The 144,179-nt window shown below is 39.0% G+C and overlaps 1 protein-coding gene, 1 long non-coding RNA gene and 1 other non-coding gene across 3 annotated transcripts; all 3 read left to right on the forward strand.

Annotated features, from left to right (window-relative positions):
* Nucleotides 1-3,709: 3,709 nt before the first annotated feature.
* LOC116282260 (uncharacterized) lies at nt 3,710-97,128 on the forward strand. Its single transcript, XR_012072914.1, has 4 exons — nt 3,710-4,102; nt 4,221-4,289; nt 81,509-81,794; nt 97,001-97,128. It is a non-coding gene; the product is annotated as an uncharacterized lncRNA (long non-coding RNA).
* Nucleotides 41,158-41,231, forward strand: TRNAS-ACU (transfer RNA serine (anticodon ACU)). The gene has a single exon. It is a non-coding gene; the product is annotated as a tRNA-Ser (tRNA).
* SOX2 (SRY-box transcription factor 2) lies at nt 93,758-96,265 on the forward strand. The gene has a single exon (XM_006201067.3). The coding sequence runs from the start codon at nt 94,198-94,200 to the stop codon at nt 95,161-95,163; it is 966 nt and encodes a 321-aa protein (XP_006201129.2). The 5' UTR covers nt 93,758-94,197; the 3' UTR covers nt 95,164-96,265.
* Nucleotides 97,129-144,179: the final 47,051 nt, after the last annotated feature.

The raw sequence follows: 144,179 nt of genomic DNA on the forward strand, positions 1-144,179 counted from the left end.
AGGAAGGTATCAAGGTCAGTAGGGTATGTGTGAAGAAAGAAGTCAGAATACACAAAGAATAGTTTTCAACAGTAATATTTCAGATAGGTTATGTAATGAAGAAATAGAAAACTTTCTTCCTTTCTTTTCCTCTCCCATATTTATCATATACAGACTCCCAAAATCACAAACTAACGAATAATACCATCCACACCATGAAAGTCAGTTTTAAACAATGTAAAGCACAGAGCCAGACAGAACTGGTTCCAAGTATCCTTGAGAGATTCAGTTAACCTAAGTCCAAACTTCCTTTCTGTAAAATAGCAGTGGAAATAGTTACTGCATAAGGTAACCCTGAGAACTAAATTTATGTGATGTACTTATTACAGTGCTTCAAACTAGCAAATGTTTAATAAATGGCTATAGCTTGGTAGGTTATGGACCAAGAAGGCAATCTGTGGACTGATCTAAAATGCAACTATGTTTTGATAGGAAATATCCATGTTCCATTATATTGCCTTTGATACAGATTTCATTACCCAAACATTTAAATATTTACTTTAAAAATTCAGTTTACTTTTGAAAGGAACAGCTGATCTTTCCAACTGCCAATCCTTTTTACTTAAGTATTCAGCTGCCATCTTAATCTCACAACTAATATAAACTCCGCCCTGAATTGAGAGTTCCTTAGGAGCGAGGACTGTGTCTTTATTGAATAGTCATTTACTGAGCATCTATATGCCAATGACTGGATTTAAAAATATACATACAATACAGTTTCTTTCCTAAGTTCCACTTGGGGAAAATGATAGGCAAATACAATCCAAGATAATGTGTATTATAATAAAGGTGAGTGCCAAGAACAATGGGGCACAGTAGAAGAAGATATTAAATTTTATTTGAATTGATAAGGAAATCTTAGTAAAGAGGGTGACATTCAAACGGGGCCAGATGTGCATCCAAGTCAATAATAAATGAAACTGACATTAGAGAACAGAAGTACGTAAGCTACCACTGCGGGGAATGATTCATAAGTGGACTATGGTTTATTTGGACCTTGAATACAGAAGATGAGGATAAAAGATGGAACAGTTTGGTATGCACCTAGGCCTGTATGTAATAGTAAGATATACGATTATTAAATAGTAAGTTGATTGATGGGAAATAAGGTTGGAGAGGTGCTACCTTAGAACTAGATTTTGCAAAGCCCTGGTAACTAAGCAAGGCAGTTCCTTTAACTTGGAAGTTCCAAGGATTTTGTGCAATACACATGAACAAAAGGGCCATTATAGGTTCTGAAACCAAGGTGTGTGTAACACAGTAAAAGCAGAGGTGGAGGACATCCAACAATGATGTTGTAGGTAAAGAAGGCAGATCAGATCACCTGGAAAGCAGTTTTTTAAATGCAGATATGACCTGCTATAGTTCTAGAATAGTACATAGGTCTTTGGGGAGCAAGTGTACAGATACAAAAGTGACATGTCATGAATGTCATCTGGGATATCTGAATAATAAAATCACTGACAAATACAGAAAAGGTAATATGGAAAATGGGGAGCTGTTTAAACAAAATTTATGTAGCATCATTGATATATGACAATATATCATGCTGTCATATGTGTATCTATATAACATGCACATTATGTTTCATTCAGCAGCTATTTCCTACTGTCTATCCTATTTCCCCATGTACATAACCCATTTCTGCTAGGCAGGATCTTCTCTCTCATTTCTCATACACTACAGAGCTTACCCACTCTGGGACATAAAGTTTGTATTTAACAAAATCTTATTGTCTGATTAAACAACTGAGGCCAGAATTATCAGAAAACTAGCCCAAGTCCTAGGTAGAGTTGGCAGTGAATAAATATATATGGCACTTTCTTTCACTGCTATATAACTTGCTAACATTGCTAGAGTAGAAAAATTTCCGAACTAGTAGCACGTCGTTCTAGACAACACAACTATGGTTCAGTTTACCTTGTGATAGTCAGTAGAATGAACTTTTTGGATCTAAGACCTCAAGGGAAATAGAAATCTTGTTTCTTGTCTATTTGGATGTGTTTTTCACTTTTAAAACATGAACTTAAAGGGGGGTGGGAGTGGAATAAGAGAGATCAGTCCAATCTTTCATAACAGCATATTTACTTCACCAGGAAAAAAAATGACTTTAATTACATAGGGATAGAAAAAAAAAAGCCTTGAATACCCTTCCTTGACTAGATTCAGGGCTTTCATGTGAGAATAAAATACGCATTTACAGTAAGTTTAGATTTGGGGGTGGAATTTAAAGCTCTTGTTCATCAACATATCATAATGGATGAGTGTGACACCCGCATAATAGCACTTGTTTGAGCACTTTTAGAAAGAGCAGGGGAGCCTCTGCAGTGCAGTGAGGGAGTTTAAAAATTTAAGGATGTTTCCTTTACAATGAGAAACACCATCTACTCAAAATCAGTCGGCAAATCCGTGTTCAGAATCTGTGTTCTCACTCTGATGTTCGGGAATGGTTAGGGAAGGAGAGAGAATCTCAAGGTCACTGGGAATAGTCTTTAGAGCGTTCTTATAGGGCTTATCTGTGCTCACACGCCTAATTTTTTTCCAAGTGCAAAGAATGGCCACTTGCTTGAGACAGGCCCAGTGCCATCCTTTATTCAAGTTCCTTTATACTCCTCTTTTTAAAGAAGCTGTCAAGTTCTTTTTTTACAGCTGACAGAAAAGGCCAAATCTGTGGTACAGGAAAGGAGGTGCGAAAAGAAACTTTTTTGTGTTGATGTTTTACTAAGTGAGCTAAGGAGAATTTTAGAATCATGTAATTTACTCTGGAGGCATTTACTGTACATAGCTATAGTGATGGTAATTTCTTTCATTGTTGAAATGAAAAGATAACCATCAATCAGTTGTCAATTGGTCAATTGCAGAAGTGATGAAAAGAAACTGGTAGGAACAATCACTTCTGTGGCTACCTAGACATTTGGAGGCTTAAGAAAAGTATGGGAACTGGATTGCATTTTAAAAAAGGATTGGACTAGACTTTCAAAAAGGTTAATAGGCATAACTTCCTTGCAAAGAATGGCTTTGCAGTTACACATAATCAGGAAATGTATTTTTAAAAATGAAAAATTAAAAAGTCATGGAGTTAAAAAGTAAAAAAATAAATTATTGAACTAGATATCAGGTAAGTTAGCCCCCAAAATCTTGAATTTCAGTGTGTTCTTAGTGGAGAAAACAAATATAGCATACTAATAACCCAACACATGTATTTTAGAATAAATTAATGAAAATTACTTTGTACTCATGCCTTAGTTTCAATATTGGGCATTTTGAAATAAAGAACTTTCCAGGTATTTATCACAAGAAATTGGAAGTCCAAGTTTATTTTGAACAGTTATTAAGCAAACATCTACAGATAATTTGATTTTTTTAAACCTATGGAAGCTCACATAAAGGTGAAGAGAAGTTTTAAAATCATTCACTTGCATAAAAGGCAAACAGCACTTTGAGATTTAGTATTATAAGCAAGATTTCATTTTACTTTATCCTATTTACCTAAGAATAGCAATGATACTGATTTATTCTGAAAGTTTCCCCCCACACACAGTGATTTTTCTTTTTTTTTTTTTTTTTACTGTGGTAGGTAATAAAAAGGATTACAGGCCCCCAGAAGGATGAGATATCATCAGTTTGTAATCCAGCCCGTGGTTTCCTAGATACCGTATTGTCTATTCTGTTCCGCTATGTGAAAAATGTTGAATATCAACAATGGGTTTCAGTGCTGTATTGTTGAGTTTTGTATGAACTAATCTAGCTTCACTAAGGAAAAAAAAAAGAAAGAAAAGAAAAGAAAGAAAGAAGAAAAAAAAAGGAAAAAAAAGAACCATAGCTTTGGACAAAAGTCTATAGCCAGTGCATTTGAAACTCCCCTTGCACCAGGGCTGACTGTAGCTGGGGAAGACAGTTTACTCATTTGCTCTCTCCTTTCATACAGTCAGCTGGCCCTCTCCTCAGGTGTAGATCATCTATTATCATTTCACCTGTTTTGATTCTCTGACGAGGAAGGTCCCAGGACTTATCAGCTGGGATAGGCCTCATTTACAAGACAGCTCTGTTCAGTATGTGGAAGGTAAGCTATTTGCACAACTTCTCTGCTGTAGCGTGCTGGCCTAGCTCTAGAACTTTGTAGCGTATCACTTATTTTTAACTTTTACTTTTTATTCTCTCTTCTTCTTTTTTGGAGAAAGAAAGCCTGACAGGTTTCTCCGGAAAAGTGACCATCCATGGAATGAATGAAATGTTCCCTTTCTATTCCAGTAAGTAATTGACTTGTAACTAAAAATTGAACTGGCTGCTATGTCAACTGCAATGTGAGCCGCTGCTGGCACAGGTGTTGCTTACTCCTTAGCCTGGAAAGAAAGGGGGCTTAACCTGTGATTAAATTTCAAGTCAATTGACCTCAACATGATAGCACATAATTCTCACTTGCCTACCGAATGGCCTGAGTCTCACTTTGACCCTGATTCTGGCACCTGCGTTTTTGATGTTTGGCGTAGCTAAAGCTGGAGTTGCTCTTTGGGGTAGAAATAAAGTGGGTGGAGAACAGTTCTAACCAAATAACAAATGATGGTCAGCCAACTAAGTCTTTTTAATCCAGTGCTCAATGTGTTCTGTTTTTTTAATGCATTAACTATAAGTTCATGTAAATTACTATTCAGACTTTCATTTTTAAAAGTATGAATTCATGGACAGCTATTTTATTGTTAAGGATACACAGTAAATGTGAATCAGTGAATTACAAACAAGCAAAGGATGTGAGAATTACGATGCTTTCAAATGCTTAACTTTGATTATGTAACCTACCACAGGCTTTCTAAATATGGCTTGCACTTTAATAATTTTTGAGTACTAGGAATGAAACAACAGCATTGTTTTTTCTGATTTCTGTAAATAAACAAAAGACTGTTTAACTTTAGCACGATGACCCTATTTGAGTTTTGGAGACAAACCTGTATCTACTTTCCAAAAGCAAAATAAAAATCAGTGACATCTAGGATTACCATTTACACTTGAAGTTATTCTCCATTCATTTTATGTAAAATGGTTGCATGCCAAGAACTGGTCTGTAAGATGAGAACAGCCTGGACTGTTGTTTTTTTCTTCCTTGTTTCCTTTTTAACTTGAGAATTAGAAGAAATTGCTGATGATGCTTGCTTAACCTTGCTTTTAGTGCCAGGCTGTGACCAGCTCTCTGTGAAACCATTTCTGACCCTCTGCTTGCAGTGGTGAGCCTGAATTTTTCCCCTTCCTTGCCCATCACTGTCAGTCAATTATAGGATTGAACTGAACCAGAAAATCTGGTACAGTCTGGTAATTAGTACAAAGGGTTTCCAGTCTAGTGTAAAGACGGAGATGCAAGAGCCCCAGCAGTCACAGAAATCGTTTTGATTGGCCATGGACATTGCCTTTTAGTGCTGCTCGTTGACTTCCTAAAGATATTGCCTCCTACCCTACAGGTCTTCTCCTTCAAGTACATTATGGACCTTTTTTAAAGTCGTGTGTGCGTGTATGTGTGTGTGTGTGTGTGTGTGTGTTTCTTTTTTTAGATCCAACTTCTCCCATTTTTAGTCTGTCATTTTTGCCTATCAAACAGACACATTTTGACTTGCCCAACAAAGAACCAAGTTATCAACACTCACAGAAACTGACATTTTTAATTCAGGCTTCATTATGTCTTTGAATTATGACAGTAAAGTACAAAGACATTTTAAGAGTTTTTTCATTATTTTTTTTCAATCCAGCACTGGGATGTTTATCTTCCTTTAGTAGTCATATTTCCTTTTCTACCTTTATTCTCAGTAATATATAATTAGCATTATCAAAACCATCAGCTATTATCCTTTATGACTTTTGACCTTTATTTTTTAATATGCCTCAAGCTAGCGTTCTCTAAAATAAGGAAACATTCTATGAGAGATTTTAATGAAATATCTTAGGGTTATAAAAACAATGAAATTTAAAACATGAATCTTTTAATCATCAATATTGCATGATTAGGCAAATAATATATTATGTGATAAACCTATAGTAACATACATTTCAGGAAAAAAATTTATCTAAATCAATCAAACTTGCATTTGATGGTAAGTGCAATTTTATAGTGTATTTCATCACACATTTTTAACCACTACTTTGTAGTTCTTGGCTTAATATCAATGCTATTTTTGGATAAATTATATTTTTTGCAGAAGCAAACATCCTCTTTGATTATAGATTACAAAAACTCATTAGTCACACATTAGATACAACTAAAGTGTTTGGTAATTTGTCAATGTAACAAATGCCTGCCGTCAAAAGATATATATATATATATATATATTTAATGGCAAATTTAATGTCTGACACTCTGTACAAAATTACAAAAGCAACAGTATCCAGAATAACAGAAGCAAAATAAAGCACAAGGTTTTTCATTTCTAAGAATTCTATCTTTAGCACAATCTGCATCATGATTAAAATCATGATGTGTTATGAATCTTCTAAAGGACCCTTTATTTACCTACATCTTAATGTAGCATTAAATGTTGTCTTATCCTATGTACAATCTAAACAAAAGTATCTCTGTCACCACCTGTAGTACTGATCTTTAATGTCTGACTTTGCTATTAAATTTCAAGGTTAATATTGCTTTTGTAACCCTGTCATGAGTAATGCATTCTCCCAATAAACATGTCATAATTTTAAAGGCTGTTCAAGAAACAGTATTTCTGTTGAAATATTTCTGCATTCACTTCTCTATTGTTTTTTAACCATAATATAGTGTAATGCTTTGAAAAGAATACGCATATTTATGTAATTAACACTTCTTGTTTTTAGCAAAACCTTGCCCATTAAAAACTAAAAGAGTCTTAGAAAACTGTGTAAATGGACAACTTCTCAGTGACAATATTTGCATTCAATTTTAATTCACCATCAAGTCTATATTTTGAAGTGTATCCATAAAGTGACTGAGAGAAGAGTACCTTCTGGTAATGGTTTTCTTATTTTATTTTTTAATCTAAAATACATGTTGAAATTCAAAGGGTGCTTGCCACATGTGGTGTGGCAGTATTCTATATTCTGTATTAGCTGAATGCTGTGTGCTGTGTAGGTCTGTATAAAATTACATACAGGGGTTCACAGGCTGTAAAATGGATACAAACCTTTTCTACCTCAGTCTTACTCCTAGTGGCAGAAGTAAGACTTGGAAAGAACCCTAAAGGTTATCTAGCCTCGTGATTTCAAACTGTTCCCTTGAGCTTTTAGCTCTTTGGGGATACTCAGGGCTGTGGGGGAAGGGAGACCAAGTAACTTCTTACCTCTTGCCTTTATCTGCTGTGTCTTTTAGAGTTCCATGTAAGTTGGGAATGCCATGCTGGAGGGGAAAAGTAGAAAATCACTGACTGAGGCTACCTTATAGATAAGGAAAGCAGGATTTACTTAAACTGGCTCTCTGAGTCAGTGACAACGTCAATTTTTCAAACCCATTCTCTTATCCCTTAGTTTTATGCTCACTCTGCTAAACTACCATAAACTTTCCCTACACAGCATGGGTGTTTTTGTAGTCATTCTAAGCAATATTATTAAAAACACACACTAAGAGATCCATAGCCCAATGTTTAAAATCAAGACACTTACAAAGGATTCAATATCAAGGTAGGTAATGCAATTGAGTAATATGCTGTAGACCAAAATCAAGCCCTTTATTTGGCAATACTATTAAATTTTGGTGCATTATTGCAGCCCTTGGGTAAAATACTGACTCATCTATTACTTAGTAAAGTAATATTTGGAGAGTATTATTTTTAAATTTTTAATTGTGGTTAAAGAACACAGAACACAAAAACAGTTAAGATGGTAAATTTTAAGTGTGAAGTTCAGTAGTGTTAACTGTTTTCACATTTTTGTGCTTACGCGTATCTTGCACAGTGGAAAAAATTAATTATGACTTAAATTGAAAAGAAAGAGAATTAAAGAAAGTGAAGCTGAATTAAGATGCTACTCTTCCCAAAGCATGTTTTGTGGAATACTTTCCTGTGACATGTGCCAAGTAAAGGAAAAACACGGTCAAACAATCTTTGGAAATTTAGCATGCTATGTCCCTCTCTAGGACATTTACAATAAAAATTTGGATTTGAAAAACTGACAAATCATTTTATAAAGATCTATTTTAACTTTGTATAATTTAGAGTATCCTAAACAATTTTTCATAGACTTTCCCCATCTATTTTGCATTAAAAAAATCTATTTTTATTCCTTAGGGCTAATGTTTTGTTGAACACATTCTGGGAAATTCTCCTCTAATAGACCTTTCACACACTCACACAAACACAGCCCTATAAGGTAACGTTAATGTTATTTATGTTTGGTTCTGTATTTACCAATTCTTTACCCTCATTTTGTGGATGGGATGTTAATGGACATGCTATTAATTTAATCACTCAACAAATATTTAGGCACAGTGCTAAATGCTAGCAAATCAATCAGGCCCCTGACCTTACCGAGCTTACAGTCCAGGAAAGAAACTGCTGCAAGAGCTCTAGTGTCTTAAAAAGAAAAGGAAAAAAAAAAACAAAACCAGGAAGCACAAGTAATTTTAGCTGTCTCTGGCACTCATAGTTCATCTGGCTATGTTTGTTTTGTTTTCCCTAATTCTAAAATGAGAGAAGAAGGAAAGAAAAAAAATAGAACATCAGTCCGGAAGTTTACAGTCTGTTCTTTGAATAGAGATATGCCATATTTTCCTGAGGTCTACTTACGCTTCAACAGTTACATCCATGGTAATCCTCTAGTAATCCAAAGATGGGCTGCTACTGTTTAGAAAGAGGGAGATAGGAAGGAAAGGAAGGGAAGAAAGGAAAAGGAAGGAAGGGAGGAAGGAAGACAGCTCAGTAATTCCTGCTCTCACTTCCTATTGTAACTCTTCAGCTATTGATGTTACCTTCTATTTAAGATGATTCCTTTTAAGTGTCAGCTGAAGACCTTGTTTGTTCAACAGTCTGCATGCCATCACTGTCTTTTTAATAATTCAAAGCGTATCTCAGATTTAACTCTTGGTGGTAACCACAGGCCCTACCTCTGTCAGGAAATACTTTCCCTAATTAGCTAACCAGCCTTCTTATTCAGGCTCTGACCCTTATGCTGGGGAATCTGTGTCTTCATCTGAACAGAAGGTGTCTCCTAAGCAAAGGAAAAGACAGGCCCACGGGCATAGCCAGCATATGGTTCTCCAGAACTGTCCCATCCCTGTAATGCCTACACAAAAATATTAGATGTGGTCCTACCAAAAGGCGCTCTTGAAAGGTTCAAGAAGAGCCTCTCCTTCTTATTAGTTCCTTCATGCCCTATTTTCTTGTATGGAAGTAAGTGACTTGAGGGGTAGCTCCTGTATATACTACTTGAAAATAAATATTGTAGGTTGCTGGCCTTTGGTCACAGAGGTTTAGGAAGAAGGAAAGTTTGCAGAATTTAATAGGAAAAAAAAAAAGACTTACAACTAAAAGAGAAAAAAAGGAAGACCTTATGCAAACTATGGTTTCTTAGCTGTATTTGCTGTCATTGGTACGTCACAAATAGTTCTGTAAATCGGTTCTGAGCTGAATCCTCTGGGATATTATAACTTCATTTTGTTATTTCCCTCCTACTCTTCCCAGCATTTCCTTCGATGGGAATAATGTGAGATAAGATCATTGTCAGAATACTATAAGGAAAGAACTTAGAAAAGAATTTGGGATTTTCAAGTTAAAATTAACAGCTGTGTTGGTCTATTTTCTTCCTCTAGTTAGCTGCGAATCAGTTTTCTAATTCATTCTTCCCTCTGTCACTTGCCTATTGATAATATGCTAGGCCATGCAGTACTTGTCCCTTTTTATTCCTTTTAATTAACTTTTTAAAAATCAATTATGATTACTTGTATGGATTTCTATTCTCTCTTCTCATCAAATTTGTTTGGCTTATTTTTTATTTACACACCACTACCCACTGCTGTGAATTAACAATAACAAAAAATCTGCACTCTTTCCTTCCACCTCTTGAACTGGAGAAACAGTTAGCTAATAAGAGGCTAAATGAGCCTTAGAGTATAGAGAAGCTGGAATCCTTAAATTATTTAAATTGAAAAATGGCTGGTTTTACAATCAGAAAAACTCAAGTGGACTGTAAGCCCTACTTGATTGTCCCCCCTTATCTGGATGATCTTGTAATGACAGCTGGAGTTATCTGCCATCAGCATCACTGTCCACAAAAGCTTCTGCTCTCTCTGCTCAACTCTTCAGCAGCCCTGGGGAGCTGGAGCTGTTTCAGGGGAGAGGGTCCTAGAGGATTGGAAACTTTATTAAAATGCAAAGCTGTCTCTAATGACCATAAAAGCTCAGTAAACAGTGATAGATCTAAAACCACAGAGCCAGAAATGATCTGCAGAATGAAAAAACCGAGATTTCATACACTGCCACTCATAGGCTGGGGTCACTGTAAAATAAAAAGCAATGTGAAATAAATAGCAGTGTAAAACAAAGAGCAAGAGCCGGAAGGAAAGGAAAATATCACGTTTCAACACAAGCAGTGAAGTAAATGCCATGTGTCAGACCAGTCCTTGCAGACTTCTGTCTCAAGCAGCAGCCTAGTGGAATGTGTTGTGGGAAGTCAGGGTAGTGTCTGCTTTGAAAGATTAGGGAAGTTCACTCCCACCAAAAAAAATTCCTCTCAGTAAGCAACTCATTCTTGAGCTATGTTCATGAATTTTCTGAAACTTTTTGTTACCAGTAAGTAGCATTGGTAGTAATAAGATAGTAATAGGAATCCATCACACTTGGACTTTAAGTCTGAAAGCCCCTTACTTCACTTGCCGTAGACCACGAGGAATCTAACCCTCAACATATATTTTAAGTTATTTGCCCAATTTGACCAATTATACTGTAAAATAAAGTAAGATCTTAAATTTGACACTTTGTCCATTTAACTCAAAGGACTCCATGCATATTACTCACTAATAAGTTAAAGCACCAAACTATAGAACAATTAAGTTACATGTTATAAACAAGGAAAATTAAAACAAGATCCAGGTAATTTAACTTCAAGTATACTAAGCTCATCATAAATCCCTCTCCCTTTACCTTGCATTCAAAATTCCTTACTAGAAAAAAAAATAACTCTAAGCACAAAAAGTCATAAATAATACTTCAAATAGCTCAGTAGTCTTAAAAACCCAAGTAGTATGTTCCCTCTGCACTTCAGGGCTTTGAAAACATTTCTCAGGAGGGAATTTAACATTATCATCATCACAACCACCCACAATTACTTACTGAGTGCTTACCATATTTCTCGCCTTCTCCAAGCCTCATCTTCAAGCCTCATTTTCCCTTCTGCTCAGGAACCTCGAAAAGGGGGGAAAAAAAATCAAAGTGTTGATCTAAATTACCTAACTGGTAGTTTCCCTTTTTATGTAACTAGCAAGTTGAGCTAGCAAATGAAAAAGCTAAATGAAGTACCCCATTCCTTCATCTTCAGCAGAAAACATTAAAGTACTGGTCAGATAATAATTACTCCAAATATCACGAGAATCCCCTAAGTACATAATACTTTTGTCTTTATTTCTTCTAAAAATATTGTGTTTACATTTGACATGTTTATATACTGATTTTTGTAATGAGAAAAGACTGGCAGAATTACCTAAGACATTTTTTTCCATTTTCAGTTCAGAGATGCTTAAGGTGTGACCTTATACACAAGCTTCCTTCTCCAATGTAAGAAAACAAGGTTCCCTCTGTCCCCAAAAAAGAGACTGGGCACCATAACACAGAGAGGCCCCTTTGTCCAGCTCTCCCAGCTACCCCCATTAATATGCACTACTGCAAACTTGAGGCCCAGGGAGGAACTCCTTTGACTTGGGAGACTGGATTTTGCAAAACCCAACCTTTGTTCCACAGGGACACTCATGTCAAATGACAGTCCCCCACAGTAATTGTAACTCCACCATGTTCTCCCATTCAGGACAGCGTACTGGAGTGCAAGTGAGTGAAAACAATGCTGTTACAAGGATAACCTTGAGTTTGCTGGAATCCTTAATTCTTAAACCCCAGAATTTTATTATTATTTCACATTTCTTGTAACATATCTCAGTCACAGCTGATCAAGACACACCAGAGTCTCCTAACACTGGGGCTGAAAAAATACCCATTTAGTGAAACTAGCATCCAAACTGGCAGAGCTAATAAGTGAGAAGAGATCCTTGGATCCCTGGAGCTAACCCGAGATGCAAGAGGGCACTCTCAGCTAGCACTGGATCTTAGGAATCTTTCAGCGAATGACAAGACCACATCGTACCACTCTGCTTCTTCCAGCCTGGTGTCCCTCACACCAAGTTGGCTCAACAGCCTCAAGTTTATGGGTCAGGATGAGACAGAGGGTGTTTACATTAAAGTAGGTTTTAAATAAGCTTAAGATATCAAAATATTGTTAACAGTATGAAATTAATTTTATGCACCATGACTCAATTTCTGTCCTGTTATTAACTGTATTATTGGTGTGTGTTAAGCTGGACTTTACATTGAAAAAATTATTTTTGAAATTTCCAGTGTGCAAAATGCAATGATTTTCTGGAGAGCTTTTAAAAAGGCCAATACTGACACTATACCCCAGACAAGTTAAATCAGAATCTCTGAGAATGAGACCCAGGCATCAGTAATTTTTAAAGCTCCCCAAGGATTCCAGTGTGTAACCAAGATTGAGACCCACTGGTCTAAAGAAGGGAAAAGGGCAGACAATGTAGTTCAGTATGGGGAGATACCAAGAAATTATGATCCTGCATTTATAATTGGTGTTATTTAGATTTGTCAGCCTGATGACCTGAGAGCTGCCAATGATCCTGGAGATGGGCCTAAGACATTCCCAGGCAGCAGTCATTCCCTGTCTCTATCCTTGGGGCCTTATATCCCTGGGAGACAAGGCAAAAGGAAGTAGTGACTTTGCATGGCTGTAGAATTCTCTCCAAACTGTTTCAGTAAAATCTTTCTCTACCTCCCTCTCTTTAGAGGCAGGTAGAAGTAGAGAGTCCTGGACCTACTACAGACTTCCTCAGAATAGACAGATTCAGACCAGAGTTTAAAAAAAAATAATATGGCATGTCTGTTGTGGGCAAGGTGCTCACTTGATTCTTACTACGGCCCCATATTAGGGCAGGTATTAGATGTACTTCCATTTTACAGGTGAAGATACTGAGAAACAGCAACAAAAGAAGGCTGCCCAAGGTCATACAACTAATGTGTGTCTGAGTCTGGACTTTTTACTCCAAGACAGATGGAAAACTGACCAAGGGTCACCACAGCTATTCATGGACAGCTGTCTGTGTCAAAGGAATCTTTCATTCTTTAGGTAGAGAATCAAATTAGTATGCTAATTGTGTTCTTTGCTAGTAATGTGTAAGCAAGCATTATACTCACATAGAAAAGAATCTTAGTATTCAGACACCAGGATGGTATTTGTCCTCTTTTGAAACAGCATCACTAGTTCTCATGGCCAATTTAAATCTATTGGAGTTTATTTGATTTAAAAAAAAAATGTTTGGAATAACTTAGAGAACCCAGCATATGCATCTAAGCTCAAGCTTACATGGAACCTTTGAAAACAGGGTATGAATCCGTCTAAAAACAGTTCTGAAAATGGAAATCCTCTTGAATTCATGGTGGTAGAAAAAAAAAAAGAAAAAAATACATTTTGTATGTTCTCCCTGTGAAGTCCTAGAGTGTGGGTGTAATTGAGATTTGGCATCCATGCCAAACAGCTAGAGCCATCTGTTTCCTATTTGGTAAACTTCTTCTCAACCAGAAACTGCTAGCTACCTAAAGAAACAGCCTCAGGTAGAACCTGCCCTCAACCAATGTGAAGAAAGCAGTTGATTTACTCATCAAGCATTGCCTCATGTCTTATTATGTACTAGCTGCTGTTGCTCCAGCTATTTCATTTTTACCCCTTTCCCAGCTACTGGCACTCCTGTCCCTCTTCCTCTCACACTCCCAAAGACCTTTTCTCTGTCCCTCTACCCTCTGGGCCAAAACCTGCTCTTTGACCCTTCATTCATATGAAGATAAAAGTGGTTAATAACAGCTAAAAAGAGTTATGATTTCCAGGGCAATATGCATTTTAACAGAGAGCAAATCCTTTCAAGCTAAAAGGGCAATGGTCTTATAATATAATTACAGGCAGTGGTTCCCTGGAGACAGATGAGGCCTGCTCCAATCTTGCCACTGCATGGCAGCCTCCTGCTCTCCTGAGGTCAGGTCCATGCCTGCTCATGCTTTTATCCCAAGTGCTTGGCAGAGCATATCTGGCACTCAGTAGTGAAGGAAGCTCTGGCCTAAGGAAAACAAGTAGTAATAACAAGTCACTGACACAGATGAATGGGAAGGTGCTGGATTAGTTTTGAGCCAAAATACCATGGGGAGAGGCCAGGTGGAGCAGTAAAAGGAGGTAACCCCAGGCCATCATTTGAACTCTCCAAGAAGCTAGTGTCAGTTCTGAGATACTTCTGGGAGTTCCAGTTAGTTCTAGGAACTACAGATCTGGCTGTACTTAGCAGCTCTGCTACACTTTAACTTGTTGCATTCAACTTGCACTGGAATTGGGATAACGAGTAAATGAATCATTCAAAAAATATGTATTGAGTGCCTGCTATGAACCAGGAATGCTGCTAGGTGTTATAGGTAAAGCAGCATAAAACCCAGTTCCTGCCCTCATGAAGCTAGCATTCTACTTAGAGTCTGCTGTGAAAGCATTAGTTGTATAATTCAGTATTGAATTGGGGTGATGCTAAGTATGACAAAGGAAAACTGCAGGATACTGAAAAAGCATACATCACAGGGACATGACCTAATACACAAAGTTAGGCAAAGCTTCTCCAGAAAAAAAGTCAATTAAGCTGATTCCTGAAAGGTAGAGAATTTGGTTTAAAAAATTTTTTTAATAAGTGGACATTTCTAATAAACACCTTTAACATGTGATACTCAAGAGCTAATCCTGAGAATTATCTTGACTCCCTTTCTTGATATGCTTCACGCAGAAAACATTCTGAGGTCCTTGCAACAAGCTAGCCTATTCAAGGTTCTGAATTCAGACAAAAGAAATCATTTCCACAGACGTAAACAACTTCCAGAGGCAACACAAGTATGCTGTGATCCCATCCACTACTGTTACTCTGTGCTCTCACCTAGATCGCTGGCATGAATGCCTATTTGACATACCCCATCAGTACGCTCTAGACAGGCAGCTTTCAAATTCTGAAATGTCCACAGACAAGACTTTCTATATGGCTCTGTCCAAAAACCTTGGGCAAAAGAAAAGGAGTTAAGAAAAAGGAAATGTGTCAAGGCCCTTGAAAACCTCAGAGAAAGCTTGATCTGTACAAAGGACACTTTAACCATCCCGCCCGCTCTTCTCTTAATGTGGAGCCAATTCTTTGTAAGTTTTCCGAAAGACATTCCCAAGCTCATCATATTTTATACATCACCTTTCCTTGTCTCCCTTCTTCAGCTAATTAAATTCTTGTTCCTAAAAACTCAGTTCTAGCATCTTATCCTCTTACCCCACTGTCCCAATCTAATTTAGATATCCTTTCTTGTGCTCTCATAGAATGCTGCACTCTTATACCTTATCAGTTATATTATAATAATTGATTTATTTATCTGACTCATCTACTACTTATGGGAGTAAGTTCCTTAAGGACAAGACTCATGTTTTATCATTTTTGTATCCCTACTTCCTAGCAGAGTACTACTTTAAAAATCCACTGAATGAATTAATGTTCATGCATGATAGTTACTCTTCTTAGTCTCTGGAAAGACATGGAGACTTAGTTTTTATATATCTAGTGAACAAGTCTGGTTTTGTATGTAGGAAACTTCTGACCTATGCCAGGAAATTCTTCTCCATTTATAGATAAGCCTGTTGTAGTTACTTTAACTAGGCTGTTGCTCTATATGCTCTATAGTCTTCCTTTGAAAACATCTTAAGAACTAAATAGGGAACCCTCTGACACTGTTGGTGGGAATGTGAATTGGTACAGCCACTATGAAGAACAGTATGCAGGTTCCTTAAAAAACTAAAAATAGACTTACCATATGATCCAGCAATCCCACTTCTGGGGCATATATCTGGAAAAGAAGAAAACTCTAATTCAAAAAGATACATGTTCCCCAATGCTCATAGCAGCACTGTTCACAATCCCCAAGACACAGAAGCAACCTAAATGTCTATCGACAGCTGAATGAATAAAAAGGATGTTATACCTACACACATACACGTGCGTGCGTGCCATGGAATGTTACTCAGCCATAAAGAAGAATGAAACAATGCCATTTGCAGCAATGTGGATAGACCTAGAGATTATCATACTAAGTGAAGTCAAAGGCAAGTATTGTATATTATCTATATGTAGAATCTAAAAACATTATTCAAATGAACTTATTTACAAAACAGAAATAGACTCACAGACATAGAAAACAAACCTATGGTTACCAAAGAGGAGAGGGGGGGTATAAATTGGAATTTGGGATTAACAGATACACACTACTATATATATAAAGTAGATAAACAAGGACCTACTGTATAGCACAGGGAACTATATTCATTGTCTTGTAATAACCTATAACAGAAAAGAATCTGAAAAAGAATATCTATATATATTACACACACACATATAACTCAATTACTTTTCTGTACACCTGAAACATTGCAAATCAACTATACTTCACCAAAAAGAACTAAACAGACCAGTTATACATGGTTCTACTGATCAACATATCAGCCAAGAACACAATTAGTTTTGATGTCCTGTGCTGAAAAGGTAGAATCATATGCATAAGTCTGATCTTTTAATCAGTGCATTTTAAATAACTTCCATGTTTCATATTAGAAATGGCATAATTTCCAAGCTAGAAGCAAGGAAAGAATGAACCATGCCTAGCAGGATGTTTATCATGTAGTAAGTACTTAAATATTTATTTAACAAGAAAAGGAAAGGATACATTAAAAAAAGGAATAATTGGATGCATGTATAAATATAGCATAATCCACAGGAATCATCAAGCCATAAACTAGAATAAGAGACTTACTTTTGGAAAAAATAACTAAGCCATCAAACATTAAAAATAAAGGCTATAGGAGTGAGGAGGGTTTCATTCAGTGGTAGAGTGCCTGCTTAGCGTGCATGAGGTCCTGGGTTCAATCCCCAATACCTCAATTAAAAATAAATTAATAAACCTAACTACCTCCCCTGCTAAAAATAAACTAAAAATATTTTAAAAATTAAACATAAAATGACATAAAAGCTATAGGAAAGTCAAATTTTCCAAACAAACAGGATCCAAATGTCATTCAAATACTGAAAAAGAGTGTGTTTAAAAAAAATACTAACCTGAAAGAGGCAAAAGTTTAATACATGAGGAAAACATATTATAAACTCTAAAGATACCCCATACCACCCGTTCTGTCTTCTCACACCCTTTGCTTCCCCCACACATACACAATCACCATCCTTACATATACACATCACAGTTGTCTACTTGCTTTTCCTGAAAGAGCCTTGATTTGGAAAAGAGTAAGTTAAGAGATGACGGTAGGGTAAGATAAAGTCCTGCCAGCTGAAATTCCCCTTCCTTGTCTGCCTATTTATCTTCAGGATAGGCATAATCGCCACGTCTTCTATGGAAACTCCTTTTGATCTATGCTAGCTCCCAGCCAATTGCCCCCTTCCTCTGTACCATCACTACAACTTACCTCTTCTTCTCTTCTGCACTTATTTCACTCTCTTTACTTATAGGTGCCTACGTGTGTCCTTTCTCTAGAATAGGAACTTTGAAAGAGTGGTTGTGTCTCATTTATCTTTATATTCCATTCTCCCTCTCTTCCTTCTTAATTTCTAACCCAGCACCTAGCAAAGAGTAGGAACTCAGAAAATGTTAGCATGGAAGGGAAGAAGCAAAGAAGAAAAAGAAAGAAATTTATTTCTGATGAAAAAACTACTTGTCTTCTTCCTTTAAAATATTTTCTCTTTTCAAGTTCAGGGGACAGCCTTTTTTCCCCTAGGTGTTAAGGTGTCTGCCCTTGAACACCTTACTTTGGCAAAGTGCCCAAATTCCATCTCCAACCAGCTGAGTCATTTTCAGTTCCTTCGCGATTCATTCATGCTCTTCCCCTTCATTGACACGTTAACATTTCATGGTGAGTGGGTCCTGTTCAGCTGGCAGCCCCCCTCACCCCACACCTCTAAGCTGTACTCACTTCACTAGTTCCCAATTGCCTGCCTCTTGGGGAGCTCTCAGTCATCACCACCATCTAGCGAACAGAGGAGTTGTTTGTTTGCTGTTGTCATGCCTAAATTTTAATAATTAACGTGAAGCAAACTCAGAGAATGAGAGATCTCTGCTAGAGGCTATCTTCTCTTACATGTTTTCAAAAGCACCTAGTTTTGTGAAGAAAGTGAGAGAAATACAGATAATGAAAGAACTGGGCAGACCTAATATCTACTTAATTTGGTATCTTGTTAAAAATCTCTCGTTTTTATTTTTCTCAAATATCCATACTTCTTCCTCCATGTCCTCTGCAATAGTGACTCTCAATGCATTTCTAGTTTGATCTTGCTTTGTAAGTGTTGAATTTATACAGCAATAATCCATGAGCAAATTTAGTAATTAAAAATCTAGCATTTCTAAGGCATGGCATACAAGGGTTTCTATTAACTGACTTCCAAAAGGAAATCACACACACAAATGTTTGTTACAAGGTTCGCATTTCAGGATTTACTTTTGTGCCTTAGGCCCTTAGTAGGTGCTCAATAACTCCCCCCTGACACACTGATTTGTTTTAGTAGCTCCCTGTTATTTCCAAAAGACAGCATTTTCCAGACTTTTCTGATCATCAAATGAAACGTATGTTTTCTTAAAGCTGTGGAAATAGAATAATTCATATTGCGAGGTTATTTATTACCAGCCAGGCCCTCATCTTGCTCTACGGGGCTCTGATAATCACCTATTTCAGAAGCCATTAGCCTTCTGTGTGTTGTAAAGCACTCTCCACTGTAACGTGTCTGTGCCTTTGTATTCTAGGGGGAGGAATGGTGTGTAGTGAAGTAACAGACCTCTGTTGACCAAGTAGGAAAGTCTTTGATACACAAATAGTACGTTAAAATGCTTTTATTTGATAGTGTTGAAATTAAACAGTGTGTGGAATCCCTGCCCAGGTATGGGAACGTATAAAACCTCTGAGAACATGTACATTAATTCAAATGCTTAACATTACTGAAACACAGACTTAAAAGAAAAATGCACACTGAAAGAATGTAATAAAGCTTAGGCACTTACAGGAGGACAGCAGGAGCTGGATTTAACTTATTGATTTTAGAGCCACTGTTTAAAAAAAAAAAGAGCGAAATATTGCTTTTACTGTTGTCAGATAATAATGACTATTGTTGCAAATTATAAAATTTAATTAGCTATATAAATGCCAGAGGAACAAATAGTGTGCTATTGTCTTGATATCTTCCCAGAAATTAGTCTTTTAAAATAACTTTGCCATATTAATCATCTAAAAATATTTTTGATCACTGAATTAATAGTTTGCAGCCTGTTTTCAGGTACTCATTGCCATAGGTGATTGCTTCTTAATTACTACATGGGTTCTTTCTATTCACTCATATTAATTCATGTTTTCTGGCACAGTCCCAAAAGGCAGCCTTGCCCTATATCTTCTAATTACTTCTATAATTGAATTTGCCCACTTTTTCTAACCTATTTTTTAAACTGACTGTGTTTGTTCATGGTTTATTGTGTCTTTTTTGTGTCAGTTCTCTGCAAGCAGAATGTACATTGATTCTTTCCTCGTTTCTCATTAATTTTCAAGAGCTTTGCTGCATGTCTGTTTTTTCAGTCTGTCAGACCTATTGCTGGACCAAAAAAAAAAAAGACTTATTATTAAAGGTTAGGTAAAATAGACTGAAGTTAATTAATTCATTAGTAACTCTGAGCCAATTACTGAAGCCTTCTCTTATTTATATACTTGTTAACAAGACAGAAATGAGAAAGGCCAATTATAGGCACATGTCCTTCAGAAGTTCAGCAAACCCAGAGCTTATGCATTTGTTGATACTCCCCCTGAAAATTCAGTTTATCTATCAGACATGTGAAACTACATTTAAAAAATTGTTGAGTAACACTTTATTCCATTCTATCAATTGATAAATTTTAAAGGGTTTTTCTCCCTCTTCAGATTTTTTAGTATGTCTAATAGTACTAAGTTCTTCTAAAATTATCTCAAAAGAGTATTACTTAGCCTTAGAGCAATTATAAAAATAGGAAAAAAATTATTTTTGGTTTTCATTTTCTTCTTTCTAAGGTATTGAGCTTTTAATTCTTGAAGTGGCATAACTGATTAGCAGATTTCATATACTACAACCCTTTAAATATGTTCCACTTAATTTTTAGTGAATATGCCAAAACTTTACAACATGTGGTAAGGCAGTTTTTCCCAGATTTCTCCTGGTGATCTATATTAAAAATTTTAACTGCTTCTTCTATATAAACTACCTGCATTGTACATACTATAAGCATCACTTCACCTTCCCTGACTCAGAAATATTTAACAGGGGTTAGGAGAGAATGGGGTTGGTGATTGATTAGTGATTAGTTTTTTGCACATTTATAGTCTCTTTAAATGTTTATGTCAGCATAGGACCAATAAATTAACAGAATGAACTGACACTAATATCTCAATAAGTTGACTGGCTGTTTGGCTGAGGTAAAACTATTTGAGGTATGTTTTTTCTTTTCCTTTTTTTTTTTTAAACTTTTTTTAATATCATGTAGACATGGGTTTCCATAGTCAAGTGATGCCAAAATAATAAAAAATGTGCCTAACTTAGTTGTTCCTCAGTTCCAAATGTATTAAAATTTAATCAGTTATTTTATAGCATGATAATAACAATCACAGCATTAGAAAATGAGAAAGAATCTCAGCAGATGATTACTCTGGGTCCTTGATTCTTGAAAGACTAAAGAATAAAGGTTTAAAAATATGCAGTGTGCCTTATTCAGGAAGCCTTTCTTAACACTTTCTACATCTGAAGTTAATAATTTCTTGCCTCCAAATTTTCATACCCTCTTATTTATAACCATTTTATGAACCTTTTCACTTTTTACCCTGCATTGTAATAACTTGTCTTTTTCTCTGCTGAATTATTACTTAATTGAGGAAGTAACTGTATTTTACGTACTTTGTAGCCCAAGCACTTAGCACAATGCCTGACAAATAGCAGACCTTCAAAAATATATGTCAAAAGAATTAGGAGTGAGGAGTCCATAATCTCTTTTTCACATATTTGTTGTCTAACCTCCCTCACTGTCTAGGCTAACTAAAGAATCTCTTGCTTGAAATCAGTTAATGTATCTTAATTTTATGTGGTAACTGCAGTAAATTGGCAACAAATGTTCCGTTATTAATTCATCATGCAGGCTTCTCTGCTCAAGATTAAAAGTCTATACTAATTTTTCCTCAGATGAACTGTTTTTCATTCCTCTAATTACTACATGACTATTTTTTGTGGCTTTACCAGCCTCAAGTTTGTTACTTTGGGCCAAGACCACACAGGCCCTTCTTACTCTTTCCAATTTCATGTGCAGTGCAGACACACCTATATGAAACAGAAGTTAGATTTCTCCGTAGGGATTTTCCCCATCAGTTCTCCATGCCCCTGTTTCAGTGAAGCTGGTTTTCCTTCAGTTAACTTTTGTGTATTATCCCTGACTCTTTTTTTAGCCTTCCTTTCTTCCTTCTTTCCTTTTCTCCCTCTCCCCTTCCTTTTTTTTTTTTTTTGAAATAAGGCATTTCAGAGTTATGTCTCCTAAAAACAGCACTTCATATATTTATAATGATTTCCAGTGTATGAGCTCTTTCCATAGATACCATCTCATTTGATTCTTACAGGCTAAGTATTATGCAGGTGAGAAAACTAAAATTCAAAGAGGTTAAGTGACTTGCCCAAGGCCACACAGCTAGTTACAATTTCAGTTTTTAAATTCCTGACTTGTTTGCCAGTGAGAACAAAATTCAGGTCCCCTTTTCTTAGTATTTCTTATCTTTTATGTGAGGGAACTACCTAATATACTCCCTAAACAACTGGATTTGCAGCCAACTAAATGATATTTCCAGTAATTATACAGGTCATCATAAAGGGAAAAAATGTGGCCTCGTACCTTAATGTGTATATATTATGCAAAAACACAGATTCTGATTCAGCAGGTCTGCGTTTCTAATGAGCTCTCAGGTGGCCTATGGGGCCGATGCTGCGGGTCTACAGACCTCACTTGGAGTAGTTAGGCCTGGTGGACCGAGTAAGGCTCTGGAGCTGGAGGGACTTGATTCAAGTCCTGGCTCTTCTGTTTACTATGCGCTGGGGTGAGCTACTTAGCACCTATGAGCCTCGGTTCTTCATCCTTAAAATAAAGACAGTAATATGTATCTCACTGAAAGCCAAGGGAATTGCCTTTCAATGAATTGACATCCTTCCTCTCCACACTACTGCCTAATCAATCTTCCTAAGGTCTCCCTCCACTCAGAAACTTTCTAGTGAGCCTCACTGCTTGGTGAACTAGGGACAAACTCCTCCCCTTGAGCTCCAAACCCTCAATGTTATAGCCAAATTCCCCTTTCTAACTTGATCTCTCCCCACTTCCTACTCACACCTTCTGGCAGCCAACACATTAGATTTCTTACTGCCTCTTCTTGATTCCCCTTTGTTCTAGTCAACCTTCATCATACCCACTTTATCCTTTCTTTAAGTCTCTTCTCCCATCCAGGCTTTTAATGGAAGTGTTTTCCTGCTCTTATCTCCTCGTACTCCTAACTCCCGCACATATCTAGCTATGTGTCTCTGAATCTGAATTCTCATAACGCTCTCTTTGTATCTTTGGATGGTTTCTTTTATATTGTTCCTTATGTTCTAGTTATTTCTGTAATTATCTCATATCCTATTAGACTCTCAGTAACTTGAGGATGGGGAACAGGTAGGTATTGTTCAGATATCACAGATATACAACTTTGGGGCGCAGACCTGGATACATACCTCAGCTCCATCATGTGCCAGAACAAGCCTCCACACCTATTTGACCTCCAGTTTTCCCATCTTTAAGTAGGCGCCAAAAATGCCTAACTTGCAGAGTTACTGGGAAGAAATGCTGTATATAAAATACCTCACACGGTATCCAGTACAAGAGCGCATGTCAATGAAATTGAGCAGATTAGAACTGACCATGTAATCCCAACACAACTCAGACATTTATTCTAGTGTATGAATAACTGGACCCAAGCCCAGGCTTCCAGTTTGTGTGAACATTTTAACATTTTCTTTTCTGTCTATGTTTATGTCCATGTTAAGTCTCACCAGAATATTCCATATTCAGTCCTCTTCAAATCAAAGTACATTTGTTGATCTAGCGCCCAATGAGTATAGTTTGCAGTGATAATGGAAAGGTAACAAGAGAATGGTTTAAAAAAAAAAAGCATGTGGTTTATAGTTAAGCCTAGGTTTGAATCCAAACTGTCACTCTCTGGCAATTTCCCTAATCTCTCCGAACTGTAACAATCTCAGAAGTTGGATTTGAGCTGTTTTTACTTTCTTTTTTGTATTTCTCTGTATTTTTTAGACTTTTTAAAAAATAAAGAGCATCTTATTTCTGTAGCCCAGGAACAATAATATTACCATGAGTAATAGTAATAACGTTTAATGCCCCAAATCTCCACTTCTGTAAGTTGAATTTATATGCATTTTTTTTTCTTGACTGTTCAGGGCCCTCGTCAATTTAAATGTTTTGCTTATTTCAGTAATTGCTAAGAACAGTACATTTCTTTTTATATTCTTATCAACTAGTTTTAAAAAACAACTAAATATATCAATAAATTGTATCGCCATTCAGTTTAACACTTTGGGGGACAAATAATTTTTTTTATAACTAGAAGTTAAATGCTGTCACTGTAACCGAATTTGACTCACGCCTGGACACAGTATGAGAGAGAGATCCAAGTTGTAGCTAAACTTAAAGCAGTCAAAGCCAAAGTCACAGCCATAGTCAGTATGTTGTTTTGTTAATGTGGGTAAGGAGAGTTTTTTTAAAGAAAAATAGAAAATGGGGCAAACCTTGTTTTAATTTGGGACTATACGGAAAGAAAACTAAATGCCTATATAAAAACCCATTCTTTCAGACTACCAGTAACATCTTCCCTCAGCCTCAAGAGACAATCATAAAACAATAACTCAGAGTGCTTTTAGCACAAGAACTGAAGTTGTACACTGTGCCTGTAAAGTCCTATGTAGAAGGAAGGCAATGTTTAAAGCTGCTGTCTCCTCCTGAAAGAAAGAAAGAAACTGGGATTCTGAATCAAGGATGTATACATTTTCTGTCTTTCTGTCTTGTGGGTCTTTCCTGCTAAAAATATTTTTATGAAATTGCTCTGTGCTTTAAGCTTCGTGTGGTCTTGTTTGCTTGTTCTCAAATCTCAAACCATGACATAGTTATGAAACATCTTGAGTTATTAAAAGTAGAGAAATTGTATTTTGTTTGTGAAATAAACAGCAGGCCAAGCAATGTCTTCAGAAAGAAAGATCTTATTTTGTATGAAAAAATGTCCTTTTTCATTATAAGCTAAAATGAAGGATGATTCCAGGACAAAGAGACAGAAATTATCACTTGCAAGCTGTTATGCTGAAGCTGTCTGCATAGCTGCAAATGAAGCAGAGATTGGTTTCTTTTTCTTGGCCTATTTGGCCAGTATAAAGCATCTTACTGGGTGATCAAATCTTGAAAAGTCACCTTGAGATTTAAGTTACCAGTCTGCAGCATATTGAGGATCAACTTAACAACAAAGAGAGATTTAATTTCACTTCCTGAGGCATAAACACAAACTGAGACACAGCCTACCAAATGGTTATAAGCATGGGCTTCAAGTTAGACCCACCTGAATGTAAGCCCCGGGTCTACCCCTGGCTAACCACGTGATCTTTGGCAATTTACTCTCATGAAGCCTGTTTCCTCATCCGTGGGGATTATACCATATTTCATCAGAGTTAAGACATAAATTTCTTTCACACTCTAACATCTCTGATGTCAAAAGGCATCTTACAACTGATGATTTGTCATGGTTTAATTAGCAAAGCCTTTTCTTTTCTTACTAGTACATAAATTAATTGTGGAGTTAACCATCTATGGCATTTGAGATTCAGTTAAATTATATATATGTCATAGAGTTGTTTTGAGATAAAAATAAAATAGATATGTAAAACCTAGTACCTGGCCCACAGAAGACTCTTGGTAAATAATACCCATTAATGTAGTACAGTACGATTTTTTGTAACTTTGGCATTTTTCTGTCATTTTAGTTATAGTTTTTGTTTGCCAAAACTAGAAGTTAATTTTTTTTGCAAAATCCTTGTGTTGTGATAGCCTGCCTACTGAATTAGTTGTTCATCAAATTTCATCTAATTTCTCTGGCAGCAAGATATTGACCCTAAGGGTATAAATCTGAAACATGATCAAAATAAAGGCTTATGAACGTCCACACTGATTTATCAGATTGAGATGTCTGCAGACAAGAAGTCAGTAGTGCGCATGCTTCACCAGTGCCTGGCCTGTGGTTATTAGCTACTGCAGTGGTGTTAAGGGCAGAAACATGCAAGGAGTGGGTGAAGAGCACAGATTCTGAGCCAAACTGGCTGAGTTCAAATCTTGGCTCTTCCCCTTACAAGCTCTGTAACCATGGACAAGTTACTTAACTTCTCTGTGGCCTCCATTTCGTCATAGGGTTGTTGTGAAAATTAAATGAACAATGTCCATGGGGTACTTTGTAAGTTTGCTATTATTGAAACACATCCTTCTTGTGTTTAAGTTCCTTAAAAAAGGGCTGAGTTTTCTGATACTAAAAGGGAATATTGTAATCAATTTACTTTTCAAGCAAGTAACTGTTATAATTCTATTAAAGGTTTATATATAAATATATGTTTATGTGTTATACAAAACATATAACATGCAAAGAGTCCCTTTGAGATATTTGTAATCATGTGGCCCAGCTGATAAAACTAGCCTACTTAGCAATAAACATGACTGGAAAAAAAAAATCAAATTAAGTCTGAGGTTGCTTTCAACAGCCTCTGGGTGTCTGTATATATCTTGTTATGGTTTAAAATTCAGTGTAATATAGGTCAGCTTGTACCCACAAGAAAGGGTCACTATGACCAAGAATTTTAGAATGGCCTCCTTCTAACATTTGTTCACTTGTAATTCATATTATTCTAATTTCTTATAGCTGTGAATATGACTATTATGCCTAAAACAACTATGACCATCAAGCATGTATCTCTAAGCACTTAGATTGGGTGTGGCTTTTAACTTATTGATCACACCTTTTAAAAATACAGAATCAACTCTGAAATGAAATAAAACTTACCAATAGTTCATCATTATTTTGTGAGTGGTAATTATGTGGTAATTCACTTGAATAACTGTAATCAGTATTATTTTTCATAAACCAAAGCACATTTTTAGCTTTTCTCTTCTCTCTTTGTTTGAATTTTGTTCAGTCTCTAATATCTGTCATCAGTGTCAATGCCGAAAGACTACAGCACAGTGTGTTAGAATGTTGGTGTCCCAACAACTTGGCTCCAAAACCCAGTCTACCACTCAACTAACCCCCAAAATCTTCAATAAGATTTGCTCTTGCTCATGTCATAAGTCTGGTAAGGGGTAGGTGGCCTTCCTTTATCCTGCAGCTCAGCCATCTAATGCATGCTTCCCACAGTCATCCTGGTAGGAAAGGCAGAACCTGGAAGGGCTCTTTTAGGAGCCAGAACTGGAAATGACTTAAGTCACTTACATCCAATTCCGTTATCTAAAACACAGTCACATGTCCATAACCAAATTACAAGGGAGGCTGGGAAATAGCATCTTACTACTTGCTCAGTTAGAAAAAATGGTGTGGTGAATATGTAGCATTTTCCCTGCCACAGCCACTTACTAGCTGTATAACTTTAAGCAAGTTACTTAACTTCTCAGAGCCTCAGTTTTCTCATTTGCAAAATACCAATAGTAATACCTATCTTGCAGAGCTGCTGTGAGGATAAATGAGAGAAAGAATGTAAAGCACATGGCATATGATAAGTCCTTCATAAAACTGTTATGTTTTATTACTAATAATCAATACTTTCTCCTTAAAACACATACATACATAGGACCCAAGTTATTAGCACCCACCAGTTGAACTCTCTACTGAGCCTCTAGATACTGCCTAGCCTGTTGGGAGTACAGGAATCAAGGCAGCCTAGACCACTGGCCATGGGACTGATGTCCATAAAAGCATCATACTACATGGGCTGGGGTAAGGAGAAACCAAAGCCAGGGCAGGATCCTGAAAAAAGGCTCTATGTTCTCCTGGAATCTTAGAGGGGAGGATTTTAAGGGATAAATTAAAGTGGTGGAGGACAGAGGGGAGAACTCACCAGTTGTGTCAACTTGTGCTCAAAGTGGACCCCAAGTCCCAAGATGGCAGCTGCAAGAAAGGCGGGAAAATGAACACACACTGAGTACTTACAATGTAGCAGGCATCATGCTGGGGCTTTCACACAAATGACCTCATTTAATTTTCACCAAAATCCTTAGTTAAGAATCATTAACCCTTGTTTCCAGTACTGTCAAAGTAACTCACCCAAATTTACATAGCTAGTAAGTGATGCCACTGAGATTGGGTCTTCAAAGTCCTAATGTAGTGCTCTTCATGCTACACCACCACTTTATATCTCCCAGTGTTGCTGAATTGTGCTGAGGACCAGTAGATCTTAGAGAATAATCAGGGAGTTTATTCTCCTTGGGAGAGCAGGAAGTAGATCAATTTACCTCCTCAAGCAATCCCCCAACCTCATTTCTCATGTGACCAAAACAGCTTAACTTAGAGTACAGTGTATTTTCAGTAGATGCCTTCCAAACACACACCGGTATATCCCTATCTGCTTGCTAATGTTTGAAATTATTTTCACTAAGAGAGGCAATGAGGATGAGGATGGGTTTCCATTAACATGTATGTGATATCATTTCTTTGGGGGAGCATGTGGAGGATGGAATGTCTTTACTGTGTACAGTACGTATTTGGATGGAGAAAGCTGATTAAACCAAGGCCATCACTCCATCAAACCCCAAAAAAAGTGCAGAAGTTCTGAGTCCTCTGTAGCCATGTATGCCTATTATATGGTGGGAACTAGTCCCATAAAACAGTCTCATGAAATGAACCCTGGGTACCATGCCATAAAGTACCCTCTACCCTCAGGGTATCCAAATGTATCCAGAAAAACCAAGGGCTCTGGGGCTTGGCATTTTACAGCAACAATATGAAGACAGAACTACATCTGCAGCAGCAGAACTGAAATGAATATAAGACCAGGTTTTTCCAATCTGTCAAAGTAAATTTACTTGGAATTGTGAGCAGCATAAACTCTGTAAGTTCCAGTCTCTTCTTCTATTTTTAACATGTTAGGATTCTACCTAATGATTTGGGTAAGTGTAAGAAATAGTTCATTGCCCAAGATGCCTCTTTTATTTGCCACATATTTTGGAACTCCTTTCTCATCTCTGTGGAATGGTGTCTTCCTTACTATTACTTTTCATGGGTACTACTTAGAACAGAGTTTTCATAATCCGTATCATACTGAGATGTAATGAGTGTAATGGTTAGTGGTATAGAGTGTAGTGGTTAGTGGTTAAGAGTGTGAGCTTTGGAGCCAGAGAACCTTTGTTTGAACCCAGGCTTCATCGTGTACAAGCTGTCTAACGGTGGGCAAGTTACTCTTGTGTGCCTCAGTTTCCCTCATCTGTCCAATTTTGAGGTTAATGGTGCTACATCATAAGTCTGTTTGAAAGATTAAATAAGTTAATACATGTAAAGCAATTAGAAAAGTGACTGACACATGGTATAAGCCCAAGTCTTTAGCAAGGATCTCAAGGATGGGGGAAAGAGGTCAGGGGAAAGATGATCCAGGCTCTAACCAATTTTATATCATGCAGTGGATGGAGAAGAGGTAACATAAAGTGGCTAAAATTTGTCTCGCTGGTCCATGTCTCAACAGTTGAAACAAAGGCCAGTGCCTTTCGAATTTTAATGTGCTTATGAATCACCTGGAGATCTTGTTAAAGTAAAGACCTATCCATTAGGTCCAAGATGCAGCTCGAGAGTGTGCATTTCTACCAGGTGATGCTGACGCTGCTGGTCTACAGACCTCACATTGAGGATCCAGAGTCCAGAGAATGCCTATTCTCAATGCCACACAACCTCTTTCTCTAGGATAGAAAAACTCTCCAGGGATCTTCCTTTTACCCAGCCTCTTTTTTTTTTTTTTTTGTCGTTTTGATCATGGGTCATAGGTCAACACAATGTTTGAAAATAAGTATTGATTTGGAGGAAAATGGCACAGATATTCTATCCTAAATTATATAAAAGTTTTAATCCTTAAACATTTGATGATTTTTCCTCTTAGAATCCAAAATTGGCTTCTCCTTTCTGCTCATTAATTACAAACTAAAGGATTGAGATGGTTTTTGAGGTAGACAAAATATCTCCATCTGCTTTGCAAATAGGGGTGGAATCAGCAAAACCAAGCATCCTCTTGCCAAATGGTGACCTTTGCCAAGCAACCAGTTCTTTAATTCTAACCTCATGCACATTTCAAGGGAAATGCAAACCACATGTTTGTGTTCCACTGACACATAAATCATTGGCATTTCTCATAAAAAGATTTTTGATTGTTTAGGAGCTTTAAACTACCAGGCAGTGTTTTGCTAAGACCAAAGTTGGGCCTTAGCAAACAGCTAAGTTGAAAAACATTCATATTTGAAAAGTCTAAATCCAGTCAAATGACCATTTTTGACCTGGTGATTCCACAGATTTAGGCTAAATTAATTTTTAACCATTTAGTCAATTTCTTCACTATCTTCTATAGATACTCATGAAAGTTAAGAAATGCAGAGAATTGAACATGTGTGTGTGTGTGTGTGTGTGTTTTAAAACATGCCTACAGGCAAAATCAACAAGCATCATTTCTAATCTTTTCTGAAGCCAGCAAAAAGACATCAGGAAGACTGATTCATACCCTACTATCAAGTCACTTATGACTAATCTTACCTCTGATTCTACCAAGATTCAATCAGAGCCGTACAGCAGGAGTTGACAAACCTTTTCTGTAAATAGCCATTAATAAATATTATAGGTTTATATATTAGTTTGCTAGGGCAGCTGTAACAAAGTACCACAAACTGGGTACAGAACCAACAGAAACATATTGTCCCACAATTCTGGAGGCTAGAAGTTAAGATCAAGGTGTCAGCAGGGTTGGTTCCTTCTGAGGGCTGTAAGAATCTGTTCCATGTCTTTCTCCTGGCTTCTGGTGGCTTGCTGGCAATCTCTGGTCTTCCTTGGCTGCATCACCCTGATCTCTGCTGTCACCTTCATGTGATGAACATGTCTGTGTCCACATTTCCCCTTTTTATGAGGATACCAGTAATACTGGATTAGGGGCTCACCTTGTCCAGCATGACTTCATCCTAACTTAATTATATCCACAATGACCCTATTTTAAGGTCACATTCTGAAATACTAGGGGTTAGGACTCCAACATATGGACTTGGGGGGAGGAGAGGACACAATTCAACCTGTTGCACATAGTATCTGTCTCAAATACTCAACTCAGCCCTTGTAGTACAAAAGTAGTCATAGAAAATCCATTTTAAAATGTTCATGGCTGTGTTACAGTGAAGTTTTACTTAGGAAAACAGGCAGTAGGCCTGCAGGCAGCAGTTTGAAGATGCCAGTCTTACAGTATCTCTGATCCTTTCTGAACATGAAAGAACACAGGAAGAGATTTGGCATTTGGCAAAAAAGAAAAAAAAAACTTTGCAAGTTTTAGGAATACCTACTTTGTATTTTTTATTCTAGTCACAATGGTTTACATTTAGCTTTAATATGTTATGTTTACATTCTGATATAATCTGAGTTAGCATACACAGTGTCAGTTAAGGAAACTGATACTAATTGTATAATTATGACTCTAGTTATCATATACTGTGTCTTTGGGCTGTCACTAAGTTCAAGAATAACAGGGAAATAGACCTTTCCATTTAACACTATGCTGCATGCCTTGCTTTTTAGTATGAATGTGTCCAAAACATTATAATTATTTTTGATTTTTAATGCCCTTAGAAATGTATGTCTATTTACCCTCAATACATTTCTATATTCCTTTCCATATAATTAATATTTCTAGAATGCCTACAAGCACTATATTTAGTTGTATACAGTGAGTCCTGGACAAGGCACACACATTGTCTCCAGGGATTTACTCTGCCTTAGAAGATATATATAAAGGAAATAGATAATACGGTAACATATATTCAAACATCGTTCAAAGATTTACATATATCTCTGCCCCGTAGGGGGAACTGCTTTGCCCTGCTTGGGTCCATATACATACACAGATAAGCGAATCTTGCATCTTCACTTATGGAACCTTAAATGGAACCAAATTAGAGAGTTCCGTATAGGGTCATAGATGTAAGAGCACTTTAAAAAGCTTTCACAGAAAGCTTGAAAGTTGACTGCGCAGTAAAGACAAGGTATCACTCAGCCATGTACTATATATTTTGCAATAGTAGCAGAGGTCATGCTCCCACTTATGTTAAAACATAGATTGGGCTTATTAATGTCCTTTTATATTAAAACGCTAGGCCTCTGGAAAACCCTGGAACTCTTCCTCCATATGGTTATAAAGGTGGCTAGAGTCAGAGGTCAGTATGTGCTTTAAATGTTAAGGGAAAGATGTGCAAGTAGTGAGTGGTCTTATTGGGGATGAAATGAACTCAGTCGCAGCTATCAGGATTAGATGTTAGGGGCTCATTTATCTTCAGCAGAGGTGCCCCACGGAATCACTTACTTGGAGTGCCCCAAGACTGGCCCTGTATTAGGATCTGAAAGAAAATACCCACTGGATTGTACCAATTATAAAATAGGTCAAATTTGGGGTCCAAAAAAGTGGACCATATGCCTTTAATCAGGTTTGTTACCTAAAAGGTTTTCAGTTCAGACAGAAATTTTCAGAGAAAGTGTCAGCTATGATGATATATAAAGTTATATGACCTGAAATGTCAGATGTATGTGGCTTGAATAATTTTAACCATTTTAGGCCCAAAGAAAACTTCTAAAATCATAATTAAAATGCTGTTGTTCTCTTTATAATTATAGAAACACCACATTTCCTGACTACCACACCCATGACTTTCAATAATAGAAGCTAAGATCTGCCTTTACACATTCAGTAGATTTTATAATTACATATAGTTGACTTTTATTGCCTGAAATAAGACTTGAGCTCAAGGAATAAAACAAGAATTTATTCTACAATAAGACAGTAGAGCATCCCTAAAAATTTTTTTTTCAATCCAGAAATTCTTTTAATCTCTTGGTTTCCCTGCTCTATAGTTTAAAAGCAATGGTCGACTGTCCTAAGAATCTCGTACACACTTGTTTGGATCTGGGGCAGTTTCTCTCTTTTCCTTCTACTTCTGTTAGAATAAAGGTAAGGGACTCCATCTTCCCACAGAACTAGAAAAAGAGGATGGAACAAAATGGCTTTTTTCTTCTCAATACTTTGCAAACTTTAAGAAAATGAAGCTCTACAGCAAGTCAATGCAAAATAATGATAATATTAATAATGATGGTGGTGATGATAATGATGAATTAGACAATATAATTCTCTTCTTATTCTAAGTGTGAAAACTGAAGCAAAATGATGAAGTGCCTTTCCCAAGACCAGTGGCTCCACAATTAGAACTTGGGTTTTCCCTCCCTTCACACCTCTTCTTCAGAGGAGAACAAATATCACTAATGTTCATCCTCACCAGGAGAAAACCATACTGGCCCATTCAATGGCCAATTAGAATAAATTGTAAATTAGGGCAAATATGATAGGTAATACAAAAATCAAAAGCTCTCTAAAGAAAAGGAACAAAAAACCTGAATAAATAAGCTTAACGGTCCATTGTTTGTAGAGGAAAAGGATGAAATTATCATCATAATATTCTATGAATTGAAAATGAAGATAAATTTTTATGTGGAAAGAGTTTACCAAAAAATTCTACCCAGAAAGTGAGACTCTGCTAGGAGACGTACTAGTTTTCATAAAAGGGATATTAGCCCATGTCTGATAAGAGATAAAAATATGCTTTGTGTGAATCTAAGTAAACAGGTCAATTAAGATTCTTCATACAAACCCATATTTAAGGGAATGTTTGTGACTGCACTAAGCATTTGGACATTAAAACTGCCTCCACAGGAGAGTGTTCTAATCATCCCAGAATCAGCCCCACAGAGTCTGAATCATCTGGGTGAAAACACCTCCTCTCTTTAAGAGAAATTTTAGAGGCACGAGTTTACAGTAGATACTATAATGCTGCTTTTGACATGAGATAAAAACCTAGTCTAAATATCAATCCGCAGATGCCAAACCTGTGTTTAAACAAAGTACCAATCTGTTCCCCCATCAAAACTCTGGGTAAGATATTGTTTCCACATTCAGAGACATTAGCCCAGCAATGCAAGGGGAAAAAAAATCTTCATTTGGACAGTGCATCTTTCAGACATCCCCTTCTTTTATTGATTTGTTTTCTCCTGTCCCTTTTCTCCTTCTTTTGTTTCCTTATCATAGCTTCAGGTTATTACGTGCAAGTATTGATGGGAATGGATGGTTTTGGTCGATGGAGAGCTAATGCATCCCTAATCCCACTATTGTTACAGAGTTATGCTTTACTCTGGTCTCTGATGGGGGAAAAGGTGCAAAGCTGTTGATCCTAGTTTTATTTGTCACAAACCCATCCATCAATCAAGCGCAAGCATGTCTGAATGCTGAATGACATGTGGGTCTCAGCTGAAAAAATTCGATAACACTGTATTGTCAGGTCTCTCACTCTTTTTTTTGATAAGAAATACATTTGACTGAAATAGATAAGCATGCAACTACTAAAGACTTGAAGAGAGAAAGTGACATATTGGCATCAAAGGTTATATATCTTTGGTATTAATGATACTTATGAGTAAATAAAATGGGAGGGGGCAGCTACAGCTAGAGACATACAACATCCCTAAGGCTGGGTTATGTTTAAGTATCGTTGCTCTTTTATTATTTGGTTTTCAACATTAATCTGACCGTATTTCACAGTCGGCTACCCTGGTTAAAATGTAAGCAAATGTGCATTTGGTGAAGGTGGTGAGGTGCAGGGAATCAAATATCACTTGTTTACAATGCTCTGAACAATTCAGATAGATCCTTTTTTGTTATGTATGGTAGGTAAACCCATGGAATATTTTTTTGTGTATATATGAACTCATAAGTTCACAACTGTCTGCTCTTGTGAGTGAAAGCATTTAGGGGGGGAAAGCTTTAATTATTTTAAACTGGAAATATATATGCATGTCATTTTAATAGTGACTTAACTTATAATTACAATCTCAAAAATGGTTTCTGTGTGTCCTTTTTATTCTTAGTTACTAAATTAGGTACTTTAATACATTATGAAAGCCTGTCTTTTCAGTTATATACAATTTTCTATTCATAGTTATTTCAAGATAATTGCATTTGGAAATAGTTAAAGCATTAAAAACAACACTAGTATAATATAATTTTAGGGGCAAAATTAATCAACAAATCAGAACATTTTCAAAATCATTTTATTTCCTTGTCATAACATTTTAGAGAAGACAAGGTATTTTTTTAAATGACCTAAAAAAAAAAAAAGCCCATCAAGAAAGGTAACAAAAAGACAGTCCTGAATTAGAGAGCACTAAGATGAACGTTTTGTAGCCGTTAAATATCACCGCGCTATGAAAGTAAGCCATTTTTCCTCTGTTCAGTGACTGGGGGCTAGAAAACTGCAAAAAATCAATGTGGAAGTGCTTTATATTTGTGGGGTAAATTACATGTGCTTGGCCGCTCCATTGTATCTGCCCTATATTCTATACAAGATACTTTAGATGGAACTGTCACATAATACATATACTTCATATTGACTTTTATAGATTTAAAAGAACTTGAATTGAACTCCTGTAATAAAGCAAGAGAAACTGTATCTCTGTCAAATCCCTAATACCCGAGTTATTCTTGAAATTAACTAAATGGTAACTCCTAATTTTAAATTCATGGTGAGAGACCAAAAAAAAAAAATCAAGTCTGATTCCTAATTCTCCTTACCTTCTGTTTTGTTTCTCTTACTGACATTTTATCTTAATTACCCCACCTCTTTAAACCCATGTTAATTCTTAAAGATTTCCCAGAGGGGCCCATGAACCAGCAAGTGAGAGCCAACCAAACCTTTAAAAGTTGTCAGAAGTTCCAAACAACGACCTTTCTGTTGACTATTCTTCTGGGTTTCCAACTCGATTTATTTAGTTTGGCCTCAGTTTACAGTGACTTTTAGGCTATTGTGAATTCTGATCCTACTTAAATAAAGTATCCAAGGCCACCATAAGGTTCAGGGAGTCCATGATTATCCCAAGGGCAGCCTCTCCTAGCCAGACACTACCTATGAGGCTCCAAATAACCCCAGTTGGTAGAGAAGCAATTCAGTCCCAAATTTTAAAAATACTATGAGGTTGTCCAGTCAACTCTGGATATCCAGGTTCTAGGCTCTGGATAGGACTATAACCCAGCTTCTACATCTCTTTAGAATAAGGATTTATTGAATCTGGGGTGACTTTTGTTCCACAGCGGGTCTCCAGGAAGAATACGGACTATTGCAATTTTACTCACAGTGATGAGAAAGAAACAACAGTAACATGAAAACTACAAGGAACCATCTTGAGATTTGGTGCTATTAGGGAGTCATTTCATCAAAACGCCTTGGGGAGAAGGATGAAATGTGGGATAAAAGGGATTTCTGTTCTGGTGACATTTGAAACATTTAAAAAATGATTTAGAAAATATTTAACATTATAAAGAAGAAAATGATATCATTCATAATGCCATAACCCACAAGAGGCATTTGTTCCTTTTCTATATGATATGTGATATAATGAAATATTGAGAGACAGATTAATCAATTGATCTCATAGGAATATTTTTAATGTGGCTAATGACACATTAATAATCCTATTCTATACCTCCTTTCATTAAAGAAAATCATTATGAGAATGTCTATCATTTATAAGTGACTTAAAACCAGTTTTTTTCACATAAATGAATGTTAGAGATAGCCAAGATATTAAATATGTTCCCATGGGACAGAGAATTTGGAACTCTACTCCAATGGTGAAAGGATCTAGAAACAGTTTTTTTTCAGATGACTATAAGATAAAGTTCTAATGACTTCTGCTAGCCATACTCAGCACAACCACCAAATGTGTGTGTGTGTCTGTGTGTGTGTGTGTGTGAGAGAGAGAGAAACCATTTGAGTTTGGGAATATTTATTATAGTTAATATTTTCAACAAACTTTTTTTTTAATGGGAACAGAATAAAATTAGGAAAAAAGACATGTATAAACACAACTCTAAATCTCTACTAAAGAACACAAAAGAAGATTTAAAAAATGGAAATATATGTCATTCTTCTGAATAAGAGATGCTCTATGATAAATTCTTTCCAAGTAAATGTGTGTATGTAATATAAATAAAGTTAAAATGCTAATACCATTTTTAACCTAATAGACTAATTCGAAAGTTTATTTGGAAGAATAAATGTGTGATCAAAGTCTAAAAAAAAATTAAGAAAGAAATTTGAGAAAGGACTTGTTCTACCAGGTGTCAAAGTATGTTGTAAAGCTTCACTAATTAAACAGTGCATATTCTAGGGATGTGTATCCCCTGGTCCCCAGTTCTGGTGCTGTTCACTCTGAAACTGCAGTGTCCTATAGTCTAAATTACTCTCCAAACCTCCGAGGGGAGAAAATAAGTAAAGCAGCAGCAGCAGTGATGAGAGAGCTTTTCTTCCTACCGGTATTCCTCGGATTTGGCCCCTGGCAGAGGATAAAGGGGGAAGTGACGGTTATCACAGGAGCACATAAAGAACTAAGAAACCTTGATACCCTACGTATTTTCCTACCTTACAGTGAGGTAGAATTCACTTTAAAGAGACACACAGAGAAATACTTTACTCTCTCCCCAATTCCTCTCTCCTTTCTTTAGTCAAAGTTATAGCAGCTATGCCTTTAAATAGTTTAAAGTGTTCCCCCAAATAGTTCTTTTAAAAATCTAACACCTTTGCAGGAAAGAAGGGAAGAAAATCCTCCACCAAAGCTCATCTAAGCATTTTTGGAACTGATTATAGGGTAGGAAAATTGTCTTATGTGATTTGAAAAAGCAGAAACTATCACTTGGCCTTTAGGCCTGCCCTGGCTCATTGATCTCCCAAATTCCACCCAAACAGACACAGCAGTAGAACAAATAGAATCCTGAAACAGAGCCTATGAATTTGGTATTGGTAAAAGTGAGATTTTAAATAGATAGGGTTGCTCTCATACACTACTGGTATGAATGTAAAATTGGTAAGCCAATTTAGAAGCCAATTTTTCCAGTGTCTGTTAAAATGAAATACATGCATTGCCCATGATCCAGCAATTCCACTTTTCTCCACTTCTCCCTGACAAACTTCAGCACATGTGCACAGGACAGGTACAAGGATGCAGCACTAGTTGAATAGTGAAAAAACTTGGAAATAATAAATGGCCATCAGCAGGGGACTGGTCAAATAAACTATTCAGGAATCATACTATGAGTATGATGTGTAAGTAGGGAAGCATGAGATAGATCTCTCTGTACTGGTACAAAAAAGATCTCTGAAACATATCACTGAGTGAAGAAAAAGCAAGCTTCAGAATATTACCACACAAGGTATTGTATGCTGAGGTGTATATACCTCATACATACATGTGTCCCACACCAATCACTATGAAAAAAGATCCCATAAATTTTCATTAATTTTTGTCTACCTCAAACCATACATAAAAATATATTTATGTATTAACTTAGCTGTGACTTTTTTCAAACTATAAAATCACTAAAAGGAATTATATGAGAATATTTATTTAACCTGGCTAAGGTTAAATAAAGGCCAGAAACTATAAAGGAAATTTCTGAAAGCTTTAACTTTATGACAAAATAATAGCAATAAACTTGCACACAGCAAAAAACAGTAAGAAAAACTGAAAGAAAAATTGTTGGAGGGAGTTCAGATGGTTACAGCATTTCTTAGGGAGAAATCCATCAACATGTACACTTAAAATGCAGATACCCTGTATCCCAGCAATTCCACTTACAAGAGTTTATGCCAAGGAAATAATTGTACACACTGTCAATTTTGTGTGTAAAAGAATGTCCAGAGTGGTATTTTGTGTTTATAATTGCACATAAAGGGAGGGGGTATGAAATGTCCATCAGTAAGTAAATGGTTCAATAGATCACAATGCTTCCATGTAATGGAATATTATATAGCCATTAAGATAGATAATACAGATATTAACCTTTATTGAGTTCCACTGGCAAAACTGACTTACATGCAGTATCTCATCCAATCCTTTCAACAATGCTTTGACGTAGATATAGAGAGGTTAAGTGGCCCCAAACATAAGATGTCTCACTCCAAATCTGGAACTTTTGGAGGATCTGTATGTACTGACATAGAAAGATATTAGTGAAACACTAATATGAAAAAAAGGAAGTTGAAGGATAGTAGAACAGTGCAGTCACATTTATATAATAAATGTAAAAGTCATATATATATATAATAAATGTAGAAGTCTGATAGGGAGAGAGAAACATGTTAAAGTGGTTGTCTCTACCTGGATGGGTGTTATATACTTTTTACTTAACTATAATTTCTGATTTTTTTTTCCAGCTAGGAACACATATGGCACTTTTAAAAGTAATTAAACTAAATAATTCTAGGATAAAACCAATAGTGTTTTAGGGCAGTGAAGATTATTGTTCTGGCAAAGGTTATTATTTAAAATGCAGTGTTTTAAGACTCCCTGTGGTTTTGCCTAGAGAACACATTCCCATTGGTAGATGCCATGTAAGTTAGAAAATGAAAAGTCAGCTGGCCTTTTCCAGTGATCAAAAACTAATATACCAGTGAAGAGATTAAAATGATCTCTACTGTTTAATTACCTAGAAATTCAGATATTGTTTTAAAGTACACTGGAATAACAACTTTTGAGCAGGCTGATATGAATGAGGGGTGACAAAAAGGATGAACAAAGTGAGTTACTTTAAACCAATTGTCTTCATTTCTCACAAATCACCCTCTGAGATTACTCATGCTTTTTTCCAAACAATGTGCTGATCTAGAGGATCCCCAGTCCAGTGGGAGGAGCCTGCTGGATCACATCAATGGAATCTGCACTTGTCACTTCCAGGGAATGTAGTTCCTGAGACAAAATCACCATCACACATAAATCCACAAACCATGATTTTACCAAACACCCCTACTATTTTTCTTTTCTCTCTCTTACTCTTTTCTCCCTTTTTGTTTCAGTGAAATCAGGTTAAAAATGAGTATCAGGAGGAAAATTTGAAGGCACTGTAGCAAGATAATGCAGTCCTACTTTCTCTACTGGGAGATTTGTTAAATGGGACCCAAAGTAGGGAAAGACCCCCTTAATCCTAAAGCTAGAATCAAAGCTAGAGCTGCAACCCACGTCTCCTCATTTTTCCTGGCACAGAGTTCTTTGACTGGACAACCCTAAGTAATAGTCAATCTGAGGGGGCTGAAGTATAATGATAAACAGCTTTTGCCTTAGGGGCCACGTTAGGTAGAGGTGAAGATGGGGTGAAGATTCTGGGATGTACACTGATTGTAGACATGTACGCTTTAACACCAGCAATCAGAGCCACTCTCATTTCCCTTAACCATAATTTCCTGAGAATAATGAGCCACCAGTTCCAATGTTGCAGATTCCAAAATACCACACCCTATGGAAGGTTTGTATCCATTTGTGAGAAGGCAAGGACTGGAAGGAAGAGTTATTTTCTCTCTTCCTCTCCTCTGCAGTTTGGTTGAAAGATATCCAAGATTGAATCAAGGCACAGATAATCTACTCCCAGTGGGATTTGAGAAAAACAGTCCCCCCACCTCTAAAGTATGTCCTCTAATGGACTTGCTGAAGCGCTTGATATACCACATTAAAAACTCACTCATTTGGGACAAAGAATTATTTGCATACTCAGTACTAAAGAAATGTTTATTAAGAACTTATGCGCGAAACACTTTTCTTTATGCTTCCCTCCCAAAAAAGTGACAAATGAATTATAAACTGTTTCTATCCTAAAGCCACTTAAAATGTAGATGGGAATTAGACAAGAAACAACACAACTTAAATTAAAAGCGAAGTGTTCGCACAGGGTAGGGATGTTTGTCAAGCACTTAGGAGACCTGAAGGACCAGAGACAGGCAAAGCAGGAAAGGGGGAAGGGGAGGGGAGACACCAGGCAGCGGGCATAGGTCTGGGGACCCCAGAGCTGGAAGGAAGTGTAAGATAGGATGACAGACTGAACAGGAGCTGTGCACGGGCCCGGGCCCGCTTTACCTGAGGAGGAGAGCCTCCAGAGGGGGTTAAGCCAGCAGGGCTGATGGGGAGAAGGGGCTGTAATATGTGTTACACTGATGTTTATGTATCATAATAGAGAGAAGGCGGCATCAGGTCATTAACAGTCATTAACATATATGAAGAATTTGTTCCAGAAAATAAAAGTGGTGAGAGCATTCAGAAATTAACCTCAGAATTACACTGTTGCTCTGAAACTGTGGGAAACAGAGTTTTAAAATCTAGCCAGAATTTGTAATCTGGTTGGGAGGTCAAAATCTGCACAAAAAATATCAGAGTACATATGTTAACCTGTAGGGTGGGGATTTCAATGCAGTAGTGGTTCAGGGAAAGGTGCACTCTAGAGAAGGCTGAAGCAGCCTCAAAAGACCTTATGAAGGGAGGGAAAAAGACCTGCCGAGAAGACAGTGAGAGCAAGTGTCTGCTGGGGTAGGGGGTGGGGGGTAGTGACAAAAGCTAATGACAGTCATTCAAGAAACATTACCCAGTAGAGGGAGAGTATAGCTCAGTGGTAGAGCATGTGCTTACTATGCACAAGGTCCTGGGTTCAATCCCCAGTACTCCTATTAAAGATAAATAAATAAATAAATCTAATTACCTCCCCGACCCAAAAAAACAAAGTGTTCAAAAAAGAAATATGAAAATGAATATTTGTATATGTATGAAACATTATGCTGTACACCAGAAATTGACACATTGTAAACTGACTATACTTCAATTTTAAAAAAAAAGAAAGAAAGAAACATTAACCAAGCCCTGTACCAGGTGTTTTTCTTTTTTTTTTTTAACATTTTTTATTGATTTATAATCATTTTACAGTGTTGTGTCAAATTCCAGTGTTCAGCACAAGTTTTCAGTCATTCATGGACATATACACACTCATTGTCACATTTTTTTCTCTGTGATTTATCATAACATTTTGTGTATATTTCCCTGTGCTATACAGTGTAATCTTGTTTATCTTTCTACAATTTTGAAATCCCAGTCTATCCCTTCCCACCTTCTACCCCCCTGGTAACCACAAGTCTGTATTCTCTGTCCATGAGTCTATTTCTGTGTGTACCAGGTGTTTTTGATGGATGCAGGATAAGTAGTAGAAATGGCCTGTCAGGGGCCTTCAGTTTAGTGTTCTCTGGTGGGAAAAGGAAAGATACTGCTCTGATTAGAGCAGAAGCTTTGCTGAAAGAAAGGGTGATTCAGAGCAGGAGAGTGTGTGTGTGTGTGTGTACTAGGGACAGGGACTGGGAGGAAAGGGACCTGCATGGCCAGGGCACAACTAATGAGTTCCTGGGGAGACAGGTTAGAGACCAATGAGAACTCTGAAGACAAAGTTGATCATTTCACAGTATATCCTTATGATCCAATCAAACACACACACACACACACATATGCAGACACACATACCTATACACATGCACATTTAATGCCTACTGACTGCAGTGTACTTTAGAATTATATACAAATTGCCCTTCAATGAAAGATTTACTATAGAATACTTAATTACAGTGTGTCTTTATTTTAGAGCTGCCTTTCAAAGACTTTATCGCTAAAAAAAAAACAAAAAAAATCAAAATAAGAGCCCTTCTTTGGTATGAATAGAGACACTTGAAAAAAGATGACTTTGGTTCATATGTTATTTAGTTGAAGGATATTTTTATGGAAAAAGTAGATGTGAAGGTCATAACAGGTATCCTGGACCTTGACTTACAACACAAAAAGAGAGACAAATATCACATGATATCACTTATATGTGGAATCTTTAAAAAAAAAAAGATACAAGTTAACTTATTTATAAAACAGAAACAGACTGACAGACATAGAAAAACTTACGGTTACCAAAGAAGAAAATGTAGGGGGACAAAGTAGGAGTTTAGGATTAACAGATACACACTACTATATATAAAACACATAAACAACAAGGACCTACTGTATAGCACAGGTAACTATATTCACTATCTTGTAATAACCTATAATAGAAAAGAATCTGAAAAAGAATATATGTATAACTGAATCACTTTGCTGTACACCTGAAACCAACACAACATTGTAAATCAACTATACTTCAATTTAAAAAATACATAAAATACAAAAAAGTTTGTTTTATACTTAGAAAACCATTATCTATTCATTATATTAAATTTATAATGTATAAAAAAATGAAGAAAAAAATCATCCATAGGTGACCACAGCTGACATTGTGTATGTAGCTCCTTCTAATTGTGTATATTTTAACCAATTACCTCATTAAAGCTAAGCTTGCTATTTACTAGCAGATACCTTCAGGTGTCCCTACTGACCACAAAGCATAGGTGACCGACTATGTTAATTGACCCAGGTCTCTAGCCAGCTAACCTAGTTTCATGTTTATGTTCAGGGTAACATAGATCTCAGGTTTTGAGCTGAAAGGAATCTCAGAGATTAAGTTCATTGCCCTCGAACAGTGGTTCTCAAAGTGCAGACCTCAGACCAGCAACTTTGGCTTCACCTGTCAGCTGGTTATAGATGCAAAATCATGGGCCCTACTCCCACCTGCTGCACAGAACTCTCTTACAAAGGGGCCCAGGAAAGGATGATATAACACTCAAGGTGATTCCAGTGCACACACAAGTTTGAGAACACACAGCTAGCTAGCAGTAGTCTCCAATCCACAGCAAGACCTAGGAATAACATGCATGATGGTGCCTCGTGTGACTCACACAGTGACTTGTACAGAGTAGACATTTAATAAATGCTTGTTGACTGAAAGAACTGTCTCCTAAATTCTCCCAAATTTCTATCCCTTTTCCCATGCCTTTTTGAACAGATCCCACCTAAATTTGCCTTTGAAGCAAATGCTCCTCCTATTTCCCAAGAATTCCCTTTGGTCCCTGCTTAGAAAACTGAGCCCCCCAGAGTTTTCTTCTTAACTTTCTCATTCTAAGGCCCCTGCTTAGAAAACTGAGTCCCTCAGAGTTTTCTTAACTTTCTCATTCTAAGGCCTTACTACTCAAAATGTGGGCAGCAGGCCAGCAACACGGGCATCACCTGTCAGCTTGTTAGAAATGTAGAATCTCAAGCCCCACTCCAGACCCACTGAATCAGAACCTGTGTTTTTACACCATCCCCAAGTAATGAATTTACACATTAACGTCTGAGAAGCAATCTTCCAGGGAGACAACTGCTACTCTTAATCTTGCTCAGGTGAGTTTTGTAATAAGTACATTTTAGTATTAACAGTATGTGACACTCATTCACTCAACAAGTATTTCTTGAATAGCTACTGTGTGCAAGGATGGGTGTCATGGAAAAACAAAGATGCAGAAGACATGGCCTCAGACTCTTGGAGGAACACAGTAAAGCCAGTAAGGGGAATAGACAGTGGACACCAATAGCTGTAACACCAAGCAGGATATTGTTAAGAGTCTTCTGAGTGGTCTAAGATACTAGCATTCAGGGAGGGCAAGAGAGTACTCCCTCCTAGGGTAGAAGAGGAAAATAAGTCATTCAGTTTGCAAATTTAATTATAGTATAAAAACAGGTTTATAGTTCTAGCAATGACTTTAGAAGGTCCCCTTAGAAAGAGCATCTTTGAAACCAGAGAGACCTGAGTTCAAATCCAGCCAGGTGATCTTGGGAATGTGACTTACACTCTCTGAAGCTAACTTCCTTGTCCACAGAAGAGCACAATACTTATGTTTCAGGGTTGCTCCGAGGTGTAGTGAGAGGGCATGCACAGCTCCTAGAATGGTGTCTGGCACATAGAAGGCACTCAGCAGTGGTGTTACTGCTGCTGCTCCTGCTCCTGAGGTCCTTGTGACCAGAGCCCTGTCTCCCTTGATCTCTGAAATGTGCGAGTTGCATGAAAGTAGCCACCCTGGGGAGTACCTGGACCTGACCTAATGAGGTTCTAGCCACAAGTTCTTAGTCATCATTCTGCAGCACTTCATCACATTTCAGTCTTGAGTGGTAGATAAAACCTGAAAATTATGTGCAATCACTTATTTAGCTGCATAAAACAAAGAAAATAACATCAAGCTCATTTATGTTTACACAACAGTATAGATAGATCTGGATATTCTGAAATAGTTTGAGTCTGAATTAAACAAGTGTGTTGTCATCAGGATAACTGGTATCGTGTACACATAGTCTCCATTCTTCTCATTCTATCCAGGCTAATCTGAACCTGAGCTTGTCTATCTGGTAATGCCAGGAGCCATCAGGCTACAGAACCTGAATCTCTCCTTCCATCTCTTCTTCCTCTGCCTCCTCCTCCTTTTTCCTCTTCTCCTGCCACTTCCTCTTCCTCCCCCACTTCCCTCTCTCCCCAAGCTACTAAGCCCTGCTCTAGCTCTGTTGTTGTTTTAAATGCCTAAATCAGGTTGCCATCTTATGTAAATATAAATTGGAAGGCAGTCAAAAGAAGCTCAAAATAATGGTTGCCTAGTGCCTATCTCACAGTCCTTAAGAAATCTTCATAATCTGTAAGGGAAATCTGACAGTATTTTTTAAATGTTGAAAACCCATAAAATAGTAGATGCTGTACCTTCTTATGTCTCTAAAGAAAAAAACTGTCTCACAGCCCAACCAATTCTAAAACACAAGAGGGCAAGAAAAATGTCTTGACAATTACTCTTGAGTACCAAGGTCTTAACGCTCAAAGTGTTTGGCTTTCCAATGAACAGACCCACACAATCAGCATTGCCATGAAGGTAGGGTGATCATAAACTTTATCACTTCTAATTCTTGTAACAATTAAAGGGGTTCTATTAACAATTATATAAACTATAAAAAGTATTAATCCAGGATAGTCCTGTGAAGGAGAGCTGTATAGCCATCCCACCTAAAGGCAGGCAAGGATAAGAATAAGATCTGGAGCAGAGGTAGTGATAGGTAAAGAGATATGGACAAATATTTTCTGAATTTAACAATGTTTGATGGTGTATGTATAAAATCTGTCCACTGAGCTACAGCTTGATAGGACTTACAATATACCTCATCTCATTTATTCAGCAATATATGGAACATTGCCTAGAACTGAGTTTCTGAGTCGCAAAGCTCACCCATTAACATTCATATACTTAAGACACAAAAGAGAAGCCCCCAAAACTTCCCTCAGAGCTCACTGAATCCTCCATGAAATGCAAGCCATTAATACATTAATTTAACTAATGCCATATAGAAATAAAAAGTTGCATATCAGAACATATAATGGGCCTGTCACACCTGTAAGCAGCAGAGGACCCAATAGCCTCATTATAACACGATAGACAGAAGAATCCCAAACAGAGTCTGTGACCTATAAACCTCTGAAGATGCCACTGTTCTGCAGCACAGCACAATCACTGACGTTCATCATTATGATCCTGACTCATCAAGAAGAAGGCTATGATTTAAGTAGAGAAGCAGTATAGTGACGTTGAAAGAACAATGACAATGAGGTCAGAAAGACCTAGGTTATAGTCCTAGCTCTGCCATTCACTGCCCTTGTGACCTTGGGTTAATTATTCAATCCCTCTAGGCATTATTGGCACCAGCATCATCTGCAAAATAGGAAGAATACATATCTAAAGGTGATAATAATGAAGTGGGTCATGATTTTTAAAGTTCCAGCACTGTGCCTGCCATATGGGAACTGCTCAATCAATGGAAATTATTACTCGTAATAATAAAAAGTTCTGTATGTTCTACTTGAAAGGAATGTTATCCTGAATGACAAGAAACAGTACAAGATTATCAATATTGGGGTCTCCTCCTGTGGGATGCTCACTGAGCCAGTTTAGGGCAGTTGTCATAGCTTCTTTACACGTAAAAATCAAATAGCCAGGCATGGTAATGTAAGCAACACTAAGAACACCAGCAGAGATCCTCATAGACTAGCAGACCAGAAAGCGGGTGGGGGCAGAATAAAGGGTGATGTCTCAGAGGAAGGGTTCAGGCAATAATAGAATACCCCAGAAAACAAGGTCCTCTTTCCAGAGCTGGGATCTAGAATCCTGCGGCAGACCATTCCACCAGCATGCATATAATGTATAAAATATAAAAAGAAAAGGTTCTTTTCATAAAAGATTAGGCTTTGGAAGCTCTCAGAGTAAAAAATGTTTATTAATGGATTGCACTGCCTTGAGAAATAGTGAATTTTCCATCAACAAAAGAGTATTCAAATATAACTCAAAAGTCTCCTGGTATGGGTATTACTGAATGGATTTAAGCACTGGCTGGAAAACTGAATTAAACCACTTTACGAAGGTCCTTTCCAAAACTAAAACATATTTCACCTATATGGAATAATTTAGATATTCATAAAAATACTAAGTAAATGAGATGCTATTGTAAATAGTTTATTATTTCTGAATATAAAGTGAAAGTAAATTAACTTAAGAAATTATTAAGGTATCACAAATACATACAAGAGAAAACAAATAATAATTCTACTCTTCCAGGGACAACCATCATAAACATTTTCTTTCAGTATTTTTTCCATAGATTTTTTTTCCCAAATTGATCATTTACTGCACATATAATTTTTATCCTACATTTTTTGCTTTGTTATATAAGAATCATTTTTGTGTCATCAAAAATGTTTTAGGCAGCATTTTAAGGTTGCAAAATATTACGTTATCTCAATACCTCAAATTTGGGCACAAACTCACATGCCTAAGTAGGAACCCTGATCTGCCATTTACCAGTAGTGTGAATTTGGGCAATTTACTAACACCTCTGGGCCTCATCCATAAAATGTGAATAACAGTCCTACCTACTTCATAGTTTTATTGTTAGAACTAAAAGAGTTAATATGTATAAAATACTTAAAAGTGTCTGATACATAGTAAGTGTTAGTAAGTGCTCAATAAATTTATATTACTGTTCCTACTCATTTTCCTAATATGAGCCATTTAGATTGCTTTCAGTTTTTCATTATTATAAATAATTCTGTGATAAACATCTTTGTAATATATAAATTTTTAAAGATACTCTTCACAATTCAAACTCTTAAGCCATTTATTTTATTCATTTCAGTTCTATGCTTTAGCCACAAAGCAATGGATAACAGATGCTATTTACCAGGAACTACTGGCACTGCCATTTTTTTAAGGAAGAACATTGTTTATTTCTATTTTTTTCTTTCCTCGTTTTTTTATTCTGATACAATACACATAAAATTTAGCATTACTGACATTTAGAACATCATTGTGCAATTTGCCAATATGTTGTTAGACCACTTATCCCAAAGATCATCAAATATAATGCACAGAAAATCAAAACTACAAAGAGGTATCACCTCACACCAGTCAGAATGGCCATCATTAAAAAGTCTACAAATAAATGCTGTAGAGGGTGTGGAGAAAAAGGGACCCTTCTACACTGCTGGTGGAAATCTAAGTTGGTGCGACCTGACTATGGACAGCAGTATGGAGGTTCCTTAAAAAACTAAAAATCGAGTTACCATATGATCCAGCAATCCCACTCCTGGGCATATATCCAAAGAAATCTATAATTCAAAGAGACACAGGCATCCCAATGTCCACAGAAGCACTATTTACAATAGCCAAGACATGAAAACAACCCAAATGTCCAATGACAAATGAACATGTGATACACACACACACACACACACACACACACACAAATGGAATACTACTCAGCTATAAAAAAGAATAAAATAATGCCATTTGCAGCAACATAGATGGAACTGGAGATGGTTACTCTAAATGAAGTAAGCCAGAAAGAGAAAGAAAAATACCATATGATGCTGCTTATATGTGGAATCTAAAAAAAAAGACAAATGAACTTATTTACAAAACAGAAACAGACTCACAGACACAGAGAATAAACTTACGATTACCAGAGGGTATAGGAGGTGGGATGGGATAAATTGGGAGTTTGAGATTTGCAGATACTAACTACTATGTATAAAATAGATGAAGAAAAAGTTTATACTGTGTAGCACAGGGAACTATATTCAATATCTTGTACCAACCTATAATGAAAATGAATATATATATGTATATGTATGACAAACATTATGCTGTACACCAGAAACTGACACAACATTGGAAACGGACTATACTTCAATTAAAAAAGAAAGAAAGAAAGAAAAGAAAAAATATATATATAATGCACAGAATGGAAAAAAGAAAAAGTAAATGCTATTAGCCTTAAAATATCTCTCATGAAAAAAAGGAAAAATAACTTCCTCATTCTCAAATTTTACTAGGAAACCATTGGGTCCAATCACCAAATTAAAACCACCTTAAATCCTCTCTGGAACATACATGCATATACATTTATTACAACTTCAGTTGCCTGTGTCTGTGGAGGAAGAGGACAGCTGAGAGAGAACTATCACTTAACGAGTCCTATTACAGTTCAGGCATTGTAGAAGAAGAGTAATGTAAATTACCCTATTTAGTCCTTACAAAGACTACAAGTTACAACTGTTGTCCTCAAATGAGGAACCAGAGGTTTGGCAAAGTGAAGTAATTTGTCTAAATTTACAGTTAACCGAAAATGAGTTTCATGAAGGTAGAGCCAGCACTAACTAGGCCAGAGCAGGAGTTCAGTAAGTGCTCATTAAACGAATGAACTCCAAGCTCCAAAAATAAATAAATAAATAAATTACACAGCTAAAAAGGGGCAGAGATAGGACTCAAACTCAGATCTACCTGGTTCCTAAGTTCCACCCTTTCCATTATACCGTGCTGCCTTGTTGATACAAGCATGTATTATCCCAAGAGAAGGTGACTGAACGTTGTAACAGAAACTCCAATAGCCATCTAGATAGAAAATTGCAAGTCTACAAACTAGTGGATCCAGCTTTTGCAACTTTTTCTTAAGGTTGATAAAGTTCTAGTATTTCATCCTCCTCTACTGTTGTCAGTTTATCGCCTGGATATCTCAACATCCCTGAAAGGGTTATTCTAAGTGCATTAGGCATTAGCACTCTCAGTTCTATGCCAAAACACACACAGGCTTGTTGACCCAACAAGAAACTGCTTGTAGAGCAGCTTTACCTAAACCAAAATCACAGATCTCAAAAGCTGTCTCTCTTCTTCTATCACAGCTTTTTTTTTTTTCATATTTGACAACAAACATACACAGACTATCAAGAAGAAAGGGGGAAAATGTTTTTCATAGAGTCACTGGAATTTTGTGATAGAAATCAGCAGTGGAAAGTGGAATTTTCTGTTCACAATCTTATTCTGTCCAAAGCCTTGTTTCTTATTTGCTCATGTTCTTGAGTTCTCCATGATGCTTAATTTCTAATTTGCAACATAGAAATAATTTAAAAACTGGTGAGTCTGGAGCACATAAAATCATGTTCGTAGTGTGCTTTGATTTGAGAAGGGCTTAGAAGGTCGTGCATGCAGGTATGGAGCTTCCAGCACTGCAATAAGCACAATTAAAGCGGAACACTAATACTGCATAGCAACCGGCTGCCTCACCAACGCAGTTTCCTTATCCAACCGGCCCTGAATGGATTAGTGTGTTGTGGCTGTTGAGTTCAACTTCCCTGTCACTAATACAGCGGGGCTGCAGGAATGTCCTGTAATTCACTGATACTGAAAGCCACTAAACTTTTGGATATTTTATGTATTAAGTAGGTTGCATATTCCTACTATCCTACTTCTTGGTTCCTAACATTTTTATATAGAGATCCCTTTCTGCTTCACCAGCTCTTACATTACTTTCTCTACACGCCTCACTCCCATTCCCTCCGATGTGGTGTATGGTTTTCCTGAGATATTGCTAAACTTCTTCAAGGAAAAAGAAAAAGATCTAGCAAATACTGTAAAACTTAGGAGGAAAAAAACACATTCCTTCCTAGAAGACCCCAATTGACAACCTTACTAGACTAAAAGTCTGAACAGAAATTATCAATTTTAAGTTACCCTTCAACTGTTAAGGGGGGCCAGAGCTCCCTACTCCTGTTTAATGTTCAGCATTTTGGGGTGAGAGGGATCAGCATGTGTCCATAGAGCACAATACTCTTTTTTTTTCAGAACTACATTCACCTGCCAAAACAAAATTAACTCCATCAGCAGGAACAAGTTCACAAAACCATGACTGTGCAGATTCACAATGAAATCTCCATTAAAATCTAGAACTTTCCAGGGCATTTTAACAACAACAACAAAAACCTGTTAAGAATTAAGTTTCTCTTTCCCTCCTTCCCTCACTTGCTCCTCCTCCAACCCCCTAGAGTGATATCAATATTCTGTGTAACTTGAATGTTCCACAGGTTATTATAGTAAAAAGGTCATGGGCTGTCACTTCAGTCTTTCAGTAGATAAGGTGGAAATATACACAAGAAAAACGGAAGTTTTGGAGAGGCATTTTATAGTTTATCAAGCTATGACTACTAGTAACCAAAAAATAAATAAAGCATTGGGTATGATTATTATACAGAAAGCCTCTAAGGATTGCCTCAAATGACATTATGACAGGCTGGCGACTTACAGATTTTTGGACTGTAGGACACTCAGTGCTTCTTTAAATCGCATCGCTGACATGGTTGCTTATTCCACCTAAGGACTGTAGGCTTTGATTTTCTATGGTGTGACTACACAGCTTGTATAAGAGTCAAGCAAACTGTTAAGAAAAAAATCATTAAAACCTACCCTTTAGGCAATTTGGAAGATACTTACCAAAATTATAAATGCAAACATTGTAAAGTGATTATAAATCAATAAAAAAATTATAAATGCATATACCTTTCATATAATAATTCTACATCTAGAAAAATACATAATTACACCTATTTTAAAAGGTAATTTTACGTCTAGGAATTTATTCTAATGAAATACCTGCATACAGAATAACATATTTACAAAGTTATTCATGGCATCACAATTTATAATAGTAAAATACTGGAAATAACTTAAATGTTCATTAACAAGAAATTGTTTAAATAAATTATAGTAGATCCATGCAGAACATGAATCCACAGAAAAGAATGAAGAAACTCTGTATGAACTGATAAAGAAAGCCCTTACATAAGAGCTAGATTTAAATTAGTGTTGAATTTTAAAAACATAAATTATTTCTGGAAAACTATGCAAGAAACAAATAACACCAACTGTGAGGAGGGGAATTAGGTGGCTAGGGGTCAAGGATGGGAGAGAAAACTTTCTGTTTTGAATTTTGAACTACAGTTGACCCTGAACAACATGGGTTTGAACTGTGTGGGTCCAAATACGTGCAGATTTTTCCCAGAGTAAATACTATAGTACTACACAATCTGAAGTTGGTTGAATCCTCAAATCTGTAACTATGGATACCAAGGAACCACAGACACGGAGGACCCATGTATAGGAAGGGCCTACTATAAGTTATACTTGGATTGTCGACTGAGTAGAGGGTCAGGGTTGCTGTACAGTTGATAGATCAAAACAATTGATAAGGACAAGGCCTCAAAAAACAAAGCATTACAATTAATGTATCTTTCAAACTGCCATGCAACAGAAACCCTGCTGCAAATATTCCTCTTATAAATGTTCTCAGATTCCACAATTTTAAATTTAGTTTAAAAACAGCAAATCAACAATAAAAAGGCTTTAATTATATAGTTTCTAATACATGTATCTACACAAACACAATGAAAGGCAATTTAATCTTTTGCCTTTCACAAGGTTACAAACATACAATGTAGGCATCATTATTTATTTTATCAACTAGGAGAGCACTGACCATTCTTTATTCTATTTTTAAGTGTATACTGAATACCTACAAGGTAGCAAGTACCAGGTTGGATTCTGGAAATTCAGTGTAGAAAACAATACACATGGTCCCTGACCTCCTGGACAGTTCTGGTACTTTAGCTATTAAGGACAAAAAAGTTCCTTTTTTAGAATAATACATGCAACACTCAATAGCTGCTTTCTCAATTCAATAAAACAGTAAACATTGAAATGTGAAATGAAAACAGCTGGAGCAGCTGGATACAATTTTAACTTTATATGAAAAAAATCCTCAGACATAGATGACTCATGAGTAACTCCTGTGCAGGAGGCTAAGCGCGTGTAAGGACAGAGTAGGAAAAGACTGTCACCTTCCTCATGTCTCCATCTTCTTCCTGTGCCTTCCTTGGCCCAGAAAGGAAAACAGAGGAGGAGTGCTTTTAACAAGTTTCTATAATTTATGGTCAGATTAAATGATAAAATGAGTTTGCTGGATATAAGCTGTTTTGTGATATGTACTCTATTTTTAGAAAGTCTAGAAGCACTTGCTTAAAACTTGTGAGAAAATGGTTGGACAGTCCCTATTAGGATTCATTTGCATATTTGCTCCTTTCAGTTGAGTTTAGACATACAATAATAAATCTTCCCAAATTAGCAAAGAATACTTTGGTGAAAGGTGACGTAGGGGATGGTTTTCAAAAGGCAACAGCATGAAAGGACAGTAGAGAGAATGAAGTGAGAGTAACTTCATACTTAGGTGGCCTCCTTCACACATGAGAGACATTATACTTCAGAAACAAGATGCTCCCAACCTGAGACAACCAGAGTCAGAGGAGGAGAGTAATCCCCAAATGAGAGAATAACAGAGAACATGAATGGCTAATTGGTGTGTATGCCACTCAAGCCTGTGTAAATCACAGGAAGGAGACACTGTGAGGCCCACTTCCTGGGGAATACCTGGAATGCAAAAATGACAAACAGTATAACCACAAACAGAACATCAAGAACATCCTGAATAGCTACACTGGTCTCATCACTGATAATCTGATAAAATGAACATCTGTCTTCGCTTCCATGACTCTTTTTAACAATTAATGAACATATGTTCTTATGCAGGTATGCACATGTTTCACAAGCAATAAGCGTTCAGGAAAACAATACATACTTTGCAAATCCAAGTTCCTCTCCTGAATGAGACAGATATTTTCTAAGTGTTTTGGGAGAACCTTTAATTATACATAGATAAAAAAACAACCTTTATTATATCATTGCATTCATTTTGGCTACCATAATAGTGGATATGATTTAAAGCAACCATGTGTCACTAACTTTATGCTATAAAGAATTCTGGTCTGCTTCACAGTTTGCTAGACCACACACTTTTAAATGTCTAGAACATACAATAGAAATAATCAGTGAGTCTTGTACCTCATGCATTGAGACAGGGTGAGGGGGTTGGGAGGAGAAACATAAATGCTAATGTGGGATGAACTAGTGAGAGCAAACTTACTATTGAAAATTCTAATATCTCACTGAAGGAGTCCTGTATTGTCAACTTATCGCATATATATTGGACATCAAAATTTTACATTTATTAGAACCATGTGGGCTTTTGTATATCTGAGGACTAAATCATTAAGCTGCAATCCTTTATGACTCTAGCCCATAAAGTGGTGTCTCTTTTGGTTTCTGGGGAAATTAATCCTGTAAAGTGAAATGAAACTTAGATCTTATATTTAATCATACTTCAAAACACTAATCTGATAAAAAATAAATTTTCATGAATCTCATTCATACTTTTTCCTTACCAAATTTTGACTGTTTGACCAAATAACTTATAAGAAACAATTATAAGCAGTTTGTTTTTAATAAGTATAAGAAATCTAAAAGTAAACCTGATGCCCAATATCCTTGATGAACACAGAGAGCAAAAACCCTCAACAAAATATTAACAAACAGAATCCAACAATATATTAAAAGGATCATACACCACAGTCAAGTGGGATTTATTCCAGGGATGCAAGGATGGTTCAACATCCACAAATCAATAAGTGTGATACATCACATTAACAAAATGAAGGATAAAAATCACATGATCATCTCAGTAATGCAGAAAAAGTTTTTGACAAAAGTCAACATCCATTTATGATAAAAAAAACTTTCAACAAAGTGGGTACAGAGAGAATATAACTCAATATAATAAAGGTCATATATGACAAACACACAACTAACACCATATTCAATGGTAGAAAGCTGAAAGCCTTTTTTCTGAGATCAGGAACAAAACAAATATGCCCATTCCCACCATTTTTACTCAACATAGTACTGGAAGTCTTAGCCATAGCAATTAGGCAAGAAAAAGAAATAAAAGGCATCCAAATAGGAAAAGAAGGAGTAAAACTGTCATTATGTGCAGATGACATGACACAGTATATAGAGAACCCTAAAGACTACCAAAAAACTACTAGAATTAATAAGTGAATTCAGTAAGGTTTCAGGATACAAAACTAATATACAGAAAGCTGTTGCATTTCTATACACTAATAACAAAATATCAGAAAGATAAATTGAGAAAAAATCTCATTTACAACTGCATCAAAAAGAATAAAACACATAGGAATAAATTTAACAAAGGAGATGAAAGACCTGTACATTGTAAACGAAGGAGGGGAGGGTATAATGCAGTGGTAGAGTGTGTACTTAGCATGCATGAGGTCCTGTTCAATCCCTAGTACCTCCATTAAGTAAGTAAGTAAACAAACAAACAAACAAACAAACAAACAAATAAAAACTAAGATACTGACAAAAGAAATTGAAGAAAACACAAAGAAATGGAAAGATAGTCCATGTTTGTGGACTGGAATAATTAATATTATTAAAATGTCCATACTACCCTCAAAAATCTACAGATTCAGTAAAATCACTATCAAAATTCCAATGGCATATTTCACAGAAATAAAACAAATAATTCTAAAATTTCTGTGGAACCACAAAAGTTCCCAAATAGCAAAAACAATCTTGAGAAAAAAAAAATCACACTCCCTGATTTCAAACTGTACTACAAAGCTACAGTAATCAAAATGGTTATAATACTGTCACAAAAACAAATACACAGATCAATGGAACAAAACTGAGAGCCCAGGAATAAACCCACACATATATGGACCATTAACTTATGACAAAGGAGCAAAAACTGTACAATGGAGAAAGAACAATCTCTTCAGTAAATGGGGCTGGGAAACTGGACAATTACATGCAAAAGAATGAAGCTAAACTGCTATCTTACATCATACACAAAATCTAACTTAAAATGGATTAAAGACTTGAATGTAAGACCTGAAACCATAAAATTTCTAGGAAAAAAAAAAACATAAGTAGTTACCTCATTGACATGGACCTTAGTGATGTTTTTGTGGATCTGACTCCAAAAACAAGGGCAACAAAAGCAAAAATAAATAAATGAGACTACATCAAGCTAAAAAGCTTCTGTACGGCAAAGGAAACCATCATCAAAATGAAAAGGAAACCTACTGAATGGGAAAAGATATTTTCTAATGATATATCTGATAAGGAGTTAATATCCAAAACAACAGCCAAAACAAACAAACAAAAAAAAACAATTAAAAAATGAGCAGAGGATCTGAATAGACATTTTTTTCCAAAGAAGACATACAGATGGCTAACAGGTACATGAAAAGATGCTCAACATCACTAATTATTAGAGAAGTGAAAGCCAAAACCACAATGAGATATCACCTTGCATACATTAGAATAGCTATTATTAAAAAGACAAGAAATAACAAATGTTAAAGAGGATATGGAGAAAAGGGAACCTTCATACACTGTTGATGAAACTGTAAGTTGGTGCAGGCATTATGGAAAACAGTATGGAGAGTCTTCAAAAAATTAAGACTAGAACCACTATAAGACCCAGCTATTTCACTTCAATTTATCCAAAGAATACAAGAACAGAAATTCGAAAAGATACAGGCATCCCTATGTTCACTGCAGTATTATTTAGCCATATGGAAACTACCTAAGTGTCTACTGATGGATGACTGAATAAAGATGTGGTACATATACAGACAATGGAATACTACTCAGCCATAAAAATGAGTGAAATCCTTTTATTTGCAACATGGATGGACCTTGAAGGTATTATGCTAAATGAAATAAGTCACATGAGGAAAGACAAATACTGTATGATTTCACTCATCTGTGGAATCTAGAAAAACAAAACAAATTAACAAACAAAATAAAACAAAAACTAACTCACAGAGATAGAGATCAGATTAGTGATTACCAGAGGGGAAGAAGGTAAGGGGGGTGAGCAAAATGGGTGAAGGAAGTCAACCATATGGCGATGGATGGTAACTAGACCTGTGGTGGCACTTTGTAGTATATACAGGTGTTGAATTATAATGCTATATACCTCAAATTTATATAATTGAATTTTTTAAAAATAAAGTAGGCCTGATTCAATACAGTGCAAAATGTCAATAAGATCTTTGAAAATTAGTTTTTATAAACAGGAAAGATGATACAGATTATCTTTGGAATTACTTTCCAACTCTATTGGTGATTTTAAGGAGCTGATAATCATTTTAGGTCCATAAATATGTCACTAGAAGTGAAATTCTTTGCACAAATAAAAAGTTTACCAAAGTTTTAGAATTACTAATGGATTTAGGACAATCTTAACACATAAACTCTGTAGTCTTCTCGTTATCATGTAAATTCCCGTGATAATAACTGACAGCCAATACAAAATCTTTCAAATGAATAATTTTGAGTATTACCATCCATATTGTAGTTAGTAAAGCAATTGATAGTAAAAAAGATTATGTTGTCTGGGTTAAAAGAGGCCTTCAAAAAACTGAATTTATTAGCTATTCCTAAAATTCATCTTCTTGGTAATCTACACAGTACTCCACTGCTGCTTTTCCAGCAGCCACCTTCTCTTTCTTCTTCCATGGTCTTCATTCACCTTATATTTATGGAGCACCGACTAGGTGCTAAGAGGGGAGCATCAAATAAAACAAAGATTTTGTACTCCAGGTATAATTACCTTTGAGCCCTCATTAATCACCAGCTGCTAAAACCATTCCTAATTTATCAACGTTGTAAGAGTGATAATTCTCCTCTCTTTAATCCAGATTTAGCTAATCTCAATTCTTTAAGCCAAACTCATAAAATAATTTCAGAGTCACAGCAAATGTGACCTTTCAGTCTGTTAGTTTCTTCCTTTGCCTGTCCATCCCAGGCCAAGTCACTGTCCACACTTTCTAAAAGCCCTTTCTAATTCATCTCATGTTATATGTTGACCATATGAATAAATTTATTTGTAAATGTTTGCATATATAGTAGACTATAATTAATTGTTACTTTACAGCAAGTATCTCAATGTCCTGTTAAAAGGTTAAATATTTAGTAAATTAAATGTTTTTGACACTAAATTTTTACTTTATGTGGATGTTTTAGTATTGTATAAAATTCGGTTCCTACATTTCTGTATCTCACAACCAATAAATCTTTCAAAAACTAGACATCTACAAAAAATTGCCACCAAAAAGATGACAAAAATAATTATCTATCACTACTGTTATTTAATAAAAGAATGAACATTTTAACATTTAAAAGTAGGAAATGACATAATCTCAATAAAAAGGATAGTCCTAATTTAAACTGGATCTATTTAATTGTCCTTATATTCCTATTTCACCACAGATGGATGAAAATGTAATCATTAATCATTACCTAGGAACCACTGGTACAGAAAATGCCAAGTCTAGACATACCAATTATTTTAGGAATTGCATTTGAAAAATAATTGTGAAAATTTGGCTGCCTTTATTTTAAATTTTAGATTAAGTAAATTATTATTAGGCTTTGCTGACCAGAATAACTATAAATTCTTAAGACTAAAAACAAAATTCTACCTCTGCTTCTAGGTGAGGTTTTAATAAAGCCATTTTAGAAATGAGAAAATCTATCCTATTCTTAAAAAGCAACTCCTGAGAGAGTACTTCTCAGGATAAACCATCTTGGAGTTTTCCAACCGTGATGGACAGCTTTGAAGATCTGCTGTAGTTGTACATTAGACCACAAGTTAGGTCTGCAGGGGAGTAAAATATCGTTACCTATTCAACAGTTTGATTTGCATGTACTCTCAAAAATGAATTCCAGATGTAGAAATCACAAGTTTCCACAAACATTCTCAGGCAAGCAGACAATATAACTTTTCTGTTAATAATAAAAAAAAATCTTTGACAGACTACTCCATAACTGTATTCCAGCTCCTCCCATGTGAAAATGGGAGGCTGTCACTGAAAGGGAATTGTCATTCCAACCATATGTGAAAAACACAGCAGTGATGCCTCAAGTTTGAAATGATGCCATTCCTAGAAATCCTGGGCAACACAGGAAAAGATTTAAGAAATGGATTCAGCCCCCATTTGAATTATTTGATTTTTCTTTTAAGCAAAGGTTTACCTCCTACTTTTCTAAAAATCAAATTTAATTTGAAACAAAAATGATGTAGTTTGACCTCATTATGTAAAGTAAATTTAAGAGAATGTTGACTTTAATTTTGTTAGTTATTAAAGTTAAGAGAGTATAAGATCATTTTTACTTGGAAAAACAGGGAATAATTTAATGGAGGTGCTATATAAAAATGAATGCCTACATTACGTCATTTATAAATATACACTTTTCATCAGTGAAAGCTTTTTAAAAAGTGCTAAATGGATTATTTTGTATCAATATATGTACATGCCCATAAAGACATGCAGAACTGTAAAGTTTCATCAAACTGAATTGCATCTTTGTTCTGTTTTCCAATTATATGTCAGAAACTTTACACCATGTAAATGTATTCTGAACCTCTGTTGCTCACAGTAAAACAAAACAAAAAAAAAATAGTAGAAGAAAACTTATGGAATTACAGTGCATGTACAAGGAGTTTATAATAATAATTTGTATTATGTATGGCAATTTAGGAGAGTTTAATTGAGAAAACAGTTAAGAGGCTTCTTATTCTGTTATTATTCAAATACATTAAATACATATTGTATTACATTCCAGTAAATACATATTTTGATTTAGTGGACTTTAAGTTCTTATGGGATGTTTTCTATCTGACCAAGCAATTGACAAGAATGGGAAAAGTATGCAAATTCAGGAATCAATGGATCAATTATTAAAATCTCAAACTCTGAGACTTGTCCAGAGCTCTGTAATCCAGATTCTCTCTACATGTACACAAAGGCATAAATAAAATTTTCAACTTTAATCAGTTTATTTGATATAATATAGACCCTGTTTTATTGTTTGTAAAAGAAAATGGGCATAATTTGGAACCACCAGATCTCATATAGACAACTGTCCATTCACGTGGAGTAGTTCTTTCAAACATATTTTTATTTAGGTCTGGGTAGTGAAGTAGGAGTTGAAGCTCATGTTTATGAAAAAGAAAAGGAGGAAAGAGGAAGGAAGAATAGGAAAGACAGTGGAACTAAAAGTGAATTTTATCTTGTGTGTACCACGATCATAAAACTACCTAATAGCAATGCAATGTCACTGTCCATTTGTTTCACTCATTCAACCAATATGTATTAAGTGACTACTGAAAATAAGACACCATTAGGTCATAATTCCAATTTCACTTCAACAGAAAGCAGATGGATTATTTTTCTTCCCATTTTCTATCTTAGTAACCATAAAGGACAAATTTAATACTTACCACATAGTATAAAGAATTTTTTAAATCCTTTAAATGTAATGGGTAATACATTTAAATTTTTTCAAAATAAAATATAAGGAGATAGACCTACAGTGAAAGGTCTCCCTCCTACTCTTGCCCCCAGTATGCCCATTACCTTAATTCCTTCAACACATACGCACTGTTATTAGTTCTTACTGATGGACAGTCAGTTGTTTCTAAACTTTTGCAAATACAACCAACACCAAAAAAAAAAAAAGCCACCTTTCTTTAAATGTCAGTTCACATATGTGCATATGCAAGTCCATGTATAGGAAAAATTCCCAGAAGTGAAATTGCCAGGGCAAAGGCTAATTTGTAACTTTGACAGATACTTCTAAATTGCTCTCTGTAGGGGTTATGCCAATTTATACTCTTACAAGGGGTGTACAAAAATATCTGTTTACATATAGTCTTGTCAATATACTGTCAAATTTAAAGATTTTCATCAATTTGATAAGTGGGAAGTAGTACTTCATGTAGCTATAATTTGCATTTATGACAAGTGAGGTTGAACATTCTTTTTATAAATTAAGGAGCCATTCACAACTCCTTTTCTGTGATACATACCTGTTTATATGTTTAATCCATTATTCTCTCACATCTAGGAGTTCTTTATACATAAAGGTGGTTAGTCTTTTGTTTGGTATCAATTGCTAATATTTGTCTCTTGAGTTTATGGTAGTTTCTTGTCATGCAGAAATGCTTTTTAAAAATTTTTTTTCAATATTTTTTCTTACATAATTTCTGAAGTCATCGTTAGAAATGCTTTTCCCACTGTAACATTTGAAGGTTAAAAATAAGTTCTGACATGGAGATTGCTAAAACTGCAATACAGTCAGACCAGAGAACGTCATCCAAATCAGTCTCTCCCTCTCTCTGCACTTTCTTTCTTACTCCTCCTTCCCCTCTTTCTTAGGTAACTTCTTGGTCCTCCTCCTGTGTGCTACTTTCAATCCCTGGGAGAAGTTGAACTCTCCTAATTCACGAACCCTTCTTCAAATTTAGGAAGTGGAAAGAAATGGAAGCTGAGGAAGAGTGGGTGAAATCGAGAGACAGTTCACAAAACAGCTGCCACCCTAGCACACATCAAGACACTGGCACAAAACAGCTTTATCTCTGTCATTCACCTCCATGCAGGGAGGAAAGCCAGTCATTTAAGAATGTCCTTGATGAGTCAGCAGAAATTATTAATTTTATTTAATCTAAACCCTTGAGAATAAGCCTTTTTAATATTCTGTGTTATAAAATGGGAAGTATGTATAAACACTTTCGCTGCACACCACACAAAGGATCAAGATAATCTCATCATACTTTGAGTTGCAGCTGAACTACTAGCCCCTTTTTTCATGGAACACCATTGTTATTTGAAAGAAAAATCTGCAAACAAACTATACTTTATTCAGACTTGAGTATCTGGTATTTTCTCAAAAGTAAAGCAAGTCTATAACCTCCAGGGGAAAAAAAAGACAGTACTGTTGCCAAAAACTCTCAATGAAAATTAGAAAATTTAGAAAAATTGTATCCACTACTGTAAGCTTCATAGCTTCCCAATATTTTAGCACTTTTCTGATGAGATCAGTGTTATAATTAACAAATGTGATTTTTTAATATTGTATATGATATATATAACTTAGTGAACCAATATTTTCCAAATGACCAATTCATGACATTACAAAATTATGCATGGATAAAAGATTCATCAAAGTACAAGACATGCCAATAAATTTTAATATCAAAAAGTTCATTGATAATAGTTTCAGATTTCAAACTGAAAATCACCTTCAAGAAACTACCACTTGTCGAGCTTTGGTGCAATATCAAAGACAAATATCCACAATTATCTGAGAAGGCTGTTAAAATATTGCTCACTTTTCAAACTATATGTCTGTGAAGCTGGATTTTCCAGATATACTTCAATCAAAACAACATTTCACAAGAGATGAATGCAGAACAAACATGAGAATCCAGCTGTCTTCTATTAAGTCAGACATTAAAGAGATTCGTACACACGTAAAAGATGCCACTCTTCTCACTAAATATTTGTTTTGCAAAATATAATTATTTTTCATTTTAAATGTTATTATGTTAACACTTTACGGATTTATGATGGTTATTCTTAAATTATTAACTATTTACATTTATTCCTTACATGGTAAATAACAAAAGCTCTTTCGGATCCTCAATAATTTTGAGAGTGCAAAGGGATCCTGAGACCAAAATGTGTGAAAGCTGCAGAAATAGACCTTGTCTCTCAGATCACTGAAACCAGATCAGTCAAGGAGGCCATGAGAATACCCTGGATACTTGCTAGACACATAACTAACTTTACTTCTGCCTAGAATACCATGAGTCTGTCTTAGGGAAAAACAGGAGTGGAGAAAATACCTCAGAAATGTTAGTATAATGTTTTGTTGGGTTTTTTATTCAAAATGATGTATGACAAAGATAGCCATTGTAGCAAAAGATTGAAAACCACCTAAATGTCTCATTTGTTATTGTTAGATTTTGAACTTCAGATGCACAGACAGCAAGTTGATCTAACTGTGGTCTTAATTTCTCAGCATGCTGTGATCCTTGCAAGATCCCTCTTCTCTACTTTATTTCACTCTTTCTTCCATTTTCACTCTCATTTCCCTCCTCTGAGTACTTATCTATTTTAAAGAGAGTACTATGTATCTTTAAATGTATGTAGTATTATAAAACAGGTGTTGTTTGGTAAAGAATTATGTGTATTCTACTTATATAAATAGTATTTGTGCCGTTTTCTATTTTTCCTTTCATGATTATGTCTGAATTTTTTTTTCCATGATCAGTTAGTTCATTGCTTCTTACTGCTGCATATCATTTCATAGTATGCATCTACTGTATTTACTTACTGATTAAAATTACTCACTGGACACCTCAGATCCATCTAACTCTTTACTTCCATGAATGAAACTATAACATCCATGAACATGTCCCCAAATTCTTGCTAGTTATCTGGAAAAACAGATTCATCAGTGGGATTGTCAAACATATGATGACTTTCCAGACTTATTGTGCAACTTATATCCCCATCAGCAGTGCAAAAATTTCCACTATCCCATATCTTCTCCAATACTTGGTATTATCTGCCTTTCTAATTGCTGACATTCAAATACTTATAAAATGACATTTTATTGTTGCTTTAATTTGCATTTCACCTCTTTACAACGAACTTTAGCAACTCTTCATATATTTGCTATTTACTCAAACATCATCTCTGAATTACCTGTTTATCCTCTTATGAATTTTTTTGAACTCTTTTCTTAGGTTTCCCATATTTTTCTTGTTGATTAAAGGGGTTCATGCATTGAGATTTTGTTTAGCAAGCTATTATCCCTTGCTGGTTTTAAATGTGGCAAATATCCTTTCCCAATCTAACATCTGTTTGTTAACTTCATCTATGGAACACGACATTGAACAAAATCCTTAATTTTGGTGTAACTAAATCCAACCTCTCCTTTTTGACTTTAAGTTGATGCTTTTGAGATTCTGTTTAAAAAGCCTTTTCCTACCCCTTGGTCACAAAGACGTTATTTCACATTTTCTTCTATTATCTTCTATCACCTTTATCAATTTATCTTTCACATTTAGATACTTGATCTATCTGGAGCCAAACTTCATGTAAGTTAGAGGTCTGTATTTTTCTCCATATAATGAAATAGTTATCCTAACATCATCTACTAAACAATTTGTCCTTTTTCAATTGCTTTGTGATACAAATATTTATCATATGTCCTTATATATAACTAGGTCTATTTCTGAGCTCTCAATTTTGTTTCATTTTGGTTTATTTATAGATTGCAGGAACAAAAGCATTATCATCAACATCATCATCATCACCATCACCATTTGCAGTATGTCTTAATAGCTGATGAGTGAGAGTAACTAACGCCTATTTGGCTCATTTTTCCTATGTACATTTTTAGAAATTTGGCCATCCATATAAATTTTAGAATTTGTTGTGTTCCTCCAAAATCCAGTTAGACTTTTGACTGAAATTTCATTTACTCTGCATGTGTACTTGAAGAGAATTGATAACTTTACTAGGTTAAATCATAGCAACCATGCAAACAGTTATCTCTCACCATTTATTCATATCTTATTTATGTCTTTTCTACTAAAGGAAACAAAAAATGAGGATTTATGTGTCTTAAAATAATATCTTATTTTTATTATAAGAGTAACTTGTTTAAAAGGAATGCTTTTTTAGTTAATTTGTATACCTCTACTAACCTTGTTAAACTTTTGTTAGCACTCGTAGTATGGTGATTCAATTGTATTTTCTATATAATCATATTATCTATAAATAATGATTTTTATCTCTTCCAACCCTAACATGCCTTACATCTTTATTCTGCCTTAAAAGGTAGGCAGAACCTCCAATATTATGTTTAAATGGTAGTGAAAATTGTAAACATTTTTTTCTTGTTCTTTGTTTCAGTGGAAATGCTTCTAATTTATCCCAGTAAGTTTTTTTCCCATAAATTGCCTAGAAAAATCATTGATACTCCTACTAATCTGTAAATTTTTCACAAATATGTATTAATATTTTATTCTGCAACTTTTATCATAAGATGATTTTCTGTGTCTCAGGAAATCATCATATGCTATTTCTTCTTAGATCTAATATTAAAATGAAGTACACTGATACATTTTTCTGATGTTGTAACATCCTTTCAGTCTTGGGTAAATACTACTTGATCAATATGTACTTTCTAAAATAAACTATTGGATTTGGTTAGCCAATATTCAGAGTTATTGTACCCACATCCATGGAATGAAATAAGTTATGCTTTTCTTGTCTTACATCTTCCTTATCCTATATCAAGACTATACAAGCCTCATAAAATGAGCTGGGCAATGGGGCAGTTTCTCTTTTCTTCTTTTTTTTTTTCCCCATTTTCTGGAGCAATTTATATAACATAAATATTATTTATCCCTTGAAAGTTTTGTAAAATCCCACTGGGGCCTTTTTTGTGGAGAGTTTATAGATGCTTTTTCTTTAATCATTATTTATACAATAATGTACTTTATAAATTTTGTATTATATGAATGCATAAGTATGCAGAAAGTTACACATTCCCTTAAAAAAAGAGAATACACAATTATATTTTTAAATTCATACAATGCAGTTTGCACCAAATATCTTCTATTTGCCCATCCAGACCCTTTCCCACCCTGCTCTGCCTCAGGAAGCTGCCCTGTATAGACCGCTGCCTAGATATACAGCTCCCGACTGGATTAGGCCTGTCTGCAAAAAGAAACCCAAGGGAGGGACGAGAGTGGATATTTATTCCCCCAGTCTCCTTCCCAGAGGTTCCTTCAGGCTTGCTGCCCCCTTGACCAAAGTCACAGCTTCTCCCAAGGCAGTCATCCCTCCACCACTCCTCTCTGAGTTTCAAAAATTGCTCCTTCTATTCATCCTTTACGGCCTTGGGGTGTTAACAACCCCTGCTGTTGCTAGCCCTGGGATACTACACTAATCTTTGTGGTTTCCCAACACCTCATCCACATGTTTGTAAACAGTCTCTTTATTAACTGTTTTTGATTATCCTAATTTGAAAGTGCCATCTGTTTCCTCCTGAGAGCCTCACTGATACATCTTTATACACTTACACAGAGAAAATCTACCATATCCAACTCCTCCAGATTAACAATTACTAACAGTTTGGTATGGATCCTTCCAAACACAGACATATTTATGGGATATATAATACCAAAAACATGCAGGTAAAATATAGACAATGTTTTTAAAATGTGAATTTGTTTTAAAAACTGAACATTTCTGGTTGCTATTGACTTACCTCATTTTTTAAACTCTTTCCTTTCTTGGTCCCCATAACCCTTCACAATTCTGATACTCCTTTAATCTTAAGGCAAGTCTGTCTCTGTCTCCCTTTATGGGCTTATCTTCTTGCATTTAAGGATTCAGGTTTTGTCCACAATTCTCTTCTCTCACCACCTCCTCCCTCTCTCTTTTTGAGACCATATTCCCTGCAGAGCTTCCATTATCATTACAATACAAATGATTCCAAGATCTCTATCTCTAGTTCTGACCTCTCTCCCATTTTCATTTACTCCGATAGCTGTCTTTAACCTGAGCAAATGAACAACAATTCAAATACAACAGGGTCAAAACCAAATTCATATCTTTCCCACTAAACTAGTTTCTCCATCTGACTTTCCTCTTTCTACTCCTAATACCGTCATTCTCCTTGTCTTCCCAGCTCAAAATCTGGTGCCATACTTGATTCCCTTTTATTGCTTTCCATCACTCCTGTTTAGGGCAAATTTTAGCAGCTCCTATAGCTACAGTATTTATCCAGCACTCATCTCCTTGTTTCGGCCACCACAGCCAAAATCCAATATGAGACTCCTATCCTAGAATCTCACACCTTCCCAACTCAGCTCCCCACTGCTAGTTTTTCCTCCCCTCACACCTAGCCATCCAACAGATGGACAGCCTAATCTTCCTTAAAAAAAAAAACCACATTTCTATTTTCTAAATTAAAAAGTAATTGGTCTGTATTCCCTGAACTGAAGTATAAATTTCATAGTTTGTATCTAAATATCTCCACTATATGACCTTAAACCAACACAAGCCTTCATCCCAATGCTTCCTCCATGCTCCTGTCTGGAGTCTTAGCACATGCTATTGTCGCTGCTTATAAAGTCTTCCTCACATCTCCACTGGTTTAAATCCTTCAAGATTCAGCTTAAACGCTACTTCCCTAATGTGCCTCCCTTGAGACATTAATCATATTCTGCTTTAAAGTTCCCTGAGGGCAGGGACTATTTCTTAATCATTTTTGTTTCCTTCACAGCACCCATATAACACCTTGACAATATTTGTAGTCAATAAATAGTCAATTAATTATTGACTTAACGAATGAATCAGAATCATCAGAAAGAAAAATCCAAGTTTTCCTTCCTTTAATGAAGATTTAGGAACCATTTGCTTTTTTGTTTTTTTAAAATAGCTTTTTTTTTCTTTTTAAATGCGTGCACACTCATATTCTGTAACAGCTGTTTATTTTAAATGTTTAAAAGATTATAAATCCTATAAACTACGTACAGGAGGAAAAATCCAACATAAGGTATGATTGATCACAATGTGACCCATAAATGTTGTATGATCTCTAATCAAAAATAAGTGTGACTTTGGCACAAGCCAATCTTCCTTTAAAGAAAGAACAGAATAAGAACTCTGGGCTTCCACTGTATGGAGGTTTCTCAACAAACTAAAAATAGAACTACCATATGATCCAGCAATTCCACTTCTAGGTATATACCCAAAAAGACAAAAACATTAATTTGAAAAGATACATGCACCCCAATGTTCATAGCAGCATTATTTACAATTGCCAAGATATAGAAGCAACCTAAGTGTCCAGCAACAGATGAATGGATAAAAAAAGATGTGATACACATACACACACACATACACACTGGAATACTACTCAGCTATAAAAAAAGAATGCAATTTTGCCATCTGCAGCAACATGGAAGGACTTGGAGAGTATTATGCTAAATGAAATAAGTCAGAGAAAGACAAATACTGTATGATATAACTTATATGTGGAATCTTAAAAAAAAATGGTGAATATAACCAAAAAGAACCAGACTCACAGGTATAGAGAACAAGCTAGTGGCCACGAGTGGGGGAGGGGCAATATAGGAGTGGGGAAGTGGGAGGCACAAATTACTGGATGTAAGATAGGCCCAAGGATGTACTGTACAACGCAAGGAATACAATCAAGATTTTGTAATAACTGTAAACGGAAAGTAATCTTAAAAAAAAAGGAACTCTGGGCTCTTAACTGCAAGACTTTATGTGGTTACGTCCTCTTTAGTGACACTATTATCCAAACCTATTTGAATGGAATTATCTTAATTGTAGTTTTGCAGATAATCAGTGCAAATAAAAAATAACTATGGTACATCTGGCTGTCTGAAGTTGAATGTATTGAGTGACCAGCTCATCTTAAAAGCTAAGCTGTGAAGTATTACATGGTATATAAAATAAAATAAAAACTTGTGGTTTCAAAGATAGAGTGACACAAGTGACTGAATAATCTGTATACTACTTTAGTGTATAGAAAAGATTGACCATCTTCCTGCCTTCACTCCTTCCTTCCTTCCTAAACCTTTCCCATGTGCCAATCATTATGGTAGGCACTGCGATATCAACCAGGATAAAGACATGAACACTTCTTTAAAGGAGAGACAGAATTATAACCAAATGGTGGGAAAATAATTTAAATGTAAAGTTTGTGCCAAGCATAGCGGCAACACAGAAAAAGAAAAAAAAAAGATTGCTACAAGCAGTTTTATCCTTGATAGCCTTCGTTAATCTAGTTTTCTATAACTTATTAAATATCACCCACCAAACAAAGCCAGGGAAAAAAGAACATACTATAAGACTTAAGTATTTAAATAATGGATAACAGCTACATTACTTAGAAAACTTCAGTTCATTTTGCCAACATGATGAGATCACTGATCTCAGAGTTGAAGAAAAAGCATATAGCATTGCAGGGTCTGAAAAGATCATACAATTTTAAGTATTTAAAAGTGAGAGCTAGTCATTATTATTTTCTGTAGTCAGGTGGGAAAAGAGTTGTTTACTTCATATTTTAACAGCATACTTACCTACCTTAGATTTCTTATCTGAGTTAAACAAATCCTTTCAATTTCAAGCAAGACCATAAAGCATTATTTCTCAATATACATATTTAATTAATTGCTTATTTACCTGTATTTTTTCCTCACTAGACCTGAGCTGCTTCTAGAACAGAGACTATTTCCTATTCATCTTTACATCTAATGCTCAAGCACAACTCCTGGCACATAGTAGACAATAAATACTTGTTAAATGAAAACTGTAAATACAGACCTTTAGATCCTTTCTAATTCACAATATTTAGGTTTTTTAGTGCTCATCATTTGCATCTTTCTCTTATCCTCATTCTGCTGATAAAAACGAGGGGATTTCCAAACAACCTAATTTATGGTGTATCAGTGTTTCAATAAACTAAAGCCTTGAGACTTACCAGGGAACTTTAATTCTCAAAAAAAAAAAAAAAAGAAAAGAAAAGAAAAAAGAAAGGGAGGGAGGGTGGGAGGGGGAGAAGATGAGAGGGAGGGAGAAAAAAAGAAAAAAGAAACCTATTTATATTTCAACTCAAAAGTGTACACTTCCTGAAGATGTTCCCCTTGATGGGTATCTATGAGATACCCTGAGCAAATAGAAAACTGCAAACATGGCTCTAAACTTCATTTAAAATGACTGTGTTTATTATTTTTATTTCTATCCTCACTTTTCCTGTAGTTGCTGTGAATGGCTTGGAACATGCAAAATATGCTAAGCAAGAAACAGCCCGTACCTGAAGAGTTAGCAGTTGAAAGGCACAAAGAGGTACAATGGATTTAAAAGCCTCTTGAAGAACAGCCTTTTGCTGCATAGATGCCACACAAGACAGTATGTGGCAGGAAAAGAGTTGGGGAAACTGCTTTAAAAACCTATTAACTAGGAATGTGAAAAAATAGGGAACAATCGGGAAAGGAGGGAGGTGCTCACTGCTTAAAAGGCTTTTAAATGTGACCATATTTTTGTTGGCTTTTTGCCTGCAACATAAAATGAGGATGGTGTACTGAATGGCTCGATGGCTGCTGAAGGTGGAATGAATGGAAGCAAGGCTAGGAAGTCAAGGCTGAATTCTGAGATGTCACTCTGGCCCGTGTGCAGCTGTCGAGACAACTGTCAGCAACTGTTCAGTGCAGTAAACACAAAATTCAGTCAGCCTGCTCAGTCACCCTTCCATTCTTGTCTTTTTTGTGATCCCATAAATATTTGCCTATGTGGTCTTTGCTGCAGATATTAAGGAGTTAATAAATTAGCCAGGCAAACGGCAGGAATCAAGAAAAGCCACAGAACTTAGAATTGAACAGCTGACAGCAGATTCTGCAGGTGCGAGATGGGAATCGGCTCTGCATTTTCCATGTCGCACAATTTTCTCTGTCTGGGCTGTGGCCTGATTTTCTGTCCCCTTCAGGACAAGCTGAATCATAAGGGAGAGAATCCCAGAGAGTTTTGCTCTCTGATCTTATGAACTCTAACTTCTTTAAAAAAGGAAGCAATCTCCTATATTTAGACTGGGAATATTATACGTTGTCAGTGGCCTTGTAAGATTTTAGTTTTGTGTTAGGAGGAAAAAAATACTCTAGATGCCTACTTAAATAAGAAATGGTGAGTTAAACTGCACAGCACACTGAATCACCCACTTGCAACTTGAGTATCAAGGGTCAGCCGGAGTGTGTGTGTGTGTGTGTGTGTGTGTGTGGGAGGGAGAGGGAGAGGGGGAGAGAGAGACAGAGAGAGAGAAAGAGAGGGAGAGAGAGAGAGAGAGAGAGAAAGGGGCTCACTACTGGCATTAAACATGTAAGTACCACAGCAGATAACAGAGGTCATAACGGAGTAGGTGAAAAGGAGAGAAATGGACTGCATTAAAGTGCACATTTCTAAATACTAGTTATATTCTTCTAGTCATTCCATTTCCTGGTAATGGACATTCAAGGCTAAACTCCACACTATGGCAGTTCTTCCAAATCTTTTTGAGTTACAGTGGTAAAAATACTAATTATATAACACTTGAAGTGTTTAATATAATCCCTTGATTAACAAAACATTCCAGTGTTTCTTCTGTAAAGGGCATTGGCGTGGCTACAAGAGTGATAGTGACTGATTAGATAACAGAGAAATTAATTTGATTTTTCTTAACACTAGTGAATATGGCCTACACATCCAAACCCCTTTGGTTAAACTCATCATAAGGTATGTATTTGGAATAAGGATAGAAAAACTCAAAGATCTGAGGCTTTTTTCTAGATAGACTCCAGGACAGGTAAATGCCTTCAGTTATAGAAGCTGGCACCTACCATTAAATCTCATTTTGGAACTTCTCTTTCTCTAAGGCCTACCTACCGTATGTCTCTAAAATCCTATATTTCTAATGTCTCCTTCTAAAACAGAAGACCTTATGAGTTAGACTTTAAAAGATTCAGAAACACAGCCCCTAGAGAGCTCTGAAAAAGTTTCCCCAATCCAAAAATATATTCCGGGGTTTTTGTGTGTGAAGGTCTGAAATTTCATCATTAGAGATTTTAATATTTAGAGTAAGTCTTTGTCCCTTCATGATAAATTCGATTTCAAAACAATAAAATTAAACAAACATAAAAATCCAAAAATATGTGTACTATAAATGTAATTTTTAATTACCTGTAAGCCAAGGATCAGACAGGAATATAGAGAAGTTATTTACAGTGTTAGGATGGTTGTATTATAGAGTACATTTTCCTTTTAAATTTTCCCTTTAATATGTTTATATAAATGTCAGTCAGGAAAAAAGTTAGTATCACTTTTAAAGACTCTGATTCTGCTTGACTGCTGTATCTCTCTGTTAGAACCTAAAAAATAACATAAAACCTAAAAATAAAAAATAAAGGATTACTCTCAGTGATATATAACTAGATGTGGGGAGAAAAACATAAAACTCAAGAAATCTTCATTTAGGAGTTAATGTGTATTTATCATAGGGAAGGCACTTTGTTGGGTGATAGAGAGGATACAAAAATGACCAAGATCTGTGTCTACTTCCCCTTCAAAGAGCTTCCAGCATAAAGCTAGTAACTTTGAAGAAAGAACACAATGTAATTATCAGTCATTAGTACATTAGGGTGAACCCATTTATTAGCCATTTGTTCCAGACGTTGAAGAGTGGAAAGATGGGGCAAGCCTCGGACACTACCTAGGGAAGATCCGCCTAGATCAAGACACTTAATGAAGAAAGATGAGGGCAGTGGGCACAAACCGGGAGAGGCGACAGCACAAAAGAGGGAAGATGATGAGAGAATGCAGACTGCAAACGTGTCTATTTCAGCAGGTCGATCAGAGTTAGCTCTGATTCCTAGCAAATAATTTTCAACATATAAAATGGACCCTAACAAAGTATTATTCCTATCAATAAAGGAGTGCCAAGTAATCAAGGAGGAATATTTAAAAACAAATATATCTTCATATTCACAATATAAACTCTGAAATAGCATGTATTTGCTTACAAATCACAACTGTAGTGAGGATTGTTTTTAGCCAGTCATTCCTGAAGCTCACTCTGGTATCTGACATTGCAGATATCCTTGTTCTATTATTCTGTCCCGAACGTTTAAAACTTGATGGAAAAAAAGTAAAGCCCTTAAGGAGTTAAATTCATCATTAAAAATAAAGCATTTTCTAAGTTGTATGGGAAATGGGTTACTTTCTCTTTTCCCCCCTTTCCTAGATGTCAAAATACATTGATTTTTTTCCTCACTGGTGAAGAAATATAGTGTTGAGAAGTATAAAATGAACTCACTTTAACAGACTTCAAAACGGTACTACTATTATTTTTAAATGTTTCTCCTGCCAAGACTAATTTCTCACAGCTGATCACTCTCCTTAGGAAGTGCCAACACTCACAGGCCCTACATTTTATTTGGTCCCTAATACTCCATTTGGTAATCAATAACCTCTTGCTCTTCTTTCAAACCACACAGTCTCAGTCTCAGTAAGTATCTATCACATTTCTCTTTTTCTTTAGCCATCTTACTTTTAATCTTTTCTTTCGGACCAAGTTGTCTGCCTTTTACATCTATACTTACTTGCTCCTTCTCCTTCACATTTGACCCTCTCAAAACCTTTAGATTATGAATATTGACATCTGTGATTATTTTTATTGCCATGGTAGCCTCCCATTAATAAAATTTCTGCCCTCCATAAAATTGTTCTAAGCAAGCATAGTTTTAAGCATCCACAACTATTGTCCAGAGATTTACCTCATTTGATTCTTCGTGTGTTCAATCAAATGTGTTCAAGAATATAATTTCCTACTCCTATTCTTACTCAGTATTTTCTGTGAGTCTTCTTTATTTTGCCTTTCTATTGCAACGTGGAAACTTCAACTATCTGTGGTCTAGTTTGAACTGTACCTGGGACGGTGATAATGACCTTCTGACCCTACAGTTCTCCCTGGCTGTGGGTAGAATTGATAGCACTTTTTCAATTTCTCCCTTGTCTTTGCTTGAATATACTGGAATTACAACCTCTGACAAAGGCAACATCCCTTTTGTAGTGGAAACAAAAGGAGTGTGTAATGAATTGGTTAAGATTACATTGCATGTTTAGATGATGAAATCCAACTGCAGCTCAATTCCTTTATTTTCTCTAGCTGGGCCTGATCTTTCAATAAGACATTATTGACTGGCATCTTCCCCAGAACAGGTGCTTTGGAATACAGTCTTGCTGCTTCGAGTTCTTTAGACTGAAAAACAACTATAGTATGGGTCAAGGGAATCAGTTATGAGACAATAATGCCCAGTATCTTAGAATAAGCACCGTACATGATCCATATCCTGGTGGCACTAAAAGAATGAAGGGTCCTTGGATTTACATGATGTGCTAACCCTTTCAAATCAACTTTAGTAACTAAGATAGTAAGATGTGAATTATGGTTTTATATGCCATTTCTCTGCAAAATTCTAGGACCCAAAGGATCAAGGAGAGGGAAGGAAGACAACTATTTATAATTCATAATACAAATTTTGCTATACTGACATTATAAAATGACTTATTAATCTTTATGAATATGGAATCTATTAATGCTACAATTGTGTGTTATTAACAAACTCTATCCTTTTATCACAAAATATACCACCTTTGGTTGCTCTGAATAGCAAATTATTGGCCTCTTTCTATCCTCCTTCTTATTGTACTTTTGTCTTTTCAAAAAAAGTCACTTAGAATTTTTGCTTCTCAAAATGGCATAATACCAATATTGGCTGAAGAAAATATTTAAAATGTGTGTTTTTCAAAGAATGATCAGATCAGTTATTCATCCTTTAGAGAAAAATGATTATATTCATCTCAATTATTTTTGCCAAGGACTATAACACTAATTTTACTCTTTCTAGAAATTAAAATAGCAAACAGTTTATATAAGGTGTTGATAATTACCTATATTATTGTACTGCTGTGACAGATGTTGGCAAAAAAGCCTAAAATGCCTACAGCTGTGCACTCCATGACATCTAGTTTATACTCAGACAGAAGGCTAACAGATGTTCTGAACTGTCACTTTGCCTAAATGTTTTTAAAAGTCTAAGGACTTGCTTTATAATTCACCAGGGTCTGGTTTGGTTTCACATAGGCCCGCAGAATTCCAATCTGTGACAATTAATGTTAAAGACATTGACAAATCAACCCATGTGTTTTCCCTCTTCTTTAACAAACAGGCATCAGTTTATGTATATATGGATTGCGGATTGTAAAAGCTGTTTTTATGTACATCCTAGTTGTGAAATTCTTTCCTTAAATATAGATAGAATTGGGCTACCAGAATTCATGAAGCGGTCTTGAGCTGGATGTATGGAAAGAGCCAGGAAATCACCCATTCTTTTCGCTAAATTTCATGCACCTTGGAAGTAAAATGCTAACAATTTTCAATGACAGTTATATTTTTCCTAGTGAATGAAAACTTATTTTGTTATTTTTATTCAGTATTTTAATAACTCTGCTCATGACAATAACTATTAATTGTGCAGCCTGTTAGGATAATGAAAGAACAAAATAAATGGCATTCACAAAGCATACAGCACATCTTCTGCTTGACACCCTAATACTTCCTCTTCCCAAACATACCTTCAGATCCTTCATACAGAATTACTGCCCCGTGCAAAGGCCATCAATGCCTTATTTGCTGTTGCTCTTAATTTTAACAAGCTGGATTCCTGTAGTACACTTGCTTAATAGTTTAAACATTCTGTTAACAATCAGGTGTTTGGCCTATCCTGTTTCTCCTCCATTCTGTATAGAAATATAACTCCAAATAGTACATCTTTCTGGGTTTGTTTCTAAATTAGTCCCCACACTTAATTATGAGGATGAGAGGGATGCCTTATTCCTCTTTGTTATAGGCTAAGCTCTCAGTAATCCCAAACAAAAGAGCCAGTTCTGGAAGATATAGGATTTGCTAGCAGGATTATGGTCTCATAGATAATGATGTGCAGTCAGCAGAAGCGAAGCTTTATTTTAATTCAAATAAGCTAGTAAACAAACCACTGACAAGTCTGCTGGTGAGAGTAACTGGCTGCTGTTGCCACATTGGCAGCTAAATTATAGAAAATCTATTATACCCTGTTCACCATATGTTTAATTTAATACAAGATACAAATTAAACTGTCCACAGTGCCCATTAAAATAACAATACTTTTTTTATATTTGAATGTCTTAAAATAATTTCTACTGACCTTCTAAAGGGTGGTTTTGATATAGGTGATTATCTGGGGGGGAAAGGTAGTTAATAGAAGGCAAAAAAAATTAATTGCCTTTCTGAGAAAATAAAAATATAAATGTTCACTGGTTTGCAGTTGTTAATAAGGTTAATTAGCAGTCATGTGTTGTTATTACTATATTTCCCTCCCACCCTTTTGGTTTCTGAGGCTGGAGTTTTAAGAGTGATACTCAGTTTGACCTATGTGAGTGTATCCTCATGAAATCATTACCTTGCTCAAGCCAGCGGATAGGTGGGCTTAAACCTGATGCCAATTGAGACCTAACTTCAGAAAATTGAGTTTAAACAGCAGGTTCAACTTTGGTATTGCACAAGAAAAAGACATAAACCTTTATATCTTTGCCTCAAATCAATCTCTTCATAGCCAAAAGATCCTAAGGAGAGCCAGAATGAAGAAGCTGCCTTCCAGAGAAAGGAGAAAAAAAAAAAAAAAAAGACAAGACCACACACTGTTCACAATCAGTTTCCTCCTGTACCAACAACAGACAGTAACCAATGATGCTTGCTGGAATCTATCTGGACTCAGTCTACCAGGTTCTGAAGAGCAGGCTGGGTTTTAGAATGATAGAGCTAGATTTCAACCCAGATCTACTCTTCCCAGCTGTGTAACCACAGACATTTAACCCAGCTGAATCTTCCTTACTCTGTTTTTTTTTTTTAAAAAAAAAGGGGGGGTGGAATAATTCCAATTTTATAAGATTATTATGAGAATTAAAAAAGAGAAAGTATCTGGTACATAATAGATGGTCATTAAAGGTTAGTTCTTTTCCTCTTATTGCCCTCAAGCAAAGAGAATGTTGCTCTTTTTTTCAAGGGTAAAGAGAGAATGTTAGGAGAAGGTATTGGAAGGGGAGGTGTAAACAGACATTCTCCTTAGAATCAGTTTCCTTGGGTCATTAACTCCTTTCCACAAGCAAAACCTTCAATGCCATGCTCCTTTTCTTACAAAATTCACCACAATTTTTACTCTTTAAGAATGTATTAGTAAGCCACCCATACCAACTGCCCATCCCTGGGCCTCTGAAACCGAGAAACAGAATAATCACGAGACTTTGGGATATCTTTTCAAACTTTCATGGCACTGGTAAGAATACGCCAAAGGGACGTAAGACAAATACGCCATGGTCTCTTCCCCTCACTCCACCACCCTGTTACTCAGAGGTTGAAAGACCAAAGACATTTCCATTTATTGAAACTCTAAAATGTTAATAAAGTAAGAAATTGGGGGTGGGAGGGAGTCACAAAATGTGTGGTCTATTATAAATGTTTGACACTTTAAATTTAATAGTTAACACATAAACACAAAACAGATGATTGCATGTGTAATTTCATTTCATATAGAACAAGAAAACTTTAAGGAGGCCATTGATGAATGCTACCCAGAGGCCTCACTCCTGCCTCCAACTTTCCTCTTAACTCTAAAAACACACCCTTCTTAGTCCCTGCTGCCGGTCTCCGCATAAAACAAAGATGGCGCGGGCGGAGGTAGGGGGTGTACCTCAGAGAGTTCCAGAAGTGTGAACGCGGGTGGGAAGGAAGACCATGCCGGTACGTGGCCATTAAGAAAGCAGGCCGCCTTCGAGCCTGCACTCCCCTCTTTGCCACCTCGGCTTCCCGGGTCGTGGCCACTGCCCGGCGAGCCGCCGCCTCAGAGAGGAGCCGCCCTCCGTTCCCGACTTTCCGCCCGCGCACCCCCGGAGTTGCCCGCGGCCCAGTCCTGCGGGAGGACGCCCGCCTCCCCTCGCTCCCAGGGCTGTGCCGGGCTCCCGTCTCCGCACGCGGCGCACTGGGCAACGAACCAAACCGGCCACACTGTGCGCTCGCGGGGACCAGCGGGCCCCAACACCCTTAGTCTAGAGTCAGAGGGACCTGCCCCCGGCTCGCACCTCGGGTCGCCCAGCGTGGGGAAGGGCCGCCCGGGACCCAGGCTTCCACTCACAAGGCCGGCGCCGCCAGTCCCTCGGCGGAGGGCCTCCGCCTTCCCTCTCGCAGCCGGAGCCAGAGTCTGAGCCGGGCCGCAGCCGGCGCCGCGCCGGGACGTGCGTGCCGAGAGCGCGGGAAACGCGGCGGCGCGCGAGGGCCGCGGGGCGGGCCGGGCGCCGCGGCTCCGGAGCCCGGGGAGCCGAGCCCGACTGGCCGAGGCTTTGCTTTCCGACGCAAGCGAGATCGCGCGAGACGGGCCCGTCCCGCAGGGCCCCGCCACCTGGCGGGCCGGCCCGACCCGGGAAGACTCGTGCCCCCGCGGCCCCACTGCCCTCGGGTTTCCGCTGACCCAGCAAAGGAGGGGAGAGGAGCGAGGGCCGAGGCTACAAGAGTTTATTCTAGAAGTTTATTCTAGAGGCTCTGAAAAATGAGGTTCCCAGGCTGTTCACACACTCGCGCGCGCACTCAGGTCAGGTTTTAAAATCTAAAGAGCTTGGATTTAAACCATGTCCCTACCCGGGAGGCGTCGGGCGGAAGGTCTGCCCGGCCGCGCTCCCCCGTCATTTTAAGTGCGCGTCAAGTGGCGGGGTTGTGTTGAGTTGTTCTGAGTAGTAATTGCATCGTTTTGGGCGAGTTGACGGGAGCAGCACGTTCAGAGTCCCGTGGTATATTTGATGGCGCTCGCAGCCGTACCCTCCGCAGGCTGGAGAAGCTGTCGCCCTCCGACCTGGCGCGGGCCGCTCCTATCCGAGCCCTGCTTGCCGGCACTCGGCTGGATCCCCAGGATCCAGCCCGCGCCGGAGGCCGTCGGAGTCCGAGTTATTTCCGTGTGAAGAAGGTAGAAAGGCCAGTTAGGGAATGACGATGGATTGCCTACGGAGAGGGAAGCTACAGCTTTCACTGTAGCTGATGGCTAAAGCATGACACTATGACATCTCCGTGAAACTCGTGATTTGTATGGTATTGGTTCGCTGGAACATCCAGACCCTGATCGTGCGTATAATGTTTCCTTGTAAGCAGCACTCGCCAATTTAAAACCAGGCCCCTGGTGCCCCATCTTGCTAATCCCTTCTGCCATTTGTCTGGTTAAATCCTCTTTTTTAGCCCCTCTCTTCCTTTCCTTGTCTCCTTCCTTCCTTCCTTCTCTCTCTCCCTCCCTCCCTTCCTCAATCTGAATCGTTCGTGCTGAATGCGTCCCAGTCTGAGGGTAAGGGTTGCGGTAGCCCCCCTCCCCCATCTCCCCAGCACGGCTTGCTGCTTATAAAATTGGAGAGCTCAACTTTGGACCAAAGCACTTTTGAACAGTGAAGTTTCCAATTCAGAGCCATCTGTAAATGCCCATAAATCGGTATATACGGATTCCCCAATCAGGTTAGAAAGCCTGTAACTTAGAATCGTTTTGGTGATGTGTGTTTGCTCCAGCAAGAGAGGAGCTGACCAGACAGCTTAAGTTTGTGGATACAGAAAGGTTTTTCTTTTAAAGCAATTATCCAGTTGCAGGCAACTGGTTCTTGATTCCCTCACCTACCAAGGCAGTTTGTCACTTTGGCCCTTCATCGTGACACATTCCGCATTTTTTAGTTATAAGCTGAAGCCTTCTCCCATGTCAGAGAGAGTGCCATTGCATTACTGCTTTTGAGACAACTTTGGGGGAGATACCTACAAAAGTGTCTTCCTGTCCTTAAGAAGAGAGTGAGGCCAACTGAGAGATTTTAAACTTCCTTGTGGCTGGGACTGAATAAGATGTATAAGGTTTACTCACCTTTAGATGCCTTAGGGTACTCACTGACACCTTCCTATCTTACAGACTTAGATTCAGTCCCAAATCCCTCCCATGGTGGAAAGAGGACAAGCAGTTGAGATTCTTCTTTCAGTTCATTAGGAAAAGGAAAATAGCTTTTATGAGGTTGGGGCATCCTTTATAAGTTTTGATGTTCAGGAAAAAATGACAAGGAAAGCAGGAAGAAAGTATTCTGTTATTTCAGTGGATTACTTTTCTAGTGCAAAGTTATGAAACACTGGATTAAACATTTTACATTTGCCATCTCCCACTCCACCTTTAGTTAGAGGAAGTATTTCTCCTATTGACTTTCAGTTTTGCATAATGCCCCCTCCACCTTTCCTACGAGAGAAAATGAACACACTCCTTAGCCTGTTCTATTAAAGGTCACTCTTGACTTATATTCTCCACTCCCTCCCTCCCCTGATACACTTATACGGGCATGTTCTTGATCCAGAGAGTGTTGAGATGTGCCTAACTTTTTTAGTATTGCCCTGACTTTCATTCTTTTTGAACTGATATTGAGGTGTTTATCCTGAGGCATAAAATGAATTATTGAGAAACAATCATGTGAAATACTGTTTAATTTCCCGTTTTATTGTTTGTGTTTGTTTTTCAAGTTTCGTAGGAAAGACTTTAATTGGTGTCTAAGTAATAGTCCCCAAGAATCCCTTATTAGATTACTTTAGACTAGTTGTAAACCAATAACTATTGTTTCCAAAAGGGAAAGTAAAAGCTAAGATCAGTCAAAAGATTCATTTGAGTGTTTATCTTTCTTTTATTTTGAATGGTTTTGGGGAAGAAAAGGAGGACTAAATGGGGCAGGGGGCAGAGATAGAGAACCCAGTGAAAACTTGTTTTTAAGATTAAAGCCATTTTCCCAGACTATTGTCCAGCCACAAGTGACAAACACAGAGCCAAAGTCATGAAAGTGGATTACTGTCACACTGGGCTATTGGAGGCCCAGAGAGCCCTGGCATTAATTCCTACAGCAAGGTAGCTAAACCTAGCCATCCTCCCCAGCACTGCCCCTGCAGCGCCCTCACTGCCTAACAGTTCAGGGTTCAGAGTTGATACAGACCTCAGCCAGGTCTAGGTGGCAGGGCTTCCCCTCCAAGAGGAAGCAGATGTGCTTTGTGGAACTGAGGGGGAAGCCGGGTGGCTCTAAGAATAAGCCTGAGGGGATGGGGCGCTGTAGCAGGAGGACTGTGGCCACCAGTCCCCTGGCAGGATAGCAATCAATGAGTCAAAGCTACCTAACAGTGAATGAAAGCGAGCCAGGAGGAGGCCCCTTTGGGTCCTAGAGACTAACCTTTAGCTGGTTCCCCTCCTCCCCCTGGACTCCCCTCCTAGGTTTTCTGGGATTGGAGACCTAAATAGAGGAGAAGGGGAGCATGGTAAGAAAACATGCCTAACCCCTCTCCAACATGCATGCACGGCTGGAGCTTGCAGAGATCAGGAGACACAGCTCAAGTCCTTAGTGATCTGTGTCTGGCTTGTGCAGTTGTGCATGGCCAACAGGGGGTGGGGGGCGGCGGGAGGAAAGCCCGGCTTTCTCCAGTCGCTCTATCTGGGGGTGGTGTGTCTCCTCTCCCCCAACCCTCCACCTCACCCCATCAAGACCAAATAGAATTGAAACTCCATTGCCTCTGCCTGCACTGAACCTAAAAACTCAGGATTCGATAAGGTTACTACACCATTGATACAACTGCAGATTTTTTAAAAGCCTCCTCAAAGAGACAGATGTTTGGGCTGATTAAGAATTGAGGAGGAAACCTGCAGCTGCACCAAAGAATAATCTATTGGACAAATATTTTAATAAAAAAATATGAAGAGATCAGCCCGACCTTGCAAGGTCTTCTGCTTTAAAAAAAAATCTTTATCAAACCCCTATTCTATGGCTTCAATAAACAGAACCCATTACCTCACGGCATCTTTTGTTGGCCCCATACAAGAGAGAACAAAATGGTTATTCAGGGGAACGCTTTCGATTTTTATTGTGGGTAGCCTGCACAAAGAGCCGTGTTATTGTATTTAAAAGAACCATCTGTAGCAGAAACAATGGCATCAAATTATCTTTGAATACCCACTGAAAAAACATAAAGCTTTTTTTTTTTATTCTTCTTCTGTACGGTGGGGGGATAGAGCAGTGTTAGGATAACTGACTTTTTTGTTGTTCTCTGGGTGCATTCTTCTCGCTCCCCCTCTCTCTCCCCCTCACCCTCTCTCTCCTCTCTCTCTCCCTCTCTCTCTCTCTCTTTTAAAAAATCAGCCATTTGGGGTTTTAAGCCATAAACGATTTTTCTTGTTGCAGGGGATTGCAGTGGCAAAGCTAGGCTAGGTCTTGGAGGCTGGTGTAAGGCGAAGCGGGTGAAGGCAGGAGGCTGATGGAGAGACTGGGGGGAAGAAAAGCCGAAATGGATTCACTGTGCCTTGGATGGAGGACGAGAGGGGAATTGCAAGCTCCTTCAGCTCGTTCTGTCCGGTGAGAAGTGATCAAGCTTGGGCTGACAAGAGGCTCAGGGAGCCCTCACGTTCTTTCGCTTTTTTACCTGCCAATCAAACTGCTACAAGACAACACCCTGATCTGGCATGGACATGTAAGTAGCTTGCAACTCAACTTTGACATTCACTGCTAGCTCACTCCTCTCCGCCCACCCCCCCCAACTCACTTTCTTCCTCTCTCATTCTTTTTTTTTTTTTTCTTTTGACCTTTAAGAGATCTGGAAATACACCCTGTGTGGCAGTCACTTAACACAGGCAGATTTAAGTCTGAAAGCGTTAACTTTTGGAAGTAAATGCTAATTTTGATTTCTTTTAACATGCAGAAATGAAATGACATTATTTTATTCTCTTTTGAACAGTTTTAGTGCTGAGCATGATCAGTTGCCTTGCAATGGTGTGTGTGTTTCCTTTCCTGTGAAAATGAAGAAATCCGTGAGCCCCCAGAGAGAAATGCAGAAATGAAAAATTCAGGCTTCCATTTAGAAAATATTAAATTCTACCGTTTCATCCCTACAAAGAACTTTCCCCAAACCAAGATTATCGAGAGTGGTGATTTAAGTCAAAAGGTACATATGAAGGGGTTGCTACTGCTTGCTTCATCTGGCATCTTACTATTTTGGTGGCGGTGGTTGAGGGGAGGGATGCGAAGAAAGAGAAGGAAAGGGACATGGCGACACCTCGTTCTTTATGAGAGATTGACACTGAGAGGGCTAGAAAAGCAAAAGGGCAGGATAAGCAGGAAATATTACCTGAGAGAAGGCATTACAGAGCATGGCGAAGCTGGAAGCTAGGAGGGCTTCTGTGGGAAGTTGTGTGAGGGGTGATGGGGCTTGCTCTCTGGCGCCCTCTAATGGCAACTGGAACCAATGTTTTACTTTCTTAATTCAGTACAGGGAAAAGCAGCTGGGTTTTTTGTTGTTGCTGTTGGTGGGTTTTTTCTCCGCAGGCTTAGAAACTAGAGACTATTAGAGGAGTAAATTGATTGTTTTCATCCCAGAAACTTATGTATATGCCTTAAAATTATCAGTGTTTCCTCCTCAAACATTCCCGCTTTCCCGAAATTTTGTTAGAGTAACAGGAGAGACTAATGACAAACTGACTTAAGGAGGGTGGCCCGTGCCCAATTAGTAATTCAGGAAAAGGGAATCCTTTCCACCTGAACAGCATTCTGACTCTTCTGATCTACAGGGGAAGTGCAGCGGAGTGGGGTGGGGAGGGATGATTTGGAAATTGCAGATTCTGACACGGGCTTATTATAATACAATTTAAAGGGGGCTCTTAGGAACCTCTGTTATTTCGACATGTGGTAGTAAGGGGGCTTTCCTTCCCGCCTCCTTTTTCCTTTTTCTTTTTCTTCTTTCTTTCGTTCTTTTTTTTTAAATTTGGTAGATAAAGGTTAATCTTGGGCTGAATGATAGAGCTATGATTGACAAGAGAAAAGGTGTTGAGGGCAGGTCGCGCTGTCTTATTTACAGCCCACTGCTTGCTGTAGAGTCTTTGTTAGGACTGGAAAGCTAATTTAGTGCTGATCAAAAGCACCACAGAGTTAAAGGACTGGTAATGACTGCTAATTTCATTTCAGCCTCATGCATCCCCAACTGCTGTAATTAAAGACACGCTATTTAAATACAGGTGAAGGGTTTTTTTTTTTTAAGTTAGGGTGGGGGTGGGTGGATTACAATTTTATTTAGATTTCATTTTATACATGGGTGTTCTGTAGTCCAACATCAAAAAACATTTTTAGAGTCACTTCTTGTCATTTATACTTGGCTTTGCAGAACAGGCAATGTGAAATGTGTCAATCACATAAAAGTCTGTTAAAAGAAAGGAAGAAAGAAAGGAAAGGAAGAAAGAAGGAAAGAAAGAAAGAGGATGCAGAGGAGTAACTGTTTGGGGGGGATTTAAATATTTGGATCTCTTTTCTTCCCCTTCAAATTAATAGAAGAGCCTTCGAAATAGGTAAAGTATCTGAAACTTGGGGCAGGGTGAACAGGCCAAAGTGATGGGTGTCAGTACTTCTAAAAAGATCATGTGAACAGATGGAAAATATATATTTCAAATTAAATAATTTCCCCCACACTGTATCTACAGTGTTGGCTCAGAAACCGCATAATTCCTCAACCGATAGGAGTTTCTTTATAAGAACATCAAAGGGTAAAAAGCTCTGCATTTCCGTAGTTGGTTAAAATTGATAACCCCCCATACACACACACACGCGCGCGCGCGCGCGCGCACACACACACCCCAAGAAAGAATTTAGCCTTTAATCTCTTTTTATCCACGAAGACTAAAGCTCTGTACTCGACCCCGCGAGCAGCTCTCGCCTTCCGGGGCTGGAACCCGGCTCAGATGTGAAGCGGCGCTGAGCCGCCGCGCAGGTTCGTGTCCAGCGCCCCCTGTTGGACACAGTAGGAGCTGCACAGCACCAGTCCAGGAAATCGCTAGAACCTTGCTCTGGGGTAATAACCCTCCAAAACGGAGATGGGGCGAGGAAACAAATTCTCATATCCTTGAAAGATAATGTAAGTTTAACTCAATAAAGAATTAAAAGGCGATAACACAATTTTAATTCAATAAAAAATAAAGACTAGCCTATTCCTCCTATTCCTCTTCCTCACATCCCAGCAGCCACTCCCTACCTCTGTTTGGGTTTGGGGCTCTTTTCAAAGATTCAGCAATAGTAAAACAGATAGAGAAGCATGATTAAAAGAGAAAGAGAGTTTTTCTCTGTAACAGTCGAGAACCAAGCAAAAGTTACTTCTTCCGTCCTGTCCACATTTCAAAAAATAAAACCGAAGATGCTGCTGCGTTCTGCTTTGACGTTATCAGCAGCATCCTGAATGGCCTCGGAGGGCCGTCAAGTATAGTAACTGAGTCTCTGAGTAAACGAAATAACTTGCTCCTTTTTTATTTACTTTCAGAGTGTAATGAAAAGCCTAGTCTCTTTTGAATGTTTCCCATCCCCCAAACCAATCCTGATCAAACTTTTCCTTCCCCGGCTAGTAGTTAATTTCCAGATATTATTTAAGAAACGGGTACCTGACACCTCTCTCTCTCCTTCTTTCTCTTTTCTGACCCTTAGGCGTTCAGGAAAGGTGATCCGATGATAAAGAGTATTTTCTTTTGAAATTCAGCATTTTCATTTGACCAGGAATCCAAATTATCCTAGGGGAAGAGGAGTATTTTACACTTCCAAAAACTACCTGTCTGCATAAGAAAGAGCTTTGACTTTTTCTTTGGTCAGCAAGCGAGGACAAAAGTACACTTTGAATTCTTCCAGAAAGATAACTATAAAAATGACACATCCTCTGAATTTAAGGCAATGGGAAAATATGAGTTTGTCTAGGTGTTAAGATCAAATTGAAACAATTTGTGTGCTAAATGAACACGTGATCTCAACAAGGTGTTTTATGATTTTTTAAAAAACCTTAAATTTAGGGCTTGCTTTTTTTTAAAGTTTACCTATTGAGGGAAACTAGCTTAATTTCATAACACAATAACTTTTTAAAATATTTAATACTGTGGCTACATAAGTTGTTTTTATGTTTATTTCTCCCACCTCCTACAATCTGTGCATCTGAGATTGTGTTTTCAGGGAAATTTCTGTTCATTGAGATGAGAGATGTTTTCTCCGTCTGATACCAGAATCGAATCTCAGCTTAAGTTTTTCAATAAGTGAATCTGGATATAGTGGCGGGAAAAGAATCAAGGCTTTTAATCAGTTTTTTTACCTGGAATCCTATCGAAATGATGGGTAAGCGGGATTCCCTGCTGAAGACAGACCCTCCCCTTCCCTTCACCAAAAGACTAGTCCCCACTGAAGAAATATTAAGTCCTGGGCCAATTTTGGTGCCAACCCTGGTAAGGTGACAAACGGTGCTCTGACAGCCACTGTTCAAGGCTGCCTGTGGCTTTGGGGAGGTCAAAGGCAGCAGGCTCTTGGAAGGGACCAGCTGAATATACTTGCTATTCTGAAGTGATGTAGAATTTGCAAATGTAGAGGCTGAGATTTTGCCCCACCTCTTCTTCACCGGTGGAGGGGGGTCAAAACATGTAGGGTGAAGGCAAGGGTAGAAGCCACACCTGGCTGCTGGCAGGCAGGCAGTGAGCCCCCAACTTCCCAGGGCCCAGGGAGAAAGCTCAACCCCTAGTTTAGGAAAAAGAACTAAACAAGTGGGTGGCCTAGGCCTGGGAATACCACCCAGCTCTCCCAGCACAGTGTCATTTCTGTGGTTTCAGGCGGCCTCAGCCCCTGCTGGAATCTCACGCCCTACGGCGGCCAGCAGGAAGGCAGCTCTTCCATCTTTGGGGGCTGGGGAGGGGCAGTGAATGAATGACTCCTTAGTAGCAGGCAAAGCCACAACGCTGGCAACCCGCCGCGTTTTCTCCACAGCAGCAAAGCACCCTTCAGGGGCGGGGCGGGCGTTTTTGGTCTCTGGTCCCAGTGTCCAGGCCTGAGCCCGCTCCTGTTGGCTGGGCGCCCTGCTTTGTAAGTAGTCAGTCTTGCCTGATTCTGAGGGCGATCCAGGAGAATGGGCCAACCTAGCTTTGGGCCCACTCAGTGCTAAGTCCTCAGCCCCCTATCCCCTCCATCCCTCATACATTTACTAGTGAACCAAGCCTCACTCTGAAAGCCAGTGTATGGGGCTTGGAGTTTGGTAGCTCTTTGGAGGTGAGAAAATGATTATTAAAACTGAGATTGAAGAATGAACCCTCACTTATTATTAAGTTTGCTCTTTTACTTTGTCTTCAAACTTTTAAGATCCTTTAGTTTCCTTGATCCAACCCTGAGACAGACAAGGCATCAGGGAGGAGGCCCAATCCAGTTTGAAGGAACTGAGTATAGACAGACACTCATCTCTCCCCCACTCGGGCTAGCAGATCAGTGCTGCCAGACTTTGGTCCTAATCCAGGGCCCAGCTGCTACGTGGGTTGCTGAAAGGTGTTGAAACTACAAGTACAACTTGACACCATTGAGCCCACAGTGCTTGTCAATAATCTGTGAATTAGGTGCAGAGATTGTCACTGTAGATCATAACAGTTGCTGAAGGACTCATTACAGTCTATCGTGTCAATGATCTTCAAATTAAGGGTGGGGGGAAGGAGGGAAGAGGAGTGGGGAGAGCCTAGAAAAAGGGAGGAAGGGTGGCAGGGGAGATAAAAGTCAGAGCCCTAGCTCCGAAGGAGCCTTTAAAGATTAACAGGCTACCGATCTGAGAATTCCATTGGGATGAGTTTGGAAGCCCAACTCCACCTGAGCCTGGGCTGGAAGCGGGGTGCAAGGGGGTGAGCAGAAGTGGGCCCCTGGGAAGGCAGACGTTTCAGACATTTCTTTTGAGAGCAGAAGAGCTTTTAGGAGAGGGCTCCAGATGTCAATGGGAGGCCTTGAGGATGCCAGCCCGCCCAGGATGGGTGTACACTTCCATTCAGAGCACTTTCCAGGGCTAGAAGAAGCTGCAAATCTTGGAGAAAAAGTGGGTAATAGTTTTGTTTAGAGCTGATGGTGATTGTAGGGTGATTTTTTTTTTTTAATGGTTTGCTTTCAGCTTCTTTTCTTATGAACAGGTGAAAGTCTTTTCCCCTTTTCCTTTGATAGTACTCCTGTCCCTCATTCACACGTTAAGAACATCTTTCTTTCCTTGATTTGCTTTTGGGAATGCCAGAAACCTCTGCCTTCTGAAATAGTTGAGTTATCACTTTTTGTGAGTTTGAATTATGTCTGATTGTACTTCCAGAAAGGGGACTTGCAGGTAACACAGGAGCAGTATGCACCATGAGATCTCCAGAGGGAAAATAGAATCCCATTGCTAAGAGATCAGGCTAAGGGAAAGACAATCCCTCTGCTTGGTGGATTGCTGGTGCCAACAGTCACTGGGCTGTCACTTACATGTCATTTAATATGGTCTAGAGAAACCTTAAGGAAGGCTTAGGTTTGTTTTTCACACAAAATTTGTGGTCACAACTAAATGAAATAATCATGGTTGGAGAATTTGAAATAACCGCCTTTTTCCTAAAATGAGGGTAACAATCTCAATCACTGGAAAATTAGGATCCTACGGAAGCCTTGTTCCTCTGGTATGATTAATTGCACAAGATAGTGTGGTCAATCAGGGAAATATGTATTTAGACTCCTAAGCAACGATTTTGAGGTGTGGAAAGGCTTATGTGTTTTTTGGGCCACTTGCAGTTCCTGGTAATCTGTTTGCCAGGGTTTGTATATTTGTTTTTCATTCCCTTCTCCTAAATTTTAATATCAAAATCATTTTTTTTCAATGCAGGTGAAAACCACTGGTGGCAGCTCTTCAAAATTTGTTTGTCTCTTTTAAAAGGGATTTTCTATTTAAGTAATTAGATTATTTAATGGGCACACTGAATTTTTCCCTGGACAACAGCTGCAGTGCAGAGACAGAATCTTGTGTTAAAATTGCTTGATAATTCAGAAATGGAAATGAAATTGTGAAGTGTAAAGTCCCTTTTCCAGAAAATATTTGAGCTGGAATGTATGAAGGATGTACATATATAATATTATAAGCAATATGATGATTATTATATATAACCCTGAAGACATACACAAATGATTATATATTACTTTTGTTGCTATAATTTGCAAGAAGAAATATATTTAGTTTTCTAACTATTGAGTTCTTTTAAAAATGTATTTATTTCATCAGTGGGAATTAGATGAAAGAGAATGAGTATAAAAAAGGAGCTGAATGCAGAGCAGCTCTGCATTCCTTAGGTTTCAAGGGTCCTTACAGCTCTTGAGTGAAATTATTTGGTGAAATTGGGTCTGGACTGAAATAGCATTTGCTATCCCCTTGTTCATTTGTTATGTGTAATACCACTTCTGGAAATTAAAGGCAAGGTGCTGAAAGGACAGACAAGAAGAAAAAAATATGATTAAGCAATTTTAAACTGTCTAATTTGACTTGCATCCATATGCATATCTATGCCTTAGTAAATAAAACGGGATAAAGGTATATGCTTGTTCTCAGTTTCTGCTAGAAACATTTATTGTTGCTATTCCTGTCAATAATCCTTCACACTTCCAAAATCTGACAAGTTTGGCAATATGAAGAAAATGGAGGAAATGTAGATGAAAGAGTTTCCATCATTCTGAAAACTGCTTAATAAAAATTGAAGTATCCCCTCTAGGATTTCCTGTGCGGAATCCTTCACAGGCTGAAGCAAATGAAGTTTGCTACCAGTACAATTCTGTTCTAAATTTTGCTCTTACTTTGAATATTCTAACTTTTTCCAGCTTAAGTTTGATTGATTATTTTTGGGAAATATATGATGCTTTTCTAAGGAAAAGAAACCCTCTAATACCTTTCTTTACCTCCATTTGTCTATGTTTGTTTCATAAATCTTGGGGAATTAAGTGTTGATCATTCTGGAAGTTTTGTGGCAGGATCCAGTTTGGTGTGACTGAGGGTTTTTTGCGATTTAGAGGGGAGAAGGACACATTTTAAAAATTGGCTATGCTAGTTTCCCTACTCTAATTCTCAGCTTTCTTTTTTCTTGTGTTAGGGGATAAACATCAATGAAATCTTATCTCACCAGATTGCACCAGCATTGTCCCAAACATCGAAATCTCCCTTTACTTTTGGTTTTTAAAATCTGGAATTCTTCTTGGGTTGCCGTACTTCTCTTTCTAGTTTTATTTGCCTCTTTCCACACTGCTGGTGTGATCTCTTTCACTGCAGCATGATCACTGCTATTGTCACTTTCACTGGAACTGGCTGGAAGGTTAGGATCCGAAGGAAACATGGCAAAAAAAAAAAAAAAAAGAAAAAGAAAAGAAAAGAAAAGAAAAAAAACCTTCATTTGGTCAAATCTGGCTCCTAATATATTTAACCAGTTCCAGAATTAGAAAGCCTTTCTGTACAGTTTCTCCTATTTTTCTCTCTTTTTCTCCTTACGTAATGAAATTAAAACTTTTGGAGCCTACAGTTGACATTTTTCAGAAAATTGAGTTATCAAGGCAGTAATTATTTCACGGGGAGATAAAACTCTCATAGCCCTAACTGTCAAATAGGGCCCTTTTCAGATTTTAATTACAAAATAAAATTAGTCTGCTCTTCCTCGGAATGGTTTGTGAGTGGTTAAACAGAGCTTTCCCCCCAATACTGGTGGTCGTCAAACTCTGCTAATTAGCAATGCTGAGAAATTCCAGTTAACAAGGACATTCTCCAAGACTGCAGGTTCCCTGCCGTTTGCCTTCATTTCCATAAGAAGATTAAGAGAGGAGGGGAACACACTCAAATGCAGATGCAGAAAAGAAGCGTTTTTTAACAAGCATCATAATAGTAAGATGCTTGGCTAGTTCTCACCTAATTACTGCAAGTTAAACCTCTATTTGCCACTAAGAAGAAAAAATAAGTCTACAGCCCCCTATCTCCACAAAATTGTTAGTTGGCTTCAGATATAATACTTGAGGAAGGATGAGGGGAGTTTAGGAGAGAAATATCAATGCCAAAATTTTTTTAATAAAATTTACACTTAATCAGTTAAGGACTTCGGGTTAGGACCTATAATAAAACAAAATCAAATCAGAATATCCTGGGAGTTAAGCATTTTTGTTCTTAATTTCTAATCTTACTCTGAAAGTATACAGCTTTTTCTGCCCAATGAAGGGAAATGTTAACTCTCTTTGGATTAAGCACTTTCAATTTTCATAAATTGTGCCAATGGCAACATTTTAAATTCTCCGAGGATGAAGCACCCTCTTCCAAGTCTTATTTTGATTCCCCAGTAGTCAATGGTGTATTGTTATTAGTACTGTAGCCGTCTGTTATAAACCTAAAACAGTGCTGCTTCTGTCATCTATTATGATTGTTATAGTTATTATTATATTTAGGGCCCAGTGATGGTGCTGGATTGAAATAGAGTGGCCGGTGATCTGATTTTTTTAATGCATATGTTCTAAAAAATCTAATGAGAAAATTGTTTCTGCTATCACCATCTTCTTTAATCTTATTTTCATAGCACATTATTATGCATAAATGCCAGCCACAGTTAGTTTATTGCCTTGATAAGTACAGCAGGCTTAATTAAAATAAAGCTGTAAATAAATGCAACCAATGATAACACAATTGTAATGTATTTCCATAGCTTATTTATATGATAAAAGCAATTAACAAAAGACCTAGCCAGCCCCTTTAACCTCTTAAATGCATTATTATAGAGTTCAGGCACAAACACATGCATCTGAGAATGTGTAAAAGCTATTATATATCATACCAAGAAAAAATGTGTGCCTCTTACTACCACCCTTGGGAGAGAGAGGTTTGCTTCTAGAACATTTGCTTCTATAACTATCCGTTATTAATATTTATTTTAATACACGTACACCACTGTTATCCACACCAACCCCTTGGTTTTTTTTTTTTTCTTCTTCTTCTTCTTCTTCCATCTTAATTATCTCTAAGCTTTTATTTAGTTTTCCAAATAATGCTATTAAGTGCAGACCAATGCATTCACAATCATAAAGTGAATGCTTGATCTGCCCTCCAAGGCGTCTGGACAATCATAATTCATTCATATGTTGAATCTCATAATTTGTACCTATTTTTTCCCATGGTTTAACCTCCCACTTATCTCGAGGTTATAAGTACCTTTCTAAGTTAAGCAAATTAAATCTGATTCTTATGATTTGCTTCCATAGCTTATATGATATGTTAACTTTTCTTTTGTTTAGATTATGTGTAATTAGTTTGATCTTCCTCCCATCCCCCTCATTTTTTTTTCCTTCAATTATTTCCAAACACCTTCTTTTAAAGGTAAAAGCAATAGTCTTGGGAAAGCGAATTCACCAGTAGGGGGCGCACCAGCCACATCCCTGAAACCAGACGCGCTGAAAAGCCGGTGGCCGCTTTCCCTTCTCCAGATCCTCTCAACCTTTTCTCTTTCCTACTCTTCAGGTCCATGTTTAGCTTAATATTACACCTCGAATAAACAGAAGACACTACTTTATTTTGAAGAATGCCATATACTTATGCGTTTCCAGAAGGCTAGTCTTATCCTTCCCGGGTTCCCAGTAACTAAAACGAATCATAACTTAGGAGAAAAAGAGAGAAACTGCTAGAGGAGGGAAGGAGGTAGAAGAGGTTGACTGGAAATAATGATTTATTGAGAAAAGTCTGCTAGATTCTTTTTCACAACTTTTCTGGGTTTCCAGTGGATATGCTTATCTTAACTTTGACAAAAACAGAAAAGCCTGGGAAGGCAGGGATTGGAGAAGTTGGAGGGGAAGGGGGGTGGGGGGACGGTTATGGGAAGGAGGTTAGTAAGGAACAAAACAATGCACAGTTTTGTAAAGATAATAAATGGAACATGGCCGACAGATACTATTCAGTACATTTTCTTAGGGTGAGTAAGGGTAGATCAGGGGAGGAGGGGGGCGGAGAGAGTGTTACAGAAGAAAGAAAATAAGTAACTCTGATGGTTTAAGCCCTTTATAAAAAAAGAAATGGCATCAGGGTTTTTTTTTCTCCCCCCCCCCCCCACGCTTTGTAGTCAAGTGCATTTTAGCCACAAAGATCCCAACAAGAGAGTGGAAGGAAACTTAGACGGGGCTTTGTTTGACTCCGTGTAGCGACAACAAGAGAAACAAAACTACCTATTTGTAACGGACGTGCTGCCATTGCTCTGCGCATTGAGCGCCTACCTATTGAAATCTTTACGTCGGGACAATGGGAGAGCGGCTAAAATTACTCTCCTGGGTCCTGGGAGGGCAGGATTCCTGAGCCCCTACCCCCGCCCCCATCCCATCCTCCTCTAGCCCCAGCCTTGCTGGGCTACCCCCTTCCCTAGTCCTGGTCGCCTTCTTCCTGCTTGCGCGGCCTGCACCTGTGCCTGGAGAGCAAGCACCACCCCCGCCTCCCAGGCCCGGAGGCCCCTCCGAGAGCAGCCCCAGGCCTAGGCGGCCGGGGCGATGCGGCCACTGCTGTAGAAGTCACTGGGGGAAATGCCGGGGCTGGTCGTGCTTGAGTCCTGGGAACTCTGCGTGGGAGGGAGTTTGTGAGTGCGGCTCAAAAGCCACCTCCAAGCCGTGCCCTGGGATGCCAGGAAGTTGAGATTACCCTCCCCCATAGCCTGTACTTCTGAGCGTCCTTCTGTTGATCTTTCTTCCCCTGCGCTCTCTGGAAAGCGGCACCACTGGGATCCCTCCGTGGGGGAGGCTAAGGAGGAGAATGGGGAGAGAGGACGCGCATACCTTGGCACCGCCCGAGTGGAGAAAGACGGGTGGGAGATGTGGCGGGGGTGAGGGCCAAGCTGTGGTTTCCTGCCTGGAGCGCTGAGTAGGGTAGGGAAGAGCGTGGACTCGGCAGTTTACCCAGTCCCGGCCTAGCCTCAGCTCTAGAGGCGGCCGCACTTTCCGAGCAGGATTTACTTTTTAAATAGAGCAAATTATGTGGAAGCAAGGAGGGTTCTGAGGACACAGCTTTCAGCCTCCTAACTTCTTGTCGGGACAGTGTGAGAAGAGGGTGAGCGAGCATCGGCAGTCGTGGAGGGAATAGGGGCAAGCGAAGAGCCAGGTTGGGGAGAAGCCCTAGAGCGGCTGGCGCTGGGGGGAAGTGAGCGGGGCAGCGGGAGAACAATGACACACCAACTCCAGCACGGCCGGTTCCCTGAAGTACTAGTAGGACAGTCGCCCCGAACCACCCTTTCTGCCCTGCCCCACCCCCACACCTCAGCTTCTCGCGCCCCTTCCTCATTTCAGCGGCGCGCACCAAAAAGTAAATCAAGATTAAGTCTAAAGAAGAAAAAAGTCGTAGTCTTAGTGCTGTTTACCCACTTCCTTCGAAAAGGCGTGTGGTGTGACCTGTTGCTGCGAGAGGGGATACAAAGGTTTCTCAGTGGCTGGCAGGCTGGCTGTGGGAGCCGCCTCCCCCTCCCTCCTCCCCCCCCGCCTCCCCCGCGCAGCCCGCGGCGCGGCAGGCCCCGCCCCCTTTCATGCAAAACCGGGCGGCGAGGCTGGGCTCGAGTGGAGGAGCCGCCGCGCGCTGATTGGTCGCTGGAAACCCATTTATTCCCTGACAGCCCCCGTCACATGGATGGTTGTCTATTAACTTGTTCAAAAAAGTATCAGGAGTTGTCAAGGCAGAGAAGAGAGTGTTTGCAAAAGGGGGAAAGTAGTTTGCTGCCTCTTTAAGACTAGGACTGAGAGAAAGAAGAGGAGAGAGAAAGAAAGAGAGAGAAGTTTGAGCCCCAGGCTTAAGCCTTTCCAAAAAATAATAATAACAATCATCGGCGGCGGCGGCAGGATCGGCCAGAAGAGGAGGGAAGCACTTTTTTGATCCTGATTCCAGTTTGCCTCTCTCTCTTTTCCTCCCCCAAATTATTCTTCGGCTGATTTTCCTCGCGGAGCCCTGCGCTCCCGACACCCCCGCCCGCCTCCCCTCCACCTCTCCCCCCGCCCGCGGGCCCCCCAAAGTCCCGGCCGGGCCGAGGGTCGGCGGCCGCCGGCGGGCCGGGCCCGCGCACAGCGCCCGCATGTACAACATGATGGAGACGGAGCTGAAGCCGCCGGGCCCGCAGCAAACTTCGGGGGGCGGCGGCGGCGGCGGCGGCGGCAACTCCACCGCGGCGGCGGCGGGCGGCAATCAGAAGAACAGCCCGGACCGCGTCAAGCGGCCCATGAACGCCTTCATGGTGTGGTCCCGCGGGCAGCGGCGCAAGATGGCCCAAGAGAACCCCAAGATGCACAACTCGGAGATCAGCAAGCGTCTGGGCGCCGAGTGGAAACTTTTGTCGGAGACGGAAAAGCGGCCGTTTATCGACGAGGCCAAGCGGCTGCGAGCGCTGCACATGAAGGAGCACCCGGATTATAAATACCGGCCCCGGCGGAAAACCAAGACGCTCATGAAGAAGGATAAGTACACGCTGCCGGGAGGGCTGCTGGCCCCGGGCGGCAACAGCATGGCGAGCGGGGTCGGGGTGGGCGCCGGCCTCGGCGCGGGCGTGAACCAACGCATGGACAGCTACGCGCACATGAACGGCTGGAGCAACGGCAGCTACAGCATGATGCAGGACCAGCTGGGCTACCCACAGCACCCGGGCCTCAACGCGCACGGCGCCGCTCAGATGCAGCCCATGCACCGCTACGACGTGAGTGCCCTGCAGTACAACTCCATGACCAGCTCTCAGACCTACATGAACGGCTCGCCCACCTACAGCATGTCCTACTCGCAGCAGGGCACCCCTGGCATGGCGCTTGGCTCCATGGGCTCGGTGGTCAAGTCCGAGGCCAGCTCCAGCCCCCCCGTGGTTACCTCTTCCTCCCACTCCAGGGCGCCCTGCCAGGCCGGGGACCTCCGGGACATGATCAGCATGTACCTCCCCGGCGCCGAGGTGCCGGAGCCCGCCGCCCCCAGCAGACTTCACATGTCCCAGCACTACCAGAGCGGCCCGGTGCCGGGCACGGCCATTAACGGCACACTGCCTCTCTCGCACATGTGAGGGCCGGACAGTGAACTGGAGGGGGAGAGGGAAGAAATTTTCAAAGAAAAAGAGGGAATGGGAGGAGAGTAAGTAAGTAACAGCCTGGAGAAAAATCCGGTACGCTCAAAAAACAAAAAGTCATTACCCACAGCAAATGACAGCTGCAAAAGAGAACACTAATCCCATCCGCGCTCACGCAAAAACCGCGATGCCGGCAAGAAAACTTTTATGAGAGATCCTGGACTTCTTTTTGGGGGACTATTTTTGTACAGAGAAAACCGTGGGTGGGTGGGGTGGGGAGGGTGAGGGAATGGACCTTGTATAGATCTGGAGGAAAGAAAACTACGCAAAACTTTTTAAAAGTTCTAGTGATACGGTAGGAGCTTTGCAGAAAGTTTGCAAAAGTCTTTACCAATAATATTTAGAGCTAGTCTCCAAGCGACGAAAAAATGTTTTAATATTTGCAAGCAACTTTTGTACAGTATTTATCGAGATAAACATGGCAATCAAAATGTCCATTGTTTATAAGCTGAGAATTTGCCAATATTTTTCAAGGAGAGGCTTCTTGCTGAATTTTGATTCTGCAGCTGAAATTTAGGACAGTTGCAAACGTGGAAGGAAAAGAAAATTCAGATTTGGACACTTTAATTGTTTAAAAATTGTACAAAAGGAAAATTAGAATAAGTATTGGCAAAACCATCTCCGTGGTCTTCTTTACAGGGGCAAAAGTTTTAGATTGTACTAAATTTTTTTTTTTAAACTTACTGTTACAAACAAAAATGGCCATGCAGGTTGACATCGTTGGTAATTTATAATAGCTTTTGTTTTCCAACTTTCCATTTTGTTCAGATAAAAACATGAAATTACTGTGTTTGAAATATTTTCTTATGGTTTGTAATATTTCTGTAAATTTATTGTGATATTTTAAGGTTTTTCCCCCTTTTATTTTCCGTAGTTGTATTTTAAAGATTCGGCTCTGTATTATTCAATCAGTCTGCCGAGAATCCATGTATATATTTGAACTAATACCATCCTTATAACAGGTACATTTTCAACTTAAGTTTTTACTCCATTATGCACAGTTTGAGATAAATAAATTTTTGAAATATGGACACTGAAATTATGCTTGAGTCTTTCATTTATTTGGATAACACTGATTATAACCAGCTCCTTGGGGAATATACTGTGCTCAGCCAAGAAAGCAAAGTATCTAAAACCTTGGTATTCTAGTCCAGTAACATGTGTTAATGTTAACTGCAACAAATAAATGGCTGGATGATTAATTGAATAAGTACTCTTAAAAAATAGAAATGCTCCTGTCATTTCCAAAATAGAAACTAGGGACATATATTGTAAATCCACCCCCTCCTTTTCTAAGCAGCATGAATAAGCACGATGGGGACTTAAACTGATTTGTGCCACTTGTTGCCAGAAAAGAGTCAATTCTGAAAATTTTCATGTAGCTTAGCAGATGGGGTATTGAGCCAAGTCAGAACCAGGTTGGCTGGTTTTGTTTTCGTTTTTTTCGCAGCACAATGGCCCTTTGGAAACGTGGTTATAGGGGAAAATGATGCTTCTTGTATCAGAATAATTGCAAACTAGACAAGCAAAGTGCTCATCTGCTGGGTGGGTGTTTGGATTACTCTGGCCCTGCTATTGTCTGAGAAGAAACAAGTGGTTTGCTTTCTTTGTTCCTTGACTTCATAAACTTTCTCCTCCACATTTTTCCAGTTTAGGGGCGAGGGAAACCAAAGAGCGTCTTGCAAAACTCCCTGACTTATGGCTATTTATTATTATTATTTATTTTCTTTTTTCCTTTCTCTCCCTCCACGAATTCCATTTCTTAAATTGGCAGCGCGGGTCCAAGCCTGTAGCCCCAAATCGGATAATCTGTGCAGCTGATAACAAGCAAAAGAGAAGCCAGGCAACAGCCATATTAAAGAAGAAAACAATCAACTCTGAGGTAGATATTTTACTTTGTCCGGTCTAATCACATTTGGAGATGATTGTGCTTTTGATCTGTTAACCATGTTTTACTACAGTAGTAGAGAAGTAGGGGGAGGGGTAAAGGGGTGGGAAAACAAGATTGGATTTGTTGTTTTCTTTTGCCTTAGGAAAGGTAAAGAAAGACTGTAGTTGTCCTCACTGGGAGCGGAAAAGTTGGGGAATCGCCGTAATCTTTGAATTAGAGATGTTTCTGAATCACAACCGACCTGCGCGCTTGGCGCAGCCAGAGAATCTGTAAGACCCACTCCGGGACTTTTCTTTTATTCACTACTTACCTCGCTCTTCTTCCCCCACCGAAGGGGACCAGAAACCTAGGTTCCTCATTCTTAAGAGCGGGGGTTTCCCTCCCACAATTTCAAGGGCTTGTTGTGTCAACTTGCTACAACTTTGGAGAAGTTGGAATCCGGCTGCGCCTTCCACCCTTGCTTGAGTGAAGTACTGGCTGCAGCCACTATGTTAGCTCATCCCGTTGGTTTGCATCTTCTCTTTTTCCGAGAAAGTATTTCTTTCTCGTGGTGTTGCTAATGTTAATTCTGGGCTCAGCTGGGGATAGCCTCATATTTTCTGTATTTTTATTTCATGTGGCTTGCTTTATTTTAAGTGTTTGTTGGTTTTTATTTATTCTTTTTTTTTTTTTAATCTTCACTTTTAGAGTAATATTGTACTGGGAAAGGACAATTATTATGCCAGTTCCCAATTCTAAGTGAGGCATTTCCCCCCCTAATTAATGCAGAGACTCTAAAAGAATTTCCCCCGGCCTGGCCAGCCATTGTAATGCATATACGGATTATTCACGTGGTAATGAGCACATTCGCCAGTTCTTGCTCACACATACGAATAAAAGAAACTTTGAATAAAGATCCAAATGATCTTGCTGGGGGTGGGGAGAATATTCCCGGAATTTGAGCCAATCAACTCTATGGAGTGTATATATTTGAAAAACAGAGATTATTAGAAATATGTATTAGGGTTTAGAGTAATTGCGCTGCGCCTAAACTTCCTTAAGAAAAAAAAAAAAGCCCACAAAATCAGACTAAAAAAAGCAACAACTTTTTGGCAAAATGCTCAAGTTCAAATATTTTGCAAGAGGGAAGAAAGCAATATTGTAGGAAGTTGCAGTAGTTTTGAGTGATTGTTACCGCCTGCATAGAACAAGAGAACTCCCATTTCCCCTCCCATCCCTTTTTATCTCCTAACCAAATGAAAGCCAAAATATTTTGTTTGCAAATATAAATCCTTTTGATAAACTGCATTTGAGGAAAATGATACATATTTCATTACTCATTTGATTGGGTGAAATGGTTCCCCCAGATGTGTAGTTTCATGGCTAGATCAATACTGAACATACAATATTTTAATTGTAACATGATTTCCAAAAAGGGGGTAAACCCATAAGGTTGCCCAGAGATGATCATCTCCCAATGCTAAAGTTGGTTGTTGAGTGTTCAGTTCTTTCCTCAGGTTATTATTCTGCTCACTAAAACCATTCCGTTCACAGTCAAAAGGATGAATTTAATGTTTTGTTAACCTTTTTACGATGAATAGAAATGTGCAGAAGGATGAGATTATAGTTTGTTCCCTCTGCAATTTCTTCTCTCCCTGCACCCCCCCATACTTTAAATAAAGAGCGTTAAAATATTTTGCTGAGCTGTAGTAGATTAGCAAGGTTTCTTGCCAATGCTGGGAAGCTGGTATTACAGACAGTCCCAGGGGAAAATGGCTCACATTAACCACTAAATGAATATTTGACAAGGGCTCATTCGGAGGTATTATTACTATAAACGTGTCCCTACTGGACTTTTCAAGGGTCAAAGAGCAACGCTTCAATTAATTATTTAGTCTGCTAGTAGATTTGGTTGTAATAGCTGTACTTATTTCTAGAACCGACACATTCTTACAGTAGGAAATCTCAGGAGAATCTTCTCCATCAGCAATGCCTCGGATTGAAATACACACAGAGCCTTGGCATTCTAAAGCTGACTTTTTCATAAAACCTTTTCCTTGACTACTGGGGCGTGGGGGTGGGGGTGGGAGGTGGATTATAGTCTCTTTTTCTATTTTATTTACCATTTTTGGTTTAAAAGAAAAGGATATAATAAGTTATCTTAATTTTACATCATGTCTGGCATGGGCTTTTAGGACCTAGCAATTTGAAGAGACAGGGGAGGGATTTATTTCTAACCTTTGCCTTTTCTAAGTGGAGATGTCACAGGATTTCAGAAACTCAAGAAGGCTCTGAATTTAGAAAGGGTACACATTCCTGTTTGCCAATAAAATTCTGGTTTTAAAATGGAAGACTCTGTAGGCTGACTACTCTGAGTTCTAGTAGTCTTAGTAAACTGGGGTACAAGATAATCCCTCCTCTCCTCCCTACCTATTGGTCTGAACACTTCCAGGTGTGTGTGTGGGGGGGTGGCAAGTGTTCCATTTCTGCCGTGTCATAGGTTCCTCCCGTGGCCCCAGGTAGAATGGGAAGGGAATGATTTTGAGAGTAAGATTCTTTGACGATAATATAAGGTGAATGAATAAGAGATAAGCTGCAAGGGGTGGGGGGAATGGGATGCAGTAATTACAAACCCAATTCATTCAGCTTTTCAGAACTTTTGTTGTGGGAGCTCCATTGACGGGTTTTGAGCTGCCACTTTTCTCACATTATAAAGAACTGATCAGCGCCTCAGGGGGACAAGAAATACCGCTTAACTGCATAGTGATGGGGTCTTCATTTAGAACCCTTACAAGAAGAAAATTAAACAGTGCCTTTGTGTGCACAAGGTTTACTTTTCAACTGCTAACAGTTTATAGCTAACTGCTCTGAGATTGAAGTTTGACTGTGGTTTGATCGCCTGCTAGTTGGCACTGCTTATTTATTTATTTGTTTATTGTAATTAAAAGAGCTTTTTATATCACCCCCCCCTTCTTGCTTTTGGAGGATTTTGCAAAACAGGTGCTTATATTTTGCTTTGTGGAAAGAATCTCCTTTGCCATAGAGGCTTGAGTTAACATTCTCCAGCACTTCCTCTCCCCCCCGCCCCCCCCCCGCCCCCTGCCCCTTATTGCCTTAAAATAATTTGCATCTCACTTTTTTATGCTGCCTTTCCTCACTTTCAGAGAAAAGGTTGCTTTTCAGGATAGCCATTAGTAAGGTTGGGGATGAGGGCTGATTTTTTTTTTTTTTTTTTTTTTTTTTTTTTTTTTTTTTGCTTTGCTTTGCTTCGCTTTCTTTTTTTGACCGAAGTTGGAAGATGGCTGGATGGATTTCCTTAAGGATCTTATCTATGAAATGGATCCCTTAAGACAGCAGAAGGGGAAGAAAGTCTTGACCTTTACTGTGAAAATGTGGATACAGGCCAAAGGGACACAGCTTCCGGAGTTCTAGAGTAAGCAGCTGTGGAGGAGTTTTCCAAAGACAGGGAAATTGCCCTAACTGGAGAGCTGGTTTAGTGTCTTTCATAGTTATTTTCTATTAAAAACTTTCCTGGAAATATGACCTCTGATGCCACCCGGGGAGATTTCATAACCTCTCTCTCTTCAGATGATGCTGTTCAGTTTTACAATTTTTGTTTTCAATTTCTTATGTTTTGTTTATGAGGCCTTTAGGAAATACTGGATTTGACTTTCTTATTCTGACTAGAAGACTTCTCTTTGGGACGGTAGGTTACTAAGACAAGGCCACGATTTCCCATGGCAGAGAGCTCTCTTTCTGTATGCGAGTCTAGGTGGATTTCATTTTATGTTTTGGTGTAACTGACATTTCTGCTTCTTTGAGCGGTGCACTCAGTTTCTCTTCAAAAGCAAATAGACCGTCTTCTCATTTCAGACGCAAAGATATTTGTTACTTCTGGGATTTGGGGCATGAGATGCTTGCTCTACTTTGCAAAGAAGTGTCAGGTGATTTAAGAGCTCCAAGAAGTCACTCGTTTCATTACCCTCCGCGGCCTGCATGTACAGATTGAAGTGTGCACTGTTAGTAAAAGATTTCGGCGCTTCGAAACATCTTTTGCCTCCTTCCCTGGGCTTTGGTGCGGGGCGCTGCGCAGCGCTTTGAGCGCGCCGGCCTCCCACCCGCCTGCCCCAGGGAGGGCGCCGCGCCCAGAGCCCGGAGCGGATGCGCGGGCAGATGGAAGCTGAGGCGGGCGGGCGGGCGGGCGAGCGCGGGGCCCGGGACCTGACGTCACCCCGGCCCTGGCCACGGCCCCCAAGGGCCTCCCTGGGAAGGTGCTGCGCGGGGCGCGAGTTCTCTCTGCCCGGACCCTGCCCAAAGGGCCTGATTTCCTCTCTCAGCCTTGGACGCTGCCTCTTCGGGCAAATCTGAAAAATCTCCTTAAATGTCGCGGGTCCTCGCGCCTCTAGGGCCCTCTACCTCCTGCACCCCATCCGTCTCCACGTTGACCTCGTGACTCCGAACCTGGTTCTAGGCTCCAAACTTCCTAAATCAAAGACTGACTGACCCAAGGTCTGCCTTCCTCTTGCCTCTCACCCCCAGCCTTTACTTTTAAAGGATTGTTCGTCCCTGTTTGGTGTCAAGGCTCAGCATTAGTTATCGCACTTAGTCTTTCCCATTGCCAAAGGCTGCGGATTGGCATGGCTGTGGGAAGCCGCTGGAGTGATGTGGGCTCCCCAGAATATTGGACCATTCTAGGATCAGACAGTGAGGGGTGGGAGGATGCAGACTCTTCACTTTCCCATTTGTAATATAGGGATAGTATGTTTACCTCTCAGAAGATGAGTACAAAGCCCTAACACAAAATAGGATTAACTGATAGTTATTTTTATACTGTCCAGTGAAATTAGGTGATAGGGAAGGCAAGAGATTCTCATTTTAGACCCCAGAGATCAATACAGAAATTCGGGTTCTTCCTCTCCTCTCTGGTCTTGGGTGGTAAAATTAGCCTTGTTCAGACCACCCTTCTTCCTTTTCCAGTGCCCTTCCTCGCTTAGGGTTCATCTAGGAAGTTACCCTGCAAACTTGCCATCCCTGGGCCCCTTCCTGAAGGGAGGGATACCGACATTCCAGGCAGGAGTCGCCTCCACCCGCAGAAGGCAGGAAAATAATTACTGTATTAAAAGGAGCGGTGAATTCTTCCCGAGGGTTCTTATCGCTGGCGGCCAGGCCAGAAGCGGGACTGCGCCCCCACCCCCACCTCGTGACGTCAAGGTCTGCAGGGCCTAAGGGATGAAATGATTCGTTTAAGTGTTCTAGAAAGGGCAATCCGAACACATTCAGGGCCAGGCCAGTGGAGCTGGTCTCCATCCCCACCACCCAGCTCCAGCTCTTGAGACTGCAGAGGCTCTCGCCCGGTTCCTCACAGCAAAACGGAACACACCAGTAGCCAGAGTCTTCATGCACGGAACACCCATCACCGTGACATTAGCGCTTATAGGCACGCCCTTCTTCCATATGTATACATAGATATATATGTGTTTATCTATCTACCTATGTGCATATATAGATACACACACACACATATATATGTAAGGTTATTTGATTTGCTAGCTACAATCTGTTGTGAGGTCTAAATGAGTTGGTTTTGTTTATGGTTGTTTTGTTTTGAGATGCTAGACGAATTGCACCAAAAGCCTTTACAAAGTACACCATAGCTTTATTTGGCCCTGCAGAAGTTTCAGTGGTGGGTAAGTTTTCTGGTTCTGATATGGAGCCATAGTTAGGACAGCTGCTTCTGGCTTGCCATTGCTGTGTCATTTCCACTTTCTCTCTCCCCTTCTAATAATTTGTATAACTTTTAATCATCTTTTAAAGAGAAGGTATTGCTGGGAGAACTCCTTGGAACAGTGATTTAAACTGTAGAGAAGAAAGACATTTGGTCCATGCACGCTGTGGAAAATGGATAGAATTATTTGTTGTATGGAAGCATTTCTGCATTTCCAGGAGATACACTTTCCAAGTTTCCTTACAAACCAGTTTAATTCATTGAATGCCCTTGCAGTGGGAGGGGTCCTGGAAACTAGGCCTTATGTTATGATATGGGTTCGGGATCTAACCGACTAATGATTTGCTGAGAATTAGCCAATATTTCACATTAAGTCAGTATCAGCTCACATCCAGGTCGATTTGACTATCGCACTTAATTCAAATCTTGATCATTGCATAATATTATAGTTTAATCGGTCTGAAATACTAAACGGCAAACTTGTCTTCTGTTCAAAGTCCTCTTCCCTTTCTTTGTTTCCCCCTTACTCCCACCTTCAAGGAAAATATCTTAAAATCAAGTTTCCCTTGTGAGAGTTTGTTTACCCCAACTTCTGTTAAACTAGACTAACACTCTCTCATCAGCTTTCTAAACACTCTCTCATCAGCTTTGTGAAATGGTGCAAAAACATCTTGGAATCTAAGATGGCAAAATAAACCTGAGCATATGGGGGGGGGAGACTTCGTTGTTAGGAAGTTGATTTAAATGTTTAGCTCACACTTCAGCCTCGATGCCTCCCTCACTACCCTCTCTTGCTTCACTCACTGCCTGCCCCTGGCTCTTGGGTACCCCACCTCTTTTAGCAAGCTGGTTCACCAGCATAAATTATGAATGCATTTCAAGCCTCCCTCCTGATAAGATAAATCAGGAGCTTTGCTCTTTTGCACGGTTCTGCTTTCATTTCCATTAAAACTTTTTCATGCGCCATGCTGCAGTGTCTTTCTGCAAACTTACTATCCTCCCATAAACTATAAAGGTATGTTTTCCATAGGAAAAATCAAGTAATCTTTTTTTTAAAGCCTTACAAGTTAAGGATACGAAATATTTCATGGTTAGTTGTGTGAGCTTCCAAATTAGCTGCATATAAAGTATTTTAAGATTTTTTTGGCTGTCACTGGCTGGCAATACTCATTTTGTGTGTGTGTGTTGGTTTGAAAAGCAGGAAGAAATGTAATGAATTGAGTGCTGTCAGAGATGTCTTCTGTTTGAACAGTCTGCGATGGGCTGAATGGCAGGGACTCCCTCATCCAGTGCAGGTGCAGTAGAGCTGGGGAAGGGGGGAGGGGGGCTCCCTCTGTTCAGTCAAAAAGCACCATTCTCCACAATAGACCACACACTGACAGCCAGCGTGACATCAACTCACACTTTCATACTTTTCCCCCCCATCCATAGTTCTGAGTTCACAAAGTGGCCATACAGTAGCCTTGGTTAGTTTCCTTTAATGAACATTTTGTGGCTCCATGACCAACACTGAAATCTGCTGAGCCCTGGGAGGAACAAATAGATTTTTAATCGCGAGTTCCAAATCAAAATGTCTAGCCATAGATGTTTAATGTTAAGCTGGTCTCTCCACTCTCCCCCCAATACCAGTGCCCACAACAGCCCCCAGATGATCTGAAAACTCTGAGTTAAAAGTTTTTCTAAGATTTACTGGGTTCCACAGCACTGTTTTCTGATGTCTAGAGAGAGACCAAAGAGGAAAGAAGAGAAAGCACGAGTTTCATGTCTTTATTTAAATTTAAAAGAACTTCTAGTATTTTATTATGCTTCGTGAGAGGGTTAATCCTGCAAATAAACGGACATTAATCTTGTAGAGTGGAGTCTGTCCCCTTTTGAATTGGTTTTACTGGGAGATAGAGAAGGGGGTTAGGAAAGGCAGAAACTGTTGGAAAACTCTCAGCAAAGATGTGACCATCCTTCGACTGCCCCACCGCTGCAAGGGCTGCACCTTCCGAAGATTTCATTTTGCATTTGTTTAAACTCAGGCCTTGGTGTCCCAAGTTTTAACTGGAATTATTCCAGGAGGGAACGCTACTAGAGAAACTATTTTCGTCGATTCCTTCTTCCCGCCACCCTCAGACGGTTCCTGCTCCTCTCCGCCCCCACCCACTTCTGCCGCTTCTTAGTCTGGGATCCCAGCATTTAGTAGAAAGAGGGAGGGGCGAGGAAAGGACCGAGCGGGCCAGGAAGGTTCCCCCACCGCCGCCGCCGCCGCGACGGGCGAGATCTCCACGGCCCTGCCACTGGCTGGTTTCCCTCTGTGCCCGGACTTGCTGAAGCATTGCGCCGAGGAAAACTGCTCTCTGCATATGTAACCATATACATTCTTCATCGCAGAAACAAAAAAAAAGCAACTTTCTAGTTCTCCGAGGAAAACCTTTGTCATTCACCTTAACAGTGTTCATTGGGCAGGGGCGGGAATAGGCAGAGTTCCCAGGGCAGCAGCCGCAGTATTTCCCCAACTCCTGCCTCAGGCGTGGAGGCCAGGAGTCGGGGGTCTAGCGGGGCGGGGCGCAGGGCAAGGGGATTTGGAGTGCAGGGTGAATAGGGCCAAGTTCTTCAAAACCTCTAGTAACACAGGAAGAGACGCGTCTTACCATCTTTGTGGCGCCCTTTTCTTGTGACTGCAACGAGTTGCTGGTGGCCTGCGTTAAGTATGCCTACGGCGCCTACTAAAGTCTGAGCCTCGGACGGGAGGCGTCTCCCTCCTTTCGACACGCTGCCCGCCGCTACTTGAGAGCTGCCACGTCTTCCGGCAGGTACACACCCACAATTAATCTTTCTTATTAAAGCCTCCATTCTGTACCCAAGGGGCAACTCAAACCTATTTAGATTTCCTTGGTTGGCTGCACAAATTTAAGTGGGCAAAGAGTTATAAACCTAATAACAGAGGGCGAGAGAGAGTGATTTGTGTAGAGGAGAGGCAAGATTCACTAGGGGTGTAAGGATGTTGCGGGCCTTGCCCGCACCAGGCCCCCGCCTCGGCGGAGTGCACTCCAGGCTCCAGGAAAGGCAGCGAACCTTCCGCGTACACGCCGCGCGCAACATCAGTACACACACACGTACATCCCTACCCCTTCGCTCACAGGTGCACTTATACTGAGATTGCCTCTTCCGAATTTCTTATAAACCCCTCCCTGAAAGGCGGAATTCTCAGAGCATCCCAAACCAGGGAACTTCCAGAGAACCAGGGAAGGTTTGCACTGTTTGGGATTAATTGAGAATAATTAACACTGGAGACCGTTAATCACCACTTTGCTGCTCTCTCCCTCCTTTCGGGTCTGCGGCGACTGTCTCTCTCGCTCCGGCTGCCGGCGCGGGTGGGTTCGCTGGTGAAAGTGAAGACGTCGCGGTAGCTGTCACCCAGTTCGGCTGTACTTTTTTAAACGCTCGCATATTGTTTGATTACTAATTCGAGTTAATATGATCTTTATGGCAACATAACAGTGGATAATTGGCCTTTTTTTCTGAACAACAATGTAAATCACAATCGCTTTATTATTTAATAACGTCAAACGCTTCGTTGGATTGGCCCCGACCGAGAAGACCTTTTCTTTCTAGACAGTGTTGTGGAGGAAGAACAATGAAGATCTAATTGTGGAGATTTCATAAGTTGGCTCCCGTAAATGAACAGCTTAGATATGGAAGTTCCAGCAGATGTGGGCACTATTCGCCGTAGAAACTCTACCCCCCGCCCCCCCACCCCATGCACACAGCCCAAACACTCTATTGGAGGGTTTTTTTTTTTTTTTGTGGTGGTGGTGGTGGTGGTCTTCAGATCCTAGCAACCACCTAAATCTTCCAGTAGCAATTAGAGCTTTTATCGGGCTTGCTCTTCAGCCCTTTATATTGCCGATTTAGCATTAAGGCATTGAGTCCACACACCAAATTAGCGCAGCTCCCAAAGAGCCACAACCACTAATGCGCCCCTTCGGTCACTTTGGTTGTTGGACACCGAGAGCACCGGCCTGGGGCTTTTTTTTTTTTAAAGTCTTATTTTGTTTTGATTTGATATTTAAAAGAGATTCACTAACTCAGTGTCTTGAAATATACTTTTTCAGGTAGAGTTTTGCAAGGGGCACAAGCCATTATTTTGCAAATGCCCTGCAAGAACTGACGAAACCTAGAGACCCCTCAAATGCAACCGGCAACGCTTGGAAGGAATGGGTCTCTGCTACTCGAATGAAAGATTAATCACATTCGCCCAGCCAAAAGCCTCAATTCTAACGGCCCTCGATCGCGGCTCTTGCCGTCGGTGGAGCACCGCTGTGTCTCGAGGTCTTAAGACTTAGTAGTTCTTTGCAAATGGGGAAGCCCCACCATTTGGTATTCGGGTCAAGGAGAGAGACTCCGAGTCTACAGCAGGTTTTGTTTTTGCGTGTGCCCGCCTCTCCATTTTATTCAACTTCTACTGCCTGTCGGAGACAGAACAATTCGCGCACCCCCACCCCGCCCGCCTCCCTTCTAAGATAAACAGGAGGTGCGAAATGCTTCGCCTGCACACGCGCCCTCGGGGCCCCTCTCCCCTCACCCCCCGCGCACCGACTGTGCAGCTGTCCTTTGCCCAAACCTGGGTGGAGACACCCCTTTCTCCCTTTCCACCCGCATTTTAAAACCATCACATCGACGGTTCTAGAGTCGTGTTCACATTTTCGGCCACCTTCCAATTTCTTTCCGATCCACTCTTCCCCCTTTCTGAGAACTTAAAAAAGTGACAAGGGAAAGAGTTGAGAACTTGAGAGAAGGCCGTGGATTTTTCAAAAGTGATCCCCACCCCACCTCCCCCCTCGCCCTGTTAAAAGTGTATTTTACCACAAGGAGTGCATTAGGAAACTTTCCCTTACAGGACTTGGGCGCAGTGTTATTCTTCTCCAGGGGCCCGCTGGCCTCCCCGCCCCCGCTGGACAATGCGCGCTTTGAGGCTCGGTGGCCTGCAGGCAGCGGGAGACGAGGGGACTGGGCGGCCTTCTTCCAAGGGGCCCGCAGCTGGGGGAGCGCCGGGCAGGGAGCAGGGCCGGGGAGGCGGGCCACGCAGGAAGAAAAACCATAAAAGCAGAGTTTTCCTCCCCCCAGCCCTCCACAGAGGCAGGCTTTGAGGACTTGGGGGCAGGGCGGCTGAGAAGGGGGACGTGAGAGGTTTTTAGTTTTGTTTCTTCCTTATCCAACTCCCCCCCCATACACACACACATCCAAACATTTTATTTTGACACAGAACTCTGCAGCCTAGGTTTTCCAACCCCCTCACCCTCACTCTTTTGGGTACCTGGTCTTTGGTTAATAATATCTGAACTCGGGTCTTTGACGCTCAAATCGACCCCTGCGCCCACGCCTGGCCCCAGCCGGTCTTCTCAACGCCCACCCTCACACCCCACCCCCGCTAGGGGTGCGGTGCCACAAGAAAAGCCCCCTGGCCAGGCACTCTGGGACGCTACTTTGCAGTTTAGTTTTCTTTTCTCCCAAAGAGACCACCACCACCCTCCCCTCCAAGGCAGCCTCAGGGCAGGACCTCTGAGATCAGCAGAAGCCCTCGGAGGGTTACCGTATTGGTGAAAGCGTTTGTCTCATGTTTTAAAACTTATACCAAACGGGGCGCCAGGGCCACGTGCTGTGCCTTCAAAACGCCGCCGCCGGCCCTAACTTTCGGAGACACGGAAGCCCGGCTGGCGTGGAGCGGGCGCTGAAGCCACGGGCCGGCGTGAGGGGCCCACGCTGCGCCGCAGGTCCGGCAGCAGCGCTGAGTGAAGCGAATTATCTGGAGCGTGTTTGATCTGGGCTGCGTAGTCAGCTTCTGCTTTATTTGTTTGTTTGTAATCTCATATTTAGCAAAGCTGGGACGGTGGCAGCAAGGGAGAAAGGAAGGGATGGAGGAGGGGGCTTCGGGAAAACCACACCCCTTCCTAATGAGTTAATTTCCATATTTGCGCCTCCTGCATCTAGCGCCCTCTTTCCCGACGCTACCGTGCTGTTGCGTCTTGCGCAGCGCAGACGCCTCCACTCTGGATTGAAATGAAAAAGCCCGCGGTGGGAGCAGAAAATTGGTCTATTGATACATTCCATTCGCTCCGAGTGTTGGTTGATCTTGGCATCACCGGCAGCCGCTTATTCCCCCCGCCCCAAATGGGGCGCACACGGATTGCCGAGGGCTCGCAGACACCCAGGCAGGCAGCAGACAGACACCGACCTTCCTGCCGTTTCCCCTGCTCCAGCTGTCGGACCCCCCACGTCCCTTTCTTTTTCACCCAACTCCAGATTTCTCTCTCTCAAGGTGAGGGCAGTGAGGGCAGCGTCGCATAGAAAGAGGGGATATAATCCCAAACGAATGAATCAAAAGTGAAAGTTTCAAAGTAGATCCCCAGTCCTGGTTGAGAAAAATAATGTTATCGTGCACTCCAGGGAGTGTGCTGGCGTGTGTGTGTGTGTGAAGAGAGGGAAGGAGAAAAACTAAGGCTGTGAGATTTGTCTGTAGTCTGCGTCGGTTAAAAGTTGTGGCAAAGACAGTGAAGTTTTGGAAGACCCTCAGTAGAAAACTCGAGGTGGGTGTTTCAGCTGTTTCTAAGCTGGTTTACTATACATTTTTTTGGTGGTGATTCTGCTCAGGAAGTTGCAGAAACAGACTTTTAACAATTGCTCACTCCTCCCCTTACCCCCACCACACCACCCTCCTTACTTTGCCGTGCGCGGACTAGGGTGTGGGCTCGGGCTTGAACTCCAAAAGAGCGTGCTTGTCAATTGCGAGCTGTAGCAATATCAAAGTGAACTGTCCCAAGTAACTCTAGTCTAGAAACTGGGAATAAGCTTGAGCAGCTCGCTTTAATGATGATTTGTAGCTCGGCGAGGGGCACGGACAGCAAACACCCCGCAGGTGTGTGCCGTAACACCACCATCCGGACTTGAATGTAGATTACTCTGGCGATCGTTTGATCGGCCCTTTGAAACCCTTTACAATTGCCTGTGACGAACGGCCAGTCTCAGTTTTTCTCTGAATAATGCCTTGAGGGTAAGTCCTCTGGGCTTTTAAAGAGCTCTAGCATTTTTTTTTTTAAGAAGAAAAAAAAAAAAGAAAAACGTTCGATTTTAGTTTAGACATTGTCGACTTTGAGTAGCTAACAGGGATCACTCAAGCTATTCAATACCTAATGACCCCGCTACCTTCGCTGTCTTCCATATATACGTATATGAAAATGAAGTTATTAATTTCGTTTTCTTTAGTTCTAAAATCCCCTGCCTGTTTGTAGATGTCTGTGTGGGTGTTTATTATAAACATGCATTATTATTATTACTACTATTATTATTAATTCCATGGTTAAGATTGTCTTATTGCCTTCTGTGTTCTCTCTGAATTGAATGTTTGGGCAAGTGGGAGTTTAACTAAAACATTAAGGCTTTCCAAAATAAAACTCTGTAGTTTAACCCCTGACAACACCTTCACACCAACCCCCATCACCAAAACGAAAAACGTAGTGCTGTTCAACCTTTAATATTTACTTCAAGTGTTTACATAAGGGGAGGAAAATGAACTTTTGTCTGAAACATGCAACAAGCGGCACTTTGATTTCATAAAATAAATGTCAACAATTGAAGAGCTTATCAAACTAGGGTAGGGGGTGGAGGGTGGGAGTGCAGTTGAATTAAAGGCCCATTCCTGCCACTTCAGACTACAAAGGGTTACACGTAAAGAAGTGCCACATTTGCTTATTGCAAAAGTTTTCTCGGTGCTTTCTAAGTCACAACAGGGGAGGGGGAAAGCCGTCGTTTATTATCCAGCTCTGGGCAGGAGCAGACCCCAGTACCACGAGGCTCTTAGCTTTGGCCGGCAGAAGAGGGGTAGCCTTTCAACAGCAGCCCCCTTTGTTCTCCCGATCTCTTTCCCAATTTCAAGCTTCACTTGCACATCCCAAGTTTGTGTGTTAATGACGCTATTACCATCTGGCTCGCCCTACTTTCCAAAAGATATAAATCTCCTAGCTCCATTGCCCGCATTATCATTTAAGTGCCACCATAGCCAGAAGAAAAAGATGCTTTCAAGACTGCAGATTCTCTTGCACTGACTACCCCTGGCATGACTCTTCCACTATATTTATAGACTATACATTGGGTGCGGGAGAGCTCCTTGAGAGACATGATTTCTCAAGAGCTGTCCCTCCAAGCCAAGGAAGACACGCTACTGGGTGAAAGGAAGGCTTCAAATAAAGTTCCCCTTAAAATATTTTTGTTTGTTTGCAGCAGGCAGATTGTATGCCCTGGCGTAGTTTTATGTGCTTGTGCCTTCCTCCTCCCGCTTACGTTTGTAAAATGTTGCGGTGCAACTCCCAGACATTCAAGATGTGCCACTCTTCTCATCCTATTTTGAGGGGGAGAATAGATTGATCTCTTTATGTGAGTGGGAGCAGGGGTGAAGGGAGAAAAAAAAAAAGCCTTGTGAGGCAACTTTTGGGAGCTGGGCCAACTGCATCCCTTCTCCTAAACTCTGACTTTTACAGTGCCTGCACAGAGATGTAGATGTGCCATGTACACACTTCTAGCTACAGATCTACATCCAACTCTTCTTTCCTGGGTAATCAGTGATTTGTGTGTTTTGTGCACAAAAGCTGAGAAACTACAACACACAGAGTTGGGCTGGCTTCTGCATGGCTCCACAATGACATCATTTATCTGGCCAGGTCCGAGTGAATACAGCAGAGCAGAGTCTGCCTCTGAGTGCATGGAGTTTAGGTTGAGGCCGCTAGTTGATGTGAACAGCTCATTTCCCTTTGAGGGCTTCTAGTGTTTGTGGCCCTAGATGGCCATATCCAGGCTCATCTCTGTCCTTGGATGCTTTCTTTCCTTCCCAATGCTATCTTCACAGAGGTGAGTTCCACTAAGGGAAGCCAACCCAACAGGTTGGAAGGGGAATTGGAAAGGTGAAATTCCCAGGTTCCTAAGAGAAGCTCTTAAAATCATCAGGGTTTGAGCAGACCCCTCTCTCTCTTTTAAAAAGTCATCTTATCAGACAGAGAAGGCATTTTAATAAAATACATTCTTTCTGAGGAATGAAAAAAAATCACCTGTAATATATTCCTAATACTTTGACCTGAGCACAGAAGATGCCTAAAACAGTGATTAATTTCTACCACACCGCTGTAGCTGTTTGCAGGCAAAAGCCACTTTCTTTTCCAGTTCACTTTCCTGCTTTTTCCCCCAAACTCAAAAAAGATCTTGTTTAGCAAGGTGTATCCCTATTTTTTTCCTTTTGAGAATATTATCGAGTTGATATGAACAAATTGCAGAGGATATACTATTTAAGTAAGATGCACTTTTAATCACTGATCATTAAAATGGTTATGTTAAATATACTCAATTACATGCATGACTTACCTCTAACAGTACTTTCTATTCTCCCAGCTGCTCACGTATTCCTTAACGATAGTCTGCGGTAGAAACTTGATTATGCTGAATTCATACATTTCGATGGATTTCATCAGCCTAATTAATGCCTCAGTGTGGTCCTGGGGTCTGAATGAACCCTTTACTGTGTTTGAGGTTAAAGGCAGTGTTGGAATGTAGAGGTTTTTCTTTCTTAGTTGCTTACGAGGTACTTTGGGATTCCACTAAGCAAGGTAGGTAGCAGTTGTTAAACAGGGAGACAACAAAACAAGGACACCCAACCTGACAGCAAAAAATGAAGGCTAATTCCACATCCTTAATTTGACATCAGTATTTTTGGATTTTATGGACAATCTCCAAATATTTAGTAAAGAGGAAATGACCACCTCTCCATTGTGCCTTAAAACTATGCTAAAAAGGAAAAACTGAATGTAGATTTCTAACTGGTGGCTAAATAAATTTCCTTTAATTCATCAAGGCTGTCCCTGCTCCCCACCCTTCTTCCTGCTCCCGTAACTTTTAGATTACCTTCCCCCTCCATTTCAACTTTCACGTTTCTCAAGGAAGCACTCAAGGCCAGTGTTCATGAGAAACTCCAGTCACCCCCCATGTGGGTAACTGCATTCAGTCTTTTCAGGTGTAAATTAACATCTGAATACATCTCAACCTTACTGACCCTTGCCACCGCCACCACCATCCGGGCCTCAGCAGAGTCTCTGCTAATCCGCACCGCCACAATTGGCAGGGCAGACGGAGGTCGGATTTCCCAAACCCCACCCCCCAAAAAAGGACCAAAAAGTGCTTGTACTGATTATGAGAGAAGTCCGGACATTTGTCTATGTCCAATGAGACACCTGTGGAAGAATATCACTTAAGACATATTTCCTGGTGGTCAAGGAAAGAGAGCGACAGAAAGAGAAAAGAAAAAAAGAGATGGAGGTATCTTTAAAAAATATCCCAACTTGCGCAGGTGAAACTTGAAACTTTTACCTCACTGTGAGTTCCTGAGGACAAATAGTTCAAGCCAGAAGAACTTCCCTCCATCAGATGCTCTGCTGACCCAGATGCTAGTGACAGGAAGGCAACATCGTACCTCAACATCAACCTGCTGGAACAGAAGGGATTTGAGATCTATAACCAAATGACCACCTTGGAACTTTGCGCTTGTTATGCTAATGTAATTACTTCTGTAGTAAGAGTATATTTTCAGAGTTGGAAATTAGATTTTTAGAATGCTTTGGGTAATAACAGACATTAGACAGAAGAGACAAACGTGCCAGCAATGGTGGCAGAATACTCCTGGCAAAAACCCTGGGCCATTTTAACAGAGAAATGGTGACCAGACAGTATGTTTGTAAAATTAAGCTGAGGGCAGGCAGGCTCCGGGAACTGGGTGAGAAAACAGGTACAGCCAGATCACTGCAGATCACCTTTTCTCTTAGACCTAGTTGAGTAGCACCATGCATTGCTCAGTCCCTTGGCTTGGATACCTAGGGTGGAAAAAAAAAGAGAGAGAGAAGTATTTCATAAATAGCACTGCAAGCAGTTACGTTCAACTCATGGTTTGTGTGCTCTTAAGTTTAGATTGCAGACAGTAAGGAAAAGAAATATTTTCTGTGTGGGGTGGGGGTGCATGTAAGAATCGAGAGAAATGAACAACTTAGAATTTTAGAGCCATATGGACACTGGGGTCATTCAGTACATCTCCTTTATCCAGTGTATCATACCTCTGCACTGTGTGATTAAGAATTCAGGCAGGTCCTCAAATTTGTGGTATTGACCTCATCAGGCTTATGTCTTGAGAATCGAGGACAAGATAGTTGAATGCACTGTATTCCTAAATCATAATAGTAATAATAAGACTCTTTGGTGTATAAGGCTGGGATGGGGGCAGTCATTTCTCATAATTGTACATGTGGTAAATTCACACAATGAATCAGTATCCAAGAAGAGGACTCTTTTCATCGGTTACTTGTCCTTGATAGACATCGGGGCTCGGTCACTCCTGGCCTGATTATTGCCTGCCAGAGTTCTTCCCCATCTCGCTGCCTGCTCCACCCTCCACCTCCACCCACCTATGACAGTTACTTCAGAAATAAGTGACTTGGTTCCTGGATGGGTTTTCACCCCTCTTGCATGACCCAGGTTCCAAATGTCAACTTGAAGCCATGGAGAAGCTTGTGAACTATGATAATGGATAAAATCTACTGTGTTAACAGTCCTGTCTGGAACTAGCGCAAAGTTGCCAAGACATAGTCTGAATGAGTTGGGGGTTTCTGAGATCTTGTAAAAAAAAAAGGCCAATTTGCAATGCTGGCACTGAATGCTGAGCTTTTTATAATAGCCCACGTTGTCCCATTTTCTTCTAGAGTTAAATAGGAACAAAATACCTGGTCTGATGCAGTGGTTCTCTGATGACAAATGAACTAATTAGAGATGGTGTTTCTTAGTTCACCCCAAAAATCTTAGCCGTGGTGATGTGAGAAAGGCAGGCTCCGATAGCTTTAGTTTTAGAAAAGACGAATTTTATGCATCGCTACTTTGACGTGATAAACTGAATTTGTTTCACCTAGCTTGCTACTGTCTGACCCCCTCTAGCACTTGCTTTGTACAGATGAGTTCAGGTAGGCTAAGAGTAACTATACTATTTAATACATCAATTCACTGACAAGAGCAAATCTGAATCAGATTACCTTTCACCTTTGGTGTGTAAATGATTCGGAATATGCAAGGTCATGAGGCTTCTTAGCAAGGTTCTTGTGAGATAAATTAACATGTTTATCACATGATCTAATCTATCAAGTGGGGTAGATTCCACGGTAGGTCAACAGAGGACCACTTAAAAAAAAATGCCAGCGGTGAAAGAAGTCATTGAGTTAAAAGTACAGAGCACTACATCAAAGATAAAAGGGGAGTGACTACAGATAAGGAAGGATGATATCTTCATGCCCTCCTACGCTATGGCAGCATTTGTACGTGGCAGACTGTAGAGTGAAGGCCGAAGATGCAACTAGAGACAGTGACATTGAAGCAGAGAAACAGCTTGCTGGAGATTATGGGTTCCTGTTACTTATGATCAGATGCCGTTCAGTTGCTTTTGAACTGAAGAATTTATATACTGCAGAAATCCTGATCACACTGGTGGGACTGATATAGGACTCCAAAGGATAGATGTTGAAGTTGCTGGACATTTAGTCTTAGATTTAAACTCCAAAATCCAGATTGGAATTGCTCATTGGTTCAGGGAGGAAAATGCGTAATTTGAAATTCTGTCATAAACTCTGCGACAGCAGACAAACTTAGATGAGCTTAGAAATAGCTTTGAATCCCAGATCCCAATACTCTTAGACTACTTGATTATAGAGGAAAAAAGCGGAACACCCAGTCTCTAACCAGGAGAAGCCTGTTCGAAATATCTCAGTTGAACCCATCCTCAGCTGATCGTAGAGACCGTGACATTTAAGCCATCTGAGTAGCTCTGGTTGCATGTCATCCAAACAGCACATTTTTCAAACTCAGAAATGCCAGATCGTGTTATTTCTGTGGCAGGGGGTTGCTTAGGATCTGTGACAGCTGAGTTTTTCCTATCGATTATGTGACAATGCAGTTCATTTATAGACTTCAGGGAAATGAGAAAAGCCTCCAGTTTAACAAGAAGACTTATTCAAGTACCATGTTGTATGTAAATGCAGAAATCAAAATTTAAGTTGGAGAAAGTGAAAGAGTGAATTTAACTGTGAACCCAAACTTCAGTAGCTAAATCAACCTCCTAGGAGGGCTGCGACTGATCACTGAATCTGAAGCCTTGTGATTAGGTGACTAGTTTGTAAATAAACCATGAAAGAAGTCATATCTTACATAGAGAATCCATATTTAGATCAATGTATGTGTTTAAAGTTGCTCCTAAATTTAAAACACACAGTAAATCAAAATGTAAAAGAAAACAAATTAAAGGGCGTTCTAGCAAATGTGTGCGGTATAGGTGGGTGGGTGGGTGGATGTCGACAGAGGCACTTAACTAAAAACATTTTTTTGCTTGTTTGTTTTTTGGGGGGGTTAGGTTTATTTATTTATTTTTATTTGTTTAATGGAGGTGCTGGGGATTGAACCCATGCCCTCGAGCATGCTAAGCGCGCACTCTACCACTGAGTGATACCCTCCCCCCAAGGCACTTACCTGTAAACACTTTGAAAGATCTTTTTCAGGTTTACCTTAAATTCTGAAATAATTTAATATACCCACATTCTTCCAGTGCATCCACAGGTAAAAATATAAGTATTATTCATCTTGAGCCTCAATTCCTAATGATTTTCTCTGTCGCAGGATACAGACAGGCACGCAGAAGTAACTAGACGTCCAACACATGCCAAGGTCTTGCGGGCCCAGGATTTCAAACAAAAGAAAACTCGGGTAACGTGACTGTGACTGTAAATCAAGGGCGACTGAGACCATAGACGCGCGCACCCAGAAGGGTTAACTGGAGGAGAGGGAGGAGAGAGGCTCCTCCTTGTAGTCGGTGTGAGCCTCGGGAAGAGAGCAAGAGCTAGAGCCGGCGGTGGGAGACCTGGCGTCCCGCCGGCACGACCGGTCCCTGGCTGGGGGGCAGGTGTGGCTCCGGGTGGGGGCGGGGCACAGCCTGGCAAGTGCCGCCGGGGCTGCGCCTGCGCCCTGCGCGCCCCTGCGCGCGTCTGCTCCTGGACTGCCCGCCTGACAGCCGTCCTGCACGCTGGAGGCGCGACTGCCCGCAATTTGTCAGCGCGAATCTGCCGGCGGCAATAACTTTTCGGGAAGTTTCCGTCTCCGGCACTTGAGTTTGGGGGAGTAGGAAGCTGGTGGTGGGAAAGCATGGTCCTGTGTTCCGCTTCTCATTTCGACGTGGCCCAGGCAGGCAGAAGAAGCCGTGGGGAGCCAGGGGAAGGACCCTCCAGATCCTTCTCCTACAAAACTCTCCCCTTCCCCCCCCAGGTCCTTCACAAAAAGGTCCCTCATTCCTCACAAAAATGTGTTCTTTGGCCCACAAGTCGTTTGAGCGACCTGGGACTGAGTTAGGTTTTTGTTGTTACTGTTTTGCTTGCCTTTTCCTTTCTGTTTGTGAATGTGGAGGTCTCCCCAACGCCCAGGGCCAGGGCCGTGGTTCTAAACTTGAACCCTTCACCTTCCGGCCCCTCCTCTCCCCTTCTTCTTGGACTGGTGGGTGTGGTGGCCAAGAGGCGGGCCTCTCACAAGGACGGAGCCGCGGGGGCAGCTGCTCTGGAGCAGCTGCTGTGCCTCACCCCTCTTTTCTCAATCATTAAAATTCAATTTCAAAATTTCTGTCTTTAACAATTTCCTGAGGAGCCTCTGAAGGATGCCAAAAGAGTGGGCCCCTTTTCAAGTGTTCGTGTCTCAGCAGAAGGCAGGCACTGGCCAAGTTGCCCTAGGCTGTGCCCTCCTAAGAGCAGGTCAGTGGATAGTGTCTGAAACGGAGTGCTGTCCCCACCTAGACTGAGGGAACAGCTCTGGCCAAGTCTTAAAACAGGTCAAGAAGCTGGGGAAGGCAACCAGCTTCTCTGTCTGTCATCCACCTTGTCCCTGGAGCACCGCCTGGCTGGTCCTGGGGGTGGTGCTCAGAACCAAGCCAGCAGTTCTCACTCTTGAATCTCATAATTCCTCACTTACTGTCTTCACCTGCCTTTCAACCTTGATTCCAAAAGGAAAAATGTTTGCATACTGGAAAGTTCCCTTCTGTCAACAAGTTTCCCTTAACAGCTCTTTCTCTTTCGAGCGAAGTCTGCTTCTGCGTTAGGGGAGACTACTAAAGCGTTTTGAGGAGCAGGCGAATAGACACCTGCACAACTGTGAAGTAGATCGCTGAACTGCATCAGGAGCCTTGGGTAGCCAAGCAAGCATTCTGCTGACCCTACCTCAGTGTTGTTTTTTGTTCCTTGCTCCAAAAATTTAATATGTAATTAGTACCCAGAATGCCTCCCTTTAACTAACACCCACTGGAACCTATGGAAAGGATATAGCATTTCTTTGAAATTCTAGATGGGCGTTAAGGACTACCTGACTCCTGTTGCTTTCACCTCTTAATCACGCATAACTATCTTCCAAAACACCAGCCTCCTTCCCTATAAAAACCACTGGCCCCTCAGCATACCTAGTACTTTTTTTCTCCTCCCCTTAAATTCTTAACCCTTCCTCTTTTTCCTTCCAGGGCCCTGAGACGGATTCTCAAAGTTAAATCATGCTCTTCTTCCAAATGCCATGACAAGTTAGAAGGGGTGTTTGGGGTCCACACTGGAAATACATGATGCAGAGAGTCAATGTTACAGCTGAATGCAGTTGACAAGTGGCAGTTTGGGGTATCGGCAATGAATTCCACGTTTTTCTACAGGCTTCTTTTTGCTTCATTTTCAGGATCCACTAATCCTGATAGGTACAATTTGCAAGTGAAGTAAATTAGAGAAATGTTAAAGAAAGACCAGAGTAAGCCCTTTCTGGACTGGCAGGCATCATGTCTTACATAGTTCATGGTAATTTGGGCAGACTTTCATACCACTGGAAGTTCAGGCTAACATCAGAAGTTCTGCTTCTCAGTATTTAATTATAAACATGGCAGAGTGGAGACTCTGTACCGATGAAAAGAAAATCAATCAATGCCTATTAGCCATGACAAATCAATAAAAACAACTACCCTTGTTACCATCAGACATAATAAGTTCCTGAGAATTTTGAAACCCCCTACAGCACATATTACTGTATTGTTTCATTTCCTGATTTTATGGAATTTCTGCTTGTGTGGTACCTAAGGTGGTTTCCTGGAAGTGTAACTTGAATAGGTTTTACAATCATTTTATACTGTGGTCCCAGAATAACTCTTGTCCCCAAGGCTTTGACTGTATCTACCGGTATGGGCTTTTAAGATCCTTTCCACCAGTGAAGAGGCTGCGGGTCGTAGTGGAGAACCCACTAGGCTAGAAATGCCAAAGATGCTCTAAGTTCCAGTTGAGGCATGTAACTAGAAATGTGTATGTAAGGCAGTCCATGTTCCTAGCTTCAGATTTTACATATGTAAAGAGAAAGGACTAGATAGTCTCTTAAATCCCTCCCAGTCCCTGAATTCTGAAATTCTACAACATATTGATGAATTTTCAACATAAGATCCAGGTTTATGAGTTACTGAATAAGATATCTATTTATTTCATTGTCCTTTTAGTAGAAATTTATGCAGAAGACGGATAAATAATTTTTGATCCTTTCCTGGGAGAGATCCTAACTTTGACTTGAGGAAACCATGCTAAAAGGCTTGGCACTCTTTCCTTGCGTACAAATGAACCGTTGTCTTATACTTTAACTTCTTTTCCTTTTCAGATCCAACTTAGAAATAATGTTGCACTCAAGATAAGGCTTGTGGTTTAGGAGATTCTGGTCTGGCTTGCCTCATTTTAAGACTTCTATCATCTCTTTTCAAAACCTGAGGAGGACCTCATTTCCTGTTTGATAGTTCTTCATGCTTTGCCAGCCTCCGGGTCTTTAAGGAAGCGTGCCAAGAGTTCCCGTCTGGGAAGGACAGTCTGAGTTCATCATAGAGAATGAGCTGGCACCACAATTGGTAGTGACTCACCAACCTCGTTGCCCACTTTGCAATGGCAAGAACAGCACTGTTGAAAGACCTGTGTTCTAGCAAAGTGCAGTTGGATCACGTGGCAAAATCATCTCAGAATATATCTCCAATCTTTCTTTTCATTGGATGTTTTGAACAGAAGACAAGAAAGGAAATTATATTCTGAATTATATTTTGTTTTTTAAAAATTAAGATTAATTAACAGATGCTTGGTTTTATGTCTATGCTGTTCTAGGAATTTAGGGGTGATTACAAAGCAGTGAAAATAGGTCACAGCAAAATGAACACTCAAGATTAGGTTAAAACATTCCTCTGAAATTTCAGTATTCATTTTTGGAGTGTCAGTTACTACATTTCTGTAATTCATCATTTTTTTCTTTCTTGGCTAAGAGTCAAGATGAGAAATGATATTTAGACCAAAGACATTGTTTTGTTACATAGCCACTGCTTTTTAAAATGCAAAACCACCCTCTCCTCACCAATGCTTAATCATTTGTGCATGCTTATGTTCAAATACACACACACACACACACACACACACACACACACACACACACGAGAAAGTCCTTTCAAGACTTCCAGGACCCGGGTCATGTAAGAGGTAGATGAGAAAATTCAAGGAGGGCCAGAGCAGTAGGAATACTCAGAATCAATGATTTCACTTTACAAAAAGTCATTATACAGTACATAGGCATTTTTTTAAAGAAAATATTATTATGATTAAAGAATATTCTACTTCTAAATTATTATGATTCTCGTCTAATTTCAAGTCACATATAGGAGCCATTTTAGAGTATTTTGTATTACAGTCTGTCACCAAAAATCAACTAGCAGAGTTTTATAATGTGCATAGGTTTACCCCACGGGGAATTAAATTTTAATCCATAAGTCTTTATTGTTGTGGAACTTTAGAACAAGATAGCATTTGATATTAACATAGAAGACTATTCTATGATTTTTTTTAACTTTAAATTGCTCAAAAAGAATGTGAACCTTATATTTTTCACTCTCAGCATTGTTTTGTTATATGTAGGGTATTTTTACGATGTTATTTTTAATGTATATATTATTTTATTAAGTGATTTGGTAAAAAATAAAATATATAATTATAATGGCCCCTTGCTTTTCCCCTGATTTTTAAATTTCAAGTCAGGCAAAACTGGACACTTTACTCTCAGGAAAAAAAATATATTTTGAGTGTATTTTTGATGCAAAAATGAGTATTTATTCTAGCATTTTTCCATAATAGATTAGCATTTATGGTGGATCTAATTTCAAAGCTGATTATTCTCAAAGAAAAGCAGAAATATATTAGAATTTCCAAGTCAATTACATTGTTTAAAAAGTATTTTTAATAACATTATTCAAATTGTTGTCAGCTACTGGTTTAAAAATAAAAACAGCAGTATCTGTTCCAAATGTGAAATTTTACTTTTTGAAAGACCTTTCAAATTCCAGTTTCTTTACAACAGCAGTGGAAATTAATATCAAAGTCATAGACAATTTAGAGCTCCTTCAGATTTTTCCTTTTCCTTTTTTTTTTTTTTAACTTTAACTGTGATAGGCATCTCTGCAAGGTAGGTTTTAACATATTTTTTTCCTAATTTTTTTTCCCTCCTTTCAGTAAGAAGGATAAGCTTTTAGAGTACCCAGTCACCGTGGTAACTGCCAAAAAAATTCTCCTGAAGTTTGAAGAGGTCAGCTAGCAGGGTCAACAACTCTGGCCTCTCTCTGAGCTCGGTCTAGCATGCCCCAGCCTGCGGTTGGAGTGTCAGGCCAGATCTGACCCTGGGAGGTGGACTATTCCGGCTCTGATATAAATTTTTTGAGTCAGTTCATGGCCTGGACTCTCCAGGTGGCCTCCAAAATCGATTTTGACCCCCTGACCCTGTCTCACGGAGGCATAGCATCCACCCTAAGTAAGGATTTAGCCAGGAATGACAGCTTTCCACTGAGTGTTATTGGGGACAGTATAAACAGTTTGGAAAGCAAATAAGGAGGTGTGAGTGCTAGAAATCATTAAAAGCACATTAGAAAACAATTAAATTTTTTTCTTTGTTTAAAATGTATGTTTGTGACACAATTTTTATGTGATTTGTAAGTTTTTTTAATCAAACCAAAGTTTTGACTATAAATACTCAATAAATCATACATCTTCATTCTTTTATATACTTTGATACAAACATGCAAGTAAGATAGCCTGACTTGCAATAAAATAGGTACAGCAGGGCTGTAACGTATATGGAAAAGGGAAGCTAGTTATTAAAATACACTAATAGATAACGAGTCTCAAGTATTTAAAATATTACATGTTGTGCTTGTGTCTTGAAATGTTTAAAACGGGAAAATATAGAACCTAAAAAAAAAAAAACCCATCTGGAATGAAGATAAACTTGCACTGTGCTTCAACTGCCTTGCTACTTTGTAAAAGAAATTGTGGATATATTCATTTGGGTGCAAATAAAAAATTATAAATAGGGAACTAGAGCTTGTAGAGCTGAAGAGGGCAAATCAATAAATGAATAAAATCTCTGAGTTAACTTTATGTATTTTCAATAGTTTGAGATATCAAAAGCTCGGGAAATAAAAATAATGTATGTAAATCATCAGTGATTTTTTTCCTTCTTTTTCTTCTTCTTCTTCTTTTTTTTTTTTCAGGTGGTACCCTGAAAAGTTTTATTTTCTCCAGGAAAGTAGAGTTCTCTTTGAGAGTTCTAGCCTGTGAACTAACCCCTTATGTAAATGTGGTCATCAAACAAGATGGAATTGCCAAGAGGGAAGATTTTGAATGTTTCTTTTTCTTAAAACCCTTCACAGCATTCCTTCTTCCAGTGGTACTTTACTCACAGTTTCCCCCTTTTCCCCAGCACTGTTGAAATGGCTCCAAAGCAACACTGCAGTAGCTAAACCGATTGTACTGTGAAGTTGTTCAGATGGCATTTCATTTATATCCTTTGTAAAAGTTAGACTTTAAGCAGGAGTGAATGTCTTTTGAGGGGAGGGGACAGGGAGAGTGGAAGAAGACTGGGAGGGGACTGAGCAGTTTATACACGTATATACTCTTTGTGTTTGAAGGCCTCTGTGTCTTGGCTTCTCACTATGTTAAATCCCTATTATAAAACTTATCTTCACAAAGCCTATTATAGTATTCTGAGAACAAATTGGACCATGAATAACTTAGTTGGAAGTGTAGATTATTTTCTACTCAGGAAAAGTTAGAGATGACAACAGCTTAGCTAAAAGAATAGTGATTAATCTTAAATAGATGGATTTCAAAGTTTCACTCTTGATAAAGAGTACCTTTGATATTTCCCCTCTTCAGACTCATGTTTCCACTTTCTTTGTATTAATAGTTGTCCTAGTGATTACACTGTCCACCTAATACAGCATGGCTCTAACTGGAGATACTTTTCTTGCAGGTTGTTAATCTGTCTGAGAGGCGACCAGAGAGACACTCTACTTGCTATTGGTTAAATATATGCTTCCGAAATGGTACCCGTGCTCAGACATCAAACTCACTGTTAGGAATGATATCTTACGTAAATCATAATTTCTCAACTAAATAAGATTATTTCTTAAAAGCAACTTAAATTTGTTTAATGCCCTATAGCTTACAAAGCATGTTTCAGTTCATAATTTTGTTTGATCCTTAGAATAATGTCATGAAATAGATAAATATCATTAATCCCATTTTACCAAGGAGGCAGCTGAATCATTTGACACCGTAATTCTGCTAATAAATAGAACTGTGACACCAACTCAGATTTTATAAATTCTATTTCAAGTGATTTAGCTATAGCAATAGACTTTTTACTTATTTTTGTGTTCTATGTCCCTGAAAATCAAGATTTTGTATTAAAGAGCAAAGTTTTTACAAATGGATAAAAAAGTTAAAATACCCGATTTAAAAATTCTATTCACTTAGATTTTGCTAATTATTGTTTTCCTTTGTGTGTGTGTATCTATCTGTCTATCCATCTATCTGTCAATGGTCTTTCAGAGTTGAAGGTCTTAATTTCTAAAAGTCAAACATGGGCAGCCCTATATAAATTACATAACTAACTAGAATTTTTTTAATGTGTATGAAAACCCATAGATTACATATTTCAAAATAAAATATAATAATCCTCTTTTAGAAACAGGTTCTGCATATTAAGTGATTATTTGAGAGCCTGCTGTTGATTAAGTTCTACTATAGGTGAGATTTACCTTCTAGTGTTTTTTTTTTAAGCTCTATGAGATTGACAAATGAAATTGTAAGATATTTAAAATGTACATTGTGATGATTTGATTCAAGCACACATTGTGAAAGGATTCCTTCCATCTAGTTAATTAACACATCCATCACTTTATGTATTTATCTTCTTTTTTTTTTTTTTTGAGGAAAACACTTACGTTCTACTCTCTTAACAAATTTCAGTTATTCAATACGGTGTTATCAGCTATAGTCACCATATTGTACATTAAACTCTCAGACCTTATTTATCTTATAGCTGAAAGTTTGCACTCTTTTAGCAACCTCTCCCTAATTCCCTTATTCTCCAGGGCTGCCCTCCTAGTGTTAATAGACTGGTATCTTTTGACATCTTAGCAAGTCTGGATAAACAAAGCTGTGTAGGACTACTTTTTGTTTCTCTTCACTTTTTGTTCTCCATGTTAAAAAAAAGTTTACAAAATATTCTAGAAACAATAAATAAAATGTTTAGTTAACCTGATATTGATGTAACCTACCTAAACATACAGAAATCAAGAAATGCAAAAGGATAACACCATGCGATTCTAATTAGGTTTTTAATCATATTGTTTTAATCATATAATGTAGGTGTGTGTATGTTAATATAAAATTATTATTTTATTTCTTAAATTGTGTACACTTAAATTAGTCACTTCATGTATACTCAAATTAAGGCTTTTGCCCCTGAGCTATGCTTGCAGCCAAACAAATCTAGTCAAGCTTTTTAGGATTAGAAAAAAATGAAAAAGTGTCCATAAAAGGAAAAGCAACTGTTCGGGTTGAATGCTGCATATACTATATCAATAATAACACTCATTATAACCTTCCTTGTGCCGAGGGTTTTCTATTAAAATGTAACATTAGACTGAGGAGTGTATCATTTTGATTTGGAAATGCTCAAGCCCCCAAGTTCAAACTTCTAGAGTCTTCTCTTCTGTTTGCAAATTAAGAAATGGAAAAATAGACTCTCATGTTAACATTGATATGTTCATTAGATGCTCTTTGAAATTTTTAAGTTTTATATATTACCAATCTCATTCATTTTGCTTATGTATGTCTCTAACAGCTGCCACTGTCCAAAACAGTTTTTCCTCCCTTTCTTCCTTCCCCACTTCCTCCTTTTCCTCCTTCCTTTCCTTCTTTCTTTCTTCTTGTCTTCTCTCCCCTGCCTCTTTCCCTCCTTTCTTCTCTCTTTTCCTCCCTCCCTTCTTCTTGTGTTAATCATCAGTTTTTAGGTGGTTGTGTTTTAAAATGTAGGGCAGCTTGGGTTAAGGGACTTATCTATGCAATGTATTATGCCAGACTGATAACTAAAGCACAACACAGCACTCACTAGAGTTAAACGTTCAAGTCAGAGAACCCTAAGTACAATATGAAGAGTTCTCTGACAACCAAAATCCAGCCTCGGGATCAACTTTTAATGTTATGGATTCTGGCAAGGTCCCTCTTGCTGTCTTTATAGTATTTCTAAGTCATCTAAGCTACTGGTTAGTATTCATGTAAAATTCTCATGTTGCAAAGGAGGAAGAAGGAGGAGGAGGAAGAAGGAGGAGCAGGAAGAAGAAGAGGAGGAGGAGAATTATTTGAGGAATTTGAAAAGAAATTTTGTCAATTGCCACATAAAATGTTTATGTAAGTACACAGAAGCACCACACTAGCATCAGAAAGCATAAAGATCAGAGAGTCCTCATTTTCCCCTGCCCAATATATTGTAATATCAAAGACATGTTTTCTTTTCTCGCTCTTTCTCTCTGTCTTTCTCTCTCTGTCTCCTGAAGCCGTTATCAATCTGGACAAAGTAATCTAATTTTTGAAAAATAGGATTTTATTTTACAAATTTTTTTTCCTAATGAGGTTTTTAAGCAAGTCAACTAGGGATAAAAATGTTCTGTATTTGTCTGAAAGGAATATTATATATCTATATAGTAGAAAATCACAATGTATAGTGAAAAATTCAGTTAATTATTTGGGTATTAATTTCTATAATATCAGATTTTTTTTCTATCTCTCAATATTGTGAATATATCTAGTATACTTGAGTGCTAGTAGATAGATACAGTTCCTGATTACGGAATAATTTACTGAGAAACCTGTCTGTGTTGAATACTGTTGGGTGCCTCCTATCCACTGAATAAGCATAATTGAGGGAGTAGGGATTAGAATTTTAAAATATAGAAAAATGCAAGATTTGAGACCAGCTATCCAGGAAAGAGAAATTGGCATGTGCACAAGGGTCTCTTCAGAAGAAGTTATGGTAAAAGTATAAACAAACAGCTATGAAAATGTGGAGTAGCCTGGAGAAGCATGATGGAGAACATGAGCCTTGACGAGTGGGTAGACAGATATGGAGCCATATTCGAGGAGGAGGGGAAAGGTGGAGAAGGGAAATTCTACAGTGTTCCATAGAAAGTTATTCAGTGGATTTAAAATAAAGTTTCTAGAATAACACAAAGTGAGGCTGAGTCTTATCTATTTTAATGGGCCATTCTATACTTTCTCCATTGAGGAAATACTGTCATCATAAGTGCCATGGCAACCTTTTACTGGTAATGAAAACATTTATTTTAAAGAGAGAGGGGGAGGGTATATAGCTCAAGTGGCGGAGTACATGCTTAGCATACAGGAGGTCCTGGGTTCAATCCCCAATATCTCCTCTAAAAAGAAAGAAACCTAATTACTCCCCCCACCACTAAAATTAAATAATGTAAGAATAAATGAATTTTAAAAAATTAAAAAGAGTTAAAATTCCGTGATAAGGAACGCGTGTGAGGAATCTAGTGCTTCTTACACTAACTTATTCCTGACTCTGGGTGCCTCTGTGTTCCTCAGTATCTTCACCTGGATATCTATTTCTTGTATTTGTGAAATAATATTTCAAATGTTAAATTGAGGACTTATGGAAAATCAATCATTCTCTTTCAAAGATATTTTATGGGTCACTTTTTATGTGCCACTTGCTCCCAGAGTTCCATTACAGAGTTACAAATAAATACCATATCTTAAAAATGTAGTTTTGAAGTGAATGAATCTTCAGCTTAAGAGAAGATAAAATCATTTTAAAACTTAAAATTGGATAAAGCACTGGTTAATTGTCCAGAATCATATATTTAATTCAATTTAACTTTGCTCTTCTATGTAGTCTCAATCTATAGCTCTGCCCTAATGGAAGTCTTTTACTTACAGGCTACCTTCTGTCAGCAAACAAAACTTTTGAGTACTCATAAGGGACGAGGTAGGTGCTATTGAAAGAAAAAGGTGTTGCAAGGAAAAGAAATAGGTCTCATACCCTCAAAGATACCCTGCCCTCAAAGACATGAACAATATTCATCTTTAAGGCCCCACCCAAAGTAGATTATTGATGCTGCTTTCAGTACCCACTTAAGAACCACTTGTTTGTACAGCTTTTCCTTTGTGATTACGTCAGCTGTGTATCAGATATCCCCAGCACTATTCTTCTAAACTTGACTATGACACTGTAAATAATACAAAAGTTTATAGAAGCAGAAGTGAAAGTGATGTGTAGAATTAAAAAGTGAAAATGCCCTTCGTTACTTCTCCAAATGTGTGTATCCTTCCGGGTCTCAGAAAGGTGGATGGATGGATGGATGAATGGATGGAAAGACAGGCAGATAGATGATAATCGATAGATTGATAGCTAGATAGACAGGAAGATAGACAGATAATAGTGAAGAACATAGACTGGACCTAGACAGTCAAGGTTTGGGTCCCAGCTCTGCTATTTACCACATGCAGGATTTCAGTTTACTCATCTGTAAAAGTGAGGATGACAACAGTACTATTGTATTGAGTTATTATAAGGATTAAGTAAGCTTATATATAAACTTCTTGGAGCAATGCTTGGCACGCAGTAAGCATTTTATAAGGGTTAACTACTCCTATTATTATGAATACACATATGTACTAAATTCTTTTTTAAACAAATGAGATTTTATTATGTGTTTTTTCTGACTTGATAATATGTCAGGGAGAACATTCTTATACCACAGATTGATCTATTTCACTCTTTATAACTGCTGCCCAATACCCCACAGGAGGGTTGGATCAGAATTTCTTTAACCATTCGCCTGTTGATGGTCATTTAGATTGTCTCCGGGTATTTCTGCTTCAAAGCAACTGCTAATAGCTTGTCCTTGAATATAAAACAAGGGATGCAGAAGGGGCAGGCCAATAAGATAGCCCCATTTTATAAATGATCAAAATGAGGCTCAGAGAAGTTTAGTGAATTGCATAAGGTCAAATAGCTAACAAGTAACAGAGTTCAGAGGAGAACTAGTTTGACACAGTTTCGCACCGTCTGACCTCAAATTTCCCCATTTGACTTAGAATAGCTTCATAAATATAGTGCTTCTTATGTCACAGTAAGACATTTATACTTTCTGAAATAAGCACCAGGCAACTACGAGTTAATGTGTTGCCAAAGTGCACATGAGCAGAGAGATATAAGGGAATGTACTAAAAGACTAATTAAAGTAGTAAGCCTAGCAATGTCGTAGGCACTAATAAAAATACTAAAATTATGACACCAATCTTAAATGCTTCAGTGGTTTGAAAGGAAGATATAGAAAACATGGCGGTGGGAGGGTAGTAGAGAGAATGACTTGCTATTTGACTGTTAGAAAGAATATTATTTGAAAAACTGCCACATTTATGTCTAGTCTCCCTAGATGGTACATCCTCCAGTAACCTTGGTCTGATCTCTTAGGACTGGGTACCCATACCTCCCATACCCAAATGCTATAAATTATCACACTCTACTAAATGATATTAATATAAAACTTCATTAACTACAAATGCATATAAGAACCAAATTGACTTTAAGTTATCATGGTCTTAGAACATGTCATCCACAGTGAAGCCTCAGCCAAGTTTAGTCCTCCCTCTCAGACAAGAGACGATTGTGCAGCAACTTCAACATGTGCACAGCTCATTGTGGAAATACCCTTACTAATAACCCACATTTCTATATAATTCTAGCAGTGTTTGGGATCCAAGAACAGAAGAAATTTTTAAAAATGTATATATATATATATAGGTTTACTTTGTTGTTGCTGCTAGTCTTACTATACTGCCAACATTGGGAAAGTATGATGAAAAGACCACAAGGTTTAACTTCAGAATTTCATTCTCAGCAAGGTCATTCAGTGACTTCAGGACTGAGGCAAATGACTTCTCCACGTGGAAATTTCCTTATATAAAACAGGGTGAGTGTATTTGTTTTTTTGGGAAATAGATGAATTTATTTTGTTGATGTTTATCTGAAAGTTTGAAAAAGCCTTGGAGACACCAATTGTGATATTTTACTGCAATGAGAGCAACATTAAGATTTAGAAACTCAAAGGACAGACACAGTGTGACTTGTAGCAGAGAATGGGGGAAGAAAAAAAGGAAGCGCTGTGACCATTTTCCAGATATATATATATATATATTTTACCTTCTTCTATTTACCTTCTGCCTCTGTTTCTGAATTATGATAACATGTAAGAAGCTTACAAGAATACTTACCAAAATCAGTTGGACAAAATGCAACAATTTAACTCCTAATGACAGCCACCTTTAACTATGAATGACATATAATAAATTATGTTTGAGCTGTATTTTCAGCTGCAGATCCTTATTCTGCCACCCAGACAGCCCTATAAAGTTGCACTTGTGGCCCTAATCCCACTTGGATGGGTGCCCTGCTGCCTCTACTTTCCATCATTCTGGTGCTTTAGTCTTCTTGAATAAGTGAACAATCTTTGTTTCTGTACCTTATTAGGCCAAAGACCATAACAGCTAGTGATGGCATCGGCAAGCCCTGCGGGCAGGATTCTCTGCAGACCCAGCCAACCTCCAACAAACCCCTTTTTATACTCCTGTTTCTAGGAAGAATTATGATGGCGGTGCCCTGCTGTTGATCAGTCAAATCTGTGGTAGGCCTAGAGATAAGTCCTGTAAGTGTGGTGTACTGTAAGACAGCGGCTCCCATTCATTAGTAGCTTGTGTGTAATAAACCACTGAAAAAGGGGGGGCTTGTAGGGGAGAGGCAGCTGCAGTGTGCATGAGCAAACAACGCATCTCATTCTTGGGAGCCAAAACTTTGTAATTTGCTACTGGGCAGCTTGCTCTCGCTGACATTCTTTCTGATAACATAGTAGTGCCCTATCTGTATTTATAGCTTGACTACTAACCCAAGAGATCCTACTGGGTGACTATGTATACATATTATAACAGATTGCTATAATTGTTATATATAATATTTGGTAACTCTGTATACATAAATAACAGATTGTATAATTGTTAAGGAAGAGATGAAAAATAGTATCAAACTGCCTCTGGCAAACAAAATGACTGGATTCAAGAGAATTTTCCTGTACCAACTGACTACCTTAAAAACATTTATGTTAGCTGTGGTTTCATAGTACCCATTTTACAAGGGTGACATTTCAAAAGATACCAGCTAAACTGCACACAGTAGGAAGATTTCCTGGGAATGAATTAGGTTTTCTTTGGCAATATATTTTTTTAGACGGAAAAATGTTCATCAGACAGAAAGGTAGTGTGGGGGATGCTTGTCTTTTTAATCAAAAAAGTCTATAAAAGTGTAAACTAGATTTTATTTTTTGCTTGTTCCGTATCTAAGAAACACTGCTTTGCAGCAGGACTACAAATGACTCATCTGCCTGAACCAAAATGTAGGAGGTATCTTAATTGTGAAAAGAAGACAATATACCTGTTGGGGAAGAAAAAGTAAAAAAAACTCTCAAAAGCCCTTTCAATTCAGGAAAGGTTAACCTAGTAAAAGGAAGACGCTTGAATTTGCTCACGACTCCTTAATGGGAAAATGAAAAAACGCTGCAGTTTCTGTAATAAACTCTTTGTTTTTATATCCAAAGCAGGTGCATGGCATTGTAATATCAACACTGCCCTAGTTCCTCCTCAGCCCCTCACTGCTCTTCCACGTGGGAATAGAAGTCTGTACATTCTAGGCATTTTTTTTCTTTACCACATCGAGCTCAGGGTCAGGAGAGTGGCTATGGCAGAGTGGAAGGCATGCCAGTTGTTTTGGAATTCTTGCAGGTGTTTAAAAAGCAAAAGATTCTTTTCAGAGGCACATCTGCATTTGTCATATGCCATTTGTGCTAAAGCCTGTGGTGTTTTTGTTTGTTGGTTTGACGGATTGACATGTAATGGCCAGGACCGTTGGGCGGCTGCTCCCGACAAAGTCGTCCTGAGAGCTGGAGTTCTCTAGACATCAACTGGCCCGAATTACCCATGATGTTTCTCTGCTCTTCAAAGGAAAATGCGTGGTCCTTGAGTACTTTTGGCTTTTTGTTTGCTTTTGCAATTCCTTTATTTTTTCTTTTCATTTCCTTGTTTTAAATTCTAAATTAAGATGAAATAGGGATTTTGATAGAATAATAATATCTACAAAGAGTTCTCAAAAGCACCCAGTCCTTAACATACTTAGAAATGGTTAAAGAAATCTGTGGTATTTAAATAAATATTGGACTATCATAAAATTTTAAAAATTAACCGAGCATATCTGGGTCAGTGATCAATAAGGGAACTTAATAGAGGTGAAATCTGCAACTTTTAAACATTTTTAACATTTTAAACACTAAAAATTATTTTTGAAATCTTTTCATCTTTTTTATATTAGTGAATAATATATCTGAATCTATACATAAGTGTGCGTCTTATCAACCATGTTACCACCAAGTCAAGTAAAGAGAGATATGTGAAAGCAAACTTTAGTATGAGGTCTTTTGTTGACAGAGCTAAACCAGAAATCCTTATTAATATTCTCCATACATAGGTAGTGTCTCACAGAATTAAGAGTTCACAGCTCATGCGTCAAGTATTAACTTTATTGCTGATGTCAGTTTCTGAATTCATTGTACTGTGGTCGGTCTTCACCCTGTCACCCGATTTGGAAAACATAAACTACAAAGGAATCCCAAGTGTTAATCAAGCAAGCTCAAAATGTCATAGACATGTTCCTAACACCCCTTTACATTTACTCCCTTGACCTAAACATTTCCTGGACATACATCTTCCCTCACCTATGTAATACCACTTTACTGGAAAGGGCCATTCCTCTGGACACAGCATCTCATTCTGGGTATCTTATTTGTCAGTTTACTCTCAGCGCCACAGGCCTATCTGCATAATCAAGTTTCCATGGAGCCCCGAACTGGAAAAAGAGGAAAGGCAAAACAAAATGAAATTCAGAACTGGCCAAGGGAGCCTAGAAACAGCACATCGCCATGGCTTGAGTGAGAGACTGTTAAAAACCCAAAGCCACTTGCTAAACTATAAAATGGAAAAACGGCAGTTGTTTTTTCCTCTTATCCAAGTTAACTTCGGGATATTTGAAAAAAATTTTAATAACATTAATTTCATTTATTGATTTTTTAAAAAAAACTTTCTGAAATAAGAATTCCTTTCCTGTTACCTCAGCAGGGACTTGGTCTAAAGAAAGTAAAAATGAAATAAACTTAGGTCTTTACTGTTTGCAGTTAGGTTGCAAGATTTGGCAGATAAAAAAACAGGACAGTCAGTTAAATTTAAATTTCAGATGAACAACAAATTATTTTTTAGTGCAATATTGCCTGGGACACAGTTCAACTGTTCTAAAAATATTTGTTGTTCATCTGATATTAAAATTTAAATGAGTGTCATTTTTAACTGGCAACCCTATTTGTAGCAGAGCTTTATTAATGACAGATTCACCATCAGAAACTTCACGGTTTAAAGGGCTTAGGTTGTTTTGTTTTGTTTCAGTGAGGTTTTATTTTTCTGGGGTTCCTAATTTTCTTAAGACTTTCTGTTACGTATTTATTTAGAGTAATGAGATGACTGATAATAGCCATTATGATTGGGCACCTGCCCAAATACAATCAGGTGCTTTCCATTTATTATCTTATTTAATCCTCACAGCAACCAGAGGAGGCAGATGATGTTCTGCCCATTTTACAGATGAGAAAATGGAGGCCTGGAGACATGAAACCATTTTTCTTGAATTAGACGATTAACAAGTGGAAGAACTAAGATTGAAAACCAGGTCTGTGAGATTCCAGAGTTGGGACTCCTCCTCTTAGCTGCACTAGCTTATTAAATGTGAAAGTTCATTAAAGTCACAAATGGTATAATCAGCTAATTTACAACTCGTATTAAACAATGTCACATTGCTAGTCATCTGTGTGTGTGTATTTGTCTTCTCTTTCTTGCTGCTGTCAAGGGCAGCGTCAGTCTCTCATATTTCTTAGCATCTCTCCTTAGATGAGCAGTCACTTAATTTTATATCGCATTAAAATAATGTCATATTATTTAAGATAATCAGAAGTTTTCTCTTCTGATTGAACCAAGTGTGTTTTCATTATTAGATAACATTATAGCGTGTTGTCCCAATAACCTGCAGGTAGAACGCACCCTCTGACTCAGCTTGCCCAATGTCGGTATAGTCTGTATTTTTGCACTTCCAAATTTTTACTTGCTTCATAAATTACTCACCAACCTCGAACATCAGCACTTCACTTGCTAATGCAGGTAAATAGAAGCAATTATTGCCTCAGTGTCTGAGATAGTTCAGGGCCACAGAGTATTGAACTTCAGGTTCTAGTGCCTCTGGAAATACCTCAAGCCCTGGTTTACCTTTGCCTGCGGTGCCCTGTATGATGTAAATACTACTATCCAATGACGCCCCCTCCCCCAGTCCTTTCATGGCTCTTTGATATTACTTAGAAGGTGATTACATAGCTTCATTTATTTCTTTGAATGCACAGGTTTCATGGTCATTAAAATAATCACAGACTCATCAGTTCTCCCCATGCTTAAATAAGATCAATACAAACCCGAACAAGAGGCTTCACTCCTCCATTCACCAAGATTTCTCTCTTACTTCTCCTTTCTTTCCCGCTCCCTCTCCTCTCTACTCCTCTAATCCCTTCCCCTCTTTCCCACCTTCAAACACGGAGTATGAAGAAGACAATGAGTTTTTTATAGTTCTTTCTGTAATGAGTAAGAACATTTATTCAACTGTTAGCCAGGACGGAGTGAAGGGTTGCCTATATACAAATTGTCGGAGGCAGCTGTAGCAGTTTTGGTGTGTGCTAGAGGAAAAAAAAGAACCCTGGCCGGGCCTTAAAAACCCATCCAGCAGTGAGATGGTTAATAGGATGAGTAAAGGCTATTTTTAAAGTCTGGCTCCCCTCTCTGATACACTCTTGAAAATTCACCCTGTACTGCAGAAATCCTAAATTGCAGTGCCCTGCACCCCACTGAAACTCTTCAGTCTGCTGTAAGTAAGCCTCAGCATGGGCAAGATTGGGGGTGAACAGCTGGAGGAGGGGCGCAAGCCCTGGGCCTTTGTAATGGAGGGGGAAACACTGAGATCCTGCGGAGAAGGAACACAGAAACCCTCAAGGCCTAGAGAAATAGACCCAGACAAAAGCCCCGTTACATGGTTGCAAATCACCCCACTGCTGTTATTTTATTTACTGTGGTCTGCAGGAGGATTGTTTTCTCTTTGCAAAATTTTTAAGCTTCATGGGCTTTTCTCCTCCACAACAGCGGTCACTTATACCACAGTGCCACGTAGAGACAGCCTTCACCTTCCGCTTTCTTAAGGAAAGGGGAGAAAAACCTGGCGCAGTCAAGATGCAGTATTTCCAGTCTTCCAGTTCTTTTCCAGGGATAAAAGATTGAAGGACGGTGTCTTTAAAATATTGGCTTCTATTGGTTCTGTCAGTGTGGTTTCGTTACACGGTTTCCTGGCTTTCTTTGATTATTTTCTTTAAGATGACACCTACATTCATGCGTCTGGACAGAAATTTATTTAGATGCTGGAAGGGAAGGAAAGGCAACACAGTTTTGTATTGAATCAATTAGAGATAGATAAATGAAGAAACATTTTTCCCCAGCAAAATAATTTTATTTCAGTTTCAGCGCTGATAGAAGTATCATCCTGTCACAACAGCAAGACATATACTGGGTCTGAGGTTTTTTTCATTGGAAGGTTAAGAGAGGAGGAAGGCTGACAGAAGCAGTTATTTTAAAATCTAAAGAGAAAGAACTGTCTGTGAGGGCAAGTCTCTTCAGTGCAAGTTTCTTCGGGGATTTGTGAGAAGGGGCCCTTGCCTCATGGCAGAGGGAAGGAGGGGGGCCTGGGGAGGCAGCTTGCTTCTCTGTATGGAAGTACGTGGTTAGCTTTGGTAAACAGTTCTCAGCAACTGAGTCAGAGCTTCGGGCCATGCCTTGGGGCAGCAGAGAGTCACTGAATCCCCAGAGCAGCAGAAGGCTCTTCCTTCTGCTTAGACAGCTTGTATTGTCAGGACCAGGAAGTTGAAAGGGGAACTTGCAATAAGTGTGCTCAGTTGAAGAAAAATAAAAAAGTGAAATTTTCCTGTGACAAATTCATGGAGGTATTTACAAAGTGTTTGAGCAGGTAATTAGCACCCAAACCAGGTTTCAGGAAATCGTTCTGGTCACCTCAAATGAAGAATATATAATGAGCTGAAGGGCTTGATTTTCAATGGATGATTTACCCAGGACAATAGCCCAAACAGAACCGGGTAAAGGGTTTACAAATGGTAACTTGAGAAGCAGTGGGCTTCCTTCCCAGGAGCTTAATCCTGTCCCCTCTCCCACTACCCTGTCCCTTCTCTTCAAACTCTCTCCTCTCTTCTTCCATCACTTCCACAAAACACATGCCTAACATAGGTTTTCTTGAAAAGTTGAACACAGTCCTAAAAAAAAAAAAGAATTGTGTATAGCCTAATCACACATGCTTAACATGCATGAGGTCCTGGGTTCAATCCCCAATACCTCCAATAAAAATAAATAAATATACCTAATTACTCCCCACCAAAAAAAAAAAAAAAAAACAAACACTCCAAACCCCCATAAACAAAATAAATACAGTATTTTTTTAAAAAGAAAGGTATGTCATTTTAAAAAAATCTGTCAAAGACACATAGGGAGGGTACAAAAAAATACATAGTAAATTTGCCTATTGGCATCTAGACCTAACCAGTTTTGAGTTATTTCAGGCTGAAACTTTTTTGCTTACTTGCTGAGGCTCATTGTGGAGTCTTTCCTTATCGGAGTTTCTTGCACTGGATAACAAGCAATGCTGAAAAGATTACCCATTCTTTGCCAAGCCTATTCCAGAAGACTGACAACGTGGAGAACCAAAGATGACTACATAAAAAATAGTTCAACATTGCTTAACTGACAATGTTACATGATTTTGTTGCTTTAAGGAAGGCTCCTTACCCATAGGCACTAGGTTTGCTGTGCGACATGCATTAATACTTCTAGGAAAAGACTATTCTCTGCCATAGTAACTCTGGTAGCAAAATGAATAATAGTAGTTAATGCTTACCGTCTATAGCCTCTTGTTGTATATTGAAAGATGAATTTTCCTTTATTATGATCTAAAATGTTTGCGTGATTCTTCTTTTGCTCATTTATGGTTAAAGTCCCCCCCATCCCCAAATTGCTTTGGGTACGGATTTCAAGCTAAAAGAAAGTAACTTGGACATGATTTGATAGACTAGGAAATAGGTTTAGGAAGTTCAAATTACTGCCCAAGGTCATCTAGGGTCAGAGCTGGTACCAAAACTAAGATTTCCTAAGGCCTGATTTTGACTGTTTTTCCCAGGGCGTTAGACCATTTTCCTGTGCGGTTATTATATGAGAGCTGCCTGAGAATACCAGTTTCTTCTGAGGCATGCTCTCTGTCATTAAGTGCGCCAGCAAACTGTTAATTAAGATTGTTTTGAGCTGTTTACCAATTTAGGTGATGTCAGATACTTCTTTCCGATTCTGTTGGCCTCTTGGGGATGGCAGAAAATTCTGTTGATTCTGTTGCCTGTGGTTTGACCATCTGTTCTCAGTCATGATTGTGGCTGCCATTTGGAAATCCATAATCTGACACCATTACCAGAATTGTACATTTAAAATTCATGAAGCTCTTTGTGGGTCCCAGGCCCTTCATCAACTCTCCTTAATTTTATAAGATAATCCACAGAGGATGCTAAATTTTGGAGCTGAAGGGTACAGGTTAAAAGAGTGAAGCTGTTCTACATTCGCTCTCTTCCCCAGCCTTATAGAAGCAGTTTTGTTAGAGGTCTGCGATAGAAGATAAAACACTAGAAGGTGCATCTGATAACCAAGTGCAAAACAGTCAGGAAGGGTCGGAAGTAGGGATGAAGTCATATGTATTATTTCTAGTCATCCTTACAAAGTCCCCCTACGAGGCACATTGGGTTCTCACCCCAGATATAGTCAACACTACTTGGTGTGCATAGGAATACAGAAGACTTTCAAGAGGCGTTTTGTCTGAAGATAAAAGTTTACTTAAAAAAATTAATTTGGATATCATGCTTTGCACTTTCCAGGGTTAATTCTTAGTACTGGAATGTCCCTAGCATCCTGTATCATTCAGGCTAATTATTATGTCCCTTAGGGTTAAAAATGTTTTTTCCTTTTTGGGGGGGTGTAATTAGGTTTATTTATTAATTTTTTAATTATTTTTTTCTTTTTTAGTTGAGGTTCTGGGGATTGAACCCAGGACCTTGTGCATGCTAAGCACATGCTCTACCATTGGGCTACACCTTCCCCCTAACATTTTTCTGAAATAATGAGTTAATACCTAAAAACCACACAGAACTGTGCCTGATACATAGTAAGGACTTTGTAAATATTCCCCATTATTATTCATGTGTCGATGCATCATTTACTGAGTGCTTGTTCCAGTCACTGAAGATGCACCAAAGGTGTGGTCACGGGGCCTGCCCTCCAGGAGTTGATAGTCACATGAAGGAAACAGGGAGATAGCTGTAGAAGTATGCAGGAGATGTTGTGGGAATAGGGAAGAAGGGTAAACAGATTTCCTGGGCCCCACCCGAGATTTGCTAACTCCTGACTTAGGTGGTGGGGTCTGCAGTCTGTATTTTCAAAAAACTCCTCAGGCAATTCCAAAGTAGCTCTGGGGTGTTTGTCTAATCTTAATTAGGCTGGAGGAAAATTCTGGGAAAGCCTTTCTAGAGGAGCTGATAGTAGAGCTAGACTCTGGAAGAATGGAGGAGATCCTAAACTAAGGGAAAATTTCTCAAAGGTATAAAAGAGTCTCTGCTGTTTGGAGACTGTCTGGTAGATGGGGGGTCTGGTTGGAGTCAAGGTCTTAGGGAAAAGGGTGATGTAGGTAGGATGGCCAGGTATATCATTACTCAAACCAGGACGCTTGAGACTGAAAGGAGGTGTTATGAATAATTATGTGGGGGAACAGGTACCCTCATAGGAGATGATGCCAGGTGCACACAAGAGCTCTGACAAGATTCTCAGGGTCCTTCAGGGTGGAGCTGCTTCATTATTGCCTGGGGCAGTGGCAGCCTCGAAGAAAAGGCAGACTGGTGACAAGATCAGATTTATATTTTCAAGTTTTCCTGTCTTGATCCTGAAACATCATTCTAAGTGAAATGTGCCAATTTTAGGGAATGGTTCGTGTTTTTACAATTTCTTTGAATATGTCATTTAGCTTTCATCTTTATAAGAATCCTAATGTAATGCTGAAAATGCACTTAGCGGTTAAAATCAGGTGTAAAGGTGGCAGTCTGAGCACTCCATAGTGCTAATAACTGGTCCTAGAAGAACATCACTTTATTTCTATAAGAATATCATGTTCTTCCATTATTTATGGAATGCCCTAAGATTAACCATTTATTCTTCTAGGTACTGGAGAGACTGAGTGAGACAAGCAATGAGGTCCTTGTCTTTATGGAGCTTATATTCTAGCAGAAGAGATAGACAACAATTATATAAATATGCAATATAATTTCAGGTATTGCTAAGTGTTGAGGAAAAACTCAGTCAAGATAAGGGAGTGGTTAAGGAGGAAACAGGAAGTGCAAAGGCCCTGAGGTAGGAACAAGCTTGGTTAGTGGGAAGAACCGAGAAAAGAAGTTTAAATTTTTTTCTGATGAGGCCACTCTTAACTCCATACTATGACCTGCAGGGCTTCACATGATCTGACCTTTACCTATCTGTCCTACTTCCTATCTGAGTTTTACAGTTTGGGAGGGAGCTATGGTCACAAGTGAAGTGTCCTTGGGGAGGATGAGTCACTTTTCCTTAAATTTACTCTCCTAACCTTACTTCTTAACCCTACTCTCAAAACAATTCTAACACTTACTGAGCATCTGCAATCTACTGGCAGAGCACTTTACAAATGTCATTTATACCAGCCTTATACCAGCCCTACAAACCTGGCAATATTGTTACCATTTTACAGGTAAAGAAACAGACTCAAAGAGGTTAAATAACTTTTCTATGGTTGTTTTGTACTAAGAGATGATTTCAGGTCTTTTCTCCACAAAATGACTTTCAATGCCTTGGAGCCACAGTCATCTTAAGTAGGGAATGCCAATAGTATATTCTGCTTAAAAGTCAGCTCTTAACTGAAGCCCCAAGGCACACATTGTGGAATAGTACTTTTATTTCTATAAAGAAATCTCAAAGACTAGCATATAAATCTTGTATATAGTATAGTACCAAAAAAAAAAAAAAAGTCCACGATAAAGAAGAAAGCCAGGACTCTAATTCTGATGCTACACCTAATTAGTTCTGTGACCTTGGCATGCCCTTTGGCCCATCTGAGTCAACTTTCCTGATCTGCAAAATGGGTGTTGTCATTTAAATCCAGCTCAGGTACATGTGAAGGTTCTTTGAAAAGGAAAATGATAAACATATAAAATAAATTATTACATTCATAGAACTTGATTGTAAATATAATTTTTTGGCCAATAACAAAATGTCCTAGTAAATGATGGGTTCAGTTTCTGATGTTTGGAATCTAAAAACACACATATAAACACACACAGCTATTGGATAACTGTAAACTCTCTGTCAGCTAAACAGGGTATTTTCATCCTTCAGTCTTTTTCATCCTTAAACTTTAAAGACTATGCTGAGAAGATAAGAAGCTGTTTAGGCTCCTGCCAGATAAGATAAACTGTGAGGTACCTTCTTTTAAGGCAATAGAAAAAGAACAATTATTTACAGAAACTAAGAGACAGAGAAGGAAAGGAAGAAAGAATGGAAGGCAGGTAAGAAAGAAAAGTTTTGTAGGGGAGGGTATAGCTCAGTGGTACAGTGTGTAGCATGCACGAGGTCCTGGGTTCAATCACCATTAACAATACATAAGTAAACCTAGTTACTACCCCCTAAAAAAATAACATTTTAAAAATTAGAAGAAAAAGAAAAATTTCTATTTATGTATGGCCATTTGGCCTTCTGTGGAATCACAGTTTTAATTAGCTGGTTTTGACCAACTGTAGTCTAGCCCTGCTATAGTTTGGTGTAGGCCTGGAATACAATTACTTTAAAATTCTAAGGAGCTGTCTGTTGAGGTCTGCATAGCACAGAAGTCTTCAGCCTGGGTGGGCACTTGGCCTCCCGGGTTGATCTTGCCATAGGCCATCACCATCGCTCCTACGGTCCAGGGAGGGAGGCTGCCTGAGAAGGAAAAGTTCACTTAGGAAGAGTGGAGATTTGGGAATGCTATAAAATGTAGAGCTGGTGTGGGAAGATCAGTTAACCTATGAGGTGGCTGTAACCTTTCAAAACAGGGTCAGTATGGTGTAATCTTCTTTCCTAACTTTTCCATTCACAGATTTAAACTTTTGTATGGTTTTCTTCCCCAGAAAAGCATAAGTACTAATGGAAGAAAGGAAAGGAAACTCAAAGTCCTCAAACATGCCTCTGTCAACAGTAATCTTTTTGGACTGAAAAAGGAAGATTCTACCTAGAAGAGCTTAAATGGAAAGGAAGGAATCTTACTATAATACTACTATTCAGAATCTTGAGCAAGAAATTAATTTCCACAACATTTTTCTTCTTAAAAATTTCCCCTTCTGCTTTAAGATCCCAAATATCTCTTGTGTTTTCAGGTAAGGACTCAAGATCTCTTTCCCTGGGACCAAGGGAGGAGAGGGCAGCCGCTGGTGATGCTGACCAAGAGTGCGGGCTCTGACATCCCTTTACCTGGTTTGAATTCTGTTCTCTCCCCTTCCTAGCTATGTGACCACGGGGAGGTTACTGATTCTCTTCGAGCCTTAGTATCCCCATCCAGGACATGAGACTATTCATGCCTATCTATTAATTAGGATTTAATAAGATTTCAACAGGAAAAGAGATGCAAAATCATTGAGATCTCACATTTAGTGAGTTAGGAAGTGTTAATTCCTTTTCCTTGTCTTCCTTATTTAGTAAAGCACCCCCATGTTTTTAGTAAATCTTACTTAAAAAGGCATTCAGTAGGAAAGTATTTTGATCTGAAATTTGCATAGCTAAATCTTCGAAGTTTCCCAAATTTTAGGGTCAAAGGCAAAAGGCAGAAGTTTTGAATAATAATTCATTAGGCTGTAAATCCCTTAGCATTTGGGAATACTTCTTTCATATTTTTGTATAAGGCCATTTATTCAATGTTCTTTATGTGCCAAGAACTGGTTTTAGGTGATGTATATTTATTCTTTCACTTAATTATCCCACTGCTTCTGTTCCATTTTAGAGCAAGGAAACTAAGGCTCGTGCTCTGAAGCACTGTACAGCCTCTTTGGGACCTGAAGCACAGTAGATACTCAATAACTATTTGATGGTTGGCTGCATAAATTGGCTGTTACACTTGTAGGGCCCTTTCAACTTACGCATCCTCTTCACAGACTGGATCTTGTTTTATCTTTTCCTCAGGCAATCAAATCATTCTTTCCTTCTCTTCTGAATTGAGAGGAACCTTATGGCTTTTAGATACAACTTACACACCTTAAAATGTTAATGATTTTGAACGGAGGAAGAGTTTTCCAGTTCAGTCATTCTGATTGGTAAAGCCTTCCAAAGGGAGGAGGGGGAGATTGGCAGGAGGACACCCAATTCTAAATAGCCCAACCCCGCCGCTTGCTAGGCTCTCTTCCTTGCTAAGAGTGGGAAGCCAAATGACAAGACAAAAGATGAAAGCCAGTTTTGATGTTCAAGCCTGCTTTGGTGTCCTTGTAATCGTGTCATAGATCATTTATAGTAACTTAACATAATTACTTTAATAGTGATGCGTTTTATAAATAGACTAATCAATCGTCCTGAATGCAAACCGTAGAAATTAAACAAATTAAGTGTTGAGCTCAAAGGTTTTTCCTTTTTCTTTTTCTTTTTCTCCTTCTCCTCCTCTTCTTCTTCCTATCCTTCTGTGTCTCTTCCTGAACACAGGCAGCCAGAGATTCAGGCCCCCAGATTTCTCTCTGCAGAGTGTACTTTACCTTTTGGATGGGACTTTAAAGACTTTAAACAGCTTGAGACTTATAGTTTGCCACAGGAGCATGTAGCAAATTCCTGTTTCTACTTTTTGAACCAGGAGCTGGAGTATAAGAGCCCCGCGCAGGAAGTCGCAGGTGGTGGGAAAGGGGAAACAAGGTCATTTTCAACCATGTACATTGAGGTTGTATCTTTAAAGTCAATTCTAAATTTAATTGAAAGCCGAGGGCAGAGAAGCCAAGATCGGAGCAATGTGGTGATTTATTCTGAAGCCTGTAAGAAGTCATGCGGCTGAATGTGGGATGAGCTGGAGCTTTAATAAAAATGGCACTGGGGAAGCCAGCGGGAAGAGGCACAAGAATGGAACTGGGTTAGATGAAGGATCTCCAGGCCTAAAAGGGAGCGGGGGTCTGAGAGAGCAGTGTTTGCCCAAACTCTGCTGTTTTTACCATGATGGATGCAAGTAAGTAATCGCATCAAAAGGAAAAACCAGGATCAGACAGACACCACCAAGACTCTGTAGACAGTGAATTTTGCATGAAATCATTAAGGTGTCCAAATTGCAGAAAGGCTACGGAATGAATGGCAATGAGAACTCCTCTAATATTATTTCTAGCTGAAATTTAGCTGAAGAAAAATGACATGTTCCTTTATTAAAACACTCCAGGACTTGACAGCAAAGCTCCCACACATTTCTATGGGTGTTATTGTCTACTAAATTATATCGGACCATTGCTACAGAAAGTCTATAACATGTTCTCAGAATCAAATCTTCTCTGTTGACAAATGGTTTAGGAACAATCTTTCCAAGCTTAAAAAGAAAAAGAAAGAAAAAGAAACAGGCTTGGAAGCAGGTGTTATATTAGAAAGAGAGCTGAACTAGAAATCATACTTCTGGGTTCTAGGCTCTCTGATCTGAGGGAGGGGCTAGTCGTCCCTCAGTGGCGGGGACTACATGATCTGTACCTTTGTACCCCTGACTCTCATTTTCATAGGCTCTTTTCTTTAGATCCACTTCACATCTTATTTGGCACCACTACTGTTATTCATTTTAATCTTGTTAAAGGCACAGCGTATGTTCACGGCAGAAAACTTGGACAATGCAAAAAAGCATCGTGAAGAAAATAAGCATCACTTGCAATCTCACCGTCCAGAGATAACTGCTGTTAACATTTTGGTCAACATCACTCTGGCTTAGATAACGTTCAAAGGACCAGGAAGAACCAGGCACTGTTTCCTGTTGAGGAATGATTGTAACAGTCAGAATTGGATGTGGTAGTGGTGTTTCTTTTAAAAATCTTTCGAGGAAGGATCGCTAACTTTGAGTAAGTCTCTTCCTTGTTGCTATCGCTTCTTTCTAGCTTTCTAGCCTGGGTCGTGATATCAAAATCTGTGCCTTCACAGAGGAAACTACATGCCATGCTCTGCCTGATTCTGTGAATCATGTGCTTATGACCACCAACTTCTAGTCACTGCTAAGTTTCAAAATTTCCTAGAGGGGCTTAAATATTTATTTAGATGTATGTTTGCTTTTTGGGTAATATTTGGATTACACAGCAATGATAGAAACCTAGAAATAATTGATATATTGGGATACTGACATCATGAATCAACGTTCTTCTAATTATTTCCCTTATTCTTGTTATAATATTTGGGCAACAAAGGAAAATAGTAAGGAAAAAAGGTGACAGAGGAGGGGGCAGGCGAGGAAGAGGGAGTGGGCATGGGTGAGCTCTTTAGAAACAAGAAATTCTGTAGACGACAAGCTTTCAGCTTTCTAGTTAAAAAAAACTCACAATAAAAATGC

This window comes from Vicugna pacos, chromosome 1 (genome assembly GCF_048564905.1).
Source record: "Vicugna pacos chromosome 1, VicPac4, whole genome shotgun sequence".
Classification (NCBI taxonomy): domain Eukaryota; kingdom Metazoa; phylum Chordata; class Mammalia; order Artiodactyla; family Camelidae; genus Vicugna; species Vicugna pacos.

Excerpts from the sequence above, each read along its gene's own strand:
- SOX2 (XM_006201067.3), top strand. The coding sequence starts at position 94,198 with ATGTACAACATGATGGAGACGGAGCTGAAGCCGCCGGGCCCGCAGCAA.